Here is a 135,113-nt window from a genome sequence, read left to right on the forward strand (position 1 = left end):
TTGATCCGATTTATTTAATATATCACGTTGTTTCCATCGTTTCGGTCTCAGGACACCACCACAGTCTTCGATCTTGCCTGCTTTAGTTGCTTCATCACAGTCTATACCTTTGTCAACAGCCGCAGAGTCACTGTAACAATCACCGTAGAAGGCATCATCTTCACCCAGATTACCGTAAGAATTCGATGTCGATGATGTCGAAGCGTCTTCATCGTCTTCATGCTTCCTTTTTAGGAGTCCATCATTTTTACAAAGTAGGAAAGATCTTTTTGAATTCGGCTGGAATGTATTCTCACTTTTTACGTTAAAGATTCTTCCATTGTCTTCATTCTTCCATAAATCATAATCGTCCTTCAATTTAAGTTCTTTGTCGAGATCGGAAGAACCGCGATCATAATCTCTCCCAAGACAAGGAAAATTATTGTCGTAATGCAGATCACTCTTTCTTAGTCTAGTAGAGCCATCGTTGTCCTCTAGCTTGTACACAGGCTTGACGTTACAAGTTCTGTCATGTCTTTTTAAGCTCTCTCTCCGCGTAAACGACTTGCTACATCGAACACAACTTATCATATTACGTAGTGGATTTTTATCACAGTCATTCTTCTCGTGTTGTCTTCCATTCTTTCTCAAGATAAATTCTTTGCTGCAAAACTTACACCTGTGTCCTTTCGTTACACCATCAGTCACCGAATCAGGATTCATATTAGTTACTGAGACTATGGTCAGATGCAAACTGAATTAATTAAATTAGATACATTACTTAAATATAATTTTTAATATTTCATCTGCAAGAATTAAGTTACATCATACAAAAGAAATTGTTACATGTGGTCTCGATTATTAGCATGTGATGTCGCCACGTGTTGTGTTGAGTCATAATTTATTTAGTTGTTTTATGTGGTATGCGGGAAGCTCACTAACGATCGCAAAACAAGGATGGCTTCGCTAGACATCTAGGAGAAGGAAGTTCATCTTACATGTTAGTGCTCCACGGATGTCTCATGACATATTATTTGACTGAGTAATGGTTGCTTAATTTTTATTTCCACCTGGTAAAAAAATTACAAGTGCTGATTTAGTAACAGATATTCTCGAATTAAATGTAACTCTAAATAACACGTCATGACTCATTAGGTAAAAAATCCGTCATGCAGAGAGCGGTTTCTCATAATAGACAGAAACACTTGAAGAATCCACAGGAATAATCAGGAGTTCATGGAGAAATCCATCATAATATTGAAAAAATAATAGGGAGCACACGGAGAAAACCATCACACGTTTCTTTGTTATCATATAAATACAGAAAAAATATTTAATAATAAAATAAATTAATAAAAAAATTTAAATTGAAAAAAAAAAATTAAATTGAAAGCAGGAATAATCAGGTGCACACGGAGAAAACCATCATAATATTGACATGGATAATCAGATGCACTCGGAGAAAACCACCACACGTTTTCTTTGATATCATAAAATTACAGGGAAAAATTTTTTTAAAAATAAATAAAAAAAATTCAAAAAAGGAAAAAATTACCAAAATACATAAAATTCTGGCTTGTACTAGAACTCTATCTTTGTTACACAATGAGAAGTTCACAAGCTAGCAGAATCTATTTATGTATTTTGGTAATTTTTTCCTTTTTTGAATTTTTTTTATTTATTTTTAAAAAAATTTTTCCCTGTAATTTTATGATATCAAAGAAAACGTGTGGTGGTTTTCTCCGAGTGCATCTGATTATCCATGTCAATATTATGATGGTTTTCTCCGTGTGCACCTGATTATTCCTGCTTTCAATTTAATTTTTTTTTTCAATTTAAATTTTTTATTAATTAATTTTATTATTAAATATTTTTTCTGTATTTATATGATAACAAAGAAACGTGTGATGGTTTTCTCCGTGTGCTCCCTATTATTTTTTCAATATTATGATGGATTTCTCCATGAACTCCTGATTATTCCTGTGGATTCTTCAAGTGTTTCTGTCTATTATGAGAAACCGCTCTCTGCATGACGGATTTTTTACCTAATGAGTCATGACGTGTTATTTAGAGTTACATTTAATTCGAGAATATCTGTTACTAAATCAGCACTTGTAATTTTTTTACCAGGTGGAAATAAAAATTAAGCAACCATTACTCAGTCAAATAATATGTCATGAGACATCCGTGGAGCACTAACATGTAAGATGAACTTCCTTCTCCTAGATGTCTAGCGAAGCCATCCTTGTTTTGCGATCGTTAGTGAGCTTCCCGCATACCACATAAAACAACTAAATAAATTATGACTCAACACAACACGTGGCGACATCACATGCTAATAATCGAGACCACATGTAACAATTTCTTTTGTATGATGTAACTTAATTCTTGCAGATGAAATATTAAAAATTATATTTAAGTAATGTATCTAATTTAATTAATTCAGTTTGCATCTGACCATAGTCTCAGTAACTAATATGAATCCTGATTCGGTGACTGATGGTGTAACGAAAGGACACAGGTGTAAGTTTTGCAGCAAAGAATTTATCTTGAGAAAGAATGGAAGACAACACGAGAAGAATGACTGTGATAAAAATCCACTACGTAATATGATAAGTTGTGTTCGATGTAGCAAGTCGTTTACGCGGAGAGAGAGCTTAAAAAGACATGACAGAACTTGTAACGTCAAGCCTGTGTACAAGCTAGAGGACAACGATGGCTCTACTAGACTAAGAAAGAGTGATCTGCATTACGACAATAATTTTCCTTGTCTTGGGAGAGATTATGATCGCGGTTCTTCCGATCTCGACAAAGAACTTAAATTGAAGGACGATTATGATTTATGGAAGAATGAAGACAATGGAAGAATCTTTAACGTAAAAAGTGAGAATACATTCCAGCCGAATTCAAAAAGATCTTTCCTACTTTGTAAAAATGATGGACTCCTAAAAAGGAAGCATGAAGACGATGAAGACGCTTCGACATCATCGACATCGAATTCTTACGGTAATCTGGGTGAAGATGATGCCTTCTACGGTGATTGTTACAGTGACTCTGCGGCTGTTGACAAAGGTATAGACTGTGATGAAGCAACTAAAGCAGGCAAGATCGAAGACTGTGGTGGTGTCCTGAGACCGAAACGATGGAAACAACGTGATATATTAAATAAATCGGATCAAGCTTGTGATGATCATTGTCTCGATAATGAAAGTAACCCTGAGGATGGAGTTAAAACGGAAGACACCAGAGAAAATAATATTTATAATAATCAAACAAGTAAGATGGTGGTAGAAGAGACTGATTACACTTCATGGAACGATCCAAACATATTGGTTGACCGGCTAAGACTTCTACATGACTCGCTTTGTGCAGGAAATTATTCGTGCATCAAAGAAATATCATTCATACTCAAAGAACTGAGGAAAGCTGGCTACATATAATAATGGCTTGTTTTACTTGTATTTGTATAATGTAAAGAAATAAATAATTGCAATTATAAAAATTTAATGTTTTTTTTTCTTGTATACAGATTTCTAACTAAGACTAAGTTCTCGTAACTTGTGCTTCCAAATGTGCTTCCTTTTCGTTGATGGTGCGGCCTTTTCGTTGATGGTGCTTCCTTTTCGATGTCGGTGCTTCCAAATGAGCTGCATTTTCGTTGGCGGTGCTGCCTTTTCGTTGTCGGTGCTTCCAAATGTGCTTCCTTTTCGATGCCTGTGCTGCCTTTTCGTTGTCAGTGCTTCCAAATGTGCTGCCTTTTCGTTGTCGGTGCTGTCTTTTCGTTGTCAGTGCTTCCAAATGTGCTTCCTTTTCGTTGGCGGTGCTGCCTTTTCTTTGTCGGTGCTTCCAAATGTGCTTCCTTTTCGTTGTCGGTGCTGCCTTTTCGTTGTCAGTGCTTCCAAATGTGCTTCCTTTTCGTTGTCGGTGCTGCCTTTTCGTTATCAGTGCTTCCAAATGTGCTTCCTTTTCGTTGTCGGTGCTGCCTTTTCGTTGACGGTGCTTCCAAATGTGCTTCCTTTTCGTTGTCGGTGCTGCCTTTTCGTTGTCAGTGCTTCCAAATGTGCTTCCTTTTCGTTGTCGGTGCTGCCTTTTCGTTGTCGGTGCTTCCAAATGTGCTTCCTTTTCGTTGTCGGTGCTGCCTTTTCGTTGACGGTGCTTCCAAATGTGCTTCCTTTTCGTTGTCAGTGCTGTCTTTTCTTTGTCGGTGCTTCCAAATGTGCTTCCTTTTCGTTGGCGGTGCTGCCTTTTCTTTGTCGGTGCTTCCAAATGTGCTTCCTTTTCGTTGTCGGTGCTGCCTTTTCGTTGTCAGTGCTTCCAAATGTGCTTCCTTTTCGTTGTCGGTGCTGCCTTTTCGTTATCAGTGCTTCCAAATGTGCTTCCTTTTCGTTGTCGGTGCTGCCTTTTCGTTGACGGTGCTTCCAAATGTGCTTCCTTTTCGTTGGCGGTGCTGTCTTTTCTTTGTCGGTGCTTCCAAATGTGCTTCCTTTTCGTTGGCGGTGCTGCCTTTTCTTTGTTGGTGCTTCCAAATGTGCTTCCTTTTCGTTGGTGGTGCTGTCTTTTCGTTGTTGGTGCTTCCTTTTTTGTTGATTGCACGTAGTACAAAATGTAGTGATTGAATATATACTAGTTTATCACCTCTTGGTGTTACTAAAATATTTTTCAAGGTCACTTGGTCCTTTAGAATGTATAAAAATGTCACGATGGATTACGAAGGTCATGTGGTCCTGAAATGACTAGCCTATACGTCTGATAATGACATGACTCGGTCTCATGGTCTGAAGACAATTGATCTATATGTGTGGCTTTGTACATGAACGGTTTATATGTTATTCAGATTATTGAAAAATTAGACTTTCATAATAGGCTAATCGGCACTGATTTAATTCGTTGGTCCGGTATATTGACTTGAGTTTTTTTTTCGTAGAGTGAATGATTAATTAACTCTGCGAAAGGTTATGGAAAACAGAACCTAACATTTATTTAATAATTAGTTACAACTGTCTCTGGTCAAGAATCGAACCGTGGACAGGGATCCATCGATTCAATTTGTAAATTAATAATTGATTTTTACGGAGACTATTGGAATTTTTCCCGCATTTCTAACTAAATAATTACATGATTTCAAGATGTCGGCCGAATTTCAAGATGTCGGGCACCTGAGTAATAATAAATGATTACTGCACTGTAGCATGTTATTAAAAAATTATCATGATGGAAAGACGAGTACACACAATATGGAGTCCTCCAGCAGACGAAAACATGATGGTGGCAATGACCACTAGCATGTGGCAGCTCCTGGTAACATGTACTGAACATAAAATGACGGATCCGTGATGGACATCAAGGTCAAGGTCAAATTTCAAGGTCAAGGTCAAAGTTCAAGGTCAAGGTCAAAGTTCAAGGTCAAGGTCAAAGGCTAAGGTCAATTTTCAAGGTCAAGGTCAAAGTTTAAGGTCAAGGTCAAAGTTTAAGGTCAAGGTCAAAGTTCAAGGTCAAGGTCAAATTTCAAGGTCAAGGTCAAAGTTCAAGGTCAAGGTCAAATTTCAAGGTCAAGGTCAAAGTCCAAGGTCAAGGTCAAAGTTATGGTGAACAGAACATTATACTAACATGACTCCAGCACACTCTAGCAGACGAAAACAAGATGGATCCCTCCAGCGGACAAAGACAAGATGGCGGACATGATGTCATACCAGCTGATGGTAAATACCTAGTTATTGGTGGTGGTAGGTCAGTCTGTAGGTGGCCTCTGTGGAGGAAGGATCTGATTTTTTTTTATTTTTTGCCCTCACCGGTTTCGAACCAAGGACGAACATCGATATAATCAATCAGAATTCTATTACGTTAATTTTTTGATGAATTTTGGAATTTTTCCCGATTTTCTAACATAAAAATTACGGATTTCCAAGATGGCGTCCAAATTTCAAGATGACGGACATGACGTCATACTACCTGATGGTATATGTGCATTGACATAAGTGGTGGGGGTCATTCTGCTTGCATCCACCGTGGGGGAAGGATTGGTCGTCATTTTATATTTTTTTTTGCCTCTGTCGGGTTCGAACCGAGGACTCCGAGCTCCGTGTCGTTTATGTAATTTTTTTATTAATAATTTATTAAAATTTTATTAATTTAATTTTTTTATAAATTTAAAAAAAAATCGTTAAAATCGGATAATAAATAAAAAAGTTAAAGATGGCTGCCGTAACGAAAATTGCAACGGTGACGTCATGATTCAAAATGGCGGAAAACACATCGCCGGAATTTTCGAGAACACAATGACGTCATAAAAATGTCGGATCCAAAATGGCCGCCGTGATATACTTGTCCCGTTACGCTGTGTCCCGTTACGCTGTGTCCCGTTACGACGGCTGAACGCACGAAAAAGTGTCACGTTACGCATATTGTCACGTTACGCTCGTCCAAGATGGCCGCCGTGACGTCACAATCCAAGATGGCGGATAGGACACACACACCACAGCCAGAAGCCAGTTTCAGGACCGGCTATCATATACTACTCGCGTGGTATTGAGCTCATTGTTTACTTAAAAATGCCATGTTGTTCAATAGCAATTTGTAAAAACATTAGTGGAATTATTGAATCCTATGGAATAAACACTATTTTGACAATATATATTTTGTTTTTTATTTAATTAAATTAGTAAGGTCCTTTTCAGTTATAGTGATACCAGGGAATTATGGATTCATTTTTATATGGAGGATATTATAGATTCCAGTTCAAATTGAATAGGTACTCATACCTAAGATAGGTCAGCTATACAAAATAAAGTAGTGCATCATTGCTACGCTAAGGCGGTACGAAGTTCGCCGGGTCAGCTAGTATATAATAAAACGGTTCTGATAAAAGCGAAAAAAAACTTATAAAATTTATGTATTCTCATGTTGAAAATATACTTAAAATACGAAACTTGGACACGAAATTTAACATAGAATTATTAAAAATAAAATTTTAATATGAATCATTAAAAACACATTTTTTAACACTAAGCATATGTTTGTATACGTGTTTTTTTCTTTGCTTAAACGACATAAATCAGTCCGAATACTTACAAAAACAAACCTTAACGAAGATTCGACATTTAAGATTTTTAAGTACAAATTTTATTATAAAATTACTGTTTCAAGTTAATATTTTAGTGTGAAAAGTTGATAGCAATACCTTTTTTAATTAATTTTAACAAGATGGGCAGAATTTTAATACAATTCCTTGTAGAAAATCAACTCTGAATCCGGGATCTATTGGACTGCAACTTTTAGTGGGAAAAATACTTCAATAATTTTACGACCATAAAGTTTACTTTTGTACACCAATACACGCAGTACACCTCCCGTGAGTCCACCCTCTTGACGACTTAAGCTCGTGGCTATAAGTTTCTGCATGCATGCGCATTGGACTTTCAACATGTTGGATTTCCATTGTGTAATGCAGCTTATTTCATTGCATTTTTGATGCATTCTAAAATTTCACCCTCAACGCGCCTGAAGTACAATAGTCCGTATAACCTAAACAAACGAGAATACCATCTTGTTAAACATAATATTGTTAGGTTTCATAAAGTGAAAACATTGTAACAGTTTTACTTTATATTAATTTTTTTTCAATTATTTATCGCGTTTGGCGTTGTTTCAAAGAATTCTACTTTAAATTTGGTGTCCGAGTTTCATATTATAATTTTAATTGCAACATGAGAACACACGAATTTGCTCGTTACCGAGGTTATATGTTTACACATCACTGGCGAGTACCAAAAGACACGCTGACGTTTTTTTAACCTAATGTTTTTTAGTGTTTGCTTGAAAATTTTTGATACACTTGTATTTACGTAGCTAGTAGATGCCGTTGACACGTGATTGAATTATCCTTCGTCTACATCACTCCACTCCTCAGTATGTAATGGCATCGATGGCGACAAGATGCTATATCTCAATGCATGCACTTATTCAGTCCACCAGCATTCATGATGACTTTTCAATCAAGATTCTTCACTTCAATACAGATTGAAAATTTACGTTAAGGTGGTTTCCTGTCAAATTTGCTAAAAACAGTGCAGAACTTCAGTCGTTAACGGGTCATTTACAAACCGCTCAATATTGAATAAAAGTATCTGATTACGAATAACACTGCACTTGTGTATACAAGTTTTGTTTCAAGGTTTCGTCTATAGCGAGTACTTTTTGGACAGTTTAAAAGGCTAACGGATGTTTTGACGGACTTTTTAAGTATGAAGAAATTGTACACACAGTACAGTATGTCCATAAACGAATGTCCCAGATATAAATTATAATAATATCAACTGTAAGCGTTGTAGAGTGTTATTTCAAGGTCACAATTAAAGAGTAACTAAAACTGTTTTAGATAAGCGTATGCGCGAGCAATTTTTTGTTATATTCTCACTTGAAACGCCACCTACGCAAAATGGTGACCCCTAAGCGTAAATGATTTTGTGTTGTGCAATTCACTATGGGTGAATATGTAATTTCAGTTAAACGCACGTTTAGTTTAAAGTTCAATTGTGATACCCCATGTGGCAAAAAAATCCACCGATAGGATAGGCAAATCGAGACGACAGAGCTCTTTTTTGCTGGCCTCTACATTCACCTGCCATAACAGCATGCGATTTTTTTCCTTTTGGGGCTTTATAAAAGATCGTACCTACCTACGTTATTGGACTTCAGGTTGGATGTGTGCCGTATAGCTAAAGTGCACATATTGAACAATCGTTACAAAAACTAGGTTAGTTTACCTTCCATTTGATGTGTGATTTGTTGTAAATAGTCTAAATTAAAGTGTTATATTATAGCATTGAAACTGGGGCATTATTTTATGGACTCTCTGTATTGTAAATGATATTTGGAAGTGTAAGGAGACTTAATTTTTAATTTTCAACCATCAAAAAAAAGGGTTGCCGCTTAAAGTGCCATAGACGCACGTTATCGACGAGAAGACTGCGCGCCAGTTCGGTGCCTGGCACGTATAGGCGAAGAGACATGTGATGCGCGAGCCGGTGTCACCCTTAGCGCCGCCACGCTTCTAGAGATCGTGCGTCCAGCAAGGCGGCCAACTTAAACTCTTGCTAAAATTTCTTCGCGTGGGCCGAATTCCATTGGCTGAGTGGTACTATCACCCACCTTCCTGCCGCCAAGACGATTAGGACTACATTCTAAGATCCCCTGCATGGAAGGCGAGTAATCTAAACTACTTAACCCACCAGTATTTCATTGGCTGAGTGTGACTACCACTCACCTTTCTCCCGTAAAGACGATTAGGACTCCATTTCCAGATCCCCTGGGTGGAAAGCGAGTAAACTAAACCACTTAACCTACCAGTATTTCATTGGCTGAGTGTGACTACCACTCACCTTTCTCCCGTCAAGACAATTAGGACTGCATTCCAATATTCCCTGGGTGGAAAGCGAGTAATCTAAACCACTTAACCTACCAGTATTCCATTGTCTGAGTGGTCCTATCACTTACCTTCCTCCTGCCAAGACGATTAGAACTCCATTCCCAGATCCCCTGGGTGGAAAGCGAGTACTCTAAACACTTAACCCGCCAGTATTTTTCTTTGTGTTGATAACCGACTAGGGCTCACACCAGTTGCTCGGTTGGGAAACTATCTCTGGGTGTGCAATGCCACCTGGGTGCCTCTGGCGATAGCATTGTGATAAGAAAACTCAAGTTAAATATTGCTATGGAAACAGTTTGTGAGTTAAAAGTTGTTGGGCTTGAGCAATGGGCCAAACCTTTTCTTGCTGGTTGTCAAAAATGTGTGAGACGTAAATATTAAATTACATAAAATGAGGGAGATTCGAATATTTGGGATTGTTTGTGTCAAGTAACTTTCTGAAATACAGTAGGATGTTCATAAAATAATGTCCCAGTTTCAGTGGTATATTAAAACAGTTTTAATTTGAACTATTTACAGAAAAATATACATTATTTGAAGGTAAGTTAACCTAGTTTTTCTTACAAATGTTTGATTTTGTGCATCTTTAATTATACGGCACACATCCAACCTAAAAGTCCAATTCTTCGCACACTTTGGTTAACATATTTTGAGTAATGGAAACAAAAGCCTCTTCAATTCTGTGTCCCATCAATGCCAAACCATTAGGTAGCGGTAGAACTTAGACACGATCATTTATAAAGCCCCAAAGGAAAAAAAAAAGTAGCATGGTGTTATGTCAGGTGAACGTGAAGGCCAGCGAGAATGAGCCTTGTCGTCTTGACCATTGCGACCAATCCAATGGTCGGTGACTACAACAATCAAACTTTAAAAGAAACGCACGTTAAACTTAAAATTACAGATTCACTCTTAGCGAATTGCAGAACAGTAATGGTTTACGCTCAGGAGTCGACATTTTGCGTAGGTGGCACTGCAAGCGAGAAAACAACAAAGCAATACTCACTCACTCGCTTGTCTAAAACTTTTTGAGTTACTCTTCAATTGTGATCTTGAACCAAAACTCTACAACACATTCAGTTGATACTATTAAAATGTATATCTGGTACATTCTTTTATGGGCATGCTGTATTATAGTTCTCAAAAGTAGAACCAATTGGTAGTCATTTCCAAAATGTCACAGGCAAAGAAGCACATGATGTTTGTCAAGCAACAATTGACGACCACATAAATTTGCTTACAGCAGTGGCGGGAGGAATACGCAGACCATTGGTACGGTGAAAGATATTTAATCCGGCATTCTATGGTTCAGCGTTGCTGATACGCGATGCTGTTTCTAGGGCACGCATACCTGCGCTCCAAAACCGAAGAGTCATAGGGTCACACCTCGAGGTAATGGGCTGCGTTCCGTAGCCTGGCACTCCTAGCGGGCTCCGGGGTCCGATGCTGAAGTGAGGTACTCGGCCCTTGGGTCCGCAAAAGGCAATGATGACAGCCCTGTTAGTCAGCCAGTAATGTCTACCGGGGGTTGCTTCATTAATAAATTGATCTGAGCCACGTTCACCTGACACAACGCCAAGAGATTTTTTTCTTTTGGGGCTTTATAAAATATTGTGTCTACTTTAAGCCGCTACCTAATGAATTGCCAGAGTTGAGATACAGAACTGAAGAGGATGATAATGTTCGCAGGCTTTCACGGCCATTGTCTGAAGTAGCTTGGCTTCTGGTTTGTAGCCGTGTCCTTGGCGAATAATTCACCTACTTTGCAGTCGATATTGCAGTCGCCATCATCAGGGAGCAGTTATCAGTAGGTAACTGCTCCCTGATGACGGCGACTGCAATTTCGACCGAAACGTCGGTGGATTATTCGCCAAGGACACGGCTACAACCCAGAAGCCAAGCTACTTCCATTACCCCGTACGTGTTAGCCAAAGTGTGGGAAGAATTGGACTTTAGGTCGGATTTGTGCCGTATAACTGAAGGTGCACATATTGGACATTTGTAAGAAAAACCAGGTTAGTTTACCTTCAAATGGTGTTGTTGCAAATAGTGATAATCAAACTGAAACTGGGACATCCTTTAATGTGATTGAGAGTTGTGTGTGATTGGAGACGTGTCGCGTGACGCCCGACTGCAGACCGGGGAGTCCAGGTGGAGAGGGGCCGACGCGACGGCGGCGGTGGTGGAGGTGGTCGCCGCCGTCTGATAACCCCGGGGACAGCCCCGCCAGAAGCCCGCCGCCATGCCGGGCGAGCAGGCGCGCATCGCGCTGCTGCTGTGCCTCGTCGGCTTCCTCAAGGAGTTCCGGCCGTCCAAGCCGTTCGGCGTGGCCTACATGACGGGGCCCGTGCTCAACATCTCCACCACGCAGGTCAGCCTCGCCCGCCGCGTTCGCCGCAGTCGCGTCTGGCCGATGCCTCAGCGTGCCACACACAGAAACACTGCTTCCCTTTTCCTTTTTGGAAACCAACTACCGAAAAAAAAATATTAATTACCACAAGACAGATATTGTAACTTTGTACAACACATGGCTACGGTTATTTTTACTTAAATATATGAAATACATTTTACGAGGTAAGGAGAGTACATCTTACAAAAAAAATTTACTGAAGTATTTATGTATTGTTAAACTACGGAAATGATACTTAATCGGATATTCAATAATTGGAATTTATTTTGTTTTTATTACGTATATTATGTGCGCAGTTAATACTGGGAAAGCTCGAACTATTAGAGGTACCAAGACAAAACAAAGTACACATGCCCGGGTAAGAATCCGAACCCAGTATTGCTAAGATCACTATTTTGTAGCGATGCAGTTGTTTTCATGTAAATGTACAAATTTACAAATATCTGTAATTTTACATTAATACTTCTATTCCATTTACAAAAATATACATTGCACATTCACTTGTTCAATGCATCTGCTTTACATTATAATACATAGATGGCAGCACGGTAGGCTATATATGCTTTGCTAAGAGCTTCATACGAAATAAATATGTTATTTTCATTCCTACAAACGTTTATCAAATTATTTACATTCTCGCATTCTCGGGTACTTGGTTGTCAGTTCAAAGCAATTTAACTGAAAACAAATTTAACAAACTGGTACCCTAGATGAAGTGATAAAAAAACTCCATTAAAACTTTTGTTAGGAAATAATTATGTTCGCGGATGATTTTACAGTTTGCTCTGTACTCATCATTATTCTCATTGGCGAATATGTTTATGGCGTCAGATTTAGAACTAGTTTTAACGTATTTAAACATTATATTATCCAATTATAAAATAAAATCATTTAAATTATTTATTTCCAAGATTGTGTTGTCATATTTACTTTTAAGCCAAATTATTTCATATTTGTTTATTTTTTGGTTTCAAGGCCTTATTTTATAAACTACAGTTTGCATTTTTTTTAATATTCACTATTTAAATATGTTTATATTTGTGTACATTCAGGTCTCCGTCATGACAATAGCTAACCGACCAAACTAACCCCTTCGAATTCTGTTAAAGTCGTTCGGATTCTATTATTGTTTTTATATTCTCGTCATTCATGCACGATGCGGCCTCTTCTGTCCACTTATCTCTTATCAGCATTTAAAAATGAAGGCCACAAAAGCAATATTTAAAAAATAATTCAAATGTATTCAGATGTAAATTTAAATGCTGTATATTATTGCAATCAAGGAAAAGCGAGTCGCTAATATGAGGAACTTCTAGACCCTCCGCAATTGCTGCAGTAATCTAACATTTTTATTAATCGTTAAAAATGAGTCGGCAACCGAATGTAATTTTCAATTTGAATTTTTTAATTTGCCATTTTGTTGTTTAGTTTAGATAGTACCTAACTACGCGTTTCTCTTTAAAAATTCTATTTTATTTATTTCAATTGTCAATTTGCATTTACAATTAAGTAATTGGTAAATTTTTAGTATATAAATTATATTTGTAAATGCTGTATATAATTTTAACCAATATGGTTCAAAATTATTCAACCTTTCTGTAAATTATTTTTCCTTATTGATGTTTCATAATATTTCGTTCGTTATCGTAAACTTAAAATAAGAATAAACTAACAATATGCATGCTTTTATCATGCGATGTCCAGTATGAAAATTTGATTGGTCGATATACTCCGGCAGTTAACAGTCAGTGGTGAAGTGAAAACATCTCCGGACTGCCGTTTGAGCATTGTCAGTAAGGCTTGATGGCACCTTGCCGGCTCTTGTTCGAGAGTAATTAGAATCCATACTCTAGATGTTCACTGCTCAAACGGGCTGCGAACTTGTGCCTAATTGACTCGTCACACGAACAGCTGTTTGCCAGCTGATGCGGGTTCGCGTGCAAACTTATTATTGGCATGTGCATCTCAGCGAGCGCAAATAGCATAAGGCTCATTCTACAATGACACGGAATCGGAGACGGATCACGCAATAAGCTGCATCCGAATACGTAGGAACGCGTCCACAGCACATCCGTTAGCAAACGCAGCCACAGTGTAAAGGACGCATTTCTAATGGATGGCTAGAATCCAAATACTTTTACTGCTAGCACCACCTGTTCACTATTGGTCGTACTAATGTGCACGTAGCCATTTCGAGTCGATATCTCTACCAATATTCAGAAAAGACGAAAATAATAACGACTAATTAAAAAAAAATTACATAGTATCTAGTGGCTATAAATGTTAGCGATCAAAATAAAATGTTTATTAAGAATTTAAAAAATACTTAAAATGAATATTAAATCTATAAGATTAAAGGTTGCATATCAGTAATTTTTAGTAACGTTTTCATTTGTCTCTATTTAATTTATTACTTACGCTTATAACGTTTTAAACAAATCTTGTGCCAAAAACTTAAATAATATTGTATAAAACAGAATAAAACGCGATTCCTAGTGGATGCAGGGACGCGTTAGTAGATGCGAGTGTCGCATCCCTTTCGATTTAGTGTATGAATGAAGGGATGCATCGGCATCCCTTTTGAGAATTCGGAAGCAACGCGACGATGGCCGCATCCACTACGATGCAATTAGTTTTCGGATATAGCAATAAATGGAGATGTAACTAACGGAACAGAGTTTCTACAATAGCACGCCGACTTCGACGTATCCGTACGGATTAGCTCGGCTCAGACTGTTTGCTTGATCAGACAACACTGCGACACAGTGTGCCGCAAACTGTATTGTCACCACAGCTATTGCGGGCCTCGTGGCCCGTTATGCCCGAATTGAGCAACGAACCAAGGGCCCCGCGAAGAGTTCCAGGCCGCAGATGCCGCCCACTGCCTCTTGTTGTGAAATAGAGTTCGCGGGTGGATGTCTGTGAAAAGGATGATACTGGGCTACTTCTAATGGGTTGTTAAAATTTGTTTCTTTGGCGGGATCGCGGGAGGGACTCGAACCCACGTGCTGCTGAGGGCAATGCTATGATTAAAGAAGTGGGAGGAAATAAATGAGTGGTTCAGCTCACTTACTAAGGAATATTGTATAGCAATTAACAAAAAAAAATTTAAATATTTACGATTATATTTGCATAATGACATTGCATTTCAAACATTTTTATTTTCCTGTAATTAAAAACACACTAATCTGACAATACCTTAAATTACCAGACGCGTCACTAAACAATCACATAATTGGTTTAATTCCATCTTATAGGAAACTTCTCAAATAAAATTGCCCACGACCATTCACCTTAACTTGCGTGGAAACGACCAGAGAACAACTAAAACGTTCATTGAAATGCCATCAAATTTGAAGGTTTCCTAAGAGCCTTTCAAGGAAAATTCCACTAGAGCGTATCTACTTAGAATAAGTAGGATGCTTAGTCATATGTAAAGGAACAGGGACTGGGAATACAGCACAGCCTGCTGTCTTCAGCATAGCTTGTGTATTCACGGGTGTGAAAGTGATGACTAAACAAATAATACGTATTTACATCGAAAAAAAACGTGTGGTGTAACATCGTTCAGGAGATAAAAGATATAAAAAAATTTAACATCTGTGATTATAATGCACTCATGCACTAATTTTGAATACCATAGCTCAGACGGTGTTTGAAACCGCTGCAGATGCAGTAAAACTTTTCTTCGTTGAAATGTAAGGAGGCTCTGTGACGTGTTAATACTCGAAGTGTTTCACCTCAAGCAGTATGTTGGTATCATTCTTCGCAGAGATGGTGTAGCAATCGGGAATTATCACTGGTAGAGTCCATGTGGGTGGGGAGAGGTCAAAGATTTCCGTTAGAAGCATGTCGTTTGCATATAATTATAACTTTATCCAGTTAGTGTACGAACTTTTTTATTCCACACACCTGAGTAGTAATGGTCTATTAGAATTTTCGGATAATTTTAGAAACAAAATTTGAAATAACTTTTGGCGCGTATTCTAGAGGAGCGGTGTTTAAACTTTATCATAATTTTTTTAAATAAACAATTTGTACAAATACTCGTAAATCAAAGGAGAGAATGTAGGAAACACGGCTGAACCAGGCGAGATTATCAAATGACAACGACATAGTCAAGTGGCTATTTGCGGCTGTGAGGAACCAGTTAAATGGCACGTAGGCCTAAAGCACCACTTCAATATAGTCTGTACCACACAACTTACCTGAAATTTTACAATTCTCAAAATTTCACACGCAAAGTAAACTACGATGTTACGTTACAAACACTGACAACCTCACTACGTAACATTTTCACTTATAATTTACCAAGAACGCTGGTTACAAATTATTCAGGGATCTTAGTAAATGTACGAACAATCTTCGTAAGTTAACGGGCGCTGAGGTTAAAAACGTATCAGCGATAAATTTTTTATAAAAACAAAACATTAAAATAAGTTGATTTAGATGTTTTTGTAGACAAACGCCATTGCTGGGTCCACCGTATGTCATAAGAAACCTCAATAACACACAAATAAGAGGAATATATACAACAGGTGAATATGCAAACATACAGAAACAAATCAACATCAGCCGACGTCAAAAAATTAAAGAACATAGACCACACAGAAAATTCCTGGAAGAAATTATTAAAAAACAAATACATAAATAAAAATTACAGCACGACGGACACAGTGGGTTATCAACGAAAAACCATTTGCGGCAAGAACAGTGAATGAAAATAAATTAACAACTTTGGACAACACAGTGAAAAACGTAGGAACCCAACGGTGATTAAAAACAAATGGCGTGGACAGCACAACCACAATACAGTGATTTTTTGTGGACATACACCATTTGCTGGTTACACCGTAGATCTCAGTTCTCTAAACGTTGTAAATGCTGTGTCTTAAAAAGCCTATTTATTTCGTCTGTGTAGTAAGAATACATATATTTTAATTTGGTTGTTGGGTTCGCATGTGTGTCTCTGTGTTGTCGTTGTGCTTTCCATATGATATGTTTTGGGTTCCTGTGTTTGTCGCAACTGTCTCGTCTGTGACAACCCACTTTGACCATCAATGCAGTAATTTTTATATATTTTTGACTATTTCCTTCCAGAAATTTTCTGGGCTGTCTATGCTCTTTAATTTTTTTTGTATCGGCTGATTTTGTCTTGCTTTATATTTGTTTGCGTAGTCATCTGTTTATTATATTCATCTTCTATGTCTGTAATTGAAGTTTCTTATGACAAACGGTGTAAACAGAAAATGGTGTATGTCCAAAAATAAAAATAGAAACATCTTAAATCAATCTTCTCCATTGCAAAAAAAAAAACATTGAAAAGAACGTATTAAAATAAGTGTTGAGTCTACACCGAAAACCTTCTTATTTTTCCAGGTGGGTGTTTACTTTGTTTACAGAGAAACACAATTCAGAAGTCGGAATATGGTGTAGTGTTTACAAGTAAACAGTTATTTGAGATTACAAAAAAAAAAATCTTGGTTTCTTTCAGGTTAATTCTTCGTTGTAATGTCCTTAAATTTACTAAAATCTCTGACAGAGCACATGAAGCTTTTTAAAAAACATTCTATGCAGACAACAGTAGCAGTAAATATGTTGATGATTAGTACTACTTTTGTGAATTGTCAAATTCCTTAGTAAGTGAGCTGAAAATTCAGTATACAAGTACAAGCCATGGGAAAACGTTTTTAATTCTTCAAGCTGTAGGACTGATTAGAGTTATAGTATGCATAAAAAATATTAAAGTACAAAGTGTGTTGTATAATGATAATCAGTACGGTAGTCTTATTATTATTATTACTTTCAGCCAAAACCGCATTAGATAAGATACTAAATCAAAGCTATCGATTGATTAATAATTCTGATAAAATACCTTCAGATGAACTTGAAACAACAAATTGCAGCCCTTGCGAAGACGGGTATGACTGCAAGTATTTTGTAACAATTTTAAAACATATTTAAATAGGTCATAACTGACATAGCTACTAAAAAGGTTCGTTAACTTATAACGGCGGTTTGCATGCGAGTAGCTACTATAGTTTCATCTTTAGTAATTGCTGTACCGCCACATACACAATTATTTACGGGCCTCATTTACATAACAGTAAATGATGATACCATGAAGGAATCATATAAATAAACTCTGAAACGTCGCAGATTTTATTGGTATCAGACTAAATTGACTGAATTTCTCTTGAGAAACATTTTGATCTGTTAGTAAGCATTTCGTTATTTGTTTTGCTGAAAACCGATAGTTTTGGTTCAATGTCGTAAATGGGAATGTTTAAATTAACAGCAATTTGATCGTCAGCTCAATAAAAAAAGTATGAATTTTTTATCAGCCTAACAGGAGAAGAAATAAATCTACGAATTTCCGAGGTCTCGAATTTCTAGAGGCTTATAGAATTCACTTTTTTCATTAAATTTAATATTATCGAGATAATTTTTTTTTTTCCATTGGATGCGTTTATAGTTTACCTGTTGCCGAAGTTGAATATGATTTGGGCACCAATATTTTGATTTGTAAAGTTGTATTCTAGCTCTCCAAAGTGTCTCAAATTAAATGTTTACAAATATTGGTGGGACATTAATAATGTACGAACACTCGCTGTCTAGTTTTCAGCCACATAATAACACGAATTTCGCAGGTCCCTTATAATTGCTAGCAAATAAAATGTCCACAGTCCTCTCTGCACATCATAGCAAATATCGTTTGTTGAATACTGATGACTTCGAGGAGCTTAAGAGGTATCACTTTACTATGCTATTTCTCTTAACACTGGGCCGCCAGAACACATGGTACAGACTCTGGTCGAATAATTATATGTGTTTGGAGTTCAACATGTTGCCATATCAATATGCGACATTTTTGATACCCATTAATCACTAACCCAGTGAAAAAAAATTTTTACTCCCATTTTGCGAATTAATTAATGCACCTCTGATAATTAGTTTACTTTAGATTGGCATAAAATTGCATTCAGCTAGGTCATTATAGATGAATTAATTTTTTTATTACATTGTGTAGAGCTTTTAATTATGGTCGAAATCATAATGCTATGGAACAAGTCAATTTTACATAGAATCATTTACAAAGTACTCAGAAAAAATTAACACAAATGTAAGACATTAAGAAACTATACAATTATTTGAAACATAATAATAGATACGCTTACATATGTTACAAAAATTAACCAGGATCAACCATTTATACTTTAAGTTTGTGTAGCTTTTTTAAATCATAAAACCTTTTATGATTCAAATATGTTTTCAATTTTATACATGGTTTACAACACAAAGTATACACAATCATTAAACTAAAACCATTCAGTTATGCTAGTTAATTTTTCAAAAAGTAACCAGGTTCAATAATTTTACTTTACATTGGTGTAGTTACTGTAAATCACATATCATTTCATTAGAATACAATACAGTTCAACAACTGGGGAAGGAGTAAGCCAGGTCCTATGGTATGTTAAGAAAACCAAACCAGCAGTTGCCTAGGATTGATTTCTGGAAGCCATAAGTTTGACAAGCATGAGGAGTTGTCGCATGTGGTAGCAGAGCGTGGTTTGCAGTCGAGTTTGAAGAGTCACACAACGGTGGCCAACAGGGAATGCTGGACGCACTCTGTTTATAATGTTAATAGTCACAATGTAAGATAAAGGGCATAGTGCGGGTAGTACAAGCATGGCTTGTATAGTGACACCAAGACTTTGAGAATGCCCTGGGATCACCTGTGATCATAACATGGCCATGCTCATCGATGTAGGGATGGTGGTGTCGCAGGTGGACGAGGTGGTGCTGCCCATGAGGACCTACAGCTACATGTCGCTGCTGGTGGTGTCGCTGCTGCTGACAGACTTCCTGCGGTACAAGCCCGTCCTCGTGGTTGGCGCGCTGGCCGGCGTCTCCACCTACTCACTCCTCACCTTCGGCCGCAAATTCGAGCTCGTCATAGTCAGTGCTCGCACCCATCATCACTGTGCAGAGACCTGCCAGACTCACATTGTTTTTCCAGCACCAGGGCAGAACCTGCATTGTTGTTTATAACTAGGCCGTGTTGTTTGCTGGTCAGTTTCCGCACCATTATATCTTTCAAACGAGGAACATAGGCAGAGTTTCATTTTTTATAATTCTTTCCATTTGTTGGTAGAAATGGGAGAATTTTTAAGGATTTCAGGATTATATATTCCGCCTCCCATCTCGTCCTTTGCATATGCCCCTTTCTTCTGAGTGGTTCCTTATTACTGGGACTGTTTTCTTCTTTTTTGAATTTTGTGATTGGTTTCTAGTCTCTCAGGAAGATTGAAAAAACAAATGCGCCAATTACAGATTTTTTAAAACTTATAATAGTTTGCCTGGGCTGTTGTAAAATAATAATGCGAATTTTGCAGGTCTCTAGCGATAAATATAGTGCATATGAGATAGTCACCCCTATCACAGTTGTCTAACATTCAAATGTAAGAACAGCATGTATTACAACTGGCAACACATAAAAACAAGTACATAGTTTCATATGTTAAAACATTCTTGAACTAAATAAAACGCTTAAGAAAATTTTAAATGATCACATTAACTGTAATTAACTAGGAACTCATCCATTTCGCATTATAATTAAGCTACTAGAATGTACTAAGTTTAAATTAATAGACAGCAGAAGTGATGAACAGACAGTTGGCTGCCGCTTGTGATGCATTCCGTATCCATCGTTGACTCAAATATAATGGTATATGCATGCCGATTTATAAAGCTTAATCGTGGGATAAAGGGCACCTAGCACTTGGCAAAGTAACGATGCGATTGTCCACTAATTCAAGGAGAAAAACTCTCAGATGTTAGGAGGCCAGCTCATTAGTAATGTATACCACAAAATTGTAGGGTATCTAATGCATTGAGATTTTAGTCGATGGAGTGGGTGTATGTTCTAAAGTTTAAGTCACTCCGGTTAGCAAAACAAGCCTTTGCTGTATAAAGGCTAATGCAAAAAAAAATTGTTCAGAAAGTCATCAGGAAGTGATTATTGCTAAGCAACGGCGTTGACAACATAATCATCAGTAATGAATTAGTTTTAAAGTTTATTAAATTAAATTTTACTTATTTGGAGGATCGTTCACATTATTGACTTCAATTATTATCATGGCAAAAATTCTACACAACCACTCCCTAACTTCTTTCATATATGATCTATTGGTTATGTAATAGCTAGTGCATTTTCTCAAGTAAAAAATAACCCATGCATTGCCTCATATGGTACATCAAGATACCCTATTTTCTTTGTGCAGTATTTATCGCTCCCTGTACAATAATTGCAACCGCAGCTTTTGTGGACTATAGGAAGCAGAAAAACTTGCGACAAAATGCCTTTAAATTTTGCATTCTGAATCCATTACTTCCGGAATGTGAGTTTAGTATCTTACTACTGCTCCACTTCGCATCGTGAATATGCTAATGGGGCGAGACAACTTAACCAGGGATGGCATAAGCCATAAATCATTATTTTTGTGCATTGATTAGGTTATTGCATGCTTTGGGGCAAAATTCAACCACAGGTTTAGATATTCAAAAATAAGAAGCAAAATTATTATATTGGTTAAGAATAAGGTGTGATGTCAGAAGTATTAAAGAACATTCATATTTATTTTAAAACGTTTTTATTAAAAATTTTAAGTTTTCTTCCTGTGCACTAGCAATTAATAAACATGCAATTTTTTTTCGGAATGCATACAGCTAGGCTGACAGCACACATACAAATTAAAGCTTATTAATATTCGTAAATTTTAAATTAATAGCCATGTAAATCTGCACATTTAGTCTTTCGCCTGGTTATGCACATGCTAATAAAAAATGAACGTGTGACAGTACTTTTTAAAGCCTACCCAAAAGAAGCCTACAGCGAAAGTATACTTAATATGCCTAAAGTGTTTTTTGTATGCAAATCAATTGTGCATAATGAGGAAGGACGACCGAATGATGGCACAGCAGTGTCATATAGTCGTTCCTCCGACGTTCCGGAGAAATGACCTTCGCTCTACTGACTGCTAGTCAATTGAAGGACCCCAGCTAAGGCTAGTTTCACACGATACGATTTCTACCGTACGGTTTTTTCCGTGCGGGAACTGAAAGGCCAGTGACATGTTGACATGAATGCCACCTTTCAGACGTTTCCGGTTGCCGTACGGGAGCGAAAAGCAACCGGATGATTCTTTCGGAACTTAATCGTCCTGTTCGGTTCGAATGACAGTGGTGGGAGTAAGAAAGGAATGCAAGCTGTCACACCATCGGGTTTTCCCCGTACGGAACTCAGTACTCGAGTAGTGCAGGTACTGGTCTGACGTGGAGCCATGGATTTGCATATAGTTCAAAACGACGAATTGTTGTTTTCGTGTGTAGAGGCCCATCCTGTGATATGGGATAAGTCCCTCTACGATTCTTGGGACAAAATATTCCAGGAAAGTGAACAGAAGATACTCGACCTCCCCCCGAAAATACTGAACCTACTCAAGATGGAAATTCTCAGTTTCCTGCTCCTTACACCTCACAGTGCTCTACAAATCCTTTAAAAAAAACGTAAGTTGGATGAGGTTAATCAAAAAATATTGGCAGTGCTACAGGAAAAAGAAAATGCTCATTTATCGTTTTTCAAAGGTTTATTGCCTACAACAGCCGATTTCAGACCTTAGGAGACACTTCACATGCAAGTAAGTGTATTGAATGTGATTCGTGGAATCAAACTAAGAAGAAAAAATCCATCCCTCATGTTTTCCAATGAACTTCTGAAACTTCCATGCCTAACTACTGCGCCTTTTCAAAATCAACATTTTCCCCAACCTTACAATCCAGCACCAGTGCCCCATTACTCAGGACAGCAACAGTCATTCTCTCATGCGTCTACAGCAAATTCTCTGCCCCGGTCTCTTCAGTCGCCCCTTGAAGCTTCCTCGCCCGAGTATTCTGATTTGGACTTCACAACTTCTTAGAAAACATCACGCAAAACTATTTTCTTTTTTATTATTATTAGGTATAATTGTTGTTATTCTTCTTAATCTTTAATAAAATTTACTCCTGTTTAATCAATGATATAAAAATAATTCAGTTAAAATGTAAAAAAAAAATGTGAAAACAGTACAATGTTATTTGTTACCAGTGTGTGTAGGAAGACATTACAATAAAACAATTTTTGTAAGCAGTGCGTGTAGGAAGACAGATGTATTCTTACCTCAGAGTTAAGGCAATCATTTCCTTTGGATGTGTGCAGTTTCGCATCGTCGTATTTTGTTTCTGCAACGTATCCTTCAGTTTAGCATAGAGCTCTTCGAAGGAAGCTACACTCATTCTGAAATAATTGAAAAATTGTGTTCCTTCACTTTTCAACTCCTCTAAAAGAACTTCGAAAGCCCCGAATTCATCAAGACTTAAGAGTAGTGGATGAACCCAAACTTTCCGATCACGTTGCTGTTTCCTCCTTTTGCGATACAACCACAGAGCAATTAGAGATATGCGGTCCATGACGGCTTGTTCTAACCAACTGAACTGAGTTAACGGCGAGCGCTCCCACCTCGAGCGAACCGTACGGAAAAAACTGTATTAAACCTAATACAAGTTTGGTCTTTCGGTTCCCGCACGGAAAAAACCGTACGGTAGAAATCGTATCGTGTGAAACTAGCCTAAGGGTCTGGTCACCTGCCGTTGCAGCTGGCGCAGTGCACGCACGGGATTTTCATGGCGAGCGAAGTGGCCTACTCCACCTACATGTACACGAGGCTGGACAAGGCCCACTACCAGAAGATCACCAGCCTGACCCGCACAGCCCTCTTGCTGGGGCGCGCCCTGTCTGGATTCCTGGCGCAGGCGCTCATCTCCACCACTGGGGCGAGGCCCTACCACCTGTTCTACATCACCCTGGCATGTGAGTCGTCCTGAGAAATACCTCCTTCTTTGGCCCTTGCCGTTTTCCATCATTTCCGCACCCATCCTATGCAACGTTATGCCTTTTCCGAAATCCTTGAATAATATTTAATATTGTTTCACTAACCACAATATCAACGGATATCATGCCGATAAAAGGAATTCATACAGGAATAAATTTAATGAGCCGTAGTGAATCCCAAAACAAGCGCATTTGTTGGGAACATACGCCCGGAAACATACTCACCTAGTACAGAGGCGTGAAAATTTTAAATTCCAGTGCATCACTCCACTGGCTGAGTGGACACGTTCTTGGGGAAACAGGCTGCGAGCATGGCGCACACATTTAGAGTCAGTCAAATACACTAGCAACCAGCAGGTTGGCATATAACAGAGTGGATGGTTGGTTGTGGTATGTTCTTTGCCTATGGTGGCAACAGGGTTTAGAGGATAGTAAAGGTCGCATCCTGCATGAATAATGAGAATTAAAATATATATAGGCCTATAATCGGAACGACTTGACGGAATACGATAGGTTTTGTTTTATCGACTACATAGTTTTATTTCGGAGAACAGCTTATTTGTAGGGGAAAAAATTAATCTTAGTAGGTAGAAGTCGGGGCCACACGTAACCAACACAAGAAAATAACAGTCGTTTCTGAAGCATGCAAGTCTCAATACTTCACCAAACATAATAATTAAAATTGTAAACCCGTAGAAAACCAATTTCTATACCAGGCTTACTTAGATAATTAAGTTTTTATCATGAAAACAAAAGAAATCGTCAACAATTTGATTTAAAAGTGTTATTTTCTTTCACTGTGTGAAAATTTAACAAGTGTGAACATGCATAAAATACAAAAAAACATCGTGGCCTTCTAACGTCTTCATCTTTGAAAGTTTTCGGAACACGTCTCTTCAAATATGGCCATCGGAAAGGCAAGCCAAAATGCAAGAAAGTTAGAAATTGAACAATACTTGCGTTGCGTGTTTGAATCATGCGAAGTTTGTAAACCTGGTACCTTACAATGTGGTGCTTAACATTCTTCTGTTTACGTTGCTCCGCGCGACCAATAGGAGCCGAGTACCTGGCTGTGTTGGTAGCCACGTGCTGTTACAAATACGATAAAAGTTGTTCCAAATGCGAGAATATTTAGTGATCTTATATTATTTTGTCGTTTAATTGATGACACGTGTAAATCCTGGCCGTGCATTGTGGAAGCAGCAGACGGGAGGTCCTCCTCTGTGGAACGGGCCTTGGGGAAGGGTGCTGCCGTGCGCAGGTGAGGTGGGGGCCGCCGCGTGCGCGTGCCTGCTCCCGCGCGCCGCCAGGAGCCTGTACTTCAACCGCAGGAGCTCCGGGGCCGCGACCAAGGCGGGCCCGCCGCCCGGCCGCACAAGCGGGCCGTGCTCGGAGGGGCTCCGCCTGCTGTGGGCCGACTTCCAGGCCGCCTTCACCAGCAGCTACGTGCTCAAGTGGTCCATGTGGTGGGCCTTCACCATGTGCGGCTTCTTCCAGGTGCGGCTGAGCTCTGTCATCCACCCTTCCAGGAGCGACTTCTTAGTTGTCTCTCATCAAGGGGCAGGGTGATGTATTAACCCTCACCCCCCTTCTTTTTTTTTACAGAACCACAATTTTTTTTTCTCAATAATAATGTAACTCGCTTTAAATGAGTCAGGTACGGCTCAATTTTAGGTGACTGAATGTGCAAACTGAGAGAAAAACCATAAGCAGTTTAACGTAGCGTAAATATATAGGTACCTTTCGTTGGTGGAAAATTTTTTCTATGAATTTCTAAGAAGCATTGAAGGGTGATCAGCTCTATATATATATATATATATATATATATATATATATATATATATATATATAAGTTTTCAAGCATCATCTTTTTGAAAAAATAGTTCCGGGGGAGAGCCTCTGGCCCTCCCCGTTACAATGCCCAGGTTTAGTCAAAATGTATTCTTATAACATTAACTTCGACCCCCTCTCTGTTCACTATAAGTCATGGACGAGTGAATCGGGAGTCTCGTCGGCGACGATGAGGGGAGAAACAACGTGAACGGAGCAGCGCTCGTATTCATCAGTACCCCGAGGAAAACCCACAACTTCGCGGCAATGTCCGGCCAAGGTTCCGACTTGTGAAAAAAAATCGGGGTAAATCGATATACAGGTTCGCTTTGATGGTTAATGGATGGCGAACGATATGACCATTCAGCCATCGTGATCCATCATTAAGCGTAATGCGGAGTACAGTGTGGCCCCGAATGGTCAAGCAGGACTAAAAATAAAAAAAATAAAAAATGTTCATTACTCATTTTTGGTGTGGTGAAGGACGCGCCTTTCGCTCTAATTTATTAACTGGGTTTCAAGGGTGTATTTAAAAATGGTGAAAGTTATAGTTATTAAAATTGTATTAATTATTTTTTTATTAATTTTCCCTCAATTTCTAGCATTAAACTTACAGATTTTCAAGATGGCGGCCGTAACAAAAATTGCAAAGGTGGGCGGATGTTAGTGCAGATGGCGGGGGTAACGGAAATTGCTACGTTTTAGAATATAAAGGTCAGAATGTACTAGAATCCAAAATGCTGGAAAAAACTAAATGGTAGAAAATTCTAGAATACAAGATGGCGGCCGAGGTCAAGTTCAATGTCAAGGTCATCCAAGATGGCTGCGGTGATGTCATGGAATTCGGTCTGCGATCCCACCTAGCGCCTCACGACAATCTCTGCGCTTGAAGGAACTAGTTGGCTCAAGCTCCTCGACCCAGACCCATGTGCCAGGAGCCCCTTTTATATACTACTCATGACCATAAAGTGAGATATCATCTAGAATGTAGGTACACCCAGTGGCGGATTAAAGGGGGGAGGAGTCACGAGGGCACATGCCGTCCCCCCTTCCCCAGAAGGGTAAAATTTTCACTGGATAATACAACTTATGAAGTAATAATAAACGTGTATTATACCAGGTCCAGACTATCGGTGCCCCACCCAGAAGTCAATCCTGGATACACCCTTGGACCTTAATCCAAACAAGTTTGATAAACTCCACATATCATTGTCCACTTCAGTAGACGAATAGTCTCAAAAGGTTAAGTCCTGGAATTGTATCATGAAAATTTTATAGTTAGTTACATGCTCGTGTTAAATGCACCTGTGTTAGCAAAGTCTTCAGGATCTAGTTCTGAAATTTTGAGTAAATTCACCAAACGTCTGGCTGGCATCAGACACACTCCGTTTTGCAGTGAGTGATTTCATCTGGTCGTGATCGTGTCCGCAGCTGACGACGTACTGCAAGGTTCTCTGGAAAGTGATGACCCAGGAAACCAATGAGACCTACACAAGCCTATATAATGGCGTCGCAGAAGCCTTGGGAACTACTGCAGGTATGTATCGTCGCGGTGTGTAATATCAGGTCAAGGGGCGTAAATAACCATTAAATGGTTCGTTAATTTTTTGAAGGCGAAAATATTTATGTTGAACCTAAATTTGCAAAATATAATTAACAGAACATATTTTGAGGGCATCAGCTACGTGACGTAAACTGATTTGTGTAAGTAGTATGTTTTGGTATGTCCTGGCGCAGGCGCCAGGCGCGTGTTAGTGGTGGGGTCAATGACTGACCGACCTCTGACGTCACGGCGGCCATCTTGGACTCAAAAATTCCACAAAACTCCTCAAAAATGACTCAAAAATTCACGTTTTGAGGAAAAATTTCCCATTTTAGTCCTTAAAAATACCAGCAGCTAGAAATGTCTATATTTAGGCTTATGCATCCATATCTACAGGCTCCGATAAGCCTCTGACGTAATCTAAGATTATGATGTCACTGTTGCAATTTCCATTATGTTCGCCATCTTTAAAATCTTTATTTATTGTCCGATTTTAATGAAAAAAATTTTAAATTTATAAAAATAATAATTTAATAAAATTATAATAAAAATATTTTAAAAACATAACTTTACGACATGAAGCTCGGAGACATCGGTTTGAACCCGGTGAGGGCAAAATAAAAATAAAAATGACGACCGATCCTTCCCTCATGGTGACTGCAGGCAGACTGAACCCCAAAAATTTTTTATATCATATATATCGTCACCTAGTATGATGTCATGTCCACCATCTTGAAAATCCGTAATTTTAATGGTAGAAAATCGGAAAAAAAATTTAAAAATTAATAAAAAATTATTAATTAAAATTAAATAAAAAAATCTTTAAAACCTTCTTTGCACTTTTCGTTACGTCTGCCATCTTGGAAAATCGTAATTTTTTAGATAGATTTTCTGGAAAAAAAAAATTCATCAAAAAATCACTCATTAAAGTAATTATTGATTATATCGATTCCTGTTCTTGGTTCGATCCCTGTACGATGCAAAAAAAATAATTTTATGTAAAAAATAATAATTTCAATAATCATAATCAAAGTCCTAAAAGAGACTTAATATCATCTACTACCATAATCCTATATGTAAACCATTACGACCGCCATCCTAGATATTTGTATTTATTAACTAATAAATTAAGGAAAAATTCCAAAATTAACCGAAAAAATCACACATTATTTTACATATTGAATCGATACTTGGTTCGATCTATGGACGAAGTTAAAAATAAATTTAATTTAAATACCAGAAAAGTGTCAGGTTCGAGAAATAAAACTCCGCAAATTCTTTTACAAACATAATATTTATTACATAATTTATATTCTACTACAGGATCACTTGCGAAAGCCAGCAATCTTATAAAAATTTATCCCTGCATAGGCGTGAAATGACTAGTTCTTAGCTCCAATTGGTTTATACTAGACAGAGACCAACCAGCACCTTTACTGACATAGTCCTCCTCTTCTTGACAGAGTTTCTGGATACCGTGTTTAACAGTTTGCTTCATATCATCAGAAATGTAAATTACTGCAGCCGATGTCTTGAATGCACACTTCTTCACTTTATCATCGAACGGATATGGCTTTCCATATATACAGACCAACCACAAGTTATATTTCAAAGGTCCGTTTGTTGCTACGTCATCAGTAAGCTAATTGATTATGTTCTGTCTGATATCGCCAAGAAAATTACAAATGTCTTTCGACTCACTAAGCGTATTTATATAATAGTAGTCTTTCAGGGTTCCACGAAATGCAGACTGCGCCAAGTAGAAGCCATTATAATTCACCTGTAGGGCACCGATTACAGTCTTAGGTTTAGTTCCATGTCCAGATGCCATAGAAATCGGTTGCTGCGCATCTGTTTTTTTTTTTTTTTTTTGCTTGTACGCTTTCGAGACTCCAATCTAAAGCGAGGAGTCGAAAATTCTGCAGGTAGTTCGATGACAATGTGAAGAAGTGTGCATTCAAGACATCGGCTGCAGTAATTTACAGTTCTGACGATGTGAAGCAAACTGTAAAACACGGTATCCAGAAACTCTGTCAAGAAGAGGAGGACTATGTCAGTATAGGTTCTGGTTGGTCTCTGTCTAGTATAGACCAATTGGAACTTAGAATTAGTCATTTCACGCCTATGCAGGGCTAAATGCTTATAAGATTGCTGGCTTTCGCAAGTGATCCTGTAGTAGAATAGAAATTATGTAATAAATATTATGTTTGTAAAAGAATTTGCGGTGTTTTATTTCTCAAACCTGACACTTTTCTGGTATTTAAATTAAATTTATTTTTAGCTTCGTCCATATATCGAACAAAGTATCGATTCAATATGTAAACTAATGTGTGATTTTTTGGTATATTTTTGAATTTTTCCTGAATTTATAAGTCAATAAATACAAATATCTAAGATGGCGGTCGTAATGGTTTATAGGATTATGGTAGTAGATGATTTTAAGTATCTTTTAGGACTTTGATCATGATATATTAAAATTATTATTTTTACATAAAATTAATTTTTTTGCATCGTCCAGGGATCGAACCAAGAACAGGAATCGATTTAATCAATGATTTATTTAATGAGTGAATTTTTTGATGAAGTTTGGATTTTTTCCGAATTTCTATCTAAATAATTACGATTTTCCAAGATGGCATACTTAACGAAAAGTGCAACGATTGTTTTAAAGATTTTTTATGAAATTTTAATTAATATATTTTTTTATTAGTTTTTAATTTTTTTCCGATTTTCTACCATTAAAATTACGGATTTTCAATATGGTGGACATCACATAATACTAGGTAACGATATATATGCTATGAAAAAAGTGGTGGGGGTCAGACTGCCTGCAGCTACCATGAGGGAAGGATCGGTCGCCATTTTTATTTTTATTTTTATTTTGCCCTCACTGAGTTCGAACCGAGGACTCCGAGCTTCATGTCGTAAAGGTATTTTTTAAATATTTTTATTAAAATTTTATTAAATTAATTTTTTTTATAAATTTAAATTTTTTTATCATTAAAATCGGATAATAAATAAAGATTTTAATGATGGCGGGCGTAACAGAAATTGCAACGGTTACGTCATAATCCTAGATGACATCAGAGGTTTATCAGAGCCTGTAAACATGGATGCTTAAGCCACAATATGGACACTTCTAGCCGCTGATATTTATAAGGGCTAAAATTGAATTTTTTTCCCTCGAAACGGGATTTTTTCCCTCGAAAACGGGAAATTTTTCCTCAAAACGGGAATTTTTGAGTCATTTTTGAGTCATTTTGAGGAATTTTTGAGTCCAAGATGGCCACCGTGAAGTCAGAGGTCGGTCGGTCATTGACTCTACCACCTCCACGCGCCTGGCGCCTGCGTCAGGACATACCAAAACATACTACTTGCGTATTCATAACAGTGCGCCATTTACTTAAAGTATTGAAGCATCGATAAAAAACTTCATGTTCCCCAATACATGTTATGTTCATCATTTAGATCTGAAACAGCATCTAGAGAGCAGTACCTGCTATTCTATTTGATCAAGAAATCATTCAACAATTTCGCTTCATATCAACAGATCATCATACTCATTTAATGTGTACATAAAAAAAAAGTGAGCGAATATTTCAGTACTCGCCAGAGATGTGTATCATTAAAACTCAGTAACAAGCAAATTCATGTTTTCTCATGTTACAAATACACTTTTATAAGAAACTTCGATGTGAAATTTTTTAGCGTAGAATTCTTAAAAAATTTCCGAATGTGATAAATATACGTAAATGGTGTTCAACTACATTTATTGACGCGAATCACACGTAGATTCCACACCCGTCACTGGCATTTGATACCGGAGGAGCTACGTCGACTATCAAATCATTCGATTTCCAGAGCGAAGTTTTAAACTGTCGGTATAATGAAAAGGCTCCGGTAAAACCGAAAAAGCCTTGAAAAAATACTAAAACCCGGCTTTGTGCCCGATTTTTCACAAGGAGTTTTATTAAAATACTGCCCATCTTGTTAGAATTCATTACACAGTTAATACTATAAAGTTTCCCTTTGGCTTTACGAACTTTGGTTCGCGCCATTCGGCACAGATGGCAGCAACGTAGTTACGCATTTCCGTTCCATTCACGAAATGACTCAGAGAGCTATGATTGTACCCACCAAAATTCAATTTTAAAATAATTTGTTTAAGAGTGAAGGTTGCGAAGCTCGATAAGGTGGTGTTGTTACGTGCTGTGCAGGTGCCGTGGTCTCGCTGTCTTGCGGCTGGCTGGGCGGAGGTTGGTATCAAAGGGCGGACCTGCTGCTGGGGGTCTGCTCCTTGCTGCACGGGTTTCTGCTGTACGTTTCGTCCATCACCAGCTCCCTCACGTCGTCCTACATCTGCTATGTTGCCTTCGTGGTGTCCTACCACTTAGTCATCACCATCGCCACGTGAGTCTAACGCCAACTTCGCACCAAAAAAATTTTTTTTAAACAAGTTTCTTGGCATACACAATATATTTTGTAAATACAGCCACCCTCAAATATTAGTTCTTTGACTGATTCTTGTAATGGGGAAAATGAAATGAAATCTTTTTTGTACATACACCATTGCTAGTTTGTACTGTTTGTCATAGGGACAACTCAAAGAACGGAAAAATAAAGACGAATACAAAAACACATAGAAAACAAGTCGAAATCAACCGATGTTAAATGTAAAGACAGCACAGAGAATTCCAGTGAATGAATTAGTCAGAGCGATATCACAGCAAAGACAAACACAGTGGGCTGATAACAAGACAGTGCTACAAAAAAAATACATTAAATACAAACAACAACTTTGGATAACACAGCGATAGACAGAGGAACTCATTGATGATACTTAACAAATAATCTTTGTAACACACCGACGCTATGAAATTAAACGCGTTTTCTGACACACGACGATGGCAGCACAGATAAAAACAGTTAGGTTACAACCTTTCGGGAACTGAGATCTGTTCCCATCAAAAAGGCACAAACAGACTGATTGGGTACGGGCGAAATGTCGTTTTATCGATCGTGCTCATGGGAACCGTTGTTGGCCACAAAATATATAATAACGGCAAAATGCTAATGTCACTGGCTGTGTTATAAAATGACGATCAACAGATATTCACTTAGTGTAATATCACGCGGCTTTTTACACCCATGATATTACACTATCTGTTGGAAATATTTGTTGCAGAACAACAGATGTAAGGGAGGTATCGAGTTCACATTTTTAGAAAAAGTCTTCAAAAAAAGTAGAAACAATGTAATCAACGTGGCGTGCGAGACCGAGCCTTCAGTAATGGGGAGAAGGCCCGACAAAACTATTTGCCCCCGAGTCTTTAAGCTTCTCTCGACATCTCTACTGACGTATTCTGTGTCTGGTGAGACGACCTCTGTACCTTAGTCGGAAGTACACCGAATTACGGAGCGAGGGTTTTTTGGGTTCGAGTCCCGGGAAAGGCAAGAGAGTCAGGGGCGTATTCTCCATGAATGCAATGCATGCAGTGCATGCTCTAAATGAAATTAATATTTTATGGGCATTGTGGCATTGATCACTATCTCGCTGTTTAGTTCTGTAATTGTTTTCTGCTTAAGTTATTCCCTTTTCTTTATATCTAATCTCGTTCCGTTCACGATTTGTGCGACGTGTGGCAAACAAATGCATTAGCGCTACCTATTGACTACAGCGTGAATGATACTTGTAATAGTTCCTCAGATTGCCGCGGTACGGCGCTGTGGTGTTCTCAACAGCCACTCTCCAGTAGAGATGTGTGAAATCGTTACTTTTCAATACCGGTAATGGCAGTTACGGTTCCATCTCAATAACCGGTTATTTAAATGGTTATCGTTACCAGTTATTATACGTAATATTCTGTCTTTCATCCCACACTAATCCATCAAATTATGGTAATTTTATTTTTTTAATGATAATTTTAGTTACGATTGTATATGAAATTATATACAATTTGATTCAAACACATTGATTATTTGCATGATTATGAAGCATTGTCAGAGTGACAATGATTGAAACCTTTAAAAAAATTTAGCTCATATTTCGCTAAAATTTGATGTGTATATGCTTTATTTTAACCTACCTGCCACTTCCTAATAGTGTTAGATAATCAAGAATTGGTTAAAATGTCGACCGCGAGCAGATAACTCCGTCGATCGCGAATAAAGAACTATTTCGGGCTATCGGGAAATAAGAACTGTTTCGGTGGATCGCGAATAAAGAACTCTTTCGGGCTATTGGGAATAAATAACTGTTTCGATGGATCGCGAATAAAGAACTGTTTCGGGCTATCGGGAATAAAGAACTGGTTCGGGCTATCGGGAATAAAGAACTGTTTCGGGCTATCGGGAAATAAGAACTGTTTCGGTGGATCGCGAATAAAGAACTCTTACGGACTATTGGGAATAAATAACTGTTTCTCTCGATCACGAATAGAGAACTGTTTCGGTCGATCGCGAATCGAGAACTGATCTGTCGATCTCGAAATTAAAACTGTTTATGAGATTGCGAGTACAAAACAAAAATGTTTACTTCAAATAATAGCAGATAGCTCTGTTCGGTTTATAACACTGGAATCTAACACTTGTAATTTTAATTTCAAAAATAATTATTACTTACATTCGCTGGATTAATAATTGTTACATTTTCAGTGCTGGTAGTTGAAGTAGGTCTGCTCACTGGTAAAATTACGAGATGTTTCAGACGATAGTGTTTTTGTAAATTATTTGTTGTACTTTTGTAACACAACTTATGCTTGTCTCAAAAGCTCTTTAAAACATCACGTTAGTACATTACCGAAAATAATAATACTTTAAAAAAAACTGAAGGCAGTTTGTAACTGGAACTTAACTATTTGAAGAAGATAAAAAATAAACTGCTAAACGAATATTGTATAAACGAGAAATGTGAAGGGGGAGCACCTGTAAATAGATAATGTCTATTAGACAGTTTAATTAAAATACTTGTAGCTGTCTGAAAATCGATACTATCGATAGCAAGGACTGTGTATGTTCAACAATTCCCAAGAACTTCTAAAAGCTAAACGGTTATTAAATACCGAGAACTGTTAGGTAAAATATGGTATCGACATTTTCGTTATAATCGATATAACGGTATGAGATCTTTATATGAACGTTTTCCAAGAAAGACTTTTAACTATTCGTAATTAATTACAGCAAATAAGTTTTGATTACTCGACATGGGATCGTAAATTAATAAACAAAACTGTGATTAGTGTTATTATGTCCAATCATCATAACTCTTAATATGAAAAAACTTCGTTTCAGTAGGTTTTACGCAAAATAAATGCACATATGACGACATCTAGCCACCACCTTGCTAGCTACTTCACAAAAGTTAGAATCATAGTATTGTATTTCGACGCTAGATCGGGCGATGTGCTCAACCACGCTCAGTTTATATTCTTTCGTTCTTGGTAACCGGTTATCAGAGATCCAGGAACGTAACGTAACTGTTATTTTTTCGTAACCGTTATTTTTACCGGTTATCGGTAATACCGCTCATCTCTACTCTCCAGATGTGACGTCACTATCAACTCTCGCGAAGACGGGGTCGCATTCATGCACTAGTTGCTTCTGCATTCACTGATCAGTAACACAGCGCGGCCGCGAACGAGTCCATTTAGTGTCTGTTCAGTCGGTTTTTTTTTTTAAATTAAATGTTTGGGTTAGAATTATATAACATTCGTAGACACATTTAGTTGTAATTCAACTCTTAATTTTACTATTTTTCCTTTTCACTGCAATCTTAACGCGTGCGGCGTGGGTGCTTGTCGCAGCTTGTGCTAAGCTTATGTGTCACGGGGAGGTTGCAGGTGCTTGAAGGAGACATTTTATTCAGCATGAACAGGAGTAGATTGTGTGATGGTTAGTGATTTAGTGATAAGTTTACAATTAAGTTTGTTGTAAAATTGTAGTTTTGCAAGATGAATAACTGTAAAAATGACGTCGTAGAGACTATTTTTAATAAACCTTTTTAATCATGTTCATTTGATGAAAAGTTAGAAATCGTTAAAAAGTTAATTCTTCTCTCTAAGTTTATCACAAAATTTTTAATGTTGTTACCAGTTTTATGTTTAATTATTTTTTAAAAAAACTGCCTAAACAGCACCATTTTGCTCCCTGAAAACCAAAATTTTCCGGGAGAGGGCCCCCGGACCCCCCTTCTTCCGGGGGGGGGGGGGGGAGGTGTTGGATGTATTCTATATTGCATGCGTCTCCAAATTTGTCAGGATACGCCCCTGAAGAGAGTAAATATTAAAGAAAATACTGTGGCTAATGAATATGATATAAAGAGTTTCGATCAAAAGACTGAGTCTCTTTTCGTTGGCACTTTGTGTCAATCTCTTGACCATGTGGTTAATTATAATAACAATGTAAACTAGGCTTTCAGTACTCGCCAAAGATCTAACATCTGACCTTGGTAACGAGCAGTAGGAAACTCGTACACGATATTTAACGCAGAGTGCTTAAAAATAATAAAGCACGTGATAAATATACGCAATTTTTTCCCCCAACTAAATATCTGAAACACGAATCACACATTTTCCGCACCTACGGCTAGGTTGCGCTGCCGGAGCAGCTAAGTCGACTATCGAATCATTCCATTTTCAGAAAAAATTTTTAAACTATATAATGAAACAACTCCGATAAAAGCGAAAAAGAATTTTCGACAAGGAATTTTATTAAAATACTGCCCATTTTGTAAAAACAAAATTAAAAAACACGCATGTAAACCAGTACGCGTGATATAAGTGATTTTTCTCTCATCCCCAAAGAATACACTGATATATATTTTTTTAATTTATGAGCCAATTTTTCCCTTCAGGAACCACTGAAACCCAATAAAGCCGTTGTGTTTACAACAGAAACCAACAGAATACAATAAAATACACTTAAATCATATCTGTCACACAACAAGAAAATACACTGGGAATCCTGTTGGGTTTTGTTGTAAATATTTGGTAGGGACGTAATCAAAATAATACATACTTGAAAGAACACCATTTTCTTGTGAATATGGCCCTTGGTGCGGTGTAGGCACAACAATAAGCTCAAACCCCGTTGTGTTGCCCTCTGCCCAAAAACTCCCTTATTAGATGCCAGCCAGTCAGGCGCAGGCGGTTCCCTACCGCAGCGACCCGCCTATCACTACAAAATGGCCGCACGCTACCACGTGTGGCCCGCTCAAGACATCGGAGCCCGACAAGTTTTCTGCACAGTCCGTAACTTATTCTCCGCCCTTTTCGCGCCAGAAACGTTTTACATTAATGTTTCAGGTCCGAGGTGGCCAGGAACATCACGGACGACAGCTACGGCCTGGTGTTCGGTGTCAACACCTTCCTGGCCCTCGTCATCCAGTCGGTGATAGCCATGGCCGTGCAGAGCCCGGCGGGCCTGGCGCTGCCCGTCAGGGCCCAGGTGAGAGCGTGCCCAGGGGGGCGCAACTGAACAGGCGGAATATGACCACTAGGAAAACTGTGCGGTTGAGAAATGTAAAATAAAAAATTAAGTTTTAAATATCAAGAAAACATAGAATTATCTTAAATATAATAACTTAAATAAAAAAAAGAGCATGTGCAACTCAGTATCTACATGTTATAGAAGTAAAATTTCTTTGACAATTCAAACCTTGACTCATAAGAATATCTATTATAAGGGATGAAACGGCAGAGAGAGAAAGAGACAGTTTTCTAAAAATAACACTCTGGAGGGAATTTTTGCTTTAATTTCTCTTCTTAGTATTTAAGAATCCTAACCTTCTTTTGTCTTTACTAGAAATTTGATTAAAATTAAAATAAATAAATAAGCATGAATACAAAATTATTACTCACTTCAAAATAACTGCTCAGGATATCAATAATTATTGATCACTCAAAAATGATTAATTAAAAATAAATATTACTCACTGTTGAAATACACCATCAAGAATAATTGTGCATGTTACTGTTTCATCAAACAATTCTGCCAATATGTTGCATTAAAATTTGGTGTTGAAATTTTACTCTCATCACAGCTAAAGAAGTTTCACTTCAAAAAGTAATTCTACAAATATTATTAGGTCAATATAAATATAATGTTGTATTAACAGAGTTGTGTATTGAGTATAATTGAAAATATTATACTTCGAAATAATTTTTGCAAATGATGAATTATATTTGAAGCAATGAAATAAACATGACTGCCACATGCACATGTGCAGAAGTGTGCAAGTGTTTATTTTTTCAATTAAAACTGAAGTTATGGTTTTAACAATCATACTTTGCGACTACGCAGTTTTTAATTAATGAAAAAACATAAACCATTTTAGCATAGTGTTTTGGTTGTTCTGTAATGCAAAATATATAATCCTAAACACATATGGTAAGTATTCACAGCAACGAACGACCACAAGAAAACGTTGCCAACATTTTTCTTTCGAAAATTTAACAACTGTTATGTTGTTAGGTTGCTTATAAATACCACACAGTTCCCTGATTTCCATAGAAAATAAGAGCGTTAGTTATATAATTGAGTTGCAACTCTTTATTCTTCCCAGTTAAATGGGGAATCAGAAATTAGACATTTTGAAAATCAAAAGCTAATTATTTTAACCCTTTTAGTCTATTCATACACTGAAGTATTTGATTTATATGAAAGTGATGAATTGTATTTATCCAGAATTTTAATGTGTGGTTCATGGTATTCATTCTATTTGACATCATCCTTTACTGCTATGATAGTAAAATTTGTTAATTTTAATATTATAATATTTTAGGTACTATTATAATATCATATTTTATCTATCGAATTTTAAAAATAGCTAGTTTGAATAATAAATACTAAGATTTATATTAGGAAATGTGAAAGTGTGACGGAGGGTTAACACATTTCTAAGGTTTTTGAAAGTACTTTTCCTACCTCCAGTTATTTTTAGTTTTGGGGGTAGTTTTGGGATGGGGAGGGGCAATCTCTCGCATCATCCCTCCCATAGAATAGTCACTGTGCCTGTGATATGTGAATTTTGGTTTCACTCTTTCATGAGGGTCCTAGATGGTCCTTGAAAATATTTTCGAAAGAAGAACTGATTGCTTGTTATATTTACCCACTCCCATTTTGTTCCCAACCAAAATAATCTATATGCAAAAATTAAATTTGGCAACCAAGCTCTTACCACAAAGCTTGACTTGCTCATGCAGAAATTATTACATAAGGGCCCCGCCTATCTAGGCATACAAACAGTTTGCAGAGCTTCAGAAAAAAACCATGTGATTTTAAAACTGCTCAAGATATCTGAGTGGAGTACTTACATAATTTTAAAAATAATTTTTGAGCCATGAAACACAAAGTACAGATTTTTGAAAGCACTCAAGGGACTTGTCACTTTTATCTTCATTTCTTCGCCATGTAATGTCATGGTTACTGCCCAATTCTCACAGTTGCCCGATGCATGACGAGATGACTGCGCGCCATTTCAGGGCCTTGCGCTTAAGAGTTGATGCTGCACTAGAACCACCAGCGAGATTCGCACTTGTCATCCCGTCTCACTAACACAGATACATGCCTGATTAAGCTTTTAAGTTAAAAAAAATTACCACAATTTTTTAGGAGCTTAAAACATATTATTTTATTTTAAAACAATTTTTTTTTCTTGTCTGACAATCTTAAGAACTTGATGCATGACATAATTTTCTTCTTTGTGTGCACAGTTTGCTGTGTATGCCGGGTACCACACCGTGCTGGGCTTGGTGTATACCATCATCGCTTTCTTCACAGCGCTGTTCATGAAGGACTACAAGTACACTGTGACCTGCTGACAACGCTTGTCCACGATCTCATACGAACACATGCACAGCCGAGCTGAATAGAAGCATTAATACATTGCAGCATGCTACAGTATGTGTTTTGTGACAACAGAATAAAAGAATTTGGTTGCAGAATTATTATACAGAAAGACTGAAATGATGAAGTAAATGTTAGCTGCAAGGAGACAGAAGCACTAATAATATATTAAGTATTAGTCATGTGACAAAATATTATCACTACATTGAGTATCCATTTATTAACACAGTATATTTTTTTTTTAGTGAATTGAGAAACGCTGTGTATTTTAAAGAATGGAAATATTAACAGGCTTCCAACAGTTTAGTCTAGTGATGGCTCATGAAAAGCTACTTGACATTAAAATAGTTGAAGAAATATGTTTAAGTTTTTTCGATGGCTTGTGTTTCTGGCAGCTTATCAAGTGTATTTTTTTTATCAGTAGACAAATATTTCAGTAAAAGTTTATAACAAAGTGTGTGAAACCACAGGTATCATTAAAAACCTTCATTAAGTTCACCTGTTTCCTGTCCTCAGTATGTCTCATAACTTATGACCATCAGATCATGAGTGGTTCAGAACAACTGTAATCATAAAATAATGCTTTTTTGATCACAATCATACAACATAAGACCTGCCTTTGACTTATTTTTTTACACCCTAGGTATCTAGGCAGTGATGTAGATCTTAGCACAGCATGTTCTTGCTCCTGATGTGATACAATGCGATATAAAAGGTTTATAAAATTATGGACAGAGATATTGAGTTATCAAAATTCCTTTATACAAATGGCAACAACATGGGTGCACTAAGAAGAATTTGCTTTCAGTTGAGAGTTATTTTTGTACACCATTAAGGGTAAGAAAATGTAACTTACGCGTGCACGCAAGCACACACACAAACTCATTTGGTTGACTGGAAACAAGTTAGTTAAACTTTCTACTATTGAAACAGAATTTCCTTTTAATTAACAAGCTGAACTCACATAAAATGTTCCCACATGCTATACAAAAGCAATGCAGAGTTATGGGAATTTTTTAAAAGCTCCTATTTTTCTACTTCTAAGTGAATACAACTGTTTTATCCTGACTATGCCACAGATTACCAAATATGTTCAGTTAATTTTAACAAAAATGTTAATTTACTGCTCATGCCCAAATTAATGTATTAATATTTTCTAGATTTTATGAAATGTAATTTGTTTTAAAAGATTTTATTTTTTACTTTTTAATAAAATATGTAACCTAACAGTGTGTTTTATTTTCTATTAGTTTAGTTTATACTTAAATTTTATTTAGGACACATAAGAAATTTAAATTACTTATAAAGGTATTCCAGGTGCAAGTTTTTATCATATCTATAATATAAAAATGAATCGCAAAATGTGTTGGTAAGCGCATAACTCAACAACGCCTGGACCAATTTGGCCAATTTTTTTTTAAAATGTTTGTTGAAGTTCAAAGATGGTTTTTACGGCGAGAAAAATTCGAATAATTGCCGGTAAAACCCTAAAACCAGCCCTTTTCTTTTTCCCATACAAACGTTTTCAAACTAAAAAAGCACTCATTGTTGTTTAAACGATGTAGGTATGTTCCTAACGTCAAAGAGTCAATTTGCACTTTATTACCTCTGTAATAATAGTAAAATAAATGATCGGTAAATTTTTTAAGTTAAAAAATAATTTTCTTTTTATTATGGTAGGTTACCCCTACCTAACGATTTTGCCCCTACACGGCAGGACATCTGCGAAACGGTCAAGTCAAGAGGGTTGTATAACACTAGATATGTTCTTTTAATTTGTTGTTCTGCCAACAAATATTTTCAACAGATATTCGCTTAGTGCAATATCACGGGAGTAAAACGTTGTACCGTTGATGATAGTTACGAAGACTTGCGCGCCATTTGATGCACGTGATATTACTTTAAGTTAATATTTGTTGAAAATATTTGTGGCAGAACGAAAAATGATAGGGAGTTATGGAGTTAAAATGTTATAAATAGCATTTTTTTAAAAAGTAATGCCAAAAAAGTGAGAAAAAAAAAGAAAAGGAATTTGGCGTGTGAGATTATTGCATGTGACAAAATAATCTATAATATAGATATGCCTCCTATTAGACGAATCAATTTAGGTAGAAGAACCCGAAATGCTACAAACCAAGCTAATTACCGATCTAATCATGCACTACAATGAAAATAAAAATTATTATGTTTCACATGATTAACAATAAAGAGATTACTTATTTTTTTTAATTTAATTATATTTATTTATTATATTTAATTATATTTCTTATTCACAACACCCTATCACCAGGGTGACGGTTCTGTTCAGGAGAATTTTTTGCCCCGACTATAAAATATGTAGGAACAAAAACATGTCACATTACAAATCATTTTGACAGGACTTCATTGCAATTTAATTAGGCAGTACGAAGTCTGCCGGGTCAGCTAGTAAACAATAAATATGTACACAAAACTTGTTAAGAACAGAACATTGTTTGTTGTGGCAGAAACATTTTTAAGGTAAGTTCATCGGAGAATGTTTTACACTATTATTTTAGAGCACGGTAGCGAAGTGGTAAAATCCTAAACTGGCATTCTTAAGGACCTGGGCTTGAATACAGTCCGGCAGTTCAGATTGAGATTTTTCACAGTTTCCCAATACCACTCTAACTATAGGCCAAAGTTGATTAATTACCCATTATGCCTATTCAGTATTGTTGTTTGTTACTATTAATATTAATTTTGTTGTTGACTAAATGTAAATTCTTACTAAAAAAAAATACATCATTTTGTAATCAAACTGTTGCAGAAAACTATTTTTTTATAAATTCATATATTATTACATTAAAAGTGAAGTTATGTTTACGGTGATGACTACAGATTCAGCGACTTGGAATTATTACTTTGATATAAAAATACTTTTTAACAAGTAAAAAAATTACAGATAACTCTTAATATTAACCATAGTAAAACTCTAAATGTGCAATGGAGCATCATAAGAGACATTGATAACATTATAAATACTTCTTATATGAACCACGCTTCAACCTATATGGTGCACTAGTTGTCTGAATCTCGCGGCAGCTGGAATACAATATTGACAGGTGATTGCACATCTCTCTTCTGGCTGCGGCCATTTAACTAGGTTCTTCTTGTTATCACTTTGTTTGCTAGGTTATTATTTGTATAAATTTAATTTCCAGTATTTTATTTACCTTCAATATGGGTTTCTACAACAGTATTTCACATTTATATTTATTTGAAAGCTACAAGTATGTATGTTTCTGGAACATTGTGTATTACTGAAGAACAAGAGATAGATGAGCGACTTAGCAATGCCAAATTTGTAGACTTATTTTTTTTTTTTCAGAGACTTTCTGGTGCATTCTGTATGTAATTCTTATGATAGGAAAAACCAGCAAATTTTCTGTCCCGGCAGACAGGAAAATTATCACGTTGTTGCATCAGCCAATGAGGAAAGACTTTGTGATTCATGTTTTAATTTTTTGTAGGATAAGCCACATTGCGAGGTTTAAGAAATTTGTTTACTGTTGTGTCCTTCTGAATGCTGTGTTGCGATTGGTTGGTGAGGTTGCACAACTGCCTCTTTCCCGTGTAGAAGGGAGCATTGAGTCCTTGTCGTTAATCTTCACTTGGGCATATGCGAGAGGGGCGGCTCACAAATTTAACATATTATGTAGTGTTATTTGGAAGTTTTCGACCACAGGCAGCAGCATACGCCCAGTTGGAGCTGTTAAGGGGCCCGCCTCGTCAGGGGTGTACGTGTGTTAGTGAGGCGGGATGATAAGCGCGACGCTCGCTGGTGATTCCAGCGTGCTATAGCCTTTAAGCGCAAGTCTCTGAACTGGCGCGCATTCGTCTCGTCGTCACAGGATAACTGTGAAATTTGAGCGGTGACCATAACATTATATGGCGGAGAAATGAAGATAAAGGTGTTATGCAAGCCCCTTAAGTGCTTTCAAGAATCTGTACGGATTGTTTTATACCTAAAAATTACTCTGAAAACACGCGTTTTAGGCATTTTAACGCTTCTAAAAATACAGTTTAAAAACTTAATCCGAAATTAAAAGTACTTTTCGGTCCTCAGCGAACTCTTAAATGCTATTCGTAAATAGGCCCTACTCGGATATCTTGAGTAGTTTTGAAATCGCGTTGTTTTTCCTGAAGCTCTGCACACCGTATGTGTGCCCAGGTAGGCGGGCCCCTTAAGGTGAATCAGTGGCCACGCCGAGCAGACAACGGTCGGCTGGCCCTATGTATCGTGCATAGCAAGCGATCATGGGATTTTCTTTAAAAAACTGAGTAAATACAGTGCCCAAGTGATGAACCGAATTGTTTGAGAAATTTGTTTGACTGCAAGTTTTTAGTCTTTTCGGAGTGTGAAAGGTTACTGCATCTTTAAATGGCAGCTATGTTTTGTTTGGTAAAGAGAGAAAATAAATTGACAAACTTTGTGACTTCATTTATTTATGCAAGGCAATCTTCAAGGTAACAGACATAACCTCAAAACTTATAATTCTACAGAACTTAATCTTGGCACCCAACAAATTTTTTCATGTGTTTTCACGAATTTGCAATTCAAACAAATTGAGAGCTATCCAGAGATCTGGATCGTCGCAAGGTTTTCCATATTTCTCCATGCTATTCAGGCCTACTGTCCAGTATTAAGCTGTATATTATTTGCTTCAAATTTAAACAGAAAACCACTTCATAGACAAATACTTCCATAGTTATGTATTTCTTAAAATATGTAAAGATTAATTTAAGGCAGTGTAACTATTTACAATTTTAACCAAAGTTTAAAGAATTTTTTTATCTGTTTATCATTACTCCACTGTAAAATATCCCATGTCGATTTTTCCCATTATACATATAAAAAATAAATTTTTAATGTTTCTGAATCATTTTTCCTCATGCATAATGTGTACGTGTGCTATACTGATATTTCGTGGACTATTGATTTTAAAGAGAAAAACTTGAAATTGACCTTCTTCCCCAACAACCCTTACTATAAAATTTTTCACTTACTAATTTTCAACATGCCTACCACTTCGATGGTTTCTACCATCAATATGGCAAACACATAAAATAAATACTCGTACACTTCATGTTGAAGCATGGAGGTAAAAAGTAAATAAGTGAGTGTTGTGAAGTCTTTGCCATGTCAGTTATGACAGTCAAGTTGGAACAACTGGATATCAAAACTTTTATTTTAGCATGCACTAGTTTAATGCTAATTCCCTGCTGACGTGATGTTAATTTCTTTATTTAACAACATTTGCTTCATATACCGTAAGTCAGATAAAAATCAACACTCCGTCAGAAAAACATCCTGTTTAGGGTTCACAGATATATTTATTTTACTTTACGATCAAAGCTTGCCCAAGTAAGATAACAAGTGATAGTTTTTTTTTCCTCCATTTTAATTAAATTAGTCATTAAAATGTGCTCTGATAACTCTGTTAATAAACTCCTTAATAGTGTAATTTCTCATTTGTTAAAATTTTTTTAAACTAATATAATCAACTTTTGGTGAATTATTATGATCTGAATGTCATAAATCTGCTGAATGATTATGCCAATGCACAGTTTTAATGTGCAACACACACAGCAAGCAATGGAGTTACAATGAAAACTAACTGATTCAGCACATCAATTAGAACAGGAAAGAATGAGGTTCATTTACACACAACTCTTGTATAAATGTTTACATCACCTTCATTACAATAGTGAATACATTCAATGCAACACATTCCAAATTATTAGAAAACTTTTTGCCTAATTCAAAATTTATTTGAGAACCATCTATTTCATGTTAATCAAAACAAAGGTGTGTAAATGCTTGCCCTTAGCTTTTTTTATTATTTACCTTTAAAGAAACACAATGTACAGCACATACAATACACAATAGTTTCTTCTTGTTGTTTAAGACAACATTTAATAATCAGTTCTTCATATATGTATCAATAGTCCATTTTATTTTGGCAAAAATATTACATTTTTTTCTTTGCAACCCTTTTTTTATAACCAAATTTTAAAAAAACCAGACAAGTGCTAGTCCTGCAAAATATCTCTTTAAATTGTTCAAAAAATTTCTTTCATATGATCCTAAACACATTCATTGTAACCATCATTTCTTTTTCTTGGTGATGATTGGTTGGTGGACCACCACCGGGGCAGCATGGGTCTGCTGCGAAATGCGATTCACGTAGAACAGCGCAACCACAGAAAATATCAAACTGGAAAAAAAAAAAAAAAAAAAAAAAAGATACTGTCAGTTCTAGAATCTAACAGCAATAGCAATCTAAAAAAAAGAACAATGAACTATTACATTCTGTCCAATAAATACTGGTACTTTCACCATGCTGATATATATCACCGCATCAAAACATGAAAAAAATTATTCAAATAAATTTTATATTATTTTGTTACATTGTCCATTTCATTTTGGCACTGAGTTAAATTGGTTATTCTTGTTTCTTAAGCTGATTATTTAGGTGAAAATAAGGTTGTAGTTATGAGGGGTCACTTTTTTTAAAAATTAGGGATGATCCATTCAAATCCTCAAAAACCATCAAATCCTTAGTATGTGAAGGATTCGATATTCCATGAAAAAGATTAGAAGAAAAATATCATAGGAACTAAATTAAAAAATTCAACGTTGATAATCTCTAAAGTTTACTATGTAAATATACCTATCCCCAAGATATTATACTTTTCACGTGTGATTATTTAAATAAATTTGTTGTTGGGCCATTCGTTGTGGCGATACTTGTAAGCGGGGCGTCGATCGGTCGGCTTTAAGGTGGAAGGTTAATGGGCGCCACCACGTGGTGCGGCACGTGGACCAGGTGAGACTCCTAACTCAGGGCGTGACGTCGCCCATGTGAGACGTGATATTCCCCCTAGAAAACATTTAGTACTAATCCCTGCCCGCTCTCAGCGTCGGGCACGCTTTTACCTACGCCGTGGGCTCTCAGGCGTCCCACACGCCGTCACATTCCACGTGGTCACACAGATGGAAAATAAAAGAATAATCCGTTAAATCAGCACGCCTGATTTATTCCGCTAATTCAGCTCACACACGTACAGGTTGAAACTGACCAAAACTCCCGCGGCACGAATTGGTTAGGGGTGGTGAGCCACCACGTGGTCACATATTAAATTACGTAGTACGAGGAAAAAGACCGAGACTGGCCGTAAACTAATTAATGAAGCAGTCCCCCGACCGAGAGTAGCTCCGAGGACTAAAAGAAAATGATTGAGACGAAATTAAAGTTAACAGAATTACTTGGCAGAGAAAACAAGCGGTGAGGTCCCCGGAGTGCTGATGCGTCTGCTCTCGGTCGTTGATGGCGGAAGACTGGGCTGAGATCATGGCTCGGCTAGACTAACATGGCATCCTCCCGCCGAAACAATTGCCGTTAAAAGATACTTGCGAATTCGTGCCACGGGAAACCAATTTAACATGACAAGAATGCATTAAAAATCATGTGACAATTTATGAATAAAGAGACAAAGATTGTACAAATTATAATTATTAAGATTTAAATTTAATCATTGTCTGGCTTCGGGTTTCCTCGGGAATGTCCGGAAACGCTATGATATTTTAATACATTATTTTAAAATAAAAGTACATAAAACTCTCCCGGCCGATTTGCCGTCACGTTGCACTTAGGGAATATAAAAACAAACAACACAATTATATATACTTATGTTTTTAGGGGTGCGGTGCACTGGCTCGACAGCGCCCTCTTGCCGGGCGAGCACACACGCACGCACACGTACGCACGGGTAGGCGGGAGGTTTTAATGGAGGGTGGGTGGTGTTTGGGCGGTGGCATATCGGACTTAAAAGGGCCGCAGGCCCGGACGATGTCAAATTTATAATATTTATTGAGAATGAAAATTTATTGTGTGAAACAACCATTTTAAAAATAGAATGTTTCAACACCATAGTTAATATTTCTAACTCATTATTAATTATTATTAAAAAAAAAAAACTCTTGACACGTCTATTTATGATTCATATTCGAGGGTATATGTATATCCCTCGAATATGAATCATGAATCTACGTGTCAAGAGTTTTTTTTTAAATAATAATTAACAATGAGTTAGAAATATTAACTATGGTGTTGAAACATTCTATTTTTAAAATGGTTGTTTCACATAATAAATTTTCATTCTCAATAAATATTATAAATTTATTTAAATAATCACACGTGAAAAGTATAATATCTTGGGGATAGGTATATTTACATCGTAAACTTTAGAGATTATCAGCGTTGAATTTTTTAATTTAGTTCCTATGATATTTTTCTTCTAATCTTTTTCATGGAATATCGAATCCTTCACATACTAAGGATTTGATGGTATTTGAGGATTAGAATGGACCATCCCTAATTTTTAAAAAAGTGACCCCTCATAACTACAACCTTATTTTCACCTAAATAATCAGCTTAAGAAACAAGAATAACCAATTTAACTCAGTGCCAAAATGAAATGTACAATGTAACAAAATAATATAAAATTTATTTCAATAATTTTTTTCATGTGCCTTCCTCCACCAAATGCTAACACATTTAGGTCCTCCTACCTATTGCAATTAGCAGTCTGACAATTTTACATGATTTTCAATTCACATAAAACTGAGTGAAATAAAAAACAAGTTTACTTACCATGTGGTTGTGCACACCCTATGCACCATTCCTGAGGCAATCATTGCAATGCCAAGGCACAGTATCACTACAACAGAGAAAAAAAAAGTGAGCGAGTCTTTTAGTACTCGCCAGTGATGTATAAAAATTTAACCTCCGTAACCAGCAAATTCATGTGTTCTCATGTTGCAAATAAAATAAACTAATTATTCACAACTTGGACACGGAATTTAACATAGAAATCTTAAACATAATGCACATATATGCAAATTTCTTTTCAACTAAATTTCTGGACATGAATCACGTGTATTTTCGTATCCGCCTTTAGAATTTGTATAGAATCATTCAATTTGCAGAAATAAAGCTCAGGTAGGCAGTAGAGGAATCTTCATTGCAAACTCTGGTCATAAATTGAGTTACACCAAGGGTGTAAATAGAGCTCACAACCCGCACCAAATAAGAATGACACCACAGCAATCATGGGCATGGACCCTACTATTAAGAGTAATAATTGCTGTAAAACATTAGAAAATTAATAATACAAAAATAGGAGCTTAGATATGTTCACACGGTTTACCATAAAGCCTTCAGCTCTCTAACTATAAAAAAAAAAAAAGAATAGCTCCCTCAAAACAATATTACAAACAACACCCTCTCCTCCTTGAAAGGCTGTATTCTGACTGACATTTAAGATCCTTGTACTCTAAATAAACCCTATTATAATGTAATCAAAAAAAATTGTGTTTTAAATCTACAATGAATGAAAAATAGCAAAAATTTCTTCTGTTCTATGTGTGTTTCTGCCACAGGCATACACTCTCTGAACACAATTTTAGTTGCTATCCTAATAATATTCAGAATTATATTTCATTAGTAACACATACCATTTAGCCATGTATCAATAATTTAATTGATACAGCCTTGTTTCTTTTAAAGTACAATATTTAAATTAAGTAGCAGCAAGCTATCTTTTAAAAATTAGTACCTTTTAACAATGTCTTTTCACAATAAACCCTTTCAGGTTGCCATTGTAACCAAAAAGCATGTACATTTATTTTCATCACTGGGATAAGTGATATATGGCTTACCTTCCGGAACAAGTTTTGTTTGAAAACCTTTGCCAAACAGTGATGTTTCTAAATTTCCTACAGCCTGTAAAATAATTAAGGATAAACATATCATCTGGAAAAAATGAAGAATATTATTTTCTTTTAACCACTACACTTATGGTACATAATTAATTTCATAATTTATAGCTATAATACTGTATTTAACAAAAATTTCTAAAATATCATTATTCTAAAAGATGGACCAATTTAATTAAATCGTATTTAATTAAGTATACACGAGGGAACCAAATCCAGGATTTTTGTCATAAAAAATTTATTTAGTTCCTTTTTTACAAAATTCCTTCAGTCACCTTCAAAGTAATCTCCATTATATGTGATGCACTTGTCAAGTCTTTTTCCCACTGTTTGAAGCACCTCTGGAACTTTTCAACTTTGACATCCTCCAGTATCCTTTGCGAAGATGTTTTTACTGCCTCCACATCATCAAAACGCTTCCCTTTTAGATTTTTCTTCATTCTCAAGAACAGGAAAAAGTCGCACGGGCTAAGTCTGGCAAATACGGAGGGTGGGGAATGACAGACCACCACTGAGAGCGAGAGGCCAAATAGCGGTTCACTTGTAAGGCCATGTGTGTGGGGGCATTGTCGTGATGAAGGAACCAGTCACCTGATCGCCAAAGTTCCGGACGTTTCCTCTGCACATCCTCTCGCAGACATCTTAAAACTTCCAAATAAAAATGACGATTAACAGTCTGGCCAGGAGGAACTAATTCCCGGTGTACAATTCCACGAACATCAAAAAAGACAACAATCATAGTCTTAACATTAGACTTTACTTTTCTTGCCTTTTTTTTGGTCTGGGGGAGTTGGGAGTCTTCCACTTGCTTGACGGGGGCTTGGTTTCTGGGTCATACCCACAACACCAACTCTCATCACCTGTGATGGCTTTGGTCAAGAAATTAGGACCACTTTCAATTGATTTTTTTCTCAAATTCAATCAAATGTTTTTTTTGATTCTGTATGAGAAGACGAGGAATTAATTTAGTGGCAACATGTCTCATTTGCAAATCAAGAGTCAAAATCTGCTGGCACGAGCTCCAACTCACTTGTATTTCTTCTGATATTTCATTGGTCGTGAAACGACGATTCTCAATTTTTTGATGGAATTTTTCAATGTTTTTATCAGTTCAAGATGTTGAAGGGTACCCAGAACGAGCATGGTCATCTCACCATGTTTAAAGTGCCCAAACCACTCGAAAACTTGTGTTACAACTGGTATTCTAACATACATAAGTTTTGTTCACATTTATTAAGTGTAAAATTGTAACTTAACAGAGAACATATTTTAAAGCACAAGTAATGTGATATTAAAATAAGCTACTGGATTGAAACTCTGACATATAGACTGCAAAGATGTTTTGTAACATCAAAAAAGTAACATTGAAATAGTATTGGCAAGAAGGCTGTTCAGTGTAGGACACAAAATGTTTTTACTACACAACTTACATGCACTGTCTAAAATCCCCCATTATTCTAGCTTCTCCATAGACTGATTTCAACACTGACTAGGATACAACTGTCATGGTGAATACTAACATACATACATACATTATACCATATTTTCCGGGTATAAGACGAGAATTTTATGCAAGTCTGAAGAACTTAAGGTTCTGTTAACACTGCATAATGAATTTTTTTTCATTTTTTCTTCATTGATTTATTTTTAAGCATTATTTTAACTTAATATCTCCCTTGTACTTACATTAAGTGAATATCTGTGAAAATATTTGAGGCAGCACAATGAATGCTAGGAAGGTATCAAATTAAAATTTTAGAAATAGCCCTTAATAAAAGTAATGAAAAAATCAAGAAAATTCAACATGGTGTTTGAGAGACTTTAAGCTGTTAATCATCATAATCAAATGTTGCTTTATGTGAATGTACTTATGTCTCTATTGAGTGGAGTCTGTACAACTGGAGGTACAAATTAGAATATTAAAACCTACTTTAGATTGAATTGACTGGCTTCCGCCTTGTTTTTACCCTTGTACCCAAACTTTATATGTTGATGTTCTGTAATATTCAAGCTTAACTTTATGACTGTTTCTATATTTATGCTCCTTCCTTTCATTGCCTACTAAAAAAATGGCAATTGAAAAATTTCTACTGTCCTAACATCTTATATCAATACAGAAATTTATTTTCCAATACTCAGTAATATCATATAATAAGTAGAGACAAGATTTCATGGTTTAATTTTTAGTCCAATTTTATTTTTAAGACAGAGGATTCCGATATTGTTTTTATTTTTATAAAAGCTGTTTTGTATACGTACTCCACCAAAATAGGGTTAAAATTATTTTTATGCTGGAATTTTACGGTAAAATAATTTCTAATAATTGGTCTAAAACATGTACATTCAGAATAATGAAAATAAATTAGCAAGCATTTGATTCAATAAGAGTGGCATTATTAAACAAATTAAATTAATTTTTCTGATCCATGAACTTTGGTAAAATTTTTTGTACCTAAATAATGACATTGCTTGAATTTCAAACAATAATTTTTTTTTTTTATTATTTGAATTAAGTTTTGGCTAAATGCTACTTAATTCCATGATATAATTTGCATTTCAGTGCTATAATGGTGTATTAACTTGCATTTCTTTGTTATGCCGTGTTTTGTCAAGCTTTTCAATGTTATTTTGGTTTTATCGCAATTCACCATATAATCTTGTCCCTAATAATAATAATATACTAATAACCTAACCTCTCTTAATGCAGCTTGGAAAATATGCGGAAAAATACAAAAATAGTACAAATTATTGATTCCCAAGAAATATCATATTCTTATTAAACACCAATTAATTTAGTATTTCAGCCATATCTAATTTTAAATAAGCATATACCTGTGTTTAATTAATTCAAAATAACGTAATTGGTATAAATTATCAGAGTATCTCCCAAAACTACGAAGATGGCATTAAGCACCCTTAACACAAGATGTTCTTCAACACATAATCTTGATTATTATTTAAGACACTCAAGCATACATCACATTAGGCTAAGGGAGAACTAGTAGAAGAATGTTAAAGGATACAGTAAGTATTAAGATGAACAACACAGAGCCGAGGTATCCTCCAAGGATTGTGTGGAGCTGTGATGATGCCAACCACTGCCGATACATCTGCATGCCAGAGAAGATGAGAACTGTCATGATTGATGCGAGTGCAAACGACATGCCACTTGAAACAGCTGGAAAAAAAAAAATTAACTAAATTTCAGTTTCTTGAACTTTAAAATCGGTGCAAATTGTCTAATCTAAACAAAACAATCAATAATTAAGTTTCGGAAATGTTCATTTTCCTGGAATTAAAAAGGGACTTAAGCACCAAAATCCTGATTCTGAAGAACTTCCCTCTTGAGCATCAAAAAATTTTGATGGAAATTCAACAGCATAAAAGGTTTGGCATTAGCTCCCTCTCTAGACATTGAAAGAAAAGAGGATTTTTTAATGGATTTCAACTCTTCAAATATTAAAATTTTTTCCATCAATGCCTAACTTAAAAAAAAACAATTTTTGAAATGAATGTTTATATTGATGGTAGGTTGAAAAAATATTATATGTTTATGAACTTATGTGTTATCATATTAAAATTTTAGGTGTTTTAAATATATATTGTTCACTTCTTGTAATTTACTGTTTTCGTTTATTCGTAAAACCGATAAGTAATTTTCTCATCCAATAAAAAAAATTAATATTCAAATAAGGTGTTTTTGAGCACGTCACAAAAACTGCTGTTAAGATATTTTAAATGTAGCTAACCTAACCTAACTAAACCAGATATTCAATTGATTTTACAGATAGTGTTTTATTAATTCAGAATGGATTTGGTAGTTGTGATAGGCCTTAAAGTTTACGTTATAAAAGTAGTAGTGATGAGGGAAGTGTCAGTTGATGTTTCACATATTTTACTGAACTTGATGATGAAATATTTAATTAATTTAGCATAAATTTAATATAATAGTAGAGTAATATTGACAGTAAATGATTACTGCCATAAAGCCAGGTAAAGAAGTGGTTAATGGTTGTAAATGTTTCAGAGATTAGTAGTAGCATTTAATGTGAATTTTGTTAGCTGTGTCAGATGACAGGTGTGTTGTATTACATTTGCAATGTTAGATGACATAATTTTTTTCTTTTGATAGGTATATTACAAAATATTTAGGTAATGTAAAGTCTTGGTTTCCTAGGTTATATTAGTTTTGTGCTCATTAAAAGACAACCAAGCGAAAGGTTTATTTTGGGTTATTTGAGCTACATTATGAAAAGCTTTTATAAATTTGAAGCACAATACGGTAGCTATATTTATGAAGTCGTCCAGGCGGTCTGCAGTAATTATGACCTGTACATTTTTAAATGTTACAAGTGCAGGACTAAGGCATTTTGGATGGGAAAGATTCAAATGTTTATTATGCCCAATATTTGTTTCTTACATTACATTATGATACAAAAAATAATATATCTTTGGTATCATGTTTTATACTAGAACAGGTAGGGCTGTAGCATACTTTATGAAACATGTAATGTTTAAGTCATAGTTGAATATTAATACACAAATTATATAAAAAGGTATTGCAAAATATATTCAACCGTGTGGAATTGTATTACAGAATACAATACCATGTGTAGTATATCTTTGGTACCATGTTCGTCTATAGTATACTTCCAGGGTACCAGGGATGTTAAAATCATAGTTGAATGTTTAGAAAAAAACTATATAAGAGAGATATTGCAAAATATACTAAACTGGGTGGGATCGTATAATTGAATACGATACCATAGGTAATATATGAGTAATATTCTTAAAGAGATGCTTTCAAGAAAAGTAAAAATAAAATTTTGAATATACTTATTTTTAACACTAGTATTTAATTTGAAAACAGTGTTTCTAAATTCCTACTGGCCCCTCTGTAAGAATACTACCAATATATGTTTCTAATTGTGTTTCAGATCAGAATAAGTAAGGCTGTAGCATATAATACAATACCTAAAAGTAAGTTTAACAAAGAAACATATTTTGCACAAAACAAGCATGTGAATGTTCCCTGTCAAAACCCCCCTATTCCCATGTTGGGGTGGTAATGACGTGAGCACCCCCCAGTTGGTGATGTCATCAATATTGTTATGGTATTGGAGTTTGGACTACTCTCCATTTTGAGAATTTTTTTATGCAAAGAAATGCCCCTCTGTTCAATACTGTGTATTGTGAATGTTGAGTATGACAGAATAAAAACATCGCATAAAAGATTATGAAATAAAGGCCTTTTAATGCCTTCCCCCCCCCCCCCCCTTCCATTTTCCTCACTAAGCCAAACCCCACATTAAAAACTTATTTGCTTTCATTAATTAATGAATGCGTAATATATCTCCAAACAGCCCAATATTACACAAATATTGACAATTTTACATCTTGAACGGAAACAGAGAAAATGTAAAAAAAAATAGTTCTAACAAGCAATTTAAAGTATATTGTCCTTACCCATTTTATTAATAATGGAACAATCCTGTAGCAAATAAAAAAAGTTAAAGGTGCTAATAAACTGTCACTAAGCACTTGCTAATGCACAAAGTTCCATAAGCTGCTTCACCACCTCACAGACATTGCCAAACATAACCTCCCACATGCCACATACACATCAAATAAAAACATGTATTTTTTTTTCTTCCCCAGATCGCCACGCGACAAGCTTCTATTGCCAACTATTTAAATTCTCAAACGAAAATTTTTCACAATCTTTTGCTGACAAACAAAAAAATTGACTATTAAATTCGTTTGTCAGATTGTGAAGGTATTTATTAATATAGGTGTATAATTCCAAAGGTCTATCATTAATAAAAAAAAATCACTAACACAATCTGTGTTTCTAGGTAGATATACTTAAGTGCTGAGTGATTTTAGGTAATTTAAAAAATACCTCCACACATATTTCATTTCCCTCAACTTAATTGATGCCATTTATTGCATGCAAAATTACTAAAAAGAAAATTAACTGGGAGATATCAAGGCCACACAAACTGTTCGCGGGCTGCTCGAAGCCTGCGTAAGCTTATTTAAGGCTTTAAGCCTTAAGCGGTAGTTGAAATCAGATAAACAGGAGTAGTGATCTCTTCATTGACAAGGTAGGTTTTTTTTTTTTTTTTTTTTTTTTTTAGAAATTATGTGACTAGGATGAATGTGTTTGTTTAAGCAAAATATCAGCAAACAAATCCATTAGATTTAACATGCTGCCGACTATTTGCCCCGTAAATTTTCAACGGGTTCCAGTAGCCTGTAGTCACCAAGAATATCCACCTGCTTACGGCAAGAGCGTAAGCAAAATTTAATTTTTGGGAAGAAAAAAAAGGTTTTTAAGGTTTGGGGGGGGGGGGAGAGAGAGAGAGAGAGAGGGAGAGAGAGATTTGACAAAATCTCTTTTCCCCGATGTTTTAATTTTTCAAATTATTTCCATTTGTTAGTGGGAATGATTATGTAACGTATGTGCGAAACGAAATGTATTTCTCGTGATAATATTTATTTTTAAATAAATTACAAAATTAAAATACGATAAATAAATTCACAGTTAATTAACTTTTTTAAAACAAAAAACACTCATCACTGCCAAACGTACCGAAACTACTGAAAAAGCAGACAAGGTTTTTGTTGTGTGAACTTCTTAGCTCTCTGTGTGCGGCATTTGGTAGGAGTAATTTCGTGCATAGACAACAGAGATTTCGTGAATGGAACGGAAGTTGTTTGGAACGGAAATGTGTAAATACGGTGCTGCCATCTGCGAAAGTCTCAGAAATCTCAAAAAGATGGCAGACCCACGTGATTAATCCGTATATATTAACTTTCGCTGACGTCGTACCTCTTGCGGCACAAAAGCCCGGTCCCCACCCCGCCAGTACCAGGCCTCGCTGACGGAACGCATCCCTAGCCCTTGCTTCAAGTTAAATACGCAACTGTGCCGACGTAGTGACGTCTGGCGTCCCTCCGTGACCGTACCGCACCACATATATGACAGGGCCTGACCCGGGCTTGTCCAGAGAGGGGCGTCTTACATCGTACCTCCTTGCCTCTGAATTAATGCCCGCGTCCCAGCCCTGTCCGCAGCACGCCGCAGAAGTGTTTGTGACATCACTTCCGCTCCGTGCGCGTGGGAGTGGCATCCCGGCGTCCTAGTCTTCAGTCCCGTCCGGGCCACCGTCCAGGCTAGACGTTGTTTTGATCCACTCAATCATCTATCTGTTTTCCTTATTATTTCTGTTTTATGGTTTGTTCTTTTCGTTAAACGTGTTTTTCTATCTGTCTTTGCGACACGTACGGCGAGCAAGTGACACGCAAACTACCATTTTGTCAGTGAATTGTGTACGTGTTGTTTACAGGCAATTCTTAGTGCCCGGTACGAGAATAAATAACTAGCCGCAGCGCCTCTGAACTGTGAGTAGTCCTTACGACTCAACCTCCCTGCCATCCTAGTTGCCTTGTACAGGTGCATGTCGCCAGCCCCCCCACCTCCGCCGATCAGGATTAAATTTTGTCAGTGGTTTCTGCTCAGTTTGTGCTAGTTTGTGCCGCAAATTTTAGAGTTTGTGCTAGTCTGGTTAATGAGATATTAATTAATTAAAGTGGGGGCCTAGCATGTCGCCAGCCCCCCCACCTCTGCCGATCAGGATTAAATTTTGTCAGTGGTTTGTGCTCAGTTTGTGCTAGTTTGTGCCGCAAATTTTAGAGTTTGTGCTATTCTGGTTAATGAGATATTAATTAATTAAAGTGGGGGCCTAGCATGTCGCCAGCCCCCCACCTCTGCCGATCAGGATTAAATTTTGTCAGTGGTTTGTGCTCAGTTTGTGCTAGTTTGTGCCGCAAATTTTAGAGTTTGTGCTAGTCTGGTTAATGAGATATTAATTAATTAAAGTGGGGGCCTACCATGTCGCCAGCCCCCCCCACCTCCGCCGATCAGGATTACATTTTGTCAGTGGTTTGTGCTCAGTTTGTGCTAGTTTATGCCGCAAATTTTAGAGTTTGTGCTATTCTGGTTAATGAGATATTAATTAATTAAAGTGGGGGCCTAGCATGTTAGCCCCCCACCCACACCGATCTCGATTAAATTTTGTCAGTGGTTTGTGCTCAGTTTGTGCTAGTTTGTGCCGCAAATATCAGAGTTTGTGCTAGTCTGTTTAATGAGCTATTAATTAATTAAAGTGGGGGGGCTGGCGACATGCTAGCCCCCCACCTACACCGATCTCGATTAAATTTTGTCAGTGGTTTGTGCTCAGTTTGTGCCGCAAATATCAGAGTTTGTGCTAGTCTGGGTATTGAGTTAATAATATAGATTTTTTCAGTGGATTTTGCTCTGTTTGTGCTGCAAATTTCGCAGTGTTTCCCTGTCTGGAAGACTTGTAATCATACGTTGATTGTAGATTTTCTAGTGTATGACAATGTCTTCAAGGTATTATGAGAATGAATCTATTTTTTATGATAGCTAAAAAAGTATGATATTAACTCTATTGAAGATGTATATACATACTGTCACAATTTTAATGTTAACAAGGACCGAGCTTTATAGTTGCGAATTACGAGTTGTAATATTATGAGAAAGAAGACAAATGTATGCATTCATATGAGAAAGTATGTAAAGTTTACAAAAGTGTTTTAAAATATATGATATCATATGCTTCAGTGCCATTAGGAACTGACATCAGTAACCCAGCGTCATCGAGCTCGTGTATCAAGACATCGAGCCTTCACTCACCGGGTTTCTTCTCTCTTCCTTTTCCCCTTCCATGGCAGCGTTAGAATGTAACGTAATGTTAAACATGAAAACATCGTATGAGAAGTATAACTTAAAAAATAATAAAAATTGTTAATACATGTTTTGGCATTGGCTCAATATTACCGCTGGATTAATGACAAATGAAAAAGTGTAAGAACAGCATAGACTAATTGGCATCATAATTAAATATCTGTTAATTTTGTAAAACACATACATTCGATGTGTACAAATGTATAGAGAAAAATAAGAACTGTGACTATATCATTTTAACTCGTATAGGTGATGTTCGTTTTGAAGGTAAGTTGTAATCTTCTCTAGCCTTAAGGCCAGATGACAACAGCTTAGAGAAACAAGTATTTTTACGCAACTTATTAGAATACTCAGCTTTCATTCGCACATTAGTAATTTTTTAAGTCCAAATGAACAATAATGTAATTTTCTAGCTCTACGTACATTAGTTGTTCTTATTATAATAATGATTTAGTCATATAAGAAGGTTATTCTGAGTTTTATTTTACTATTGATTAAAAATGAATTCTTTGTAAATGCCCAGGTTTTTTTTTTTTTTTTTTTTTTTTAAAAGCTGCCACAAATGCACCTCTGAATTCTGAAGGTGGTGTTTCGGCGGCACTTTACGTTTACCGGGAACGTGCCAAGGTACTTCCGAAAGGGATTTAAAATTGTTGTCCGAAGGGACGGGTAGTTTATGACACTACCTGGCGGTCAAACATCCGTTCCTGAAACAAGAACTTCGCCAGTCGCTGTGCTGAAGTGTTTGGTGAAGTAGACGCTGTTCCCCGATGAAGATATTTTATCCACGAATAAAATTTGTGCGCAGTGGTTTTGAGGGTGAGTAAAAATATTTGTATACTTATTATTATATAGTTTTCCAAAAAAATATTTTCTTAACATTTAATTAAATACATAACTTATTTCTGTAGATATTTTGCGATTGTATCACAATTAATCTAAAACTGTAAATACCTAAGCCAAAATCAGGAATCCGGCCTTTCTTTAACACAAAAATTTAAAGCATTTAATCTGTTTAATATGCTACTTATCATTATTTAAAATACCATTTCCACGAAAAAGACTTTTTCTACTATGTTTTAAAGCAAATAGGTTACAAATTTAATGCGTGAGAACTTGGTGTACAGTAAATCCTTATAAAAATTAATGCTACTATCAATTCAGGAACATATTTATTTTTCTCACCAAAGAAAACAAATTCAACAACAAATATATAACATTGCTATTATAATCATTATAATGTTTAGGGTGTATTATGTAACCAAACACATCACGTCATAATAAAAAACGTTACCGCAAACTACCGTAAAGTAATGGCTAAACTGAGTGCATTAATTATTTATTTTCTTTTATGAGTAATTTAATACGCTGTAAGATCAAGTTTATTACATGTAATATAATGGAACATTCACGTAATTACATAATTAATTTTGTGAGTTTCTAACATAGTTTTTCAATATAATGGTATGTTAGATTAAAAAATATTTTAAATCAAAAATGGTTTACAAATACTCAGACTAAATTGGTTAGAACTTGCATACTTAGCGCTTATTGACATTATTATTTACATGCATTGGATAAGCGTGTCGTACTGGTTGTGTTAACAAACGTGCTAGAACATATAAAACAGACTTTAAACTTGGTTAAACCACCATTATAAGCATACACCCTTTCTAAAAATTCTAATGGCCAGTCATACGAATGCATGCTTCCCTAAATACCACGCCTCCGTTTAAACGCACAGTTCCAAACTATTCCACAAACGTGTCAGCCTTTAGCGTACGTAGAGCTGAAAGTTGTTTTACATATGATTGTAAGCTTCTTAAAAAGATGATTTAACCCCTCGACTGCGAGTCACAATATCGTTTCATTCTGCCTGATAAATTTTTTTCCTTAGTTCTCATAAAATCTTAAACATTTTAATAGCATTTTATCAATTTTGTAATATTGTAACAAATGCATGTGACCATTGCAATTCCACTAAGTGATTTACTTACATACTGAGTTTTAAAGTAAACTTTCACTCCGGACTGAATTTCTAATGGAAACAGTATGAAAATCACAAGAGGAAAACTATACATATACATGATGAACAGTTTAAAATCCGCAAAGTGTACAACTGATAATGTGTTGATATATAGCTGGAATGAGTTATGGATATTAAGACAGTATCAACTCATGTCAGATTCGAAAATATTACAACTATAATCTAAATAATTCGTAGTATGATTATTTTCTGAGTTCGATAGATTTGGAGGAAACGTATAGTTAATATGGGGCAACACCATTAAAAACTATTTCAGAAAAAAAAACTAAAAAATAATAATTCACTAATTCAATATGCAATCTTCAAAAATATATTAATTGCTCTTTCAAAAACTATTAAATAATTTCAAAAGCATTCTATGTACCTACTATTATTTTAATTCGATCAGTTAAATGGTGTTATTAAGAACTCAAACTTGGATTTTTCGCGAGTGTTAAACGTAGCGGGCATTGATTGCCATGAGTATTCTCGTGGTATTTTCATTTACCTTTAACCATTCACATTATAAATGCTCCATCCTCAAATCGCTGCCTTTCATCGTCTCCAATGACCGGATGTTTACGAGGCATTAAGATTTAATGATTAGGCTAATTCACTCATTTGCAGTGTTGCGCGAGCAAATGCAATATGATGCACAGAAACACACAAAGAAATAAACCTAAGAATAACATGCAGAATTTAAGATCTTTGTCAACTACGAAGTTCTTCAGGTAGCTGAGATTTTTAATTATATAGTCTAATGAAGTAGTAGTATTTCAGAGTTAGGTAATTAGTGAAAGGCATTATGAACCAAATATTCAATCGTAAAAATAACAATGACATGCCAGTGATTTGACCTGCGGAAGTCCGAGATAAGTGTAAATGACACATTTTAATATTCAATTCATTAATTTTCTCCAATAAACTGAAAATAGTTAAAAGCTAGTTTGAACCTAGAAAGCCAGTGTATGCAATGCCATTTTCAGCGTATCTTTGGTTTTGACTTCAGTCTTTGTGCAAAAGCTAGACTTCAATTGAAGCCCTGAATGACAAATCCCGCAATTACTATCTACCTATGCATCGTATCGAAAAAAAAATTATATATTTAAAGTAATTTTTGTTCTCCTTTAATAAAATAATGAGTAATGTTTACGGAAAATCAGAACCAGTGGCCTGTTTTTTAAGAGAAATATTGCATTTTAACTTTTGTAATGTACAGATTTAATAGAATTTGGTATTTTTTTTCTAAATATATTGTTAATAATAACTGATTTTGTTGTACAGACTCAAATATAAGGGCCAAACTTACATAGTTAAAAATATCTACATAAATTATAATCTTACGCATTAAACGTTATATGTTACTAAAATATTTGATTTTTAGTTCTCTATCGAAATTGGTACAAACAATTGTAACATAAGCAGTATATAACAGCCGAAGCTAGTGCAATGTTATTCTTATGAGACTACGATTTTGGTGGCTCTCATTTGTGGATTACCAATCGGAAATATTTGGTCATGCTCGGGCGTGTTCGGGGAGTGTCCGCCGCTCGTGGACTAGGATCGGGAGGTCGTAGGGCATTTTAGATGCTCCATATCCGCCATCTTTGAATCCACAATTTTTGAAAATCTGCAATTATTCAGCTAGAAAGTCTGGGAAAAAAAATTCTAAAAATCATCAAACATTTCACTCATAAAAATAATTATTGACTCGATTGATTTCCGTCCTTGGTTCGATTCCCGGCGAGAGTAATCATGTAGTTTATTAATAAAAAAATTAAATTACAATTTAAATAAAATTAATTTTAAAATCGCGCTTACGTCAAACCCGTCACATAGGATGAAGTCACCATTGAACTTTTCGTTACGCCCGCCATCTTGAAAATCCGTAATTTCTAAGCTATAAATTCGGGAAAAAATTTAAAATCCACAAAAAAAATTAATAGTATTAAAAAAACTTCCACCTTCTTCAATCAAAACGTCACCATTGCACTTTTTCATTACGGTTGACATCTTGTTTTGTTGTATTTTTGTACAAATGTGAGTCCTTTTCGTTAAATTTGTTTAGTTGAGACTGCTATCAGATCAGGATTGGCCTTGTGGTTTGAAAAATTAGCCTGTTAATTTTTACGTCTGATATTGAACATGAACCGATTAAAATTTTGGTCGAGTATCGACGAATAATACCTCTTGATTACTGACTGAATGCGTCTTGTCACCTACTGGTCGTGCTTGGTCGCTGACTGGAGATGTCTAGGTGATAACTGGTTATGTTAAGCGCCAACTGAATGTACCAGGCCATCTATTACGTACCTGACTGTAAAATATATACATATTTAGCTACCAACTGGATGCGTCTTGGTACCTACTGGATGTGTGTTCCTGGTCGCTGAATAGACGTTCCTGGCTACAGACTTTCATGTAGTACCGACCTGAAAACACACATGTCGTGGTATGCAGAGGTGTCGCTTCGTCGTCTTATAAGGTTACTATAGAAAACGAGAAAGGCTTGAATTTTTTTTATATTTGGTGGGTTTTTTTTGAACCTGTCAATTTGTTTTTAATTTTAATTAATTATATTTTATTGCGTCATTAAAGGATCTAACCAAGAAAGGATATCAAACAATACAATTATTATTTTAACAAGCGATTTTTTAAAGATTATTGTTTTTTTTAGAATATTTACCTAAATAATTACATAATTTCAAGATGGCGTCTATGACAGTCGACAAGATGGTGGCGACGTGACAGTTGACTGTCTCATATAAATATTACTGCACATAATCGGGTAAAATTTAAACTAACATGACAGCAGTGTCAACTGACTTTAGCAGACGACAACAAGATGGCTGCTATGACATGATACTGACTGAAGAATAATTCTGCCTTGGCATTAGTGGTGGGAGGTCAGTCTGTCGGGCTTCCATGAAGGAAGGATACGTCGTCATTTTTTTTTATTGAATGACCTCGCCGGTTTCGAACCGAGGACTCCAAATGATTTTATTCAAAATTTTATTAATTAAATGTGTTTTTATTTTCCCCCTTAAAATCGGGTGATAATTACGGATTTACAAGATGGCGGGCGTAACGAATTTTTGCAACGTTGTCAGAAACATTTTTCGATCGGACGAAACATTGCCACAGGGTTTGAAAAAATAAGGAATAAAATTTGAAACAATTATAACTCCCTCAGTAGATACATTATCAAATCCGTTTGAATTGTTTGTAAAGCTTATAATTTGTATCTAAAACTTTATTCTGAAACAATTTTTGATAAGACGAACCATTGTTGCAGGGGGTGGATAAAAAAACGGTTAGATTTTAATAATAATAATCGTAATTCCCTTAAGAGGCACTTTATCAATTCCGTTCTGATTTACTGTAAAACCTTAAATTATTGTCTATAACTTTCGTCTGAAATAATTTTTTATACGACCAACCATTACTCCAAGGGGTAGAATAAACAAGGGTTGGAGGATTAAAAAAAATCATAACTCCCTTCGTAGTTACAACATCGAATTCGTACAAATTGTGTATTAATCTTATAATTTTTATCAAAAACCTTTGGCTGAAACAATTTTTGATTGGAATTACTAGTAGCTACTGCAAGGGGTTAAAAAAAGAGGGGTGGAATTTAAAAAAATGCATAACTCCCTTAATGACATACTTTCAAATTCATTCAAACTGTTTGTAAATCTTATAATGTTTACTTAAAACTTTTGTCTGAAACAATTTTTGATAATTCAAACCATTTCTTCAAGGGATGGAAATAACAAGGGTAGAAAAACAAAATGTAATTAATTTTTTAATTACTTTTACTTTCAAAAACATTATAAATTATTGTAAAAATTCCTAAACTTTATCTAAAACTCTTGGTTGAAACAATCTTTGATGAAACGAACTATTACCATGAAAACAGGGGCTGAAATTAAAAAAAAAAACCTATTTAGCATTACATTTCTAGGAATTTATTAATACCCATCTGAATATTACCTTAAATTTTTGTCCGAAAAAAATTTATACGAAATTAGTCCAAAAGATGAAAGACAGTGTTTGAAGATCAAAAATTATTGCATGACTACCTTAGTAGGTATATTATCAAATTTGTTAAGACATTAATTGACATTCAAAATATTTTCGCTGCATGGAATATGAGACAATGTTGAATCAATCTTTTTTGAATATTTGCAAACAGATAGGTTTTATATGTCAGCTACGTTAAGTTCTCAAAATGTTCAAGGAGTTTATAGAAGTTTAAATAATATTTCCAGATGAAATTGTTACTTCCAAATCTAACTATGCCTGTAGGCTGTGCCAAAGGGGATATTTTTATTACTTCATTATAACTTTATGATAAAAGATAAAGATATTATTTTTAAGACATGCATACAGCAAAATCAAATGAAATGGAACATTTTAAATTCGGCATGGTTTACATAACAAATAAATAAGCACATTTATTACCATTTTTTTTAAATATACTTTCTTCTGAACATGAAAGTTGGTCAGTTTAGTTGCATAAAGTTTGAACAATAATCTCCGAAATCACAATAGGATTTGAGAAATCACCACACGCACCCTTAAAAAAAAAACAGGCATATATATGTACACATGTATATATACATACACATACATATATAACCACTTTCAAAATTGCAATCATTAATTTTTTTATAGTAATACAACCTTATCTAGATATTAATTCCTTTCCTTTTAAAAGTTTTGCATAAGGATATTCTGAGATTTGCGCGGTTGAAGTTGTTTAATTGTGAATAGGGATAGGTACTCCTTTTTAGTTTTTTTTCAAATATTAGTTTTATTAAAGTTTTTTATCAGTTTTATCATCTTCGATCCAAACATTTTTTTATGTTGAATGGTTTTTATATTCAAAATCTTTCTACTATATGTATTTTATATTAAGTTCCGTGTTGTTTCATGTTGTTCCGTGTTGTTCCATGTTGTTATGTGTTGTTCCGTGTTGTTCCATATAGTTCCATAACACTGCCTAAGACTCGGCTTCAACTGCCATGTTAGGTTATTGCATTTTAATGTCAGTCTTATTTATCTAGACCATTTGATACGGGAGTTAAACTTTATAAGCATGGCATAGTGTGTTTTTAGTAAAAGTCACTAGATATATGCGACATGTTATTGTTACATTTCTAAAAAGTCAAGCAAGTATTCACAACCAAAATTACTTCCCTAACTTCTATGCATTATATCATTACTCGTTCATTTTATGGGTTTCTGCGGCTGGGAAACCCAATTAATACATCATATTTATAAATATTTCTTTACAGATGTTTGAAAATAGCAAAAAACAAACATTCGAAATCGTGGTTAAAATCAGTTCTTGAATTAACTTTTAAATCGTAATAATCCTTAAAAATTATGAGTCAGAATACCTTTTTTAAATAAAAAATTGTATGCAGAAATGAAAAAAAAAAGTTACATATAGTTTATTCTGTTCACCAAACACTTATTTGTGTATTTCAGGTATCTTCATGTGAGAACTTTCACCATGCCGCGGCCGAGATCATCCACTACAAACACAGACACGATACTGCAAACTATATCAAGATTTAAAAGTAGTATAATCAATGACGATGGTAGTATTGCAACAAAGAACAGTAATGTGTGGAATGATATATCGAAGTCGTTAAACTTCGATATATCTAGTAACTATGCTTACACAATTGTTAAAATGAACAGGTACAATGTCCATGATGTTTTAAATATTAAAAAAAAAAATTTTGCTCTCATACTCGCCGATAAAGCAGATGAAAACCGTGATGCAGAATCTGAACAGGAAAATGACTCTTTCTCTGAAGAATCCACCACAGAAGAGAAGATTAACTTTGTTGTCACACTCTCTGAAAATGAATGGGCCAAAATTAAACCAGAGAAACGTGTATACAAGTGCACAGAGAAGAATAAACCCAATAGGTTGACCAGAGTGTACCACATTATTCCTCCCCATAGTGACTGGACGGATGTTATTAATGAACACTTTTGGGAACATACATCACTTCCCTGTGCCCTATCATTCAAACGAGCGAAGGTTTATAAAAGTGGATCCCCTTTCCTTACTATTTCTGGCAAGTGCAAGGAATGCGGTTCCATAATTGACGGACACTTGAAAAATGAACCTAATGAAGGTAGAAATGTACTCATAAACTTCCAGTATTGTGGCTCTTTTGTTGAATGTAAAGCCAGGAGTAAACGTATTCTTAAGGGTACAAGAAGGAACGAGGCACTGGAAAATCTCGTAGAAAGGAATGTATCTGCATGCTCTTTAAGGAGAGAAGAAGCAAGGAAAATAATGCAATTCGGAGATGATGAACCGAGTCACATACCAACATTGAATGCTCTGAGACTTGCAAAATCCAGAGAGTTGAAATCAAGGCGCGTTGATGATAACCCTTTATTGGCTATTGGTAAAATTAAATATTCATCTGAGTATCACAGCAGTATAGTGGAAATAGGTCTAGACCCATTTCATGTTGATTACTGGACACCAGCACAACTTTTTGTATACCAAGAGTACTGCAAAATGAGTTCGAACCCATCAATTATGATAGATGCAACAGGAGGGTTAGTTAGGAAACTTCAGCGCCCCTTTGGAAATGTTTCAGGTGTAGTGTACCTGTATTCTGTTGCAGTTCATGACTCTACAGCTGGTTTGCAGTACACAGTTGCAAACATGCTTTCAGAAAGTCATCACAATTTGAGAGTTCAACATTTCCTACAAACTTGGCTACGAAGTGGTGCTCCGACTCCAAAAGAAACTATCAGTGATCACTCACTAGCCCTTCTGTCTGGACTAGTAAAATGCTTCACTCAATTCAGTTCTCTTGCAAAATACGTGGAAAACTGTTTTAACAGCATTTTTCGTTCCGGGTATTATGAAATTCCTGACTGTTTCGTACATTGTGATGTAGCGCACACATTAAAATTAATAGCAAATTTACCTCCCCTTCACGGCAAGCCAAAAAGGGTTAGACATTTCTACATACGAAGTTTAGCCCTAATAGTTCAAAGCGCGAACATAAATGATGTTAAAATTTTACTGGAGAACATTTTTACAGTAGCACTTAGCGAAACAGAAGGAACGAATGCAATCACAGGCGAAAAGACGCACAGTGAAAAAGCAAAAGATGCTTTAAAAAATATGTTCCTAACAGGACCAAACCCAGCATTACAAGAAACAATAGAAATTATTTTACTTGACGAAAGTGAACCAAGAGAATGCAGTTTTTTTGAAAGTGTTTCAAATACACAAGGAATTTCCACTGATTTCACCAAATGGGCACGTAAAATTGCGGCAGAAGTTCACAGTAAGGTTAAGGAGGAAGGTGACCATGACAATTTACATTTCTTACCAGAAATTGTAGAAGTCTTTATAAAAATGTTAAAGTTTCTACCTTTGTGGTCTGCCTTAATGGTGCCAATTTTTGGGTATGGTTCTTTGACAGCTTCAAGTGCTTCAGTAGAAAGTAGGTATATTCAACGACATTAAGCACCGTACTTTTCAGAACGTACGTCTGCCAACGACTGTGGACTCATTTCTGGAAAAACATCTGAAATCTGTTGATGGTGAAATGAAGTTAGTCGCAGCTAATATACCAAGCAAAAACATGTTCAAGCATAGAGAGGGACAAGCATCTCATGATTATAGTGAACAACTCCTTTTATCATCCGATGTAAAGGAAAACGAAACAAAGAAAGTTGGAAATAAAAAATTAAGTACTGAAAACACTGTGGCGATTGATACACAACATACGCTCATCAATGAACCCAATAAATGCTTTGCATGTGCCAGAGGTGATTTGCCAACAGGTGCTCACACTTGTTGCGTCTGCGGCATTCCTGTCCATGTTGCATTTACTGAATGTTCACTCCCATATGAAAATTCTGAAGAAGGGTATGGCGAGAAACGTATATGCGTGAAATGTGTAAGGAATGGTACTCTCCATACATTCTACACTAAAGAAAATAGCTCCACATCTAATATAGATATTCACGAAGACACTGCAAAAGAAAACTGGAGAGGGCTGGCTTCACTTCCACCGAAAAAGAGGCGACGATTTTCTTATTTGGAACCTAGCAACGAATTTGCAGAGCCAGGTACGTCCACGACATCATGTGCTGCGCTTCCAGTAGGCTTACTTAAAAATGGCAACAGAGCCAACAGCCTGAAAGCCATATCCCTGCATGGAAATAAAGTTATTTTAACTAACACATGCGCGTTCGATTCTTTTCTTCAGGTGTTAGCTACATCTTACACCGACAGTGTACGTTTCAAAGAGTTCATAGCAGGAAATAAGAATATCCCTCTTTTTAAGATTGTTGAAAATCTATCACATAATACTATCACATCTGGGACTTACAAATGTAGAGCTGATGTTTTACAATCTCTCTGCTCATCTTCTTCTCTGTCCAACAAGTTAATTGAAATTAACTCAACTTCAACTGCAATTTCGATGGCCAGTAGACTTTTAGAAAAATTTCCTTCATTCATTGAAACAATTGTATGCACAAACACCAAATGCATGGCAAACAGAAGAATTGAAAAAGCAGTAATTTCTATAGCTATGGAGACCCACTCTGTAAATAACCTGGAGAGTTATGTTGATCAATTACTCACCGATATAGAGGTAGAGTGTTCAGAAAACTGCGGTGGCCTGAAGACAATTACAGTGACTGATTCTGAGCAACATTTAGTGATTGAAGTTGTTAATTCTTCGGTTGTAGAAAATCCTTCAGACATAGTATATCCTTTCCAAATAGCACTCCACAATCTCCCCAGATCAATTACTTTGAAGAAATCCAATTGCACCTACTACTTTCGAGGGATAGTTGCAACGACGCCATGTTCAGACTCTGGAAGATACAATAGGCAATTGGGGCTAAATGTTGTAGGGCATTATTTTGCATGTTGTCTGAGACCAGATCAGCAATGGGAGATATACAACGATTTGTGCAATTCCTCTAGCATCATAAAAAAAACCCAAATATTGAACTGTGAGTTGCTACTCTACACTATTTAGTTCCTTCTCAAAAAATACCAAAGTTACCTATTATAAAACAACTTTAGTTGATTTCAATTATGTAATGGAAATTGCGTGTTACTGGCTGTGTTAAAAATAAATCAGAATTTTTTATAAAATAAAATATCTTATGTGTGTATGCAAATATTTGATATGTACAGCATGTAAATATCTTTATTATGTTTTTCACTTGTAAATCGTCATACAAAATGTTATAGTAATCAATTTTTATAGTGTAATTTTTATTTAAATATGGCTTGTTTTTTTTGTTTACAAATTGTCATTAGAAAATTAGGTTTTGTTTAGATTTTTAGATTATTAACTTTGTGTATCTTAACGATAGTATATGAAAGTCATGTAGGTTTGTAAAAATGTTTAATGTAAAACCTTGAAATTTGAAAGTGTTAAAATTTATGTACTTATTTTATCTACAGAAGTACGCTTGGTATATAAGAAGGCAAGGTAAATCTCAAGATCAAAAAATAAGTTTAACGTTCGTGAATCTTCCATGTAATAATGATCTCCAGATTACTTTAGTGAAACTTGGTACTCACAATTGTCAGTCATTTCAGGGTTTGAGTTTGTCCCCGCGATACTCACCACATATGTGTGAAGAGTTATACATCACAACTTCCAAGTTTAATATATATTATTTCTGGATATATCAATGATTAAATTTAACTAATCCCATCTGAATAAAACTTTATCAAACAATTGTAATATGTTACGGTTTCTTGGTTTCAATTAATTGTGTCATGCATGACTGTCAATGATAAGTTTTACTGATATTTATATTTATATAATATTGTATTTAAAATTTAATAAATACATGTAACTATCTGTTAGCGAAAACTAGATCTTAGACTAGTATTATTAAATGACTAGTTTAGTAGTATAGGAATGGGGCTCCGGGCACAGGCTTCAGGCTGAGGATTGAAGATTGTTTACATTGTGACGTCACGGCGGCCATCTTGGATGAGTGTAACGGGACATAGCGTAACGGAACATAGCGTAACGGGACATAACGTAACGGGACAAGTAGATCACGGCAGCCATATTGGATCCGCCATCTTGGATCCCCCATTTTGGATGACGTCATTGTGTTCTCGAAAATTCCGGCGATGTGTTTTCCGCCATTTTGAATGATGACGCCACCGTTGCAATTTGCGTTACGGCCGCCATCTTTAACTTTTTTTATTTATTATCCGATTTTAATGAAATTTTTTTTAAAAATTATAAAAAAATTAAATAATAAAATTTCAATAAAAAATATTTAAAAAACAAACATTTACGACACGGAGTTCGGAGACCTTGGTTCGAACCCGACGAGTGCAAAAAAAAAATAAAAATGGCGACCGATCCTTCCCTCGTGGTGGGTGCTGGCAGACTGACTCCCACCACTTTTTTTCAAAGCATATATATAACATCATCTAGTATGACGTCATGACCGCCATCTTGTCTGCGATGCTGGAAGCCATCATCATTGTATCGTCGGCTAGAGTGCACCGACGCCATGTTAGTTTAATTCTTACCCGCTAGAGTGCAGTAATCATTTATTATTGCTGTGACACCCGCCATCTTGTCATTTGGCCGCCATCTTGTCATTTGGCCGCCATCTTGAAAATCCGCAATTATTTAGCTAGAAATTCGGGAAAAGTTACAAAATTCATTAAATAAATTTGTAATCTATATACTGATTGATTAGATCGAATAAGGTCCTTGGTTCGATCCCTGGCCGATACAAAACAACTTTAATTTAAAAAAATACTAAAAAAGTGTTAGGTGTGAGAAAATAAAAACACCGCAAGTTCTTTTAAAAAAACTTTTATTACATACATACTACACTACTACAAGTACAAAAAAAAATACACAGACAAATTACTAAAGTCTTGTGGATTTCTCGATTTCCGCATCAGCCACCCACGAATTAAAGCGAGGTGGAAAGCCCCACCACTTGACGTAAGACCCTCCATTTCTTCGTTTTATAATCTTCTCCACCAAGTACGTATCGGGATACAACGTAGGCTGAATCTCTTCAGCATAGAAGCCTCCATGGATAGGTTTGTGGTCCAAATCTTCGAGGTAGTAGGTCCTAGGCTCTGATTCACGAACATGTGTCACACGGAAAAGTTCGGGACTCCAGTTTGCAGTGAAACCTTTCTCGAAGATACCTTTCTGCTTGGAGATTCGCACAATGTCACCGACGTTAGCTTTACGCTTTCGTGGATCTTTCTTCTTCGTGTTGGAAAACACTGTTTGAAGCAAGCGATTGTCCGTTACGTCCTTTGGCTTCATTTTCGTGGTAGAATGCACAGTGGAATTATACTCACTTATTAGTTTCGGCAAGATGTCAAGCCACTTGTAATTTCCGTTAGCCGTGAACTGCTGCCACATCTTGGAACGCAAAGTTCTGTTAAACCTTTCGACAACGGAGGCTTTGACATTACTAAATGTAGAGTAGTGTTTGATGCCATACTTCTTCATCAAAGCCTTGAAGGTTGCATTGTAGAATTCTTTCCCGAGGTCCGTTTGCAGGTGCGACGGTACACGTCCATCACGCAAAATATTGTTCATGGCCTTGGCTACGTCAGATGCAGTCTTTGATTTGACAGGTCTAGCCCAAGCGAACTTGCTATAAACATCGATGACTGTCAACGTGTACTTGAAACCTTTATTCAATCGGGAATACGGTATCATCTCAACAAGGTCCGCCTGGAATAAATCGTCAATTCCACGAACTATGACTTTGCGACGAAGGTATTTCCGTCTAGCAGGAGCATGAAGTTCGCGAGCGATTCCGGTTCGACTCATTGTATGTATCCGGCTTCCTTCAGTTCTTCAAGTATGGAGACTATTTCGTTGATGTGCGAATAGTTTCCTACGCTAAGCGATGCATGTAGAATTCTAAGGCGATCAACTAATTCATTAGGGTCGTCCCAATATACATAGTCAAATGTCTGACCACTTTCTAGCTTTTTTAAACCTTCGCCATGTATTGTTAGTTCACTGAAGAGATTAGCGAGAATGTCCATTTTTTCATGATCTACGTCTTTATATACACCACTATCTGGATCGTTATCGTGAAAATGTGCATTGGTTAGCTCTAGCAGTTTTTTGTACTCTTGTAAGTCGTTGTGAGAATATCCTTTAGGCTCCCTGCGAAACAGCAATTCGTACAGACCCGGAGTCCCGCGCGTTTTGAACTCTGCTACGCGTACGACGTTTCCTGGTAGAAATTCTATTTCTTTAGCACCGAGGAACCATTTATTATGTTTTCTGTACACTTCGTAGGTCGTGTCATTATTCCGGCTCGTAAACGATATCAGGTATGGTCGGACCATTGCATTAACTTGATGTCCCTTTTTCGGTATTTTTTTCTTGTGCATGGACTCTGTACTTGTTAAGTCCTATTCTTCTCGATCCGGTTCATACTTTCTCTTCTTTACAGTCGGCATTTCATCTTCAACTTCTGTCTTCACAATGATGACTGGTTCTTCCTTGTTTTTAAGTTCGTCGAGGCGACTAGTGATTGGTTTAAATATCTCCTCATTTTCCATCTCACGTGCAAGTCTGGTTCGTCTAGCAAGTAAATATTTTTCGCGAACAGACTGTATAGCTCGATGAAGGTCACTGGCCAGGTCCAACATTGTACTGGCTGAAAACTTATTGCAAGACCTCCTTTTATACTTTTTTATTCGATCGCAGAAACTTCTTTCTTGTGTTTGGCCAAATCTTAATTTGTTGACAAGTGAGATAGTGATGCTTTCAGACTACTTTGAAAAGTTCTCAGATCGTCACGTATTTGTGCATTCGATACTTCGATCATGTCGCGAATGCGAGAATCCGAAGCTTCCACGCGCTGGTCTATGGCAACGAGGTACTCAAGTAATTCCTTTTTCACCCCGTCTATTTTTTGAGCCAGTAGCGAAATGTATTTGCGGATAACGTCGTCATGAGACTTGAGAGCAGTACGTAAGTCTCGACTGCTACGACCGAATTTCGAAATGCTATGACTCATGTTTGGCGATAAACTGATCGAAACCTCGTCTGTACCTGCCCTTATATAGAGTCCAGCCCTTTACGATGACTAGAAATCCGTGTTCTTCTTTCCAACACAAGGATCACATGTCTTTGAATTCCTGGAATGTCATGTCGGTGTTTACGTGATCATCATAAGCGTGACGTAAATTAAGTTCGTCCATGCGAAACAAAACTATGACATTTGCGTTGTCTCGCAGGAGATGTTTTGGAATACGACTGTACGTCTGACACAGGTAAACGCAGTCTACCTTGGCGTGTCTGCCCATGGAAAAGTACTCTTGTATTATGCCTTGTTTCTCGCACATTACATCGTCGAAAACAAACACGGAATTAGGCCTTGCTTTGTCGGTAGACACCACATCGGTATTATCGCTAAACGGAAAATACTCCAGACCATCCACCGAGCGTAGAACGGCGGCCAAGCGCTGGTACTTTGGCTGTTGCAACGACTTGGAATACAAGTAAACGTTCTCGAACCGAAGACCGTTTGGCTCCTCCAGTAAACTCAGTAAAACACACGTCTTGCCACAGTTTGACGGGCCCGCCATTATGCATCGTACGGGAGAAGGCAACAGTAAGCCATGTCGTGATTCACGTGCACTAAATACATCGTCTTGCGTAATGCGCACGGGCAAACACACGTCTTGCTTGACGACCTGCATTGTACTAAAGTAATTGTATAAAAGAAGCGTATTTATACTTTCTGGTCAGTTGTGCGTAATGTCTCGAAGAGGTAAGAACAAAAAACACATCGGCGCGGGACTCGTAAACTCGCTGATAAACAATCTACCATTCGAGCTACACATTCCCGGTTACAGATTTTGCGGCCCCGGGACTAAACTAGCGAAAAGGTTAGCTCGCGGTGACGTGGGCATTAATTCACTCGACGAAAAGTGCAAGCAGCACGATATCGCATATTCATTAAGCAAGGATCTGGAATCCAGGCACCGGGCCGACGAGATATTGGCACAGGAAGCCGAGGATATAAGTAAATCGTCGAACGCGGGACTCGGAGAGAAAATCGCAACGTGGGGCGTATCTAAAATCATGAAGGCAAAGACGAAATTAGGACTGGGTGCTCGTCAAGCCAGCTCCATCAAGTCAAAGACTAACTCACGCAAGACCAAGAAGCGCAAGACTGGTGCAGGCGTGCAAAAAGCCAAGCAAAAATTACAGACTCTCGACAAGAAGATTATAGGAGGATTTCTTCCTTTGCTTTTGCCTGCATTGGGTGCTCTCGGCGGCCTCATCGGTGCAACGAGCGGTATAGTGCGGGCAGTCAACACTTCGAAGAATGAGCGCAAGCAGTTAAAAGAAGCACAGCGACACAATGCCAGCATGGAAGCCATTGCCATCGGTAAAAAAAACGGCGCAGGACTCTACTTGCAACCTCACTAGACAGGACGAGGCATGAGGAAGAAACGAATGAAAAAATCCTAAGTTCTTTGCCGAAACGTCCGCTCACCAATGTAGATTTAATAAAGTACGCACGCAAACTGAAAATACCACATTTCCGCGGCGTGTTTATGCGAGACACTTTGCCCAGCAAGCCAAACACACGTGAGTGCGCCATAATTAATTTAGACACGTCGTCGGGACGCGGCACGCACTGGGTGGCGTACATAAAGTCTGGAAAAAAAGCAACTTACTACGACAGTTTCGGTAATTTACGCCCTCCGCCCGAACTGCGACAGTACCTGGGCCGGACCACTACGATGTTTTACAATTACGAAACGGAACAGAGGCCTAATCAAACAAATTGCGGACACTTGTGTCTTCGCTTTTTAACAAACAAAAATTAGCTGACAAATAAAAAAAATTGCTACTTAAAGGTTGTGCAGTGATGATAATTTATTAGTCATGTCGATAACACTTACCCTGACAGGTCACGCATCTGAGCTGCGGGCGGTTCATTTCCCGCCTCTGGATTTAGATGGAGAATGGTGTATCGGACTCGTAGATTTTCAAACGTATAATGCCATACCGAACATTGACGAGGAAAACTGCAAGATCTGCTTCCTGAAAAGCGATGGGACCGCTCATGAAATACAGTTACCTGTTGGCTCTTACGAAATTGACGACATTGCAAATTACATCAGGGATATGTTACCACAGGATGTAGACTTTCAACTGCGTGGAAATCCAAACACTCAAAAAAGCATTCTAACATGCAGTGAAAATGTCGACTTTACGAAACCTGGCACCATAGGTACATTGCTCGGATTCGAATCAAAGGTTTATGATACGGGAAGAACGTACGAATCTACGCGCGCAGTAAACATTTTGCCTGTGAATGTCATAAGAATAAACTGTAATTTGGCAAGTGGAACGTATCTCAACGGAAGACTAAGCAACATGCTGCACGAGTTTTCGCCGATGGTCCCGCCAGGATATAAACTGGTAGAAGTACCGCAAAGTATCATTTACGTTCCAGTCGTCGTGAAGTGCGCACACGAAGTCGTCGTCCGAATCGTTGACCAGCGAGGACGATTGGTGAATTTTCAAGACGAAGAAATTACATTACGTCTGCACTTGAAGCGATGGGCATAAAGTTCGTAACACCGAACAGTTATAAAAGAAATCGTATTGCCTTGAATAAGAACAGTTCTCTACCAGACATCGGTGCATTAACACCTGACAACATAAAGTATCTTCTCAGTATTGGACAAGTGCCGAATAAATATGGAAGACGAAATCCTCAACGTGGAAGATCCGGTCATTTTTGATGACAGCATTACGAAAATGGAATTGCACGAGTACCAGCCTTTCCTGCTCGGACCGTACGCACTACCATCGGAAGTACGCATTGCAGTACAGCACCAAGATATTTGTACTTTACCTTCGCAGTCATTTCTACGTATAAGAGGCACGCTGACAAAAGCGGATGGTACGCACCCGACAACGACGTCAATATCCTGCAATGGTATTCTTCACCTAATCGAGCGCATTACTTATGTACTCAATGGTGTCGAGGTAGACCAGACGAGAGATGTAGGCATAACATCTGCTATGAAAAATTACCTCTCGCTCACGCCAAATGAACTGTCTGCTGCAAAGATGGCCGGTTGGGCTCTCGAGGATGAATATAAGCTTCCGGTTTATGCCGAAGGGAAGTTCGAAGTTTGTGTTCCTCTGTCCATGCTTCTCGGATTCGCTGAGGACTACAAGCATATAATCATTAATTCGAAACAAGAGCTCGTACTACTTCTAGCCAACACGCACATTAATGCAATTGTCACCGCTGCAGAAAACCCTCAAGATGTCTCGCTAACACTACAGTCTATCGAGTGGATGCTTTCCCACATCCAAGTGAGCACCGTTGAACGAGTCAAGATGTTGAAGAACATAGAAAATGGCAAGAATTTCGATGTGCCATTCCGATCCTGGAGCCTGGAAACTTATCCTGGCTTGCCTCATAGTCAGCGTATCAATTGGATAGTAAAGTCCAGCTTCGCTACGGAAAAACCAAGATACATCATCGTCGGGCTTCAGACCGGAAGACAGCTCAATGCAGGAGTAAGTCGCTCCGTATTCGATAACTGTCAAATACGTAATGTAAAAATATTTTTAAACAGCGAAAGTTATCCGTACGTTGACATGAACATGGATTTTGAAAGTGGAAGATTCCTTCTAGCATATCAAATGTATGCCAAGTTTCAGCAAGCTTACTATGGGCGGAGACAGTCACCAATACTGAGTCCCGACAGTTTCAAGAACAAGGCACCGTTAATGGTGTTTGACGTTTCCAAACAGGATGATCGAATAAATTCAAACATCATCGACTGTAGGATCGAGATAACGACTAGCGGAAATATTCCGCCAAACACCTATGCTTTTTGTCTGATACTTCACGATCGGCTTGCATCGTACAATTGTCGAGACAAACTTGTGAAAATCCTGACATTAATACTGTTTCGTTTTCGATAATAGTTTAGTTACGACCGAGCATTGCTAGTGACAACATGTACTGCAACCTGCAAGGTTTCCAGAGTCAAAATGGATTCGTGCTCAAGGAAATTAGCGTCACCTCTGGAGACAAGACTCGAACCCGCAGCTTCCGACCTCCGTATCCGTGGAAACTACTAGACAAAAAAAATAAACGGTCGAACGAATGGCTATGTAAATATTATCACGGACTAGAGTGGGACGAAGGAAAAATTCCGTACCACCAAGTGAAAAACACACTTCAAGATTTACTACTGCAAAACGAAATAATCTACGTTGCCGGACCTGAACAGAAGAAATGGCTGAGCAAGTTGTGTGACGACGGAGCAGCTGAAATCGTAGATATACAGACCGACTACGGCTGTCCTTCCCTGCGCAAACTATGTTCAATATATGACATGCAGCCACGTGACAAGTTTGAACGTGTCTGTGCCTGTACAAACTCGCAGTTAATGCAGAAATGGCACACACAGTGTTAGTAGGAGCCTGCATATATAAATGGCGTACCTACGTACGTGCTTTCAGTTGACGTTCGACCTGCAAGAAGATGTTTACGTTTCATCCTGCTAATGTGTACGTGAGCGCAAGACCTAGCTTCAGCAGTGTCGAGTACAGCTACTGGGATTCCGGGTATCTACGTACATATACAGAAACCTGTGATGGAGGCGCTCAGCATTGGCGGTTTGCGCACTTTCCTGTGTCCTACGAACCGACCCAGCAGCTGGTAGATTGTTGCGAACCCGGAAACTGTGTCGTCTATCACATGAGACCACACACAATCCTTCCTGCTAGCATCGCTGAGGTAGTCGCCTCGTCTTCACGTGCAACACCAAACATGGACGTGTTGCAACCTGTTGCGACCTGTGATGCTTATACGCAGACGTCCAAACGGTGTGCGTCTCTTCGTCGCAGTTCAGGCAGTGAATCTGTCCCAATTAGCACTGAGCCAAAGCCCAGGCGTAGACGTGGTCACAGACGTCACCGACCATGTCTTGTCGGAGTTGTCGACGTTGCAGAAGATGACCAGCTGGAAACCTGTGTTCCTGATACCATGACCGGCGAACCGGTTGGAACCGGAGTCAACGAACCAGTTGGAACCGGAGTCGACGAGTCAGTTCGTGCGGCATTAAAGACTTTGCTTGTGAAAATGCTTGATTCCTTAACCTAATATGTATTTGTGTACTTTTTATAAATAAATGTGTAAAACTTGAACGCGTGTGTTTTTTATTTCTACAATTTTTAGGTACCTAATAAAAAAACTTTTAATACAGACAATATTTTGACTCATGTAGTATACCAGTAGACCACAGGTATATAAGCGAGGTTCAGACGACTGGACCCACAGTTCACCTCTGGCCGCGGTGCAGTACGGACGTGCTCTCTCCATTAATTGTTGTGAGATTTAGTTATGTCGACCGGAATAGAATGTTTACCGACCGCAGCGGGGACCTCGATGGTAGCAACGATGATGGAGACGGAGATCCCGATACCATTTGCAGAGGAGACCACGGCAGCGGAGAGCTCAATGGCTGAGGTGTCGACAGCTGTGAAGATCCCGATACCTGCTGCAGAGGAGACGACGATACGTGCTGTTCCACCATCAGCTGACGTTTTATCATCTGCATTCCAGACATCAAGTAATGAAGAGCATACATCGCATCAATGCAAATATTGTGACGCATCATTTACTAGAACTTCAAATGCGCGCAGACATGAAAGAAACAGCTGTCAGAATAATGCTCAAAGAATACTGTTTCAGTGCAAAAAGTGCAATAAACTAATTTCACGTCTCGATAGCTTACATCGTCATTATAAAAAATGCTCCGAGACGTATAATGAACATGGTTATTGATTTGACTCATGTGTTGTACCGGCTAATGAGACTATATAAGTGAGACCCCAGGTGATATGGACTTCAGTCCGTCTCTGGCTGTGGTGATGAACGGCTCGGGTAGTTAGACTTGTATAACATAATGGACCAGTATCTATCTATTCTTGAGAACTCGATGGCATCATTACCAGTATCAACACCAACCTGGATCGAAGGTCTACCATCATCAGTGCAGAGCCCGATGACAACGATGTCTACAGCTACACCTGCTCTCTCAGCACAGCGGGAGATTTCGACGCGTGCAACATCTTCTGCAGAGCAGACCTCAACGGCTTCAGAAGTTAACATGTCAGCAGTGTTACAATGGTTGTCAACAGTTCCAGTGGCATTGATGAAGGAAGGTGCATCCAACGGTGTTCCATCATCCGGCTGCACATACTGCGAGAAGATCAAAAACTTGAAATTACGTGATTATGTAATACACAATTGTAGTAATAACTCTGAACGCATTAAATATCAGTGCAACAGATGTTTAAGCAAGTTTGTACAATATGGAAGATTAAAACGGCACCTCAGGAATTGTGATAGACTGGCTGTACATTCATCGGAATCAAGCTGTATATTTTGTAACAAAACATTGGTAAATATTCAGAGTGCACAACGACACGAAATATATCACTGTCCTTTTAATGAAGTCGATAATTCGGCTTTGTGTGAAAATTGTGGTGTACCAATATGTCGACCTGATAAACTGAATAGACATTTAAAGTCATGTAAAGGACTTAGTCCGTATAGTAAGAAGACTGTTTCAATCGAGAAATCCACAAGACTTTAGTAATTTGTCTGTGTATTTTTTTTGTACTTGTAGTAGTGTAGTATGTAATAAAAGTTTTTTTAAAAGAACTTGCGGTGTTTTTATTTTCTCACACCTAACACTTTTTTAGTATTTTTTTAAATTAAAGTTGTTTTGTATCGGCCAGGGATCGAACCAAGGACCTTATTCGATCTAATCAATCAGTATATAGATTACAAATTTATTTAATGAATTTTGTAACTTTTCCCGAATTTCTAGCTAAATAATTGCGGATTTTCAAGATGGCGGCCAAATGACAAGATGGCGGCCAAATGACAAGATGGCGGGTGTCACAGCAATAATAAATGATTACTGCACTCTAGCGGGTAAGAATTAAACTAACATGGCGTCGGTGCACTCTAGCCGACGATACAATGATGATGGCTTCCAGCATCGCAGACAAGATGGCGGTCATGACGTCATACTAGATGATGTTATATATATGCTTTGAAAAAAAGTGGTGGGAGTCAGTCTGCCAGCACCCACCACGAGGGAAGGATCGGTCGCCATTTTTATTTTTTTTTTTGCACTCGTCGGGTTCGAACCAAGGTCTCCGAACTCCGTGTCGTAAATGTTTGTTTTTTAAATATTTTTTATTGAAATTTTATTATTTAATTTTTTTTATAATTTTTAAAAAAAATTTCATTAAAATCGGATAATAAATAAAAAAGTTAAAGATGGCGGCCGTAACGCAAATTGCAACGGTGGCGTCATCATTCAAAATGGCGGAAAACACATCGCCGGAATTTTCGAGAACACAATGACGTCATCCAAAATGGCGGATCCAAGATGGCGGATCCAATATGGCTGCCGTGATCTACTTGTCCCGTTACGCTATGTCCCGTTACGCTATGTCCCGTTACACTCATCCAAGATGGCCGCCGTGACGTCACAATGTAAACAATCTTCAATCCTCAGCCTGAAGCCTGTGCCCGGAGCCCCATTCCTATACTACTTAGTTTGTTAATAAAAGTTTATAAATTTTTACTATTTTAAATCTTTTGTATTTTTTGTACAGATAATCATAAGCTTTTAAATTATAAATATGATGATTTATTGTGCTTAATCATATGTTAAAAACTTTAAAATTTAACAGGGATGCTTAGTTTATAAAATATTTAGGAGCTATTTCAATTATTTTTCCGTGTAGGACTTACACTTGGCCAAAAACTTCACATGAACAGTTATATTTATTAAGAAATATATATTTTTGATAAAATAATTCGTTTCTTTTTAACACATTTTTATTAGCTTCACTTGTAACTAACTGTGTAATCAAATCTTGGAAGTCGAATTTAACCTACTTCTAATTGTCATGTCACTTTTAAACTTTGTAAGTAAGTTATATGTAATCTGGGTGAAAATACAGTAATTTAATGACTTTGACACAAAATTCAAAAGGGAGTAGGGGTAAGGGGCAAAAAAAAACTTTCTGCTATGGACAATAACCATGCTTTTTGTATATCCATAAGTCCGGGACATTGTGGGAAATTTATCCGAAGTCAACTGCTCCCACCTCTCAATTGTGAAAACCGGTCGAGGAGGGGTGGGGGTGAGGGGAGGGAGGGAGATGTTAAAACACAAAATTTTCCAAAATTTCAAAAATTGATTTTCTTTCGATTTAGAGTGTTTCCAAGCCATTCAGGGTCCTCAAAATCCCCTCCACCCTTAGGTGAGAAGTCATTTGCCCCGATTTTTTAAAAGTTTGGACAATTAAGATACGTTGTTAATTTTGATTCTAATTGTCGTATCGATTTCAAAATTTGCAAGTATATGTAATTCAGAAGACAATACAGTTTTTTTGATGACCCGAAATGTTACGGGGGGGAGGGAGGTAATACATGCAAACAAAAACACTATTTTGGCGCCATGAGGAATAACCATGCTTTTTATTTATCCATAAGTCCGGGGCATGGAGGGAGATTTATTTGTCTAAGGTCGACTGCCCCCTCAAAGAAAATGCCATTGAAACTCGAGTTTTAAAGTCGGGACAATGAAAGTACATTAATTTTGATGTACTTCCGGGGCCTTCGGGCACTATTGGACCTCCTTGGTAGGTGAGAGGTCTATTGCCCCCGAAATTTTGAGGACTTTTAAAACTTTGTTGTAAGCATTTCTAAGAATTAATAAAAAAAATCAATTTTAACAAAAAAAAGTAAAATAAAATAATTATAGATTTCAAAACTAATGAAACATTTTCATTTGTATATTAACTAAAAATTAAAAAAAAATTATAATTTTAATATGTTGTTCAAAAGCGTCAGAATTAACAACAACACTGTTTAGCAAAAAAATTTAACAATCCTAAAATAAGATTCAAGAAATAAACCAAACAATGATTTTTTATTTTAAAATAGGCGAAGGGTACTTAAAATCAGTTGTCATTAATTGTTTATCTCTAGTGTCTATTCGTTCAAGCAAGGTCATTATGAAAATGAAAAAAAAGAGCACCCCAGGCTTTTTTTCATTAAAGTTCATTGTTTTTATTTATTTCGTGATCCTTATTTTAAGCTTATTAAAAAAAAAATCGTGATACAGAGTTGTATTTAATTCTGTCACTGTTAAACAACATAAAGAAATTTAAAGATTATTTTTTTCTTTTTAGTTCAATTTTGATTAAGCATGTTTTAATTAGTTTTTAAAAAATAATTATATTTCATCAATATTATTGACTTACAAGCCACACTGCAATTAAACAATAATTGTATTAAATAATTTATTTAATAATTAATAAAATAATAGCTCATTAACCAGACTAGCACAAACTAGCACAAACTGAGCACAAACCACTGACAAAATTTAATCGATATCGGTGTGGGTGGGGCGCTTGCATGTCGCCAGCCCACCCACTTTAATTAATTAATAGCTCATTAAACAGACTAGCACAAACTCTGATATTTGCGGCACAAACTAGCACAAACTGAGCACAAACCACTGACATAATTTAATCGAGATCGGTGTGGGTGGGGGGCTAGCAAATCGCAGCCCCCCACTTTAATTAATTAATAGCTCATTAACCAGACTAGCACAAACTCTAAAATTTGCGGCACAAACTAGCACAAACTGAGCACAAACCACTGACAAAATTTAATCCTGATCGACGGATGGTGGGGGGGGGGGGGGGGGCTGGCGACATGCTAGGCCCCCACTTTAATTAATTAATATCTCATTAACCAGACTAGCACAAACTCTAAAATTTGCGGCACAAACTAGCACAAACTGAGCACAAACCACTGACAAAATTTAATCCTGATCGGCGGAGGTGGGGGGGCTGACGACATGCTAGGCCCCCACTTTAATTAATTAATATCTCATTAACCAGACTAGCACAAACTCTAAAATTTGCGGCACAAACTAGCACAAACTGAGCACAAACCACTGACAAAATTTAATCCTGATCGGCGGAGGTGGGGGGGGGGGGGGGGGCTGGCGACATGCTAGGCCCCCACTTTAATTAATTAATATATCATTAACCAGACTAGCACAAACTCTAAAATTTGCGGCACAAACTAGCACAAACTGAGCACAAACCACTGAAAAAATTTAATCCTGATCTGCGGAGGTGGGGGGGCTGGCGACATGCTAAGCCCCCACTTTAATTAATTAATATATCATTAACCAGACTAGCACAAACTCTAAAATTTGCGGCACAAACTAGCACAAACTGAGCACAAACCACTGAAAAAATTTAATCCTGATCTGCGGAGGGGGGGGGGGGGGCTGGCGACACGCTAGGCCCTCACTTTAATTAATTAATATCTCATTAACCAGACTAGCACAAACTCTAAAATTTGCGGCACAAACTAGCACAAACTAAGCACAAACCACTGAAAAAATTTAATCCTGATCTGCGGAGGTGGGGAGACTGGCGACATGCTAGGCCCACACTTTAATTAATTAATATCTCATTAACCATACTAGCACAAACTCTAAAATTTGCGGCACAAACTAGCACAAACCGAGCACAAACCACTGACAAAATTTAATCCTGATCGGCGGAGGTGGGGGGGCTGGTGACATGCTAGGCCCCCACTTTAATTAATTAATATCTCATTAACCAGACTAGCACAAACTCTAAAATTTGCGACACAAACTAGTACAAACTGAGCACAAACCACTGAAAAAATTTAATCCTGATCTGCGGAGGTGGAGGCTGGCGTCATGCTAAGCCCCCACATTAATTAATTAATATCTCATTAACCAGACTAGCACAAACTCTAAAATTTGTGGCACAAACTAGCACAAACTGAGCACAAACCACTGAAAAAATTTAATCCTGATCTGCGGAGGTGGGGGGGCTGACGACATGCTAGGCCCCCACTTTAATTAATTAATATCTTATTAACCAGACTAGCACAAACTCTAAAATTTGCGGCACAAACTAGCACAAACTGAGCACAAACCACTGACAAAATTTAATCCTGATCGGCGGAGGTGGTGGGGGGGGGGCTGGCGACATGCTAGGCCCCCACTTTAATTAATTAATATCTCATTAACCAGACTAGCACAAACTCTAAAATTTGCGGCACAAACTAGCACAAACTGAGCAAAAACCACTGACAAATTTTAATCCTGATCGGCGGAGGTGGGGGGGCTGGCGACATGCTAGGCCCCCACTTTAATTAATAATATCTCATTAACCAGACTAGCACAAACTCTAAAATTTGCGGCACAAACTAGCACAAACTGAGCACAAACCACTGACAAAATTTAATCCTGATCGGCGGAGGTGGGGGGGCTGGAGACATGCTAGGCCCCCACTTTAATTAATTAATATCTCATTAACCAGACTAGCACAAACTCTAAAATTTGCGGCACAAACTAGCACAAACTGAGCACAAACCACTGAAAAAATTTATTCCTGATCTGCGGAGGTGGGGGGGCTGGCGACATGCTAAGCCCCCACTTTAATTAATTAATATCTCATTAACCAGACTAGCACAAACTCTAAAATTTGCGGCACAAACTAGCACAAACTGAGCACAAACCACTGAAAAAATTTAATCCTGATCTGCGGAGGTGGGGGGGCTGGCGACATGCTAGGCCCCCACTTTAATTAATTAATATCTCATTAACCAGACTAGCACAAACTCTAAAATTTGCGGCACAAACTAGCACAAACTGAGCACAAACCACTGACAAAATTTAATCCTGATCGGCGGAGGCGGGGGGGCTGCGACATGCTAGGCCCCCACTTTAATTAATTAATATCTCATTAACCAGACTAGCACAAACTCTAAAATTTGCGGCACAAACTAGCACAAACTGAGCACAAACCACTGACAAATTTTAATCCTGATCGGCGGAGGTGGGGGGGCTGCCGACATGCTAGGCCCCCACTTTAATTAATTAATATCTCATTAACCAGACTAGCACAAACTCTAAAATTTGCGGCACAAACTAGCACAAATTGAGCACAAACCACTGACAAAATTTAATCCTTATCGGTGGAGTTGGGGGGGCTAGCATGTCGCCAGCCCCCCCACTTTAATTAATTAATAGCTCATTAACCAGACTAGCACAAACTCCTAAATTTGCGGCACAAACTAGCACAAACTGAGCACAAACCACTGACAAAATTTAATCCTGATCGGCGGAGGTGGGGGGGCTGGCGACATGCACCTGCCTTGTACTGTACACGTGTGTGCGGGAGAGGTGCGTAGAAGCGTGTCCACGGGCTATAACACGTGGACTACCTCAGGTAAGCCTTGCTGCACAACACTGTTCTCCGGGCGCGGGCGCCAGCTACACGGGCCTGACGTTCCACGACCTGCCTCCTTGCTGGAGGCTGCTCTTTTCGAGAGAGCTGGCGCCGGGCCACACCATCAAACAGTAACACCAAACATTTTAGTATAACAACATAGAAAACTCAGGCATTTTAACATGGGGAACACTTATGACACCTGACTGCAGCGAACCTAGCGGCTTGGCCTGAAGAACGCTCGTGAAATTAAAACTCAATTTTATTACAATGGGCAATATCGGCACAGATTTTCTCTCGTTGTTTGAAATATTGTTGTCGTAGAGTAGTGAATTCATACTCCATACATTTTTACGAAAACAGTGCATTCACGTACGAAACAAGTTTTCGCAATCTAAAAAGCTATCTATATTGACTTAAAGATCGTGAAAAATGACCTAACTTTAAACATGACAAAAGGGCAATGAAAAATACATCTATTAACAATGAAACATACTTAACTTTAAAACTGAATTTTTGTCAATCGTTCATTTCATAAATAATTATGTGAAACATGATAAAATAGTTTACCTCCTAGAATAGGTGCTCATCGAGAAAAAAATATACTCCGAAAAAAAAATATTTTTTTGAGTATTGCTGTCCCAAGACAGAGTTAAGTGTTTATAATGTCAGTAGTATATATTGGCCGGTCCTGCGCTTGGAGTCGGAGTGTAGAGCTGGAGCCGATGTCCACCATCTTAGATTCTGACTTCACAGCGGCCATCTTGGATGACTTTGACCTTGACCTTCAAATTTTTTTTTACTACTCAATATTACTTAATATTGACCAAATAGTCACTTAAAATTCGCCATAATTTCCTGTTTTTAGGGGGGGGGGGGGGTGAACTCCGCCAAAATTCTTAAAAAATTCGGAAATATTTCGAAGGAAAAATTACCTTTTTGAGGGAAAAATTCCCGTTTTTAGTCCTCAAAAATTCCAGTGGCTTGTACTGTCCGCATAGCTACTTAAAGTCTTCATCTTCAAGCCGCCATAAGCCGCCGAGGTCATGACCTTGACAATTAGGCTGCCATGGCCACCATTTTGAATTGTTATGTAACTGTTGCAATTATAGTTACGGTCGCCATCTTGAAAATCCGTATTTTTTATGTTAGAAAATCGGAAAAAAATTAAAATTAAAAAAATTCAATTAATGAAAGTTTGGATTAAAACTTTCCGCCATCAACAAAAGAAAAGAACACAAAATACACACACAATGGACACACAGTACACACACAGTACACCAGGGGCGTAGGGAAGGGGGGGGATCATAGAGATCCATCCCCCCCCCCCCCCCCCGAAATGTGAGGAAGGTTTTTTTTTTACCTGAGTTGAGTTTGTAATTTGTGTTATTTTAATATTCAAATTCAATAATGTTTACAGCAGAACAATATTCAATGTTATATTATGAAAACTGCTAAAATAGCACCATTTTGCACGTAAAAATCCTATTTTTTCCGGGGGAGGACCCCCGGCCACCCCGCTTCGTAAAGGGGGTGGGTGAATAGCCAAATGTTTTATCCCCCCCCCCCCCCCTCAAAATAAAATCCTGGCTACGCCCCTGCAGTACACACACACTGGACACGCAAGAACACACAATGAACATACAGTACACGCAATGGATTCACAGTCAGTGCCGGTCCTATCAAAATTTTTAGGTGGTGCGAGATCTAAAAATGGCGCCCCTCTAAATAAAAAAAAAATATTGTTAAACTGGTTGCTTAATTTTCCACCAAAAAAAGCAGCCGCCTCAGATTATTAAGCCGAATTACTGCTGTCTAAAATGTCAAATCTTAGAAATGTTCGTTTGACCAGTTTGTGCGATTACCTATATGTGATAGATGTAGTGGACAAATGACAAATAATAATAATAATAAATATAATGATTGTCAACTTTAATTTATTCTATGTTCCATGCAAACATTAATAAAAAAGTATGTAGACATGTAGTAAAAATATTAAAAAAATACCTAGATAATCACTTTTTTAGCTTTAGCACTTGCAAATTTTTTTTATCAAGTCAGAATAATTCAACTTTTGGGCAATAGCATTTTCTATAGACAAAATTCCAAGATCGGACAGTCTTTCCTGTCACATAGTAGACCGTAGGTAGGTTTTTATAAGTTTTAATTTACTGAAACTTCGTTATCCTTTGGCAACAGTTATAGGCACAGTTAGCAAGTTACGAAGCACTGTCCATACATTCGGGACAATATCTTGCCAATCATTTTTTTTATAAGTCGAAGTACTTTTATTGGCTCTCCTGACTGAATATGTCTTAGTAATGGGTTCAGGCTCACAAGTTCTTCAACCAATTCATGACCAGATATGTCACATTTTTCTCCATCGGTTAAAGTGATTTGCAATTCAGCACAGGATTTTTCCAACATGGATTTTTCTAGAATTATTTTAATGTCGTATAAAAATTACCATGTATTATTGAATTTTGACAGTTGTTGAAAACGTGTAACCAATGTATTCTCAATTGTGTCTATCATCGGGTAAAAAACGTTCATTTTGTATAATTCCTCCGGATCAGTTGGTGTTTCATCTAAGGCTTCGTATTCAAATAACAGTTTTTTTCTTCGCGATCGGACTGCCTTAAAAACTTGGTTTATTTCGGCTAGAGACGCTATTTTTTTTAGCTGTAATTAGAGTTGAGGAAAAGCTACGGTACTCTTTCACGAATTCCGAACAGTTTTTCAGTAATTGCGATGCATTTGGTAAGTCCATAGTTTCAGACTGCATAGCTTTACTTACAATGTTTACTTGAAACAATATATCATACCAAGCCACCATTGTAATTATGAACTCAAATTGCTCCATATTCTGAATAAGCGACAATGCCTCTGATGCTGCAACTGAGTCATTAGTTTCTTCATGAAGATTTTGAAGGGCTTCACGAACTGAAGTGTAGTTAAAGCGTACAGCAGCAAGACTAGAAACTCTACTCTCCCAGCGAGTTTCGCAAACTTTTTTTAATGATAATCCGTCTATGTGCTTGGATATCACTTCCCATCGTTTGGTTGATCCAGAGATTAAAACAAATAGTCTTTGGAGAAATCCAAATAAAGAAACAGATTTAACGGAACTTTTGGCTGCATCTGCTATCACCAAATTCAAGCTGTGGCAGCCACATGGATTAAAAAATGCCCGAGGATATAGGTTTAAAATTCTGGTTTGTACACCTTTGTTCACTCCTATCATATTCGCTCCATTATCGTAGCCTTGACATCTACAATCGTTCATGTCTAAATCAAATTCTTGTACAATCGAATCAAGAAAGAGGCCAGTGAGTCCTGCTCCCGAAGAGTTACTTACTGGCTTGTAAGCAACAAAACACTTTCGCACTTCCACTTCTTCTTCATTAACGTCAACGAACCGGAATGTTAGTGACATTTGTTCAATGTGGCTTACATCAGGAGTGCAGTCCATAATGATGGAGAAGTATTTAGCTGACTTTACCATATTCACTATATTATTTCGAACTTCACTTCCAAGTAAGCCAATTAATTCGTTTTGAATGCGTTTGCTGAAATAGTGGACATTAGTCTCTTTGTTTACAACACGGCGGAGGTGCTCCATCATCACATTGTCAAAATTTTCTAATAATTGCACCAAGAAGTTGCCATTATTAGGGGTGTATAATGTTTCAGAGCTCCATCTAAACGCCAAATTATTGCCTGCCAAGAAGAACACTATCGACATCATTCTTTCGAGGATAGCAACCCATCTCGATTTCTCATCTTCAATCTGTTTTTGTAATTGTTTGTCTATCCCGCTACAGTTCTTCAACCTAATCGATGCTTGTATCCAACTGTTCAAAACACGTCGGTGATCTGAGTATGTTTCGTGTGTTTTGAGACGCGTTGATAAGTGCCGCCAGTCGTCAAATCCTTCTGTTCCCAAATTAGAGTTGGGGTTTGTGTTGAGTAAACGACAGCAAAAAAATATACTATATCTGCAGATTTAGAGTACACGAGCCATCTTCTTTTAAAAATCTCCCCATTTGGCATTACTTTTTCAAAATGCGAATTTGAAAAATGACGACCGTCACAATTCTTTGGGTAATTTTCGTTGTTCATTTCATTACAAACAGGGCCTCGAAGAAGTATTTCATCTTTTGTTGCAGAGTCATTAATAAGCGGCCATTTTGAAATATCATCTAGTTTTCTCTCTTTAAAAGATGATGATAACGATTCATCAGTTACAACTTCTTCTGTAATATTTTGAGATGCAGATGAGGTTCCAGGAACAGCTAAATCTTCTTGAAAATGGTGCTGTGTATCTTCAAAATCAGAACGTTTTTCAAGCGGGTCTTCTTCTATTGCTTGTTGATATTGAAGTTCTGGTGATGAAGGGTCAGATAACTTTTCGACTCTCAAAAATATTTATAGCAAATTTGCAGATTTTTCATTTTCGGCTTGCTTTATCCGTTTCCTTTTTAAGTTTTGTGCACCAGACATTTTTTTTTGAAGACTGTGACCTGTTTTTTAATCTGTAAAAGACACATTTAACCATCACTCGTTACATACATGATATCAGGAAATCAGTGACATAGAATAGGACATACTTGAGTTAAAGATTTAAATTCTGATGTGCGATAATCTATTCCCACGGACCCACGCGATCGAAATCGCCGGCAGTAGCCAGTTATAAAATAATTAAATTAAGTTTTTTTCCTTTATTTAAGATCAGGGACTATTTAAAAACCCGTTTTTTGCACTTTTAATTAATTACGGACCTGTTTTTAACCACCTTTATTTAACTGACAGTTAGTATAACTGATTGATTTTTCATTTATTTTCCATTCAAAATACGTAAAAACTCAGTTACGCTAATTGTCACTTAAATAAAGGCAGTAAAACAGGCCCTTAGACAAAACGTTTTTTAATAGTTATTGGACAAAAAATAAATAACTTTAACAAGAGTGATATATAATATATAGTAGGCCTATACAAATTTGTTAAAACAAACTAGTACCTACACCTTTACCACCTTATATATAAAACGCAGTATAGGCAAAGATTAAATAATAGTTATTACGTAACAGGTACATCACTTCCATACAAAAGCTACCATACATACACTATAATAAATACACTACAAAAGCGCAGTACATCGGGCTCCAAGGAGAAACGTACTCGACAAACGCGCGTAATCATTAAATGCCTAAGACACCGTGTTTAATCTCGCCGTGCGGTTTCGTTCGTTGATAAGTGGATATGTGTTATCGCAGTACCACAGAATACACTAGAAAGTAGTGGTGCACTGATATGACTTTACCGATTACCGATTCTTGAAACGTCCGCTTTATATGGTAATAAATTATTACGCTATTCATGTTTGGCCTTTGTGTATAATCATATGTTAACATTTAAATAAGTTAAGATTCTTATCGGAAAATAACTGTACTAAAATAACGGAGATAATTTCAGAACGATTGTGAACGTTTAGAACAAGTAAACGTTAATAACATTTCAATGCAATGTATATGTATGGAAATTAAGTGTCGCCAACGTCTTGTCGCAATATGTATTTCTTATTCGTTAAAACAAACATCGCCGAACATGCACGAAGACGTCATATTTACAAAACTTTGGATACGTTGCTGTTAATATGCGATTAATCGGTATCCGCATCTGTGCTCCACTACTAGAAAGGAACTTATATAAACAATACTTACCTACTTCTGTTTTCTATTAAGAATTCTTCTGTAATAATCTAACGACACACACACTGTACAACACAGATATACACTCGCGCATGTTTGAACGACTTGGCAATTCAATAGACAATGCTTGCCTAGCGAAACAAGTGACGGACGAAATTTAACCCCGCGCCCCACTTGCCCCTAATGAACGACTGGAAATTGGAAGACTCAGGCGCCAAGCAGTTCAAGTAACGGCCGGATAAAGCGCCACTGTAACCTGTGGGACACAGGATGTAAATAAACAATTGCTAGTAATGTAATACGAATGAGCCACGTTAAAAGAGCTGTCGTACACATAATCATTATAATTTGGATTCATTCAATTTGGAGATCTGACACCGTGACTTCGGAGGGCGGGTACCTCAATTCGTCCATTTTCCCGTGAGACCGATCGTCACCGTCGTTCGTCTCATGTGTCGGTTGATTCCGGCGCCCCCTCCCTTGATGGCCCCTGGTGCGGTCGCACCGCTCGCACCGCCCTAGGACCGGCCCTGTTCACAGTACACACACTGGACTTGCAATAAACACACAGCACACACACAATGAACACACAGTACACACACTGGACACAGGATAGAGTTCTAGTACAAACAGAACTACTTAAATGTATGACATCACAAGTAACTTGTTTCAAGCGTCAACTAGCATAAGATGAATCTATTAACTAGTCGAATATCTCACTTCTATTCATAACAAAGTCTTAACTATTTTTTTTTTTGAAATTTTACGGCATTTGCTGGCAGTAATTTCGTGAATGAAAAGGAAGTCAAATGAAACAAATGTGTAACCACTGTGCTGCCATATGTGGAAGTGTCAACAACCTCGAAAAGATTGCGGACACGCGTGGCAGATCGTGTGTGTGTGTGTGTGTGTGTGTGTGTATATATATATAGCTTTTGTAAATGTCGCAGAATTAACACCACACATAGGTGTAAATTTTGAAACGTTATAAATGTACAACTGATCTTCAATATTTTTTTATAATTATAGTAATATTTATTTTATAATTATAATCATAAATAAAAAGAAATATTGAAAACCTGAAAACACTTTAAAAACCTGGATTTACAATGTTAACATTGAATTGAAGAGATGGCGCAGCGTCATCATCCTGGAGAGAGACGACAACAAATTGTTATCATACATATATTCGTCGCCATGTTTAAGTAAAATAATGTAGAAATGAAATTTTTACTATTTAATCTTAATTTTTTTTATCCAGATCAATATGGTCAAGGTTTATTTTTAGCAAGTATTTACAAATTGATTTCTGTTCGAGCAAAAACAAATAAACCTACATATACTTAGTGTCATAAGTTGTGTTTAAAATGTTTGAAGTAAACATTTTGGTAATGCCTTATAAGTGTAACTTCTAACGTTAGTAGGTACCTAAGTAAATACTCTTTTTGATTCATTAATCAGTTCGTGTCCAAATTCAAGTTAACATATTTTGACCAGCGTCCCAATATTTCACTTGATCTTGTTTTGTACTAGGACAATACTGACGGAAATCATTTTTGGCTCTATTAATTGTCTTAGCAAAATAAGCCTTTAAAGTTAATTTAGTAAAATGATAGTCTGAAAAAAGGCATTTTACATTTCAATACAAAAAATAATTTATAGCAATCAATTCAATTTTCTACTTTGGTTTCGTAAGTTACTTTTAGTATATGTGCAAAGGTGTGATATAACTTTTTTATAAAACCGTTGAAATTGCAATTTAATTATTAATTACAGTAAAAGTTTGTAAGTTATTTTATAAACATCAAAGTTGCTTAGGTGTTCAAACAAAATATACCATTAATATATCTGTAATAAATTGGACTAGTTTTGTTTTTATTTTATTTTGAATTATTATCAATACTAAGGCTATTTATGATAATGTAGAAAAACATTAGTTGCAGTATTTAATAATTTGTTGCAGGTTTATGATTTAGAATCTTAAAGGAAAAATCCTTTTTTTTTTTTTAAAAAAAACAAAGATTATTTTGGAATTTTGGTTTTATATATATAACTGTGAATAATTGGACTATCAACTTTTCTCGGCTGGACGTTGAGTTATGGAATAGTCTTTATACACACGCACTACCTCTCTCTTTCTCTCCCTCTCTCCCTCTCTCCCGCTCTCCCGCTCTCTCCTTATATACATATAAAACGTTTCCGATGAAAATTTGTTTTGGGACCTTTGGACTTAGAAGCAAAATCAAAGGTAAAATTTTCTGCACGTCTCACCATGCCAATGACGATATGTACTATAATTCCTCCGAAATTTACCTTAACTACATGGATCATCCCAACATCCTTAGGATACAACTACAGACGTCCTACAGCTTTAACAAAGTAAATAAACATGCGACGTGGCTTTGGATTTTGTGTTTAGGCGCAGTCTTGTCTCTTTTAAAAGCTTGCTTACGGTACGTCAGAAAAAAACAATTTAACACAATTTTGCAGCACTTCTACTAGTTTTGCCTTTTTCTTGCTAGAAAACAAAGTCACGTACAAAATCCATAGGAAATAAGTTTGTTGAAAAGGCTTAAAACTGAAGAGAAGGGTCGAGGTAAAACTCGCTGATGGGAAAAAAGGAAGCAGGTGTCAGTTACGGTTAGACTCCACATTAAGATCCACCAATTCTCTTGGGTTAGAATTTTTTGGGTTATACCTGATTTGATTCACATCATTTTGGGCATGGATTTTCTGGAGGACACACAGGCAATCATAAATTGTAAAAACATATGCATAAAACAATCAAGTATAAATCATTCCTACCAAGTTCCTGTACAGCCATCTCATGTTTCACCGATATAGTAATATGAAGCAAAATAAAACAGAAATAGTTTTTTGTGGTGGTGTCCCACAACAATATTTGATGAACATGCCAGGGCAAGCCTTTAAATTAGTTCTAATGGGAGAAGGGGTACATTTTATTTTATTCTTTGCAGATGACTTGGTGGCTGCTTCTGCAAGTAGCGGCGTTGCTTGCTGCTGTGGTCTTCTCCTACCTCTGGTATTCCTTCACGTACTGGAAGAGACGTGGCATGCCTTACGTTACGATGCATTTTCCGATGGGGATAGTGTGGGACGTCATTTGCCAGCGGAAGAGCTTCGCCGAAGCATACGAAGTGAGTAATAAAATAAAAAAATAAAAAAATAAAAAAAATGTGAGAGAGTCGTTTAGTACTCGTCAGGGATGTGTAAACATCTAACCTCGGTAACGAACAAATTCGTGTGTTCCCATATAGTTCATGTTGCAACTAAAATTATAATAAGTAACTCGCACACGAAATCTAAAGTAAAATTCTTTAAAATATTGCAGAGCATGATAAATATTCTGATCAATAAAATATAACCTTTTCAAGTACATACCAAAATTTATAGCCACGAATCACACATTTACTTTTTGAGCTTGCTGCTAGAATTTGCTGCCTGTATCTTTAACGTTGCTCTCCCTCAAAATCCGCAGATGGCAACATGAAACAAACTGAAATTTAAAACTATTATAAACTGCTTCGATAAAAGTGATAAGGACATGAAAAAATTACTGAACCCCAGCTTCGGACCTGATTTTTGACCAGGAATTGTATGAAAACACTGTCCCTATTGTAGAAATACATAAAGCAGTTAATAATTTAAAGTTTCTGCACACATTACTGAAATATTAACCTGAATTATTTTAAAACACATATTATACCACTAAGTATATATTTGTATAAGTTTTGCTTAAAAAAACTGAAATCAATATGTAAATAATTACTACAAACAAAGCTTAACCATATTGAGCTGACTCTACTATTATAACATAAAGTTATATCACATTGTTATTTAAAAAAGTTAAAAAAATTACTTTTACGAGATTTGAACCTCATCTCTTGAAATTATTAAGCTCGCGCTCTACTGTTGTGCTAACGAGCCCGCTGATAAAGTGGATGGAGAATATGTAGTAAATGTAGTAGTTGCTTATTTTCTCTAGTATTTTAAAACTTAAGATTACTTCCTACTATGACTACTTTAGTTTACCAAATATATTCTGGGGTAGTTTCACTATCATGAAGTTTTATTTAACACACCAATACGTTTGGTATGTACCGTTATGTGTATGTAAGTGTCTATATAGAGATTTATGTTGCTACATGTGGGTCCTTCATCTTTGTATCACATTCCCCTTCATGAACATCATTTCCATTTTCACGAAATGGCTCCTACCAAATGCCGCATATCAATATGTAAGATGTTTACACAGAAAACGGCTAAAACGATTGTTTTCAGAATAATATATATATACTAAAAACGCCCGGTACAGATTATTGAAAGCACTCAGGGAATTTGCATTACACCTTATTGCCATTTCTAATAATATGGTTACTGCTCGAATTTCATAGTTGCCCCATGCTCGACGAGAAGACTTGCGCGCCAGTTTCAGAGCCTTGCGCTTAGAGGCGATATCGCGCTAGAAGCACCTGCGAGCCTCGCACTTAGCAATCATTCCGCCTCCCGTACACAGATACACTCCTTACTAGGTGGGCCCCTCAAACACTGATACTATACGAGGTATATAAAAAAAAGTAATTTAAATTTCTGCATACAATGTACACGGAAGCAAAGAAAATTATGCCTTGTACGTCTATTGCTGTTAGTGAAAATGGTTTTTGAAAAGTGGAAAAAAGGGGGGGGGGGGGGGAGTGCTTATCATAATTTTTGCCCCTGGTGAAGGGAAGCCTATGCCCGTCATTCTACATTCTTGATTTAAGTCCTATTAACACTTGTTTTTTATCCATAAGAAAGTATTGATTTGATATTATAACCACCATATCGAGAAGAGAAATTGACTAGTTATTACCTGGTGACGGTCCATTTTCACTAGCCTCACTTTCACACGAAAATGCTCCGTCTGGACTCTTCCAGTGTCTTTGTCTGCAGGGCCCGTACAAGTTGTCCGACCAGCCGGTGGTGGGGTTCTTTGAGCTGCACAAGCCCGTCTTGATGATCCGGGACCCGAATCTCATTAAGGAGATCCTCATTCGGGAGTTCCCCAGCTTCCACGACAGAGGGCTGTTCATTGACGAGAAGGTAATTTCATTTCTCCTTTATTCCAATCTCCGTGACCTTACACTTATTTTCTTCAAAAAAGGTGTGGGGTTTTTTTTAAGGCAATCTCAGATCTACGGTCATACAAGACTAACTCGTAGCTATTTTAATCAAATTTAGTACCATCGGTATTTAAGTTTCATACAAAAAATATGTGCATTTGTTGTCAATACTCACTCCGTCTGTCTGTTAGTCCTTCAGTAGCTTGTAGCTTGCAAAATAAATAACAAATAAAATTGAAATGTGTGCAGATTGTTTTTTTTTTGTTCACAACTTATAAAAAAATCTGTTTATCGTTGTGTGGAATTTTTTCCATAGTAAAATCCCATACACAAAAAATGTTATATAATTTGTCTACGAAGGCACTTTGGGTGTCGTTAATAAGAAACCGTTAATTTGCCTTTAGAAGAATGTTTAGACAAATTTTAACTTTGTAAGAGACTATCTAAGTGGACAATTTTTCATTTTTTAGACAGTGTTCTTAATTGAAAACGTAAATTATTAAATAATAATAATAAATTCATGTCTAATACAGAACATGTTTCAACCAAAATACTAAGACCATAAACTAAAACTGTCTGTAGTAATGTAGTTTTGATGCCTGAGGTTGGGCGCACACGAAATCAGACAAGACACGACGTGAAATCTCACGATGCCTCGTGACCTTCTCACGACCTGCCAGCAAGTCTGGTGTATGCGCGGATACACTGTTCTAGGCGCGACTGTACTGTCTGTAAGTCAGTCAGGGGCTACTATATTCCTGATTGGCTGCGTGTAATGGCTAACCGGGAAAAAGTATCGTGTATTTTTTGGGACCGTTGGTCAATCAGGTGTCACTATCCTTATGATGGGCTGGGTGTTATGGACAATCAGGAATAAGCTTGTGTCTTGAGCTGTTTTCCAGTCAGGACTTCACTCTTCCAGATTGGCGGGGTGCGTTATTGCCAGCTAGGACAAAATTCTGGGTAGGCTGTGTATTGGACTACAGCCGCCAGGGGTTTGTTTTGTGAATTTCCATCGTGCTGATCGGGAACGTTGCGTATGAAATAAATATAATAATTTAAAAAAAAGTGTTTCTTTAATTTTTGACATGATTTCGATTTAGGTCTTACATGACGGTCGGGCGGACACGCCAGAAAAATTGCGACACTAAAACGCGACAAACTCGGCCCATCGTTCATACCACTGGCTGAACTGACTCCATATCAGCATCAGAATCATCAGAGACCATATCCCTCGTCCATCACAAAATAATTGTCTGCGTTCCCCGTCGCTTCTCACGAGTTAGACGACTAAGGCTCGCTCGAGCGAATATTTCGGGGGATTGTTTTTCCCCACTGGCTTATTTCTGTCGGCTACTTTTTGCTTCATGAAATACCTACACTACACTTCTCTGCATTTTTAATAGCTTCTGCTGGGGCGATTTCGCTTGTTTTCTTTCTTTTCTCCAACAAAACCCATTTTCGCTTAGCTTTTTTGCGATTAATGGATACAAAACCAAAGTTAGTAACTTTATAGTTATTACACTCAACTAGCACCACCCAGTGATCCCTCGCAAGCCAATTAAAGTTTAAATTACGCAAATCGGTGTATTACTTTCGGAGATACAGCTCTCACGGGCTTCAGTTCGACGCTCCCCACCAACGCTCATTTCGCCATCACTGCAATTGTTAACCGGGTGAGTCATATGTGACGACCACGAGAAAAGTCTGCTCTGTTAAAATATGTATTTACTTCAACTCTGTAGCTTTCATAGTTTACGAGTTTTAAGCGGTTTCGAATCCTCAGCCGAAGGGACGCCCAACCCAAGATTCAAGACGTTCATATTCCTGTCGGAAATTCACGTCAAAAAAGCCTCGTGTGGTTTGGCCGAAGATGTCGGTCAATCAGGAGCCACGATCCTTACGGGCTGGGAGCTATGGCCAATCAGGAGCAAGTTCCATCATTTGTGGTTTTTTTTTCGTTTCTCTTTTGTTTTTATTTTTTGGAAAACTATTGTGTTTGTTTCGTCTTTTCGTTTTGCTGTGTTTTTGTCTCGTTTCAACTGTTGTGCTGAATTTTTTGGGTTTCGGTATTTTTGTGCTGTCATCATTTGTGGGTTTTTTTTTCGTTCTTTTAGTCCATTTTTCTTTGTTTTGTTGACCATATTCCTGGTGTGGAGTATTGTGTGGCGTTAAATCCTGACAACAGCAATTTTTTGCTTAATTTGTTTTTTTTTTGTCATTTGTGTATTTTGTAGTTTTCTTCTACAGACATACATGTGCTAAGCAATGGCGTATGTCCAAAAACTTACATCAAGTCTAGTTCGCGTGGTCACACCCTTGCCTCTCCCGGCGCAGGTGGACCCGCTGTCCGCCAACCTGTTCTTCCTGAAGGGCGCGCGGTGGCGCGACCTGCGCGCCAAGCTGACGCCCACCTTCTCGTCGGGCAAGACGCGGGCGATGCTGCCGGCGGTGGCCGCGTGCGGCGCCGAGCTGTGCGCGCTGCTGCGGGCCAGCCCGGGGGGAGTCGCCGAGGTCCAGGACGCCGCGGCGCGCTTCACCACCGACGTGATCGCGACGTGCGCCTTCGGCGTCCAGGTACGGCCGCGCCTCCGCCCTCGTCCCGCGCCGTCGTCGGCGGCGGCAGTGGTAGGGGATACCTCTTAGCTTCATGAAGAGCTCAAAATTTCGAAGGGGGGGGAAAAAAAATAGTTTAACGCGTTTCTGACGTTTTGAAAAGTGATAATTAAAGCAAGGTTCGCCATTCTTAATTTCCTGTTCCAATCCCTTGTTGAATCTGGCTCCCCTGTCCCTTTGGAATCACAGTGCATAGAACAACTTCACACAATTCAAGAAATTAGAGAGCTATACCTACTTGAAAAAATAATTCAGCAGGATTTTAAATACGGCAAACCTGGTTCAAAATAGGAGTTCAAAGGGTTAAAACTCTGGTCCAACCCGGTTTTAGTTAACGAGATTAACTTTAAAAAAATTACAGCAACACTAAAAAAAAAAAAATGTTAGCGAGTCTTTCAGTTAAAGCAGAATGAAACGCGTGTTATCAGGATAATGTTTTTGACATGAAACACCCGGTACAAATTCCTAAAACAACTCGAGAGACTTTCATTACACCTTTATCTTGATTTGTCCGCCATAAAAATGTTATGGTTCCCACTACGATGTTTAAGTTTCGCTACGCACGAAGAGAAGACTGCGCGCCAGTTCGGAGCCTTGCACTTCTGGCCAGTTGCACGATTTAAAATTCGGGCGTGATCTCGAGTTATAATCTGGTTTGACCATAGTTCGACCACATTTTTGCTGTTGCTCCATAGTGTTATGATCGCTGAACGAAGATCACTGGGAACTTTGATGTGAATCGACTCTCGGGTCGGTTCATAGCAGTGGTCTCGGATCGACACTGCGCCAGCAGACATGGCCGGGATTTTCATGGACTTTTTGCAGGTTAATTTCATCAAACGTAAATATCAGAGTATTTTTTTTTTTTACAAAATTTCTGGCAATACACAACACAAGTATAAAATATTTTTTACTTATTATAGTGTTACAATAAATTCTTTACGAGAAATGCCCATATTTTCAATGTTTGAAATGCTTGTTACATTATTTTAATGTTTTAATATTTTATTTCGATATGATTACTCTCCATATTACATATTAGATTTTTTTTAAAAGTCAAAACCTATTAATATTTCCAAATGCTTTGTTATGTATTAACTTTAAAAATACCAGTAGCTATGTGTTTTCAGTTGTAATTAAAATTCAAAGGATGGGGCAGTGACTGCGTAAGTGCAGCTGGCTTGTGGGAATCGCATAAACTATTTTATCGCCGTGTCACAATCGACGGTAACGACTTCATATCGTTCCAGCCTACCAAAAGGAATGCACCTATAGCTCATCGCACACTACAGTGCGCCGCGCCGCGCCGCGCCGCGCCGCGCAGCCCTGTCCGCCGCGGAATTATTCCGGCGCCGGATCTCCCGGGGGAATTCGGAGCGGAATTGTTCCGCCAAGGAGGCGGGCGAGGCGAGGCGCCAAGTGGCGCGCTATCATGTCTGGTGACAGACGGAAGAAAATATGGGCTGAGATAACCTTCGGGTGCCGGGTTTCTTCGGTGCTTCTCGTTCATTATTCTTTTTTGAGTCTATTTTATAAGACCTGCACACGGGCTGTACGTATCTAGTGTACACAGAAGACTATTTTAGGTAAGTTAAAGCATAGATTACTTTATTTTACATCTTTGATTTAACTATATAAATGGGTTAACCATTGATTCAATTTTCAAACTTAAATAAACAGGTCGGGAAACAAAAGTTTTTGAGATCACAGAAGTGTAGATTTGGTTTAACCTTAAACTAACGTATCAGTCAAATAGCTATCCTTCTCCTTTTTGTGGCCTTTAATTTAATGTTACCTAAGTTTCGAAAATTTAAATTAGTGATGGGTCACGTTGTATATGAAGTTATATGAAACTAAAACATGCAATTATTCTTTCCAGAAACGTCACAAGACAATGAATGACGAGGAGCTACTTATATGTGTACAAGATTATCCTAATCTTTACGATTTGTCTCATCCTAAATACCACGACAACAATGTCAATATGAATTCATGGCAAGAAATAAGCTCTCGTTTGAACCAACCAGGTAAGTACATTTTATTCCAATATGTATGTCTCCCATTTTAAATTATCACAAAAGAAAAGAAAACTACTGGCCTATACAATAATATTACATTTTTATCAATTTTAAGTAATAACAACTTAACAATATTACTTGTTATGTATAAACAATCATGAGTTCAGTGTACCAGCTGTGACCACACGATCTTGCCACGGTACGGATCCTTCTGATGAGCTGAAGTAGGTTTTGAATTTGTCTCTGACTATGAGAGCAGTCCCAGAAAATTGTCCTCCGACCCATCTGAGATCTTGCATCCCTAATGTAGGCTCATCTGGGAGTTCAGCAAGTAGGTTGATGCAATCTTCACGCAAAAAGTTGTGTAGTACGGTCGTAGCTAGAACACACGTTGTCATATATTGAGGCCAAAGCTGCATTTTTCTTTGGTAAATGCGGAACCGTTTTGTTAGTATTCCAAAGGCATCCTCGCTTGTGTTTCGTGCTTGGCTAAGTCGGTAGTTAAATGTTCTTTTTTCAATGTCGTCAGCTAACTCGTTACCAGGGTACGGCCTCATTACGTGTGTTTGTAAAGGAAATGCTTCATCTGCAACGATAACGTGAGGTAAGACTACCTCTGTTCCTGGAATGAATTTTTCCAGAGGTATGTTCAGTTTGTTTTTTTGCAGCTTCTTGCCAAACGCACAGTTGTAAAATACCCCCCCGTCAGTGTTCCTGCCTAAAGCTCCAACATCCACTAACACAAACTTATAATGAGCATCAACCAGAGCAAGAAACACAATTGAGAATGTTTTTTTATAGTTGTAGAACAGAGATCCGCTATTGGGTGGTTTGTCAAGAAGAACATGCTTGCCATCCATAGCTCCAATACAGTTGGGAAAATTCCATCTTGTTCTGAATTCTTCTTCAATTTTTTCCCACATAACTTTGTCTGGTTCAGGCATAAAATGAGGTTGCATAGAAGACCACATGGCCTTACATACCTCGTATACAATTTTTCTTACAGTTGTCTCACCTAGCCGATAGCTAAATGCAATCGTTCTAAAGGTGTCACCAGTAGAGAGGAACCTGAAAACAATGTTTTCAATTAGAATATTGAACTGACTCTGAAAATTTATTTACTTATTAATTAACCATTTATAATATCAGCAAAAAAATTGATCTACAAATATGGATCGGAATGTTATAACTATTTAGTTTGTTCAGTTGGTGAATGGGGTGAACAGAGTAGGCAAAGTTGTTAAGGGTGCCCACTTGTTATGATCCTCTGTATAGCTGACTTAGAATTATGTATACATTTATTATAAAACAATGAATTGTAAGAAACAACATTTTTATTTTGGTTGCATGCTGTAAAATGTATTACTTGTTATCAGAATTTTTTTATTTGCAGCTGAACAATGCAAGCTGAAGTGGAAATCATTGCGAGAATGCTATAGAAAGGCTCTGAAGAAAAGGGAAACCAAATCTGGCCAAGCACACAAAAAAATAAAACCCTGGCGTTTGGAATTACAGATGGAATTCGTAAGGCCATTTGTTAATATTCAAAGAGAACAGGAAAGTAACATTTCTGACGAAGAAACGGTAATTGCGAGGGAAGAGAAGTCTCAAGAACAAGTGAGTGATACTCCAAATGAGAATAATGCAAAAATTTCAGAAACTGAAGGAAGTATGTCTACTGAAGATGTGGGATCAGCCGTTGGCGTGGACCAACAGCAAATTATCAAGGAATCTGAGCAGGCCACAAATAGTGAGAAGCGAAGTCCCAAATCATTAAATAAAAGACCTACTAATAGGGGATCAGCTTATGTCGGCTGGAAGAAACCTAAAACTATGACCCCTACAGCTGCTGTATTTCAAGAATATGTCAATTTCAAAAAACAACAAGCAAATAACATGCCTATTCAAGAAGGCGTGCCTCATGCGGATCATTTAACCAAATACTTCCAAGGAGTGGAAGAAACTGTAAGGACTCTTCCAAAGGAAATACAAATTAGAGTAAAGTCTAAAATTTCAAATATTATTCATGCTGCAGATCTGGAAGCAATTACTCGGCCATCCGCTCCACTACAAAACATTGACTATCCTCGGCAACGCCCAGCTACGTCATCAATTTCTGTGCCACCCGCTTCTCAAACACAACTTTTTGATATTCCCCAGCAAAATTCAACATCCTTTCTTCAGATTGGAGATTATGAGAGAACTCAAGAAGAGGCGCAATGTTCAGCAAACCAAATTTCTCCTGGATCAAGAAATTTTTCTTCATCTAACATCTCAAGCCCAGCAGCCTCTACTTTCCAAATGTCACCTGTGGATTATGACGATAACAATATCAACCAGGACTTGTGAAATATCCTTTGTGGACCATGTGTACTATCTTTGAAAGTTGGTGATATTTTTTAACTTTAAGTGTTCATTAAATTAATCAATTAAACTATACTGAAGTGCCATCTGCTACATATTACTATTATTCAAAAACTAAGTATTTTTAACTGAATTATTACTGTATTTTTCTTTTTGATTACAGTGTTATTTTTATATCTGAACATGCACAATTTCGGTAACAGGTGGTAGTGTAGAGCCCAAGTGTGCTGTGTAGAGCTCGCTAAGGACCTATTTTACAAACTATAGACTGAAATATAAACTATATGAAATATATTGATAAGTCCCTTTTTGAAGGCTTTAGTATCATTAAATACATTTCTAAACACTTTTGTTGGTTGTTTACTTGTAGTAAAAGGCAGGATATGGAGGTAGGTGCGAAATGTGGAAAAGAATAGGCTAGAGTAGACAAGTGGAGTGGGCGATTAGCAGGAAGAAGAGTTAAGCCTAGGCAAGAATTATATTAAAACTTACCTCAAACAAACAGCCAGTCTTTCTTCGGGTAATACCGTTCATCTAAATGTAGTGTTTTGTTTCTCTATCACAGGTCTAAGCATATCAAGAAGCTCATAGAATTTTTCCGGAGACATTCGAAAGTATTGGAAAAACTTCCGCTTATCTTTAAGTAAATCGGAAAACAGGTGGTGGAATTCCCCGTATATTTCTCTCTTCTCGTTAATCGGGTGAACCCACATCATCCTCTGTCTCTTCTCTTCCTCTTCCGATTCCAGTAAACAATATAGAAACATATCTTCCTCCTCAGAACTGCTCATGACTTTGAAATTAAATAGTAAACTAAACCTGAAAACCAACAACACAACTAAACGGAAGCAAAACTAGCCCTTCGGTACTTCTGTACTGTAGGTCACCACTGAAGGAACTGAGCGCGCGGAATCAGAAAACGGCATCTGTAGTGTGCGACCCCCTCCAGAACCATCGGAAATTTCCGCAAGGCTGCGCGGCGCGGCGCGGCGCGCTGTAGTGTGCGATGAGCTTAACATTCCTTCGGCGCTGCTGCCGCCGCCTGTTGTCGCGGATTGGAAATGCATGAAGTTCGGTACACGCGAACCTTTTGGGGGAATGGACGATCGAGGAGCAGACGCGGCTGAGGGCGAGGCTGCTCGCAGGGCCGCAGCCTCGCCGAGCCGGACTCGGAGTTCCGGCGCTGGGGCCGCAAGTGCTTCGAGCCGAGCGCGGAGGTGGTGCTGCGCAACGTGCTGGCCTTCGTGCTGCCGGCGGCGTGCTCGCTGCTGCGCGTGCGCACCACGCCGTCGGGCGTCACCGGGTTCTTCCGCCGCCTCGTGGCCGAGGCCGCGGCGCCGCGGCGCTCGGGGGCCGTGCGGCGCGCCGACTTCCTGCAGCTGCTGGTGCAGCTGGAGGGCGCTGCCGGCGCACCAGGTGTGCGCCTCCAGGCCACCCCCTATCACAGACTCCAGAACAGGGACGTCGGAACGTTTTCATGATTGGGGGGGGGGGGGGGAGATGTATCACACTTACCTCAGTCCTAGAGCGGGGGGGGGGGGGGGGGGGGGGCCCTCCCCCGGAAAAATTTGGAATTTTAGATGCAAAATTGTGCTATTTAATGAGTTTCCGAACCAAAATATTAAATATACCATTCCAAGAATTTGATGACGTAGTATGTATTAAATACTACTCTGACAGTAGATGCAGTACAATTTAAATAAAATACCATCTAGGAATTAGCAATCATTTTACAGTATATTGACTATCATAAATTTGATTTTCTAATCAATGTGATCACCAATGCAACGTTTGTAACTACTGGTTGAGAAAAATACTACTAGGACCAAACATTTATTCTGGGAAAAGGAGGGGGGCGAAATGCTACTCTCGCCCCCCCCCCCCCCCATGCATAACAGCACGGGGGTGACTCGCCTCTGCTGCCCCCCCCCCCCCCTGTTCCGACGTCCCTCCTCCAGAATCATTTACACCCAAACACAACGAAAACGCACACACAGACACAAAACAAGAGGTAATGGGTGGCATGGGCGTCGCAACCGGGGGGACGGGGGGGGAGACATGTCCCCCCCCAATAATAAAAGTCTTCAATTCTTCCCCTCCAATAATATATTTAGTTTCGTAGTTTCTCCTGATTTTTAAATTAATGATTTTGTGTGGATATAGCACCAGCAGATATGTTAACTTGTGTTTTTACAAATTTGTTCTCTGAAAATATTTTTTATAAAAAATAAATTATATAGTGCAACCAACTATATTTAGAATATTTAGGAAAGAAAAATGCCTAAAAACCACCTTTTTGCACCTTCAAACCCCAAATTTTCCCCGGGGAAGGACCCCCCCGACCCCCCGCTTTTTTTTTTTTCCCAGGGGATGGATATTCCTCAAACAACTAAATAAATTGAAGTCCCCCCCAAAAAATATATATCCTTGCGACGCCCATGATGGGCGGCACCCCGCGAGCCCCCCTGGATCGATGCCACACAGACAGGCACAGACAGGCATGCGGACCGGGCGGCTCGCTACGGGCAGTGATGACAGTGTCGGTGCCGCGACGCACTGGTCGCTGACTGCGCTGTCCGCAGGTGGGCGCCTCGCTCATCGCTCCCGACACAGACACGCCGTCCGAGCCCGTGGCCGCGATCCAGCACAACCACTTGTCTCATTACTACGAGCGAGTTTAGAGTTTAGAGTCGAGTTTTTAAAAATAAACACTGATGTCACACTCCAATCTCAGGGAATTCAAGAAATTCAGAACTCCAAAGTAATGATTTTCCTTTACAAAAGAAAACTGAACAATTATTTAAAAAAAAAAATATTGAGTAATTAATAATATTTTTTCTGGAATAGTTGATCTTATTTTAAAAATATATATATATAATGCCGGAATGAATTCGAAACTTTTCCATAATATATGTAATCGCTTACTTGAGTAATTTTACTGGAAGTTTCAAAATATAGCTGATTATTTAAATCTGTTATTTCTGCAATATTTTAGTTTTCATTTAATGGTCTTTCATACTTTGTTCTGATGTCAATTATTTGATGATTTCGCTGAAACAAGTCAAAAGCATACATGAAAAGCAGCATTAAATATAGGCTACATTACTTAGCAACACAATCTGCCGCTCCTGTGTGTGAGGCAGGTCGGGTTGTAATGGGGAGAAAACACGTGATTGCAGCCCACTAAGGATTTGAATGATTCTTCTAAAATAACCTCTCTGTAAACTTATGTAGCTAAGTTGCTTTAATTTTCTCATTCTGTCTTTGCTCGTGTCTCTTTTCTTTCCGGACTCCCCGGACCACCTCTTGGCTCTGTTCTTGCATTGTTCATACTAGGCATAGGTACCGCCTGCCATCTGTCGGACTGACCAAACGACAACTTGTAACTGTCCGGTACTAGTCCGTTGTGTATTTGATCATATTAAGTAATAATTTATGATTTACTACTATTGATTATGTCATTCATGCATTACATTTAGTCATTAGCATTTAAATTATTATTAAATTAAGAAAAATTACACTCTATATATGTATTTACAAAAGAACTAGCTAGCTATAGTAGCTCTACCTAACGTGTCGAATATAAACACTACTTGGGTACATATCGTCGTTTAGCTAACAATACGCCTAATTAATATTTCATTAACTTTACAGGAGTGACAAAAAACCCGCTTATTTTAAAGTACGTCAAGTATGTATTGTGTTCATTTAATTTAATGTTATTTTTTGCCTTAAAAAAACACTTTACATATTTTTTTTTTACTTTAAAGCAAGCGTAACCAACTACATTTCTCCTTTTACCTCGGCCTACTGCAATTAGTAAGTCTGCTTTGTGTACTTATTTATGTGGTTCCATTTTTGTGTGAAGGCATAAATCATATCTACCAGACCTTATATCTATACCTTGTTGCAACCACATATTTACCAGCAGGATCTAGTATGTAAGCGCCGCGAAGAAACAACTTATTATTTCACAGCTGTAATGATAATCACACCAGTTCACAAGTGTTGACTTCAACAAGTAGTCAAAGATAAGTCTTATGCCATGACATGCCAAAAAAAATAAGAGCACGGAAGCGTTATTGCAAGCTGTATCAACATATTTGAAATAGCAAGATGGCGAGGCCTAAAACCTCATAAGGGCCCCGCCTATCTGGGCATACTCACGGTGTGCAGAGCTTCAGGAAAATCACAGTGATTTAAAAACTTCTCAAAATATCCGAGTGGTCTATGCATACGAAACGCATTTAAGAATACACCGAGGGCGGATGAGTAGTTATGTTTCCGTATTTCGATTTTAAACTGTATTTTTAGAAAAGTGAAAGTGGCTAAAACGCATGTTTTCAGATTTTTTTTTTTTGCTTGAAACACAAGGTAAATATTCTTGAAAGTACTCAAGGGATCTGCATCTCACGTTTACATTTATTTCTCCGCCATATAATGTTACGGTTACCGCTCAAATCTCCTAGTTGTCGCATGCGCGACGAGAAGACAGCAGAGCGACCGAGCGTCGCACCTATCGTCCCGTCCCTGACCAGGATCGCCCGTCGCTTCGGCAGGTCTGACCGACGACGAGATAATGGCCCAGGTGTTCATTTTCTTCCTCGCCGGCTTCGAGACCTCGTCGACGGCCATCACCTTCTGCCTGTACGAGCTGGCCTTGAACGGCGACGTGCAGGACAGGCTGCGGTCCGAGGTGGAGGCGACCCTGGGGGCGCACGGCGGGCGGCTGACGCACGAGGCCGTGCAGTCCATGGAGTACTTGGACATGGTGGTGTCAGGTGGGCGATGTCTCTGTCTGGCCAGTTACACCAAATACACTGCAGACCAACACCGGACAAGATTGAATGTGAATATTCGTAACAGTGAACCTGTTTAAAAATAAAACTACACCTCATACAATGTTTTGGGTGTCTCACAAACACGGACAAAAAAAAAAAAAGCTTACCCCAGTGTCCGTTTAGGAACGCATGCATGACCACTCTATTATTGATACGGAGAGACTCCAAGATGTCTGTGTGAAAACCTATGGCCTTTGTCGTCACGTCAGTCTGATAGACGGCAGCCCTGAAATTTTTTTTTTCAAGTTTTATCCCAAAATAAATCCCCCTTTTTTTTCCTTGTGCATGATTACCCTAACAACGGAACACACAGCTCGGAAGAGAGACTACCGCGTATTTTCTACAAATACTCCGTTATCCGGGACGACGTAGAACAAGCTCGTTCATTGGAGGCGCATTATGCGTGGAATACGAACAATACAGATGAATGATATACAATACAGATGGTACCAACATTATGACAACACAAGTAGCTTTCTTTCCTCTTAGAATTTTTTATAATTATTATACAGATTCATGAGGGAACATAAACTTCCATTTCTTCGAATTGCTTAAAGTGCTAGTGGAATAATTCGTGCATTGGAAAAGGAGAATAAATGGCCATTTAAATGCGCACTGCAAACGAAGGATGAGGCGAGCTATACAATCAGATTCGTAGTATCATCTCTCCATATCAACCATAGAGTGGTCATGCATGCGTTCCTAAACGGACACTGGGGGAAGCTTTTTTTTGTCCATGTTTGTGAGACACCCAAAACATTGGATGAAGTGTAGTGTTTTTTTTTAACAGGTTCACTGTTACGAATATTCACATTCAATTTACAAAGAACGCTGGTTAAAAATTAACCAGGGATTTTCGTGAATTTACTGGTACTAAGTTCACATACTTTGAGCATGAATCCAGAAGATTAATCTTGGCATACCAGAAAAACTTCAAAAACGGGTAAAGAATACTTGTTAAATGGAAAAGAAAGAAAAAAGAAAGCACCCTTTTTATTTTGTAATTTGTTTGAAGGTCGTATACATATACAAAGATTCTCTCTCTATATCTCCCTATCCCTCTATATATGTCCCGCTTTAAATCTCATTACATTTCTCTATATATAATCTCTCTATATATATATATCCCTTTATAAAACTCATATATTTATATATAGATCTCTCTACCTCTTACTTTATCTCTCTATATCTCTCTATCCACATTATCCTATCTCTTTCTATATATCTATGTATCTACGCTTATATATAAATCTCAATCTATCTCCATATCTATATCTCTCTACATCTCTCTATATATCTACATACACCCCTCGCCCTGTATTTCTACCTCACTACCTCTCTATCAAAAGTTATTGAACAAATTTATATCATATAAGCCTTTATACAGCTACTACTATTTGTATTGCTATCCAATTGCTAACCAGTTGACTTCATCTTCTGAACAGAAGCCCACTCCGTAGACCAATCAATACCTCCATGGTTTCAACTGTGTGAGAAGCCTCTTCGTCTGCGTCTTCTTCTGTACCGTGTTGGAAGCAACAGTAAATCTGCGGAACATTCCACGCAGGATGCACCTAAAATGAACGAGATAACGGAGTCTTTGTAGAAAGTACGCGGGAGTCTGTCTTCCGAGCTATGTGTTCCGTTGTTTGGGTACTCATGCACTGGAATTTGGGGATGGGGAGGGGGGTGAGCAGGTGGGTTTTTTTTTTGGGTAAGACTTAAATTTTTTTCAGGTTAGGTTAGGTTAGGTTTCAAGAGCATTCTTGGGGTTTCATGTAAAAGTAAGTTATCTCAATACCCATTAACTTACTTAGATTGATAAGTAAATTAACGAAGATCCCTGCGTAATTTTTGCAACCAGCGTTCTTCCATAATTTAAAGTGAAAATTTCTAATAGTGTAAGACCACATGCCAGTGTTTAGTGTCAAAAGTAATGTAAGTTGTTTAAATACACGTGCGTGCTCAAAATTTTTCCAATTTTTTATTGATGTGCAACATCTTAGCTCTCGTTATACGGCAGGAGTAATTTGGTAGAAGGCATTTGGTAGGAGTAATTTCGTGAATGGAACGTAAATCGATTGGAACTGAAATATGTAACCAAGGTGCTGCCATCTGTTGCGAATGGTGCGAACCAAGGTTCACAAAGCCAAAGAGAAATTTATAGTACTAATTGTTTAATTAATTGTTTATAAGATGGGCAGTATTTAAAATAAAATTCCTTGACGAAAATCAGTTCCGAAGCTGGGGTCGCTTTTATCGGAGCTGTTTCATTATAAAGTTAGTTCTCGGCGTCAATAAATGTAATATGTTAAACCCAATTGTTGCATGTTTATCACGCTCGCGTGTCCGAGTCTCGCACTGCAAGTGTTTCTGCAACGCGAGCAGCAGGGCCGGTGCAAGGTAAATTGGCGCCCTAGGCGAAAAACCTTAATCCCCCCCCCCCCCGGCCGGACACCACAATATAAATTTTCCTTGCCTCAAAACAACATCATGTAAACCTAAGATTTTGTCAACAATCAAATGTAAGCAGGCTTGTGATTTTTTTTTTACTTTTTTACTTATTACAAATCATAAACAGGTCACCGTGGATTTTAAATAATTACTTATATCAAAATAAACTTTCCAAACTGTTACAAAAATCCATTTTCATCTAGTTTCAATAATCGTTAAACATATTATATGAGCTGTTATGTGTCGTGCTGCGCCGCCCCCAGCTACTTGGCGCCCTAGGCGGTTGCCTAGTTCGCCTATATTTACGCGCCGGCCCTGGCGAGCAGTTAGCTCGTCGCCGAGGTGAGGTGATGCACTGGAAGACTCGCCCACGCCTGACCTCGGCGGTCGGTGCGCAGAGACGCTGCGCAAGTACCCGCCGCTGGCGTTCCTGAACCGGGAGTGCACGCGGACGTACCGCATGCCGGGCACGTCCTGGCACGTGGAGCCGGGCACCAGCGTGGTGGTGTCGCTGCTGGGCCTGCACAGGGACCCGGCCCACTTCCCCGACCCGCTGCGCTTCGACCCGGAGCGCTTCTCCGAGCAGCAGCGCGGTCGCCGGCCGAGCTGCGTCTACATGCCGTTCGGCGAGGGACCCAGGGCGTGCGTGGGTGCGTCCTCTCTGTCCCGCGCCAACTCTTGTCCTGGGCTACGTGTAGAGGTGTAAAAGTAACGAAAAAAAAAGCGTACCCGTATGTATTCGTTACTATAACAATTAGTACTCGTTACTTTCGTATCGTTACGTTACTCGTTACTTCTGATACCGCATAACATGCTATGTTATGTTACAGCAAGGAATCGAGTCTTATTGCGTACGCGTACAGTATGACGTCGCGTGAATAATAATAAATCGAATATAAACAATTAACAATATTTGATAGTTAACATCTTTTGTTAAACAAGAAACAATTAAATCTCATTATAGTGGCTTTATTATAATATCTCTTTTAAGGTAAGAACAAAAAAACGTGAAAATACGCGATAATAAAAAACAAAAAACATACATATTTATAATATGTAAAAAATACTTTCTTACGCTTTTTCTGTTCCAATCTCAAACTTTGTCTACACACACAATACCTTTAATAAAAAGTAAAAAACTTGGACGACGAATTTTTAAATCATACTTTACTTAATAAACAAACATCGTTCTTTGTAACGAATTGCGCGCGCATGCGTAAAACATACGAAAAATGCGAGTAACGAAATGCATCCGTGTGTAACGTTTCGTTACTCGTTACTGGATGGTGCACCCGTTACTCAGTAACGAATACATACGGTTTGCTACAGCTCTACATACGTGTGTTAGTGAGGCAGCGCGGTATCGGCTCTTGCCCACCAGTAAAACAAGGGAAGCAAAGCTGATTCAAGATAATAACACGCATTCCTATATTGCAACGAACGAATAAATCCATTAATTTATTTTAAAAATGAGATATTTTTGCAAAAAAAAAAAAGAAGCTAAACTAAGATTACAGAATTTATATTCATGGTCTTCATATATTATACTATGTAGCTGCAGTACCGGGCGTTTCCCGGGTTGATAACGGGGTGATATTATAGTCCGTGAGTTAAAGCACAATGTATAGCGCTCTATGACAGTGTGGCGGACACAGAGAAATGACACAAAATTTATATGTTTGTATGTCTTTGACCTATAATTTTTCTGTTTTCCCATGGCGATCGGTGGAACGGTTTAGAAGTTGATGCGCTGCAGTGCCATATAGTGGCGAGTTACAGAAAAATGGATAACATAAAAACCTTCTCTATGATAAAATGAAAAAAAAACCTTCGATGTGTCAACTTTCATGGCGATCGCTCAAACGGTGTCGGGATTTTATCGACGACGTACATACGTACACAAATACATACAACATCCAATTTATATATATATATATATATATATATGAGTTATATAAATATATATGGATGAGCTATATATGCCAGGATTATCATATTTACCGCTGATACACACTTTATTTTACATATGATATTTAGTTTCTCTGTTTCTGTTAAGAATTAATAACACTACGTAATCTCGTAACTAAGCTTCTAAGTGAATAATAGTTACTGTAAAATCCGTAATATTCAACAGCACTGTAATATGTATTGAATACCTCCTGTATAGTAAACAACCTGTCAACAAACTACTTCCTGAAACCAATTTATACACATTTATCTTCTCTTCTCGTTGAAAACGCCTTTGTAACAGATTCAGTAGCGACTGGGTCTCTGAAGCAAGAAGGCCTGCTGTGCGGAGTTCCTCTACTTGCTTTACGCTTACGAAAGACCTGTTACAAACAATCAGACAAAAGTTTTCTAACTATTACGATACCGCGCTAAAAATACCAGCGAGCGTCGCTCTTTATCATTCTGCCTCACTAACACAAATACACCCAGGACAAGGCACGCCCTTCAATTGTAAGGCAACTTTTTTTACTTTGTTGTAAAATTCTCTTTCCTAAGACGTCTTCCCTTCAAAGTATTCTTCACCCCTTTCCTTTAAAGATATGATTTTTGGGGTAGTAAATAACACCTGTTAGTTCAGTAGTTGTAAAAATTTTGTATTGGGGTTGCTCTTCACCTATTTTTAACTCTTCCTAAAAATTCTTCTGTCTTGTAGTGAATGAGATTGACGTGCTGTCTCTCTGTCTCTCTTTCTCAATTTGAAAGGAGAAATTGTGCTGTCGGTCTTAGATTGTTCTCGGAACGACCAATGGTTAAGATGAAGGAGAAAGTTTATTTTAGCATACACGCATTAAAAAAACTTGGTGTTGTAAATGGACCTACACGTCGGTTAGCTTTGGGTATTTCTATGGTGGTGTAATTAACTAACAGTTGTGAGTTGAATCACAAAAGCGTGCGAAATTTGGTGGGGTGCAACTCCCACATACAAATAAGTGTAATTTAACTAAATATTATTATTAAATATTATTATTCATAAAATATTATTTTGGTGCTTCTTTAAAATTCTGTAAGATTTTTTTTAGTACTATCTAATGCTATTTTTTGTACAAAACTTATCAAGTATGAATTTATATATTTAATTACATTGCTTTGTGAACCGTTCGTATGACAACTTCTGCCTCCTTTCCAAAAAAAATATTAACAGCAGCCACCCCATCTGAAAAAAGGGTCGTTATAACTGGACCAGTAAAGGTTTAGATGGATCGCGATAAAAGCACCCAGTTCAGTGATCCGCAGCCCCGGAAAGAATTACGAGTCTTCATGGCGCAATTTTTATGGCGTGCTCGGACCTTCGTCGCGGCGTAAAGGACGTTTTAGCCCCCCTCCCCCCCCCCCCCCCCCCCCCGGCGCCCTGCGACGCCAAACAACGTGGCCTCGCGTTTCACGACCGCCCTAATGGAGCAGCCGCGTTAACTCTTCGTTATTCCTTCTCCCCGCGCGGTGCTCCAGAGCAGCCGCCACGACGCCGTACCTGCCTCGGGGAGGGAATAAACGTTACGGCCCTCAGCTCATTGTCGCGTCGCGTTTCCCATCGGAGGAACAGCAGCGGCGGACATTGCGCAGAGACGCCATATCGCCAGGCGAGCTTCGTTTCCGAGACTTTATTTCACAGCTCCGAATGTCCGCAGCTCGTGACTCCGGGAAGCCTCTTAAGCTGGGTGCAAATTGAAAAAAAACAAAAAAAACAGTAACATTAACAGTCGTGCGTACAAGATTTAGCTGCCACGGTTTTGAACCTACTGATTCACAATATCTCATAAGACGTTCGTGTGCATGGGGTTGCTGTCATAACTTAGAAACACACAACTTAGAAATGCATAACTTAGAATTTTCTGAGTTATGCTTGTTCTAAGTGGTGTTTTTCTAAGTTACGACGATTCTCAGTTTGAGGTTCGGCGTTGGGTGTTACGTGTTTCTAAGTTATGACAGTTATAAGTGGTGTGTTTCTAAGTTAATGATAGTTCTAAGATATTATTTTATAAGTTACGAAGGTTCTAAGTTGTGTGTTTCTGAGGTGTGTTTCTAAGTTATGTGTTTTTTTAAGTTATGATCGTTCTAACTTATGACTGTTAAAAGGATTTTTTTCGATGATTGTAAGTTATGACAGTGCTAATTTGTGTGTTTTTAAGTTATGTGTGGATTCCGTGTGCAAAGGAGACAGGTCGTGCGCATACATAGGAAATTAATATCTATTTTACTTCTATTATGGACGCATGGCGCAACAACCAATGATAGTAGAGTAAGAAGCCATTTTGGTGGGACTAGAGAACTGTTTATATTTATCAGTCATATTGTGGCAAGAAATTGTCGAGATGAAAAAATTCTCAGGCGTAATTCCTGCTTTAAAAATCAATTAATGCTATTACTTATAAATCATTAGCAAAAATTGTAAATATAAAAAAGTTTCGTGGTTAGAATGGTTAACTAAAAATTTTATACAACCCTCATTTATTTTTATTGTTAAAACATTGTGCTCACAAATGGTTGGGCACAGATGTCACGAGATAATCATTGGGTAGTTCTTATAGTTACTTACTAACACTGCCAACATATCTCGAATACATCGCGAAATTTCAATGGCTGAAATTAACAGTCAAATTTCAATTTTCAACCGACTTCGCACAAGTCGTGTGCACAGCAGTCGTGCGCATAGCCTGATGTGCACTCGCTTATGTTTATATATATATATATATATATATATATCCAAAACAACACACTTTTTTTTTCGCGTTGTATGTTAAAAATGTCCTCTTTCTTGTTCGACACATATAAAGAAAATTAGTGATTTACCATCACACATGAAAATTGTCAGTGCTCATGTTTGTTCCAGGTATGAGATTTGGCCTCATGCAGGTGAAAGTAGGACTCATACTGCTGCTGGAATCTTTCGTTTTCCGACCGTGCGAGCGCACGTCGCAGCCGATGGTGTTCGACCCGAAGTCGTTCTTCTTGGCGCCGTCGAGCGGGATGTGGCTGCACCTCACGCCGGCTAAATGATTCACCGTGCGTTGTGAAGATCGCGCCACTTGTACTGTAGTTCACGTTTACCGTATAGATAGCAGGCTGGTACTAGCAGCCATGGCAAAGATCTAGACTTCACAGTATTGTTCGATCGTAATTGGAAGGGATCTAGGTTAAATTTTTGCCAGCGTACAGTTTCAACAGTCTATATAACCATCACGATGAAAACAAGTTTAACATTAAATTCAATGTAAACCATATCTTACAGGTTAACTCAGTAAAATTCTTAGGGGTATATATTGATGAGCAATTAAAATTTACGGAACACATAAATAATATTGCGAAAAAATTAAATTCAGTCTGCTATGTCTTGAGGTAGGTATCTTGTAGAATTAGTCGATTTAAAAACAATTAAAACTGTGTATCATGCATATTTCCATACAATCATGTCATACAATATTGAAATCTGGGGAAATGCCAAACCAAGCGGAAATATACAAAAATTGCAAAATAAAAAAAAAAAGCCATTCGAATAATAACTAAAGATAAAAAAATGTCTAGTTGCAGAAAAAAAAATTAAAAAAATTAGGAATAGGCTACTAACATTTACAAATAAATTCATATACAGAACATTAATTTTCTGCTATAGACACCAAACCAAATTTAAAAGAAACAAAGATGTCCATCAAAATAATATTCGAGGCTGCAATAAATTGAGACCCATACAACACACCACTACTCAATTTGAGATAGGAATAGAGCACATTGGCAGAATACTATTTAATATCTTACCTTACAAAAATGCAAATCAGCAACATAGACAAATATAAAACTTCCATAAAAAATACACTTGTATGCAATCAATTTTACAATTTAAAATAATTGATGGAGTATACTGCTGAAAGAGGGGAAGCATTCTGGAACCGCCGGACTCCCTTGTATAGCAACAATTCCTAACAACAATATCCTAATACCTTAAATCCTGCTTAATTTTTTATTACTTAATAAATATAAGAAATTTCTTGACATGTCATGTCTATGGGTATGTATAAAAGAAATAATGTTATATTTGTAATTCAGATTATCTGAAATTTTTTTATTACTATTTGTTTTACTACAAAGTTATGTGTATGTAAAACTATGTGTGTATGTGTATGTAAAACTGTGTACATGTAAAACTGTATGTAAATGACATGTTCCATAGCCTTATGGTTTGTACCAAAAGAAGGCTCAAGGGAATACAAATAAATAAAAAAATAAAAAGATAACAATATTAACAATAGTAATAATATTATTAAAAATATAAAAAACGCCAAAATAAAAAAAATAATTATAATCCAATTACATTTCACTTCCCAAAGAAAATTGATACGAGTATTTACCCGAGATTGCAAATAAACACGCTTTTATTATCTTCACACGTATGTATGTTAGTATGTAACGGAAACTTTGAGCATGATTTTGACCCACTTCAAAACGTCGGATTAACTCAAAATTTGGCATACTTATCAAGGACCGATGACAATTCAATATTTTAAACAGTTAGACCCATTATCCTTACTAGAATAATCAGGATTAGTGATTTTTTGTTTTTATATACTGGTAGTGTCTTTGCGCCAAGACCAAGAAGGGAAACTACCAGGCGCGCCGATCACCTATTTCTCGGATAAGTTACCGACTTTGAATAAGATTAAACTTTCGGAGAGGGAACCTGAGAACCGGCTACCTCATCCAAGGGAGGCAGCAGGCGCCAAAATTGCTCATTTCTCGGATAAGTTACCGACTTTGAATAAGATTAAACTTTCGGAGAGGGAACCTGAGAACCGGCTACCTCATCCAAGGGAGGCAGCAGGCGCCAAAATTGCTCATTTCTCGGATAAGTTACCGACTTAGAATAAACATCAATGACTTCCCGATTTTATTGAAAATCATTGATTTTATAGTAGGATATTGAAAATATTGTGTATTATAGTTCTTCAACACGTTACATCGAATATATATTTTTAAAGCAGCCAATATCTAGTCAAATTGACTTTAATAGTAAATTGATGTAATAAAAAAAATTAACCTACATTTAGAGACATACATGGTCTATTCTTTGAGACAAGCATAGGACTACTCGTAAGAGTATTCAGGAAGTTACGTAGGTTTCGTGATTTTTGAGATAAAACAATATTTATCGAATATGTTTTCATTGCAGCCAACATCTGTTCAGAATTTACTTAAATAGTAAATTGATGTAATGAAAAAAATAGTTTAAAAATTCTAAAAAAAAAAAGGATTTTATAGAAAATCCAAATAAAAAATGAAAAATAAATAATAGGATAAAAATACTAAAAAACACGCTTTTATAGAAAATCCAACTAAAAAATAGAAAATAAAATTGAAATAAGTCTAGTGTAAATTTTTTTTAATAAATGTAAATTAAGAATAGTGTAAATAAGAAAAAAACTTATTAAAAAAAAGCGTGGGGTGCTTTTAAAGATATTGTTACGATTTACTGCGAGTTCGTAAAGGATAGCCCAATTAAAGATTTTTTTTTACACTACACAGTTTTATTGATGGCCACTACTTATGTCACAATTAATCTTCTAAAATGGCAAATAATTAATTAAACTTAAAGAAATGTCTCTTCCTCAGTCACTCGTTTTCACGCACCGCACACCTCGCTGGGCCGCACCCCTCGTGGGTCTCCGCCGCGGGACTCCGTCGCCACACTCCGCCGCTGCCGTCGCAGCTCCCTTCGCCGAGATCCCACTGCACACTTCGCTCTGAACTCCACCGCGCCCGCGACACTGTAACCCGGAACTGAACTCTTCGCCCTGGAACCTTCGTCCAGGGACTTCGCCGCTCTATCGCCCGGAAAATCCGCCGCGAGAAAACTCCCGACTCCACTGAACTCATGCCCAGGAACCTTCGTCCAAGGACTTCGCCACTCTGCCGCACCCGCGGCACTATCGCCCCGGAAACTCCGCCGCGGGAAAGCTCCCGCCTGAACTCTGACTCCCTGAGACCGGCGTCCTCGGCTTAAATATCAGTCCAGGCGCTTTCCAGAAATCACGAGCGCGGCTGGGGACAGTCGCGTCATTCCGTGCCGACCCGACGGCAGAAATCTCTCGAAACACGTGTCGGCGGCTCGCGTAACTCCGCAGCTGTCAGGTTTCTGATGTCAAACTAACAGCGCCGCGCGGGGAGCTGAGGACTGGAGGGAGGGGAAGCGGTGACCCAGGTGCGCGCGGAACATCTCATGTTGCGCGGCCACATGATGTCAGCCAGCTGTGCACCTGTACGTGTCGCGGCCTTGCTCACGTTCGTAACAATATTATCAAAATGATAATCCTTTTACTCATATATGTACATAAAATTATTATAACTTTTGACACCATGCACCCCACGCTTTTTTTACAATAAAATAATTTTTTCTTAATAAATGTTAGTTACTTAAAAAAAAAAAAAAAAAAAAAAACATGGTTGTAGTTGTTAGTCTTTGTTAAACCTGGGTGGACAAACACAAGCAGTATACAAAAATTCCGTATAATCGCTGCTGCGTTATTTCTACCTCTCCCCTGTCGTCTCCTCTCTTCCGGCCGTTACAACTAGCATATAACATGCTACGCTGTGTACCTATCTCTATTGTCGTCATCCCTTTCGACCGCTAGCGCATGCGTTCGAGTTGCGTCATCGCTGACGCACTCTCCTGCTCTACCGGTTCCCCCACCACGTGCCTAACTATTCCCCTCATGCGATCGGAATTTACGTAATGCTCGAAAATTTTAGACCCCTCAGCAAAGTAATTTCGCGTCAAAAAGCAAGCCAAGTGGTTTTATTCACCCCCCCCCCCCCCCCAACCAAATGAAATTATGCCTACGCTCCCGTCTACAATGGCATGCGGATCCGGACGCGTACGGATTAGCACGGCAATACCCATCTCTTTAGTTTACGTTATTGTGTGCAACCAATAGAAGTCGAGTGTTTGGCGGCGATGGTAGCCACCTAACGTTTACAATTTAAATACATGCAAAATTATTTCTTGTAGAATAATACCTATATAGTTTTTTTATCATTACTTCGTGGTTTGTTCTTATTAAATATGTATATCCCGACCATGTTTTGTTCTTTGATCTCAAATTTATTCTGTTTAAATTAATTTATCGTAACCGTGAAGTTTAATGTCATCGGTTGTCGTTTTGTTTTTTGTTCCGTGCACTGAAGAAGCGACAGACGGATAGTGAAACGAAAGTATCTCGAACGGACCTTTAAAATAGTTTCGTTATCACATTTCTGGTGATAAATATTGTGAATGAAACAAGGATTAGCCCTTGGCTAATAATAATAGTAGTTGTGGCAAGAAAATGGAATAACCTGGGAGGTAGCGCAGATCTAATACATGGGCTCGCGTTGCAGAGGTCGGTCGACGCCCGGCAGGGACGTAGTCAGGGGAGGGGTCCGGGGGGTCCAGACCCCCCCTTCCCGGTTCACGAGAAAGAAGCTAAACCCGAAGAAAATACAGAAGATTTGCTTAGGTTACCTACAGAGATAGTGTTTGTGAAGGATTATTGATGTCCATACTGGGCTCCGGTAGTCTCTATCTTCCCATTTCTTACTCAACTTTCCTCGATCTCGGATTTCAAAGAGGGCAGTATTTGGTTCCGACATAATCTATTTTTGATATCAGTTCACGCACTTCTACGGGCAAATTTCCTCAGTCAGTCGCAATCACACGTCTAACATGGACAAGTTCGTGACGCGGACGAAAAGAAAAAGAGTAGCTGACTCTCCTCAGGTAAGTTTGATGTTATAAGATATTATTTTATTTGTTAAACCTATGCACATATTATAAATCCGAAAGTGTGTTTGTGGGTTTATTGGTTTGTTTGTCCGTCTTTCATGCTTCAACAGAGTGAACCGAGTGACTTTATTTTTGATATGCAGACAGTTTAGTAAAATTTTAAATTGATAACGAACACCTGTGCACTAAAGTTAGAGGTTGGGAAATTTCACTTATTTCTGTGTCTAATGTATTTTCTCTCGTTTGATCAATGGTTGCTATCTTTGCTAAAAGCCATTTTAGTCATGACGCGGTTGAATGTGATTTTATTGTTTGTTTGTTTTTGGTCTGTTTATTGGCTTTGATATTCTTATGGCATGGAAGACACTGTGGTCCAATCGTAGAAGAATAAAAAATACAAGTGTTTGAAACTTAGTTAATGACCAAATTATTAAAGGAAAAAAAAAAGTGGTTATCATTTCAGTTTTTAGAAATTATTTTCCCACTATGACGAATAAAATTAGTGCTTAGCACGCGGGATGAGTATCTCACACTGTTGAATCTAAACACACTTTTCTGTGTATTGGTTGTAAATGGTTTAATACGTGTAGAAAAGTCTTTCAAGAATTAAGGTTTTGTATACCGTTATACAAAAATGTGTACAATTCCTACTTAAACTTTACTGCAATCATTGTTATAAATTATGTTACATTAGCACTTTTCTTACTTTAGGTTAGGCCTTGAATAAATGTGTTTCTTTTCTCATAGTAAATTATTGTAGCCCCTTCTCTTTAAACAGAGTAAACAGAGGACAGAATGAAAAGGACTTTGCATGTTTTTAAAGTCATAATTTATAGAAAGTAATTCTTCATCCATATGCTCTACTTCAACGAAACTTTGTAACATATGGTTTCTGGGCTTTTAAGAGTGAGAAAAAAATTAATGGTTTTATCCTCTTACCCTCCCCAATAAATGAATAAATAAAATAGGTGCTTCCGGTGCCCATTTACACTAACACGATCGTGATAGTATTTAAATAATCTCACCGAAAAACTCAGTTGTATGCAAAAGTGCTTTGTTTTATTGACAGAGAAACAGCGGCGGAAGGATATATAGTAGATGCACTGCTTTCCAAGAACTGTCCAAAACTGTATTTTTAATATGCTGAGTAACTATTATTTTAAGAAATATCTATGTTTAAATATTAGGTTTAGGGCTACATAAGGTCTTACAAAATTTTTTGGTCATTTATAAATTTTTAAAAATCTAAGAAATGTATAATTAGGATTTTTTCACAAAAAATATTAAAAATTTTGATGGATAATTTCAGTCTAATGAAAACGAAGAACAATCCCGGAACATTGCCAGCTGTCATCTCGACCCACCACTTCCTGGACCTGGACCAAGCAAGATTGTCGAGTCTCAACAAGATAGGACCTACATTACACAAGATGCAAATCAACATTATTCCTGCAGTTCCTCTCACACACCTCTTGGACAAGGAGAAAGCAACACCAACAGAGATCCATCGATGCAAGTAAGTTTATCTAAAGTTGATATAGAAGTCATTTCTGAAGATATCTTTCACTCTTCTGCACCAGTAATCAAAATCACTGTAGAAAATTTACACAATGTATTAAAGGAACTTTTTGTCCCAGAATTATCATTCAAGTTTCCTTCGACTCAGTTCAAAAATAAATATCTGAAATTCCAGCACAGTTGGCTTCAAAGATGGGGATGGCTAGCATATTCTAAGGTAAAAGATGGAGCGTATTGTAAATACTGTGTTCTTTTTGCATCAGACTGTGTAGGGAATGATGACTTTTCTGTACGAAATGCCTCATTAGTAGGCCAACCTTTTAGAAAATGGAAGGATGCATTGGAAAAGTTTCAGAATCATTCAAAGACTAATTACCACATGTTAGCAACAGTTTCTGCCGAAAACTTTCTTAAGGTGATGTCAGGGAAACTTCAGGATGTGGCAACTATTTTAAGCAGTAAGAGGATGAAAGAGCGAGAAGAGAATAGGGCTGCTATACTACCTATTATTGAAACAATAATTTTTTGTGGTGAAAATGAGCTACCTCTTCGAGGGGATGATGACAGTGGTCCTATCACTCTTGAAAAGCCCGAAAAAAAAGATGGAAAGTTTAGGGCTCTAATTAGATACCGAGCAAGTATTGATGAAAAACTGAAGAATCATATGCTTCATGGCTCCAGAAATTCGTCCTACTTCAGCCCAGAAATTCAAAATGAAATAATAGGTATTTGTGGCCAGCTTATTCAAGAAAGATTAGCAAAAAAATATCAACAATGCTGAATGTTTCTCCATTATTGGGGATGAAACACTGGATGTGTCGGGTCAAGAGCAGTTCTCACTGTGTATCAGATATGTAATGACTGAGGGCCAGCCATCTCTCAGGGAAGATTTTGTAACTTTTTTTCCACTGACAGATCTATCTGCAGAAAATGTGACTACAAAAATTTTGGAGTCATGCCATGGTTTAGGTATTGACCTAGACAAATTAATTGGTCAAGGATATGATGGAGCTTCCACAATGAGTGGTTGTAAAACAGGTGTTCAAACAAGAATCCTCCAACTCTATCCAAAAGCAATGTATGTCCATTGCTCAAGTCATCGCCTGAATTTAGTCCTCTCTGAATCACTTAATGTACCATTGATCTCAAACAGCCTTGGAGTTTTAAAAGAAGTAACCAAGTTCTTTAGGCACAATGCTCAAGCAGGAAACCTTTTAAAAGATAAAATTGCCAAGATTCTGCCAGAATCAAAGAAATATAGATTGTTGGCAGTCTGTGAAACAAGATTTGTTGAGCGTCAAATCTCTATTAACACATTTGTTGAGCTTTATCCTGCAATAGTTCCAAGTCTTCAAGATCTCTCAGAACTGGACCGGTCATTTTCAAGTACCGCTTCAACTCTTCTATCTGCTATGGAGAAAGGAAGCTTCTTAGTGTCAGTGCTAGTTTGTGAATATCTTTTCAGTCTGACATTACCACTTTCAACATACCTCCAAAATCCTCAACATGAACTATCTTCAGCAGTTAAGTTCAGTGAAGACATTGTACAGGTTCTCAAAGACCTCCGCACAGGTGAACAAGATAAAAGTGAATTTCACAAGATCTTCCAGAAATCATTAGCTATCGCTGAAACCGTTTTAGAGTCTCAGATTGATATTCCAAGACAGGCAAAAAAACAAACTAATAGGGACAATATTCCACATGATTCACCCGAAGAGTACTATAGAAGATCAGTCTTCATTCCTGCTGTAGATTCACTCATTGTGAATCTACACCAGAGATTTAGTCAAAACAAAGTGTTCTTGTCTGCCATTGAGATGCTGCTTCCAAAAAACTGTAAACTGGAACATACAACTGAAATTATGGAAAGACTGAAAGTTTATTATGAACACAGAATTTCACAAAGTGCATTTGAAGCAGAGTATATTCTGTGGTGTAAAAAATGGAGTTCAAGTGAGAGAGATCTCTCACCATCTCAGATTATGTCAATTTTAGATGCATGCGACAAAAACTTTTATCCAACTATTCATTATTTACTGTGTGTTTTGGCATCTTTGCCGGTCTCTACCTGCGAAGCAGAGAGATCATTTTCATCACTAAAAAGAATTAAAACTTACTTAAGGAATAAGATGTCAAAAGAGAGATTAACTGGCTTATCATTGATGTCTATACATTATCCTGTACCATTTAAAGCAGATGATGTGTTAAATGTTATGGCACGTAAAGGAAATAGAAGGCTGTTACTGTAAATATTTGTTTTTAATACAACTTGCATGTGTGATTAATGTTTTTAAGGACCTTAATGTGTTCTTATGTATTTATTACTTGTCTGTACTTGATACAAGAATGAAGAACAATATATTTAAACATTAAAAATATTTAATCAAATTAAAGAATTATTTGTTTATTTAAGTAATTTTTATCTCATTAATTATCAATTAATCTTAATGTGATACTCTAAATTTTAAAATGTTATTATAAAGAGCCAGGCGACATACAAATTAATTGGACCCCCTCCTTCGCAAATTCCTGGCTACGGCCCTGCGCCCGGTCGTAACATCCTGATTTCATTTCTTCCCGCAATAACTCTGTGCGAATTCTGTGACCGTACATTACGATAGGGCACGGACGATTCCCTCCTCCAAAGACCCTGTCGTGTGTAGGTCTGTGTTATCATCTCCAGTGGCTTTACTGTACACGCGATGTTGAAGGGCTCCGCATACCCGGGCACACATACGGTGCGCAGAGCTTCAGTAAAAACAACGCGATTTCAAAACTACTCAAGATATCCGAGTGGGGGTTTACGGAAAGCATTTAAAAGTTCGCTGAGGTCCGAAAAGTACTTTTGATTTCATATTAAGTTTTTAAACTATATTTTTAAGAGTTAAAATGGCTGAAATGCGTGTTTTCAGAGTAATTTTTAGACTGTAAAACAACCAGTACAGATTCTTGATAGCACTTAAGGGACTTGAATTACACCTTTATCTTCATTTGTTGGCCATATAATGTTACGGTCACCTCTCAAATTCCACAGTTATCCTGTGACGACGAGAAGACTGCGCGCCAGTTCAGAGTCCTACTCTTAGAGGTTATACCGCGCTAGAAGCACCAGCGAGCGTCGCGCTTATCATCCCGCCTCACTAACACAGACACACCCCTGTCGACCTGGGTCCCTTAAGGCCGAATTTAATGAAACAATAAACTCTTGCCATGTAAACATTCGACAAATACACTAGAAAACTATACAGGACAGCTTAATGACTTTTGTGCAACAAACTGCCGTTGTTGTCACACCAGTCCAATATATGACAGAAGATACTCGCGGTATTAATTTTATGTATGTTTTTTTAAAATTTACAATACCAACATGATGACAGTAAAAAAATTTTCTGAACGTTTTATTTTTATCAAAATTAATTGAACAAAATTCCCAGTGATTAATATTAACCTAATATAAGTAAAAAAAAATGTTTTTCGCTAGACAATAAAACACATTATTAGAATTTTCTCAACTGTCTTAATAGTATAGACTCTCCGGTATTGGGTTCTAGCGTATTTGCTAACATATGTCGCAAGTCTGTATTACACGAACTGCTTTCTGACAGGAGTGTGGGAAAAATTTCCCTCCTGAGAATCAGCTGTGGATGAATCAATATGTAAAAGGCGAAAGAAACGAACCTGGAATAAGGCTTGATTCACGGACAATTCGTCTGAGAAGGTCTTCATGTTTTGTCGTAAGCTGCTTAAACGCGAGCTGAAAATTAGCAACAACAAGCTGGCAGATTACACGTGGAGAACCCTTTGCCTTGCCTTTGCCATAAGTGCGTCAGGGGACAAGCCGTAATTTGATGGAGCTCCATCCTATTATCTTACTTGCTAATGGAAATTCACGGGGCAATAAAAATAATTAATGCCACAATAATTAGTCTGGCGCTTGGAGCATTTTTCACCAAAGCTGTCCAGCCAAAAAAAAAAAAAAAATGCTGACAGGAAATTAGTAATTATCCTTTCGTATCTCTCTTCCTGTGAACCACCATATCTTTCTCCATTACTCTGAGGGGAGGGATTTTCCCTCGGCAACCTGTCCCCTGCAATTAATGGACTTAAAACGTTTCATCTTCCTCTCCACTGTTCGTTCTTTATGATGGTAACATTTTTTGGGTTATGCTTCGATGCAGTTACACACATGTTGCTGAACTTCTATAATGTTTATTGGGCGTGTGTATTTCGTTGGGTTTTCTTTATAACAAAACCAATGAACACCAAATACATTAATTTATTTTATAGTAGATTTAAACATTTTTAAAAGTATAATATTAGTCATTATGATTACAGAACATCATAAAAAAGAATTAAGATTGATTTATATATTTTTTAAATATTTAGAATTTTTAAGACTTATTATTATGTTGGTACGTATTTTTAGCATCGTTAACGATAATTGGACAGAACCGTGAAACTATAAAAAATTTAATGTAATATCGTAATCATTTATTCGAATTAAGTTTTCCAATGATTTGATCATTTGAATCATTTTAATTTATTTATAATCTTCAAAGATATTTGTTTAAGTTTTTTAGATTTTTAGTGACACTTAGATTTTTAATGTTACTGATGCGTTGCGATTCGAGACTTAACTCTGACTTGTGCTACGTCATTCATTTAATTTTAGATTGTGATATGTTTTCTCCAGAGGACAAATTTAGAAAATTTCTGCACACTTCAGTATTTAATCTACATGTATGTGAGTGATGTAACGAATACTAACAAAAGTTGAAGAGTAATTCGTGGTCCTGGTTTGAAGTTATGACTAGCGACTTGTAACATCAGGCTGGGCTCCACATGTACACAAACAAGTATTTTGTTCATTGACTGCTACGACATTTTGCCTTTCCTTCTAGATTGCATATGGTTGGTTCATACAAATTTCGGACTTCTATTTTTTTTAAAATTTTTTGTGTATGTCAAACTACACATAACTAGGGACTGAAAAAATTCGTGGTTTCAATGACACTCAGGATGTTACACAGTCCTATGCATAATCGGGCAAATAACACCAGTTCATTGGCTGCTGAGCTGTAAGGCGTCTCAACTGTTTTGTCTGTGATTCGGTACTTCTTTGGTTGAGGGTTTCTCATTGGCCCAGAGTTATCCAGATGAATAGTAAGCCAGTAGCAATATCAGCTCAAATTCGCATGTATTTGAAATTCAGCCTATCGCGAAATTATTCCGCGAAATTTTCTGGTATCTACATATGACCCAATAAAAATGGCATTGCAAAGAAATTAAAAAAAAATTCTAGCTTCACTCTCAAAATAATAGCGCAAGTACTGCAGGTCACTAGTAATGAGACAAATTCTCCTGATCGTTTTGGTCTGGTTCAGGTACACGTTCAGTTCTTTCACAGCATCACCCTTGCCCAAATTAAATTTCGAAAACTTACTAAGATATCAAAAAATAATTAGCCAAAACATGTCATGTCCACATGAGTTTTCGACATGGGAATGATGGAATGACAAAAGAACTTGACAAAGTTAATGCCTGTACGTGAGGAACGGACAAGTGGCCTAGGACTGGGTGGAGAAAAAAATAGTAGGTCGAGTGAACTTCAAATTTTACTCTCCATCAAATCCTCTGCCAACTTTCCTCTCTCTTTTGCTCCCTCCTGCCTCCACCCATTCGTCCGACCATTCTTTTCCTAAACCACTCCTCTGGGAAGCAGAAGTTTGAGAATTTAAAGTAGATGAACGATGGTGATAGAGTAATTTAGAAAAAAAAATAATTCTCAGCCAGATGGAAATAAGAAGGAATAATTCCACAAGTTATTTTTCTTCCTTATTATTTCTTCTCTTCCTGTCCCCCCTCCCCCCGACCAGGAGTAATCCAACGAGCTGTCAAGACACTGAAAATGATCCGACACTTCCTGGGTTCTTTGACTTTTCGAAAATAACTTGTTTTTTTTTGTTTTCAGAGAGAATCAACCTTTACTCCCAGCCTATTCGAGAGTTCGAAGCGGAAAAAAAAATAGAGAGCTGTTTATCAGAGAAAGCATAAACTTAACTTCAAACTTCTGTTCACGAGCTTGTGAAGTGTAAACTTACTTAAAGTGGCAGATACAGGATTTTATTTCGGGAGGACATTTGAAAAATAAAATAAAATAAAAAATACAAATTTTGTATTAAAAAATACCACTTACTTCATCAAAAAGGGGTTAAGAACGTTACATTATCAATCTCAACATGCATCACTGTCTTTGTCGTCTGTTATTTTCAATGGTATATTGTAACAGTTAAATTAGACTACTTAGAACAAATCATAAATGAAATTGCGTTGGTGCGCTGCAAGCAACAACAAAGCAATACTCGCGCATGCGCTTATCTGCAATTGCTTGAGTTACTCTTTAATTGCGACCTTGAACCAAAACTCATAAACGCTTACAGTTGATACTATTAAAATTTATACCTGGGGCATTCTTCTATGGAAAAACTGTATAACAGTTAAACAGCACGCGATAGAGGATGGCAAACGGTGTCTCCACCACTTCCTCCTATTCCTTCCTGTAACTGACGCTGCTTCAACGAGACAAATGTTCTCTATGACGCGCCGCAGGGTAAAGCAGGGAAAAGACTAAACAACTTGCAGCGAAGTGGAGTGGCCAGTAATTAGCGACCGGAGAAGACTTTCGCGCCCACGCCTGTTGGTGTTGGCAGGCCTGCGCCCGCGTCTCCCGCAGTGCTGCCACACTGCCTGTGAGTTATTCCCCTCCGCGCGGGCAGAAAAGGAAGCCTCAGCCGTTTGATAAGGGGTTGGTGGGTGCGAAGAAAGGATGGCAAGGAGAGGGGGGAGGTGGAAAGAAGGAGGAATTGGGGAAGCACAGAAGAATAAGAATGATGGCAGCCGCGGTAGACTGCCGGAGGGCCACAGTTCGTTAATCACATTGGCCGAGGTTATGATTTATTCCGCGAGCCAGAAGAAGCGACGAGGTCGTTCTCTTGTAGACGAATAGGGGGGGGGGGGATGGAGAGGGTAGGTGTAGGAAAGGGTTTTGGTGAGTGGGGGGAGGGCAGGATGCGAAGCCAAAGCATCTACCCTCCTTACGGCCATTTCCCTCGAGGTTAGGGAAAAAAAGAGGAAAATGAGATGGGTATTCACGTAAGTCTCTGCTTTCCGAGTGCGGTAACTGCCGTGCATGGCATTGCGACCACGAAGTAGGTGGCTTGCAGTCCAACCAGGCGTTTGCCGGGTATGCCTAGTGACGTGTCGTTCGTGAACGAATCCTTGAGCGAACGAAATCACGTGATTCGTTTACTAATGCAAAGAATCAGTTCTGTGAGAGTCGATTACTCGAGGGTTGAACACGATTCGCGAGAATTTAAAACGCAGAGAGAACGTGAACCGGCCAGTGTGATTCGTTCGTGAAACGACTCGTAACGTCGGGAGTCAAGAGTAATCAGAAATACCAGCGTGCTATTGTTCACAAGGGGGTACTACTCGACAAGAATCGCGTTATAATTATTATTCATGATTGTCTGGGTTCTGTTTAATAAATCTATCTGCTAGAGCTTTGAAATGTGTTCTCGCAAAGATTTTTTTTGTAACAGCTAGACGTCTGGAATTTAAGCTATCCGAGCCGACCAGATCGTGATAAACCAACCAGGTGACAGGGCTAGTCCCTCGCTCAGACGTAACGAATACTTGTTTGGGTGGAGGAATTGTGACTCTTGAGATGTGCTGGATACCCGTTGTCTGTGGTCAGAACTGAATGAACGAAATGAACGAATATTTTGAACGAAACATCACACGGAACTGATTCGGTCAACTGCCCTTCACTATGAACTCGTAGGGCACAAAACCCGGGTCCATATCTCTGGTTCGGTCATCTTGGTTTCAGTTTTTTCCATAACGTCAGTAAATCATTCGAGGCGAATTCTGGGACTGGTTCTTCCCTGAAGGTTATGGCTGACTCCTTCCCTAATAACCTGGTACATCTTATTGGTTTTATAGTGAGTCTGAATTTGACTGATGAACTTCAGCTGTAGGTCCACCACGGAAAATAACTTGAAAAAATTATAATGTCTGATTTACATTCTAAAATTCTTGCCAATGCTAGTAAACGTGTTTCAAGTTGTAGTTTAACCACTTGCTTAATGCAAATAAAATATTTTAAGAAGGAACGTAAAGCGTTTGTATCAATTTTAACAGAATAATGTTGTACAACTACTGTAGGTCTTGTCGCTGTCTTAAAATTAAAAATTCTATTGAAATATTTGAGGATAGTGATCTTATTTTCCGTAATTATTTTGTGACCCTAAATTGTGTTTTTTTTTGTGAAATCCTATTTAGGCAGAAAAACCTTTCTGCGATGGTTGTTAAACTTTATTCAGTTAAACTCTATGCAGACAATTAGTGTTCTATCTTAAATAATGTCTGTTATTTGCAATAAAAAAATATTTAGAGTCAACTTCAAAGGCGTATACCAGCCTTCGAAAGCACCTTACGCTATAAGTTTAGACCTATGTCTTACCTCCTAATAGTTCTATTATAAAACTAAATTTACCCATTTTAACTCACTTAAATATGAAATTTCATAACTATGTTCAGCCCTTGTGTTAATCTAGTATATGAGCTAGTTGAATTACGAATTTGATCCAAATCTGTTCAGTACTAAAGACGTGATTGACCAACAAACATCCAGACATTTAAACTTTCATATTTACATACCTATTAGTAGGATAGGATATAAGACAGATTTCTTAAACAAAAGGTTAAATACATACATACATTGTAATACATGAAACCTATTTATTAGTCGTATATATTTGAGTTCTAGCATCCGATGAAATTAAAGTGAGTAACGTAAATGTGAGTGCAATGAAACTGGATTATATTTTATTGAAATAGGATAAATCCATCGGAGAATTAGTGCAGTGACTTGCTAGTTGTGTTATGCCATATACACACAAATAAAAAAAATTAACTACTCAGTTCCCAAGAATGTGTGGTTGTCACTCCTTAGCGCACATCAAATTCAAATAATTCTGTTTGACAGCTTGATTGCTACATCGGTGGAGGCGCTACGATCAAACGGCACTGAGACAATAGAGTGTTTTTGTTGACCCAAACGGACAACCATTCGGTTTTTTTCCCTCTTCTCTCCGAAGTCCGGTGATGGATGTGGGAACAAGGATTTCACCAGCGAGGACGCCCGGACGGTAGTCGAGAGTCATTCGTCTCATTTTCCGGTCCCGCCTGTGCGACACACGCCATTGTTTCGAAGGTCGGCTGCTAATTCTTAGTAAATAATCCCACCCCCCTTCAAAAAAATAACCCATTGTGGGAGGGGGGGGGGAAGGACCAATGTAGTAGGGTGCAGGGAGGCGGGGAAAAAAAATTTGTCCTACAGAGACGAAAACAATGCCGTAGGAAGTGGAAAGAGAAAAACACGGCGAAAGAAGAAACGACAAATGCCCTCGATCTTTTTTTTTTCCTTTACCCCTTCCTCCTCTTGCCTTTCCGAGTCCATCGCGTTTCGCCCACGCCGTTTCCGCAGTTTAGTTTTTACACGAAGCGACAAGGCCAAGAAAAATGAGTCGCCGAAGACGCTTCTCTCAGTGTGTGTGTGCGCGTGTGTGAGTTTCTGGGAAGGGGTGAGAAGGGCGTCTTGCGCGGCGGGTCCGGGAGAATAATGGGCCGTCTCAAGGAACAATAGTATCACGTGACGTGGACGTGTCACGTTTGCGTGCGCGCGCCCGGCCATGCCCTCCTACTCGGAGGAGGAGGTCGCAGCCTCCTGCCAGGTCCCGAGCCGGCGCGAAGACACCAGCCAAGGGCGCCCATGTGGTCCCTGCTCGGGGGCAAGACCCCCCTCCCCCGCCCATTGAACTAACAAGGAAAGAGGAAAACAACTGGTGAAGTTAGGTGTTTTTCTTTCAAGAAAATGATTTAAAAGCCGGTATTATGTTCAAGTGGTTCATCACTAAAGTATTTTATAGCTTCTTTTACATACATATATACACTTATATATACTTAAAAGTCAAACATTCGTCTTCCAAAATATTAAAAATATTCCACACCCCCAGTTTACGTCCCTCCCCCCACCCTACATATTACCACATGAGCACTCTTACATGCCAGCCACTTCCTCGTGGCTGACCTCGGAAACACCCTTCAAGCTCTGCCGTCCGGCATATCCTGGCACACATACAGTGCGAAGAGCTCCATAAAAAAAATAATGCGAGACGAGTGATACCGTACTCGCCAGATGTGTGCAACATCTAACCTCGATAACGAGCAAATTAATATGATCTCACGTTGAAACACACTTATAATACGAAACTCGAGCACGAAATTCAACGTAGAAATTCATCAAAATAATGCGTAGAGTGATAAATATGTACAAATTATGTGTTTAGCTAAACTTCTGGACGCGGATCACACGTAGTTTCCTCACCCGACGCTGGAATTCGCTGCCGGAGCAGCTACGTCGACTATCGAATCATTTGACTATAAGACCAAAATTTTAAACTATATAATGAAACGGCTTCAATTAATAGCGAAAAAAAAAAAAACCTTCAAAAAGTATTAACCCCCGTCTTTGGATATAAATTTCGACACGGGATTTTATTAAAATACTGTCCGTCTTGTTCAAATTAATTACACAGTTAATAATATGAAGTTTCCCTTTGGCTTTGTGAAATCTGGTTCGCGCAATACACCACAGATGGCAGCACCGTGGTTACACATTTCCGCTCCATGCGACTGCCGTTCCATCCACGAAATTACTCCTACCAAATGCTGTATACCGAGAGCTAAGATGTTAAACATTCAAAATCATGCGATTTTAAAACTGTTCAAGACGATGTTATCTGTTTACGAAAATCATTTAAGAACACATTGAGGGTGGATGAGTTGTTTTCTTTCCGTATTTAGTTTTCAAACTGTATTCTCAGAACAGTAAAGTTGGATAGACCTCGTGTTTTCAGTATATCTTGCCATAAAACATCCGATAACTTACATATGCTTTGAAAGAACTCAAGGGACTTGCTGTACAAATTTATCTTAATTTGTAAACAGTTATTGTTTCAGTTATCCGAAATTCGTACCCCAAGTTTTTGTCGTTAAAAGATACCTAACAATTATCCAAAGAGTATTAATTGTATTTAACGTTTTTCAAGAATAAAACCATGTTGTGCTTGTCGCTCGATATGGACCCATAGAACACGCTTAAGTTTAGAATCCTTTTAACTCGAAGTACAAACTTTGGCCATAAGGTCAGCGGTGTACGCCCCAACTCCATAATGACCCGCTATTGTTTGAAGCTGTCGATCTGATGTCCGCCTATTGTGTCGAAGCAGTGGGTTAATGAGCAGTAGTTGTAATTAACGCCCTCCCTGATAACGTCGGCGACAAAGAGCCATCAATACGTAATCCACAAAGCGACCATAATGTTAACAAGGCTGCGCAAGTACTATCGGCGTGAACTGGTGCACTTTAAAGCCAGTGAGGAAATTTCACGAAATTCTGCAGGGAATACATTATAAATGAGCTGGCTAATAAACTAACCAAAACAATGCCATTTGATGATACAGGATCCCTTCTTTTGCACGCCAGGATAGCTCGTGTAGCAGAATTAGGTAAGCCCTGTACTCTTACTGGAAAATGAAATAATCTGGCATCATACCTGCTGCTTACGAGGGCGGCGGAATTTGTAATTAAAGGGTAAAGGTTCAGGTTTTTTTATTATTTTGTATTTTTTACAGCCGTTTCAATTGCAATTTATAATTGCAAATATTGAAACACCACATAATAAAACTGTTAACATGTTTTAAGTCATACTCAAAACTTACGTAAAATATATACACTTAGTTTTATTTAATGTGATAACTGATACCTGTACCACTGCAGACTGCGATTATTCATTTCAAGCATCTGACCCATAAAACAGACTCTTAGATTATTATAAAACCCACTTCCTCCTGACTGTTTTCACCTTCCCTGGCTCCTGAACTTTGATAACCAAAAAAAAAAGGAATTTTGATACACCTTAAATAACGGATAGTATTCTAAGAAAGACATGTATTGGGACTTGAATTTACGGCCTTGCATTTTGGAGGGCTGGCGTGAAAAATAATTGTGCCGCCTTTCAAGCAATATTATCCTAGATATTCTGAACCTTTATTTTTAAGGTTCCCGCTTACCGGGGAACACATACTGTACGGTGTGCAGAGTATCAGAAAAATATAGGCGGTTTAAAAACTGCTTAAGATATCCTAGTGGAGTCTGTTTTCGAAAAGCATTAAAAATTATGCCGAGGGCGTATACGTAGTTCTGTTTCCGTACCGTTCATTTTTAACTGTATTTTAAGAATGGTACAAATAGCGACAAGGCATGTTTTTATAATAATGTTCAGGCTTGAAACACCCAGATCAGACACTTGAAAGCAGCTCAAGGGACTTTCATTGCAACTTCATCTTCATCCCTCCACCATATCTTGTCATGGTTACCGATCAGATCTCATAATTGCTCCGTGCACGGTGAGAATACTGCACAGAAAAAAACATGTTCTGTTCTTATAGAAAGTATTCCTTTGGGAACCAGTAGCCAAAAAATAGTTTGTTATACTACAAGAAATATTTAATATATTGTACCTTTGCAAAATATGCCTATGGTTATTTTTGCATATATTTTAAATACGTTTTTCGAGATAATATTGAGTATTTCTTAAGAAAATTGCCGCATAATTTCATACTTTAATTGATGTTTCATTCATGCATATTTTTTTTAAAAACATGAAAAACGTAATCGAAAATATTTAACCATTTGACTTTACTTTGTTATATTATGCTTATTATGTGCGCAGTAAATACTGGGAAGCTATTAAGTGAACGATTTACAAATAACTACAACTTCTGGAAGTACTGGGAGAACACAAAGCATAAATTCCCGGGTAAGAATCCGAACCTAGTATTACTGCGAACACTAATTTGTAGTGATACAGTTGTTTCCATATAACTACACAAACTAACACAAATATCTGTAATCTTACAAGAATATTTATGATCCATTTACACACACATATATATTATATACAGGTAGCTATATATAGGGTCCAGTCGACAGACAGGCTTGCGTTTGGAAGCGATACATGACAAATTTCGATTTTTTAAAATTTCAAACTGGCAAATAAACCACCAGCTTTGATCCACGAAGTTACAGCGCTACAGTTTCCTCCCGTGACAGAATGGATTTGGCCGTGGTCTAGGACACGTGAAAATCGGACTGGAATTGAACTGTCGAGACTTGAGGCAAAGTAAAGTATTTTCTCAATTTTAATTACCTGAAAAGTTATTGCCTAGATTTTACTCACCTGACTCGGCAAGCGGCCCTTAGCCCCTGCTCAATGTCGCGAAGCTAAGTTTACAAACTAACTTATATATATATATATATATATATATATATATATATATATATATATACACACACACACACACACACACAATCTGACCCGGCAAACGTTGTTTTGCCATATAAATTATTTCTAAGGAATTTCTAGTGTAGAAAAAAAAACTAACTTATTGTGTGTAAGGATGTGGTATATGAGGATGTGGTGAAAGAGGCATGGAGCGCTGTGAACGATGAGAAAATATAAAAATAACAAAACACCAAAAATTAATTTTTATAATTTATTTTAATTTATTTTTTTAATATTATATATATCTCATTAATTAATT

The 135,113-nt window shown here is 37.6% G+C and overlaps 3 protein-coding genes across 5 annotated transcripts; 2 read left to right on the forward strand and 1 right to left on the reverse strand.

Moving 5' to 3' along the window:
* The first annotated feature begins 9,925 nt into the window (after positions 1 to 9,925).
* On the forward strand, positions 9,926 to 40,186 carry LOC134542463 (thiamine transporter 1-like). 2 transcript variants are annotated; one of them, XM_063386764.1, is made up of 9 exons: positions 9,926 to 9,943; positions 11,512 to 11,771; positions 19,602 to 19,772; positions 23,508 to 23,721; positions 25,004 to 25,239; positions 27,004 to 27,109; positions 31,333 to 31,525; positions 36,418 to 36,559; positions 38,827 to 40,186. In XM_063386764.1, the coding sequence occupies exons 2-9, from the start codon at positions 11,643 to 11,645 to the stop codon at positions 38,932 to 38,934; spliced, it is 1,299 nt and encodes a 432-aa protein (XP_063242834.1). In that variant the 5' UTR covers positions 9,926 to 9,943; positions 11,512 to 11,642; the 3' UTR covers positions 38,935 to 40,186. The 2 variants fall into 2 exon arrangements, with proteins under 2 accessions (XP_063242834.1, XP_063242833.1); XM_063386763.1 differs by lacking the exon at positions 9,926 to 9,943 and having other exon boundaries at positions 11,253 to 11,771.
* A 3,219-nt stretch (positions 40,187 to 43,405) lies between these two features.
* On the reverse strand, positions 43,406 to 54,737 carry LOC134542464 (protein KRTCAP2 homolog). The gene is made up of 5 exons (XM_063386765.1): positions 54,228 to 54,737; positions 51,785 to 51,939; positions 48,705 to 48,768; positions 47,638 to 47,704; positions 43,406 to 45,198 (listed from the first exon to the last, which is right to left on the reverse strand). Exons 1-5 carry the CDS (start codon positions 54,229 to 54,231, stop codon positions 45,090 to 45,092), a joined length of 399 nt encoding a protein of 132 aa, XP_063242835.1. The 5' UTR covers positions 54,232 to 54,737; the 3' UTR covers positions 43,406 to 45,089.
* A 7-nt stretch (positions 54,738 to 54,744) lies between these two features.
* Positions 54,745 to 116,241, forward strand: LOC134542461 (cytochrome P450 6a8-like). Of its 2 annotated transcripts, none has more exons than XM_063386761.1 (8): positions 54,745 to 54,868; positions 93,671 to 93,850; positions 95,646 to 95,795; positions 98,153 to 98,392; positions 103,959 to 104,229; positions 107,373 to 107,594; positions 110,507 to 110,758; positions 114,946 to 116,241. In XM_063386761.1, exons 2-8 carry the CDS (start codon positions 93,671 to 93,673, stop codon positions 115,110 to 115,112), a joined length of 1,482 nt encoding a protein of 493 aa, XP_063242831.1. In that variant the 5' UTR covers positions 54,745 to 54,868; the 3' UTR covers positions 115,113 to 116,241. The 2 variants fall into 2 exon arrangements, with proteins under 2 accessions (XP_063242831.1, XP_063242832.1); XM_063386762.1 differs by lacking the exon at positions 54,745 to 54,868 and adding an exon at positions 55,935 to 56,168.
* Positions 116,242 to 135,113: the final 18,872 nt, after the last annotated feature.

The sequence above is a fragment of the Bacillus rossius genome, assembly GCF_032445375.1.
Source record: "Bacillus rossius redtenbacheri isolate Brsri chromosome 4 unlocalized genomic scaffold, Brsri_v3 Brsri_v3_scf4_2, whole genome shotgun sequence".
Lineage (NCBI taxonomy): Eukaryota > Metazoa > Arthropoda > Insecta > Phasmatodea > Bacillidae > Bacillus > Bacillus rossius.

What these genes read in the sequence shown, in the direction of transcription:
- LOC134542463 (XM_063386764.1), top strand. Translation starts at nt 11,643, where the DNA reads ATGCCGGGCGAGCAGGCGCGCATCGCGCTGCTGCTGTGCCTCGTCGGC. An exon ending in AGCCTTGGGAACTACTGCAG is followed by an intron (nt 27,110 to 31,332) that starts GTATGTATCGTC and finishes CGTGCTGTGCAG; the next exon opens with GTGCCGTGGTCTCGCTGTCT. An exon ending in TTAGTCATCACCATCGCCAC is followed by an intron (nt 31,526 to 36,417) that starts GTGAGTCTAACG and finishes TTAATGTTTCAG; the next exon opens with GTCCGAGGTGGCCAGGAACA.
- LOC134542464 (XM_063386765.1), bottom strand. An exon ending in TGTTCATCTTAATACTTACT is followed by an intron (nt 48,769 to 51,784) that starts GTATCCTTTAAC and finishes ATTATTTTACAG; the next exon opens with GCTGTAGGAAATTTAGAAAC. An exon ending in AGGGTGTGCACAACCACATG is followed by an intron (nt 45,199 to 47,637) that starts GTAAGTAAACTT and finishes TTTTTTTTCCAG; the next exon opens with TTTGATATTTTCTGTGGTTG.
- LOC134542461 (XM_063386761.1), top strand. Translation starts at nt 93,671, where the DNA reads ATGACTTGGTGGCTGCTTCTGCAAGTAGCGGCGTTGCTTGCTGCTGTG. An exon ending in CGTGCGCCTTCGGCGTCCAG is followed by an intron (nt 98,393 to 103,958) that starts GTACGGCCGCGC and finishes GGCTGCTCGCAG; the next exon opens with GGCCGCAGCCTCGCCGAGCC. An exon ending in GGGCGCTGCCGGCGCACCAG is followed by an intron (nt 104,230 to 107,372) that starts GTGTGCGCCTCC and finishes TCGCTTCGGCAG; the next exon opens with GTCTGACCGACGACGAGATA.